We start from the raw sequence: 131,260 nt of genomic DNA, 5'->3' as shown, positions 1-131,260 counted from the left end.
TACACATCTCGTGAGAGTCAAAATTTTCGATCTAAAAAAGGACATGTTAATTGTAAACAACCGAAATTTCGATTTTTCTCAAACACTATAATTTTTCCAATTTTGATAATTATGTGCAAGGTGCCCCTTTGCCAGGAGTCCTTGACAGTTTTTAAATGAAAGCTCTATCTTTAATAATAAAAAAAGTTATGCAAAATTTTCGATCTAAAAAAAGTACATGTTAATTGTAAAAAAACCGAAATTTTGATTTTTCTCAAAAACTATAATTTTTTTAGTTTTCATAATTACGTACAAGATGCACCTTTGCAAGGAGTACTTGGCAGTTTTTAAATGAAAGCTCTATCTTTAATAACAAAAAAGTTATGCAAAATTTTCGATCTAAAAAAGGACATGTTAATTGTAAACAACCGAAATTTCGATTTTTCTCAAACACTATAATTTTTTCCAATTTTGATAATTATGTGCAAGGTGCCCCTCTGCAAGGAGTTCTTGACAGTTTTTAAATGAAAGCTCTATCTTTAATAACAAAAAAGTTATGCAAAATTTTCGATCTAAAAAAGTACATGTTAATTGTAAAAAACCGAAATTTTGATTTTTCTCAAAAACTATAATTTTTTTAGTTTTCATAATTACGTACAAGATGCACCTTTGCAAGGGGTACTTGGCAGTTTTTAAATGAAAGCTCTATCTTTAATAACAAAAAAGTTATGCAAAATTTTCGATCTAAAAAAGTACATGTTAATTGTAAAAAACCGAAATTTTGATTTTTCTCAAAAACTATAATTTTTTTAGTTTTCATAATTACGTACAAGATGCACCTTTGCAAGGAGTACTTGGCAGTTTTTAAATGAAAGCTCTATCTTTAATAACAAAAAAGTTATGCAAAATTTTCGATCTAAAAAAGTACATGTTAATTGTAAAAAACCGAAATTTTGATTTTTTTCAAAAACTATAATTTTTTTAATTTTGATAATTATGTACAAGGTGCCCCTCTGCAAGGAGTACTTGACAGTTTTTAAATGAAAGCTCTATCTTTAATAACAAAAAAGTTATGCAAAATTTTCGATCTAAAAAAGTACATGTTAATTGTAAAAAACCGAAATTTTGATTTTTCTCAAAAACTATAATTTTTTTAGTTTTCATAATTACGTACAAGATGCACCTTTGCAAGGGGTACTTGGCAGTTTTTAAATGAAAGCTCTATCTTTAATAACAAAAAAGTTATGCAAAATTTTCGATCTAAAAAAGTACATGTTAATTGTAAAAAACCGAAATTTTGATTTTTCTCAAAAACTATAATTTTTTTAGTTTTCATAATTACGTACAAGATGCACCTTTGCAAGGAGTACTTGGCAGTTTTTAAATGAAAGCTCTATCTTTAATAACAAAAAAGTTATGCAAAATTTTCGAGCTAAAAAAGTACATGTTAATTGTAAAAAACCGAAATTTCGATTTTTCTCAAAAACTATAATTTTTCCAATTTTGATAATTATGTGCAAGGTGCCCCTCTGCAAGGAGTACTTTACAGTTTTTAAATGAAAGCTCTATCTTTAATAACAAAAAAGTTATGCAAAATTTTCGATCTAAAAAAGTACATGTTAATTGTAAAAAACCGAAATTTTGATTTTTCTCAAAAGCTATAATTTTTTTAGTTTTCATAATTACGTACAAGATGCACCTTTGCAAGGGGTACTTGGCAGTTTTTAAATGAAAGCTCTATCTTTAATAACAAAAAAGTTATGCAAAATTTTCGATCTAAAAAAGTACATGTTAATTGTAAAAAACCGAAATTTTGATTTTTCTCAAAAACTATAATTTTTTTAGTTTTCATAATTACGTACAAGATGCACCTTTGCAAGGAGTACTTGGCAGTTTTTAAATGAAAGCTCTATCTTTAATAACAAAAAAGTTATGCAAAATTTTCGATCTAAAAAAGTACATGTTAATTGTAAAAACCGAAATTTCGATTTTTCTCAAAAACTATAATTTTTTAAATTTTGATAATTATGTGCAAGGTACCCCTCTGCAAGGAGTTCTTGACAGTTTTTAAATGAAAGCTCTATCTTTAATAACAAAAAAGTTATGCAAAATTTTCGATCTAAAAAAGTACATGTTAATTGTAAAAAACCGAAACTTTGATTTTTCTCAAAAACTATAATATTTTTATTTTTCATAATTACATACAAGATGCACCTTTGCAAGGGGTACTTGGCAGTTTTTAAATGAAAGCTCTATCTTTAATAACAAAAAAGTTATGCAAAATTTTCGATCTAAAAAAGTACATGTTAATTGTAAAAAACCGAAATTTTGATTTTTCTCAAAAACTATAATATTTTTAGTTTTTGATTATTACGTACAAGGTGCCCCTCTGCAAGGAGTACTTGACAGTTTTTAAATGAAAGCTCTATCTTTAATAATAAAAAAGTTATGCAAAATTTTCGATCTAAAAAAGTACATGTTAATTGTAAAAAACCGAAATTTCGATTTTTCTCAAAAACTATAATATTTTTAGTTTTTGATTATTACGTACAAGGTGCCCCTCTGCAAGGAGTACTTGACAGTTTTTAAATGAAAGCTCTATCTTTAATAACAAAAAAGTTATGCAAAATTTTCGATCTAAAAAAGTACATGTTAATTGTAAAAAACCGAAATTTTGATTTTTTTCAAAAACTATAATTTTTTTAATTTTGATAATTATGTACAAGGTGCCCCTCTGCAAGGAGTACTTGACAGTTTTTAAATGAAAGCTCTATCTTTAATAACAAAAAAGTTATGCAAAATTTTCGATCTAAAAAAGTACATGTTAATTGTAAAAAACCGAAATTTCGATTTTTCTCAAAAACTACAATTTTTTTAGTTTTTGATTATTCCGTACAAGGTGCCCCTTTGCAAGGAGTACTTGACAGTTTTTAAATGAAAGCTCTATCTTTAATAACAAAAAAGTTATGCAAAATTTTCGATCTAAAAAAGTACATGTTAATTGTAAAAAACCGAAATTTCGATTTTTCTTAAAAACTATAATTTTTTCAATTTTGATAATTATGTGCAAGGTGCCCCTTTACCAGGAGTACTTGACAGTTTTTAAATGAAAGCTCTATCTTTAATAACAAAAGTGTTATGCAAAATTTTCGATCTAAAAAAGTACATGTTAATTGTAAAAAACCGAAATTTCGATTTTTCTCAAAAACTATAATTTTTTCAATTTTGATAATTATGTGCAAAGTGCCCCCTTGCGAGGAGTACTTGGCAGTTTTTAAATGAAAGCTCTATCTTTAATAACAAAAAAGTTATGCAAAATTTTCGATCTAAAAAAGGACATGTTAATTGTAAACAACCGAAATTTCGATTTTTCTCAAACACTATAATTTTTCCAATTTTGATAATTATGTGCAAGGTGCCCCTTTGCCAGGAGTCCTTGACAGTTTTTAAATGAAAGCTCTATCTTTAATAATAAAAAAGTTATGCAAAATTTTCGATCTAAAAAAGTACATGTTAATTGTAAAAAACCGAAATTTCGATTTTTCTCAAAAACTATAATATTTTTAGTTTTTGATTATTACGTACAAGGTGCCCCTCTGCAAGGAGTACTTGACAGTTTTTAAATGAAAGCTCTATCTTTAATAACAAAAAAGTTATGCAAAATTTTCGATCTAAAAAAGTACATGTTAATTGTAAAAAACCGAAATTTTGATTTTTTTCAAAAACTATAATTTTTTTAATTTTGATAATTATGTACAAGGTGCCCCTCTGCAAGGAGTACTTGACAGTTTTTAAATGAAAGCTCTATCTTTAATAACAAAAAAGTTATGCAAAATTTTCGATCTAAAAAAGTACATGTTAATTGTAAAAAACCGAAATTTTGATTTTTCTCAAAAACTATAATTTTTTTAGTTTTCATAATTACGTACAAGATGCACCTTTGCAAGGAGTACTTGGCAGTTTTTAAATGAAAGCTCTATCTTTAATAACAAAAAAGTTATGCAAAATTTTCGATCTAAAAAAGTACATGTTAATTGTAAAAAACCGAAATTTTGATTTTTCTCAAAAACTATAATTTTTTTAGTTTTCATAATTACGTACAAGATGCACCTTTGCAAGGAGTACTTGGCAGTTTTTAAATGAAAGCTCTATCTTTAATAACAAAAAAGTTATGCAAAATTTTCGATCTAAAAAAGGACATGTTAATTGTAAACAACCGAAATTTCGATTTTTCTCAAACACTATAATTTTTCCAATTTTGATAATTATGTGCAAGGTGCCCCTCTGCAAGGAGTTCTTGACAGTTTTTAAATGAAAGCTCTATCTTTAATAACAAAAAAGTTATGCAAAATTTTCGATCTAAAAAAGTACATGTTAATTGTAAAAAACCGAAATTTTGATTTTTCTCAAAAACTATAATTTTTTTAGTTTTCATAATTACGTACAAGATGCACCTTTGCAAGGGGTACTTGGCAGTTTTTAAATGAAAGCTCTATCTTTAATAACAAAAAAGTTATGCAAAATTTTCGATCTAAAAAAGTACATGTTAATTGTAAAAAACCGAAATTTTGATTTTTCTCAAAAACTATAATTTTTTTAGTTTTCATAATTACGTACAAGATGCACCTTTGCAAGGAGTACTTGGCAGTTTTTAAATGAAAGCTCTATCTTTAATAACAAAAAAGTTATGCAAAATTTTCGATCTAAAAAAGTACATGTTAATTGTAAAAAACCGAAATTTTGATTTTTTTCAAAAACTATAATTTTTTTAATTTTGATAATTATGTACAAGGTGCCCCTCTGCAAGGAGTACTTGACAGTTTTTAAATGAAAGCTCTATCTTTAATAACAAAAAAGTTATGCAAAATTTTCGATCTAAAAAAGTACATGTTAATTGTAAAAAACCGAAATTTTGATTTTTCTCAAAAACTATAATTTTTTTAGTTTTCATAATTACGTACAAGATGCACCTTTGCAAGGGGTACTTGGCAGTTTTTAAATGAAAGCTCTATCTTTAATAACAAAAAAGTTATGCAAAATTTTCGATCTAAAAAAGTACATGTTAATTGTAAAAAACCGAAATTTTGATTTTTCTCAAAAACTATAATTTTTTTAGTTTTCATAATTACGTACAAGATGCACCTTTGCAAGGAGTACTTGGCAGTTTTTAAATGAAAGCTCTATCTTTAATAACAAAAAAGTTATGCAAAATTTTCGAGCTAAAAAAGTACATGTTAATTGTAAAAAACCGAAATTTCGATTTTTCTCAAAAACTATAATTTTTCCAATTTTGATAATTATGTGCAAGGTGCCCCTCTGCAAGGAGTACTTTACAGTTTTTAAATGAAAGCTCTATCTTTAATAACAAAAAAGTTATGCAAAATTTTCGATCTAAAAAAGTACATGTTAATTGTAAAAAACCGAAATTTTGATTTTTCTCAAAAACTATAATTTTTTTAGTTTTCATAATTACGTACAAGATGCACCTTTGCAAGGGGTACTTGGCAGTTTTTAAATGAAAGCTCTATCTTTAATAACAAAAAAGTTATGCAAAATTTTCGATCTAAAAAAGTACATGTTAATTGTAAAAAACCGAAATTTTGATTTTTCTCAAAAACTATAATTTTTTTAGTTTTCATAATTACGTACAAGATGCACCTTTGCAAGGAGTACTTGGCAGTTTTTAAATGAAAGCTCTATCTTTAATAACAAAAAAGTTATGCAAAATTTTCGATCTAAAAAAGTACATGTTAATTGTAAAAACCGAAATTTCGATTTTTCTCAAAAACTATAATTTTTTAAATTTTGATAATTATGTGCAAGGTGCCCCTTTGCCAGGAGTCCTTGACAGTTTTTAAATGAAGGCTCTATCTCTAATAACAAAAAAGTTATGCAAAATTTTCGATCTAATAAAGTACATGTTAATAGTAAAATACCGAAATTTCGATTTTTCTCAAAAACTATAAATTTTTCAGTCTTTGGTTATTAGGTACAAGATGCCCCTTCACAAGGAACACTTGACAGTTTTTAAATGAAGGCTCTATCTCTAATAACAAAAAAGTTATGCAAAATTTTCGATCTAATAAAGTACATGTTAATAGTAAAATACCAAAATTTCGATTTTTCTCAAAAACTATAAATTTTTCAGTTTTTGGTAATTAGGTACAAGATGCCTCTTCACAAGGAACACTTGACAGTTTTTAAATGAAGGCTCTATCTCTAATAACAAAAAAGTTATGCAAAATATTCGATCTAATAAAGTACATGTTAATGGTAAAAAACCGAAATTTCGATTTTTCTCAAAAACTATAAATTTTTCAGTTTTTGGTAATTAGGTACAAGATGCCCCTTCACAAGGAACACTTGACAGTTTTTAAATGAAGGCTCTATCTCTAATAACAAAAAAGTTATGCAAAATTTTCGATCTAATAAAGTACATGTTAATGGTAAAAAACCGAAATTTCGATTTTTCTCAAAAACTATAAAATTTTCAGTTTTTGGTAATTAGATACAAGATGCCCCTTCACAACGAACACTTGACAGTTTTTAAATGAAGGCTCTATCTCTAATAACAAAAAAGTTATGCAAAATTTTCGATCTAAAAAAGTACATGTTAATTGTAAAAAACCGAAATTTCGATTTTTCTCAAAAACAATAATTTTTTAAATTTTGATAATTATGTGCAAGGTGCCCCTTTGCCAGGAGTCCTTGACAGTTTTTAAATGAAGGCTCTATCTCTAATAACAAAAAAGTTATGCAAAATTTTCGATCTAAAAAAGTACATGTTAATTGTAAAAACCGAAATTTCGATTTTTCTCAAAAACTATAATTTTTTAAATTTTGATAATTATGTGCAAGGTGCCCCTTTGCCAGGAGTCCTTGACAGTTTTTAAATGAAAGCTCTATCTTTAATAATAAAAAAGTTATGCAAAATTTTCGATCTAAAAAAGTACATGTTAATTGTAAAAAACCGAAATTTCGATTTTTCTCAAAAACTACAATTTTTTTAGTTTTTGATTATTACGTACAAGGTGCCCCTTTGCAAGGAGTACTTGACAGTTTTTAAATGAAAGCTCTATCTTTAATAACAAAAAAGTTATGCAAAATTTTCGATCTAAAAAAGTACATGTTAATTGTAAAAAACCGAAATTTCGATTTTTCTCAAAAACTACAACTTTTTTAATTTTTAATTATTACGTACAAGGTGCCCCTTTGCAAGGAACACTTGACAGTTTTTAAATGAAAGCTCTATCTTTAATAACAAAAGTGTTATGCAAAATTTTCGATCTAAAAAAGTACATGTTAATTGTAAAAAACCGAAATTTCGATTTTTCTTAAAAACTATAATTTTTTCAATTTTGATAATTATGTGCAAGGTGCCCCTCTGCAAGGAGTTCTTGACAGTTTTTAAATGAAAGCTCTATCTTTAATAACAAAAAAGTTATGCAAAATTTTCGATCTAAAAAAGTACATGTTAATTGTAAAAAACCGAAATTTCGATTTTTCTCAAAAACTATAATTTTTCCAATTTTGATAATTATGTGCAAGGTGCCCCTCTGCAAGGAGTTCTTGACAGTTTTTAAATGAAAGCTCTATCTTTAATAACAAAAAAGTTATGCAAAATTTTCGATCTAAAAAAGTACATGTTAATTGTAAAAAACCGAAATTTCGATTTTTCTCAAAAACTATAATTGTTCCAATTTTAATAATTATGTGCAAGGTGCCCCTCTGCAAGGAGTACTTGACAGTTTTTAAATGAAAGCTCTATCTTTAATAACAAAAAAGTTATGCAAAATTTTCGATCTAAAAAAGTACATGTTAATTGTAAAAAACCGAAATTTTGATTTTTCTCAAAAACTATAATATTTTTAGTTTTCATAATTACGTACAAGATGCACCTTTGCAAGGAGTACTTGGCAGTTTTTAAATGAAAGCTCTATCTTTAATAACAAAAAAGTTATGCAAAATTTTCGATCTAAAAAAGTACATGTTAATTGTAAAAACCGAAATTTCGATTTTTCTCAAAAACTATAATTTTTTAAATTTTGATAATTATGTGCAAGGTGCCCCTTTGCCAGGAGTCCTTGACAGTTTTTAAATGAAGGCTCTATCTCTAATAACAAAAAAGTTATGCAAAATTTTCGATCTAATAAAGTACATGTTAATAGTAAAATACCGAAATTTCGATTTTTCTCAAAAACTATAAATTTTTCAGTCTATGGTAATTAGGTACAAGATGCCCCTTCACAAGGAACACTTGACAGTTTTTAAATGAAGGCTCTATCTCTAATAACAAAAAAGTTATGCAAAATTTTCGATCTAATAAAGTACATGTTAATAGTAAAATACCAAAATTTCGATTTTTCTCAAAAACTATAAATTTTTCAGTTTTTGGTAATTAGGTACAAGATGCCTCTTCACAAGGAACACTTGACAGTTTTTAAATGAAGGCTCTATCTATAATAACAAAAAAGTTATGCAAAATATTCGATCTAATAAAGTACATGTTAATGGTAAAAAACCGAAATTTCGATTTTTCTCAAAAACTATAAATTTTTCAGTTTTTGGTAATTAGGTACAAGATGCCCCTTCACAAGGAACACTTGACAGTTTTTAAATGAAGGCTCTATCTCTAATAACAAAAAAGTTATGCAAAATTTTCGATCTAATAAAGTACATGTTAATAGTAAAATACCAAAATTTCGATTTTTCTCAAAAACTATAAATTTTTCAGTTTTTGGTAATTAGGTACAAGATGCCTCTTCACAAGGAACACTTGACAGTTTTTAAATGAAGGCTCTATCTCTAATAACAAAAAAGTTATGCAAAATTTTCGATCTAATAAAGTACATGTTAATGGTAAAAAACCGAAATTTCGATTTTTCTCAAAAACTATAAAATTTTCAGTTTTTGGTAATTAGGTACAAGATGCCCCTTCACAACGAACACTTGACAGTTTTTAAATGAAGGCTCTATCTCTAATAACAAAAAAGTTATGCAAAATTTTCGATCTAAAAAAGTACATGTTAATTGTAAAAAACCGAAATTTCGATTTTTCTCAAAAACTATAATTTTTTAAATTTTGATAATTATGTGCAAGGTGCCCCTTTGCCAGGAGTCCTTGACAGTTTTTAAATGAAGGCTCTATCTCTAATAACAAAAAAGTTATGCAAAATATTCGATCTAATAAAGTACATGTTAATGGTAAAAAACCGAAATTTCGATTTTTCTCAAAAACTATAAATTTTTCAGTTTTTGGTAATTAGGTACAAGATGCCCCTTCACAAGGAACACTTGACAGTTTTTAAATGAAGGCTCTATCTCTAATAACAAAAAAGTTATGCAAAATTTTCGATCTAAAAAAGTACATGTTAATTGTAAAAAACCGAAATTTCGATTTTTCTCAAAAACTATAATTTTTTAAATTTTGATAATTATGTGCAAGGTGCCCCTTTGCCAGGAGTCCTTGACAGTTTTTAAATGAAGGCTCTATCTCTAATAACAAAAAAGTTATGCAAAATTTTCGATCTAATAAAGTACATGTTAATAGTAAAATACCGAAATTTCGATTTTTCTCAAAAACTATAAATTTTTCAGTCTTTGGTAATTAGGTACAAGATGCCCCTTCACAAGGAACACTTGACAGTTTTTAAATGAAGGCTCTATCTCTAATAACAAAAAAGTTATGCAAAATTTTCGATCTAATAAAGTACATGTTAATAGTAAAATACCAAAATTTCGATTTTTCTCAAAAACCATAAATTTTTCAGTTTTTGGTAATTAGGTACAAGATGCCTCTTCACAAGGAACACTTGACAGTTTTTAAATGAAGGCTCTATCTCTAATAACAAAAAAGTTATGCAAAATTTTCGATCTTAAAAAGTACATGTTAATTGTAAAAAACCGAAATTTCGATTTTTCTCAAAAACTATAATATTTTTAGTTTTTGATTATTACGTACAAGGTGCCCCTCTGCAAGGAGTACTTGACAGTTTTTAAATGAAAGCTCTATCTTTAATAACAAAAAAGTTATGCAAAATTTTCGATCTAAAAAAGTACATGTTAATTGTAGAAAACCGAAATTTCGATTTTTCTCAAAAACTACAATTTTTTTAGTTTTTGATTATTACGTACAAGGTGCCCCTTTGCAAGGAGTACTTGACAGTTTTTAAATGAAAGCTCTATCTTTAATAACAAAAAAGTTATGCAAAATTTTCGATCTAAAAAAGTACATGTTAATTGTAAAAAACCGAAATTTCGATTTTTCTCAAAAACTACAACTTTTTTAATTTTTGATTATTACGTACAAGGTGCCCCTTTACCAGGAGTACTTGACAGTTTTTAAATGAAAGCTCTATCTTTAATAACAAAAGTGTTATGCAAAATTTTCGATCTAAAAAAGTACATGTTAATTGTAAAAAACCGAAATTTCGATTTTTCTCAAAAACTATAATTGTTCCAATTTTGATAATTATGTGCAAAGTGCCCCCTTGCGAGGAGTACTTGGCAGTTTTTAAATGAAAGCTCTATCTTTAATAACAAAAAAGTTATGCAAAATTTTCCATCTAAAAAAGTACATGTTAATTGTAAAAAACCGAAATTTCGATTTTTCTCAAAAACTACAACTTTTTTAATTTTTGATTATTACGTACAAGGTGCCCCTTTGCAAGGAACACTTGACAGTTTTTAAATGAAAGCTCTATCTTTAATAACAAAAGTGTTATGCAAAATTTTCGATCTAAAAAAGTACATGTTAATTGTAAAAAACCGAAATTTCGATTTTTCTCAAAAACTATAATTGTTCCAATTTTGATAATTATGTGCAAGGTGCCCCTCTGCAAGGAGTACTTGACAGTTTTTAAATGAAAGCTCTATCTTTAATAACAAAAAAGTTATGCAAAATTTTCGATCTAAAAAAGTACATGTTAATTGTAAAAAACCAAAATTTCGATTTTTCTCAAAAACTATAATTGTTCCAATTTTGATAATTATGTGCAAAGTGCCCCCTTGCGAGGAGTACTTGGCAGTTTTTAAATGAAAGCTCTATCTTTAATAACAAAAAAGTTATGCAAAATTTTCGATCTAAAAAAGTACATGTTAATTGTAAAAAACCGAAATTTTGATTTTTTTCAAAAACTATAATTTTTTTAATTTTGATAATTATGTACAAGGTGCCCCTCTGCAAGGAGTACTTGACAGTTTTTAAATGAAAGCTCTATCTTTAATAACAAAAAATTTATGCAAAATTTTCGATCTAAAAAAGTACATGTTAATTGTAAAAAACCGAAATTTCGATTTTTCTCAAAAACTATAATTTTTCCAATTTTGATAATTATGTGCAAGGTGCCCCTCTGCAAGGAGTTCTTGACAGTTTTTAAATGAAAGCTCTATCTTTAATAACAAAAAAGTTATGCAAAATTTTCGATCTAAAAAAGTACATGTTAATTGTAAAAAACCGAAATTTCGATTTTTCTCAAAAACTATAATTGTTCCAATTTTGATAATTATGTGCAAGGTGCCCCTCTGCAAGGAGTACTTGACAGTTTTTAAATGAAAGCTCTATCTTTAATAACAAAAAAGTTATGCAAAATTTTCGATCTAAAAAAGTACATGTTAATTGTAAAAAACCGAAATTTCGATTTTTCTCAAACACTAAAATTTTTTCAATTTTGATAATTATGTGCAAGGTGCCCCTTTGCCAGGAGTGCTTGGCAGTTTTTAAATGAAAGCTCTATATTTAATAACAAAAAAGTTATGCAAAATTTTCGATCTAAAAAAGTACATGTTAATTGTAAAAAACCGAAATTTCGATTTTTCTCAAAAACTATAATTTTTCCAATTTTGATAATTATGTGCAAGGTGCCCCTCTGCAAGGAGTTCTTGACAGTTTTTAAATGAAAGCTCTATCTTTAATAACAAAAAAGTTATGCAAAATTTTCGATCTAAAAAAGTACATGTTAATTGTAAAAAACCGAAATTTCGATTTTTCTCAAAAACTATAATTGTTCCAATTTTGATAATTATGTGCAAGGTGCCCCTCTGCAAGGAACACTTGACAGTTTTTAAATGAAAGCTCTATATTTAATAACAAAAAAGTTATGCAAAATTTTCGATCTAAAAAAGTACATGTTAATTGTAAAAAACCGAAATTTCGATTTTTCTCAAAAACTATAATTTTTCCAATTTTGATAATTATGTGCAAGGTGCCCCTCTGCAAGGAGTTCTTGACAGTTTTTAAATGAAAGCTCTATCTTTAATAACAAAAAAGTTATGCAAAATTTTCGATCTAAAAAAGTACATGTTAATTGTAAAAAACCGAAATTTCGATTTTTCTCAAAAACTATAATTTTTCCAGTTTTGATAATTATGTGCAAGGTGCCCCTCTGCAAGGAGTACTTGACAGTTTTTAAATGAAAGCTCTATCTTTAATAACAAAAAAGTTATGCAAAATTTTCGATCTAAAAAAGTACATGTTAATTGTAAAAAACCGAAATTTCGATTTTTCTCAAACACTAAAATTTTTTCAATTTTGATAATTATGTGCAAGGTGCCCCTTTGCCAGGAGTGCTTGGCAGTTTTTAAATGAAAGCTCTATATTTAATAACAAAAAAGTTATGCAAAATTTTCGATCTAAAAAAGTACATGTTAATTGTAAAAAACCGAAATTTCGATTTTTCTCAAAAACTATAATTTTTCCAATTTTGATAATTATGTGCAAGGTGCCCCTCTGCAAGGAGTTCTTGACAGTTTTTAAATGAAAGCTCTATCTTTAATAACAAAAAAGTTATGCAAAATTTTCGATCTAAAAAAGTACATGTTAATTGTAAAAAACCGAAATTTCGATTTTTCTCAAAAACTATAATTGTTCCAATTTTGATAATTATGTGCAAGGTGCCCCTCTGCAAGGAACACTTGACAGTTTTTAAATGAAAGCTCTATATTTAATAACAAAAAAGTTATGCAAAATTTTCGATCTAAAAAAGTACATGTTAATTGTAAAAAACCGAAATTTCGATTTTTCTCAAAAACTATAATTTGTCCAATTTTGATAATTATGTGCAAGGTGCCCCTCTGCAAGGAGTTCTTGACAGTTTTTAAATGAAAGCTCTATCTTTAATAACAAAAAAGTTATGCAAAATTTTCGATCTAAAAAAGTACATGTTAATTGTAAAAAACCGAAATTTCGATTTTTCTCAAAAACTACAACTTTTTTAATTTTTGATTATTACGTACAAGGTGCCCCTTTACCAGGAGTACTTGACAGTTTTTAAATGAAAGCTCTATCTTTAATAACAAAAGTGTTATGCAAAATTTTCGATCTAAAAAAGTACATGTTAATTGTAAAAAACCGAAATTTCGATTTTTCTCAAAAACTATAATTGTTCCAATTTTGATAATTATGTGCAAAGTGCCCCCTTGCGAGGAGTACTTGGCAGTTTTTAAATGAAAGCTCTATCTTTAATAACAAAAAAGTTATGCAAAATTTTCCATCTAAAAAAGTACATGTTAATTGTAAAAAACCGAAATTTCGATTTTTCTCAAAAACTACAACTTTTTTAATTTTTGATTATTACGTACAAGGTGCCCCTTTGCAAGGAACACTTGACAGTTTTTAAATGAAAGCTCTATCTTTAATAACAAAAGTGTTATGCAAAATTTTCGATCTAAAAAAGTACATGTTAATTGTAAAAAACCGAAATTTCGATTTTTCTCAAAAACTATAATTGTTCCAATTTTGATAATTATGTGCAAGGTGCCCCTCTGCAAGGAGTACTTGACAGTTTTTAAATGAAAGCTCTATCTTTAATAACAAAAAAGTTATGCAAAATTTTCGATCTAAAAAAGTACATGTTAATTGTAAAAAACCAAAATTTCGATTTTTCTCAAAAACTATAATTGTTCCAATTTTGATAATTATGTGCAAAGTGCCCCCTTGCGAGGAGTACTTGGCAGTTTTTAAATGAAAGCTCTATCTTTAATAACAAAAAAGTTATGCAAAATTTTCGATCTAAAAAAGTACATGTTAATTGTAAAAAACCGAAATTTTGATTTTTTTCAAAAACTATAATTTTTTTAATTTTGATAATTATGTACAAGGTGCCCCTCTGCAAGGAGTACTTGACAGTTTTTAAATGAAAGCTCTATCTTTAATAACAAAAAATTTATGCAAAATTTTCGATCTAAAAAAGTACATGTTAATTGTAAAAAACCGAAATTTCGATTTTTCTCAAAAACTATAATTTTTCCAATTTTGATAATTATGTGCAAGGTGCCCCTCTGCAAGGAGTTCTTGACAGTTTTTAAATGAAAGCTCTATCTTTAATAACAAAAAAGTTATGCAAAATTTTCGATCTAAAAAAGTACATGTTAATTGTAAAAAACCGAAATTTCGATTTTTCTCAAAAACTATAATTGTTCCAATTTTGATAATTATGTGCAAGGTGCCCCTCTGCAAGGAGTACTTGACAGTTTTTAAATGAAAGCTCTATCTTTAATAACAAAAAAGTTATGCAAAATTTTCGATCTAAAAAAGTACATGTTAATTGTAAAAAACCGAAATTTCGATTTTTCTCAAACACTAAAATTTTTTCAATTTTGATAATTATGTGCAAGGTGCCCCTTTGCCAGGAGTGCTTGGCAGTTTTTAAATGAAAGCTCTATATTTAATAACAAAAAAGTTATGCAAAATTTTCGATCTAAAAAAGTACATGTTAATTGTAAAAAACCGAAATTTCGATTTTTCTCAAAAACTATAATTTTTCCAATTTTGATAATTATGTGCAAGGTGCCCCTCTGCAAGGAGTTCTTGACAGTTTTTAAATGAAAGCTCTATCTTTAATAACAAAAAAGTTATGCAAAATTTTCGATCTAAAAAAGTACATGTTAATTGTAAAAAACCGAAATTTCGATTTTTCTCAAAAACTATAATTGTTCCAATTTTGATAATTATGTGCAAGGTGCCCCTCTGCAAGGAACACTTGACAGTTTTTAAATGAAAGCTCTATATTTAATAACAAAAAAGGTATGCAAAATTTTCGATCTAAAAAAGTACATGTTAATTGTAAAAAACCGAAATTTCGATTTTTCTCAAAAACTATAATTTTTCCAATTTTGATAATTATGTGCAAGGTGCCCCTCTGCAAGGAGTTCTTGACAGTTTTTAAATGAAAGCTCTATCTTTAATAACAAAAAAGTTATGCAAAATTTTCGATCTAAAAAAGTACATGTTAATTGTAAAAAACCGAAATTTCGATTTTTCTCAAAAACTATAATTTTTCCAGTTTTGATAATTATGTGCAAGGTGCCCCTCTGCAAGGAGTACTTGACAGTTTTTAAATGAAAGCTCTATCTTTAATAACAAAAAAGTTATGCAAAATTTTCGATCTAAAAAAGTACATGTTAATTGTAAAAAACCGAAATTTCGATTTTTCTCAAACACTAAAATTTTTTCAATTTTGATAATTATGTGCAAGGTGCCCCTTTGCCAGGAGTGCTTGGCAGTTTTTAAATGAAAGCTCTATATTTAATAACAAAAAAGTTATGCAAAATTTTCGATCTAAAAAAGTACATGTTAATTGTAAAAAACCGAAATTTCGATTTTTCTCAAAAACTATAATTTTTCCAATTTTGATAATTATGTGCAAGGTGCCCCTCTGCAAGGAGTTCTTGACAGTTTTTAAATGAAAGCTCTATCTTTAATAACAAAAAAGTTATGCAAAATTTTCGATCTAAAAAAGTACATGTTAATTGTAAAAAACCGAAATTTCGATTTTTCTCAAAAACTATAATTGTTCCAATTTTGATAATTATGTGCAAGGTGCCCCTCTGCAAGGAACACTTGACAGTTTTTAAATGAAAGCTCTATATTTAATAACAAAAAAGTTATGCAAAATTTTCGATCTAAAAAAGTACATGTTAATTGTAAAAAACCGAAATTTCGATTTTTCTCAAAAACTATAATTTGTCCAATTTTGATAATTATGTGCAAGGTGCCCCTCTGCAAGGAGTTCTTGACAGTTTTTAAATGAAAGCTCTATCTTTAATAACAAAAAAGTTATGCAAAATTTTCGATCTAAAAAAGTACATGTTAATTGTAAAAAACCGAAATTTCGATTTTTCTCAAAAACTATAATTTTTCCAATTTTGATAATTATGTGCAAGGTGCCCCTCTGCAAGGAGTACTTGACAGTTTTTAAATGAAAGCTCTATCTTTAATAACAAAAAAGTTATGCAAAATTTTCGATCTAAAAAAGTACATGTTAATTGTAAAAAACCGAAATTTCGATTTTTCTCAAACACTAAAATTTTTTCAATTTTGATAATTATGTGCAAGGTGCCCCTTTGCCAGGAGTGCTTGGCAGTTTTTAAATGAAAGCTCTATCTTTAATAACAAAAAAGTTATGCAAAATTTTCGATCTAAAAAAGTACATGTTAATTGTAAAAAACCGAAATTTTGATTTGTCTCAAAAACTATAATTTTTTTAGTTTTGATAATTATGTACAAGATGCACCTTTGCAAGGAGTACTTGGCAGTTTTTAAATGAAAGCTCTATCTTTAATAACAAAAAAGTTATGCAAAATTTTCGATCTAAAAAAGGACATGTTAATTGTAAAAAACCGAAATTTCGATTTTTCTCAAAAACTAAAATTTTTTCAATTTTGCTAATTATGTGCAAGGTGCCCCTTTGCCAGGAGTGCTTGGCAGTTTTTAAATGAAAGCTCTATATTTAATAACAAAAAAGTTATGCAAAATTTTCGATCTAAAAAAGTACATGTTAATTGTAAAAAACCAAAATTTCGATTTGTCTCAAAAACTATAATTTTTTTAGTTTTGATAATTACGTACAAGATGCACCTTTGCAAGGAGTACTTGGCAGTTTTTAAATGAAAGCTCTATCTTTAATAACAAAAAAGTTATGCAAAATTTTCGATCTAAAAAAGGACATGTTAATTGTAAAAAACCAAAATTTCGATTTTTCTCAAAAACTATAATTTTTTTAGTTTTGATAATTACGTACAAGATGCACCCTTGCAAGGAGTACTTGGCAGTTTTTAAATGAAAGCTCTATCTTTAATAACAAAAAAGTTATGCAAAATTTTCGATCTAAAAAAGTACATGTTAATTGTAAAAAACCGAAATTTCGATTTTTCTCAAAAAATATAATTGTTCCAATTTTGATAATTATGTGCAAGGTGCCCCTCTGCAAGGAGTTCTTGACAGTTTTTAAATGAAAGCTCTATCTTTAATAACAAAAAAGTTATGCAAAATTTTTGATCTAAAAAAGGACATGTTAATTGTAAAAAACCAAAATTTCGATTTTTCTCAAAAACTAAAATTTTTTCAATTTTGATAAGTATGTGCAAGGTGCCCCTTTGCCAGGAGTGCTTGGCAGTTTTTAAATGAAAGCTCTATATTTAATAACAAAAAAGTTATGCAGAATTTTCGATCTAAAAAAGTACATGTTAATTGTAAAAAACCGAAATTTCGATTTTTCTCAAACACTATAATTTTTCCAATTTTAATAATTATGTGCAAGGTGCCCCTCTGCAAGGAGTACTTGACAGTTTTTAAATGAAAGCTCTATCTTTAATAACAAAAAAGTTATGCAAAATTTTCGATCTAAAAAAGTACATGTTAATTGTAAAAAACCAAAATTTCGATTTTTCTCAAAAACTAAAATCTTTTCAATTTTGATAATTATATGCAAGGTGCCCCTTTGCCAGGAGTGCTTGGCAGTTTTTAAATGAAACCTCTATATTTAATAACAAAAAAGTTATGCAAAATTTTCGATCTAAAAAAGGACATGTTAATTGTAAAAAACCGAAATTTTGATTTTTCTCAAAAACTATAATTTTTTTAATTTTGATAATTATGTCCCAGGTGCCTCTTTGCCAGGAATACTTGACAGTTTTTAAATGAAAGCTCTATATTTAATAACAAAAAAGTTATGCAAAATTTTCGATCTAAAAAAGTACATGTTAATTGTAAAAAACCGAAATTTCGATTTTTCTCAAACACTATAATTTTTCCAATTTTGATAATTATGTGCAAGGTGCCCCTCTGCAAGGAGTACTTGACAGTTTTTAAATGAAAGCTCTATCTTTAATAACAAAAAAGTTATGCAAAATTTTCGATCTAAAAAAGTACATGTTAATTGTAAAAAACCGAAATTTCGATTTTTCTCAAAAACTAAAATTTTTTCAATTTTGATAATTATGTGCAAGGTGCCCCTTTGCCAGGAGTGCTTGGCAGTATTTAAATGAAAGCTCTATATTTAATAACAAAAAAGTTATGCAAAATTTTCGATCTAAAAAAGTACATGTTAATTGTAAAAAACCGAAATTTTGATTTTTCTCAAAAACTATAATTTTTTTAGTTTTGATAATTACGTACAAGATGCACCTTTGCAAGGAGTACTTGGCAGTTTTTAAATAAAAGCTCTATCTTTAATAACAAAAAAGTTATGCAAAATTTTCGATCTAATAAAGTACATGGAATGGTAAAAAACCGAAATTTCGATTTTTCTCAAAAACCGTAAACTTTTAGTTTTTGATAATTAGGTACAAGATGCCCCTTTACAAGGAGCACTTGACAGTTTTTAAATGAAAGCTCTATCTTTAATAACAAAAAAGTTATGCAAAATTTTCGATCTAAAAAAGGACATGTTAATTGTAAAAAACCGAAATTTCGATTTTTCTCAAAAACTATAATTGTTCCAATTTTGATAATTATGTGCAAGGTGCCCCTCTGCAAGGAGTACTTGACAGTTTTTAAATGAAAGCTCTATCTTTAATAACAAAAAAGTTATGCAAAATTTTCGATCTAAAAAAGTACATGTTAATTGTAAAAAACCGAAATTTCGATAAAAAGACTTAATCATACTATCCCCCTAGCACATTCCGTTCTACAATAATTATAAAAACAATCACGATATAGCTTGACTTGCCTTAATCCTAACTTCTTCTGACTCGTCTTTCATCAGTCTGATCAGTTTATCACAGACAGTTTCCAGTGAAACTTTCGGTTTATTCTCGGGTAGTGGTTCGACGTAGAACAACCGGTGACAAGGGCGGCATTGGCTCTTAGACACGACCTTTAAACCAGTTCGTCCTCGATTTGACCCCCAGATAACCTTGATATCATTGATTCCATAAATCCCTAATTAATTTCAAAATATATTACAGACAAACTGCATTAATATTACACTTAAGTTGCTGCCATTTACTTACCATGCGTTTAATTTACTCCTTAATAAAATCCGTTTGATATTCACGGATTTCGTCGGTGTCGTCGCCCAAACACTACTAGATCATGCGGTTTACCTCCAAACAATCCAGATAAGGGCAGACCTTCTGGATCGTACTTTTACAGGCCTAAATGGGGTCCATGCATGAGTTAAGTGAGTAAAATGATCCAAAAAAGTCATACCTTGACAACATACACGTCTGGATCGCATAGATGCAACAGTAAAGTGATGAGGTTCCCTTGGATCTGCTCCTTGAATGCCTATAAATTGGTCTCCTAACCAAGGGACGTTGCCAGATCTCCTAATAACTGGATCGAAGATCTCCTTAGACGTGTATCCTCTTGACTGAATAGCAACTTGATCCTCACTGCTGCGGTAACTTAAAAGGGATGGAATTTGTACCCTGGTAAACTGTTCAGGAGTTTCGAGAAGGATTGCAAGGATTCCAGGATCAGCTCGCTTTCGTTTCTAGATAAGGAAGAATAGGTCGATCATTTTGTAAATGATTAAATTTTGAATAGAACGTTTCAAGGAACCTACGGTTAAGTAGCTCGTTTTCGAGTTATTTCTTCGGGTCCTATTTATTTATTAAGAAATAAATCCTGGAATTTTTACTGAATTGACTTAGAAAATGGACAATTTTGATAATGTGGACTAAGAACTCATTAAAATCCATATCGAGATTTGATCACCAGAAACAAAGTCAGTGATAATCACAGGAAACAAGATCAGGAAAGCTTGCCGGTCATTTGTCAGTCCATAAAATCAATCAAATAATAAATTGTCACTATCAAAATTAGATGTTTTGTTTGTGATTCTCCTGGAAGAGATTTATTCAAAGTAAGTATATGTAAAAGTCATCCAGGCATTTGGCATTTAAAGAAGAAAAAGAAGAAGAAAAAGCTGAAGAAGACCCTGCCATTCCGCCCATCATTTAAGCACCTTATAACATTAAAGGTTTTTTTTGGACTTTTATATACTTAAGAAAGGACTACGGGTTTGATTTTGTGATTTTTAACAATTTTACTTCTAAACTTTTTGTTCTAAATTAAAAATAGAACAAATTATAAAAAATAACATTTAACCGTAAAATGAAAAATAAAGGAGTTATGGGAGGTTTTTGAAAAATTTCAAATTTTTGAAAAATTGAAAAAAAATATTTTTTTGGCATATCGATAGATCATTCAAAATACTTTAAAAAAGTTTTATAAAATTTTTTTGAAAAATTTACCAGTAAAAAGTTATAACCAATTTTCCCAAAAAATCGTCTGCAAAAGATCCAAAGGGGTACCCCATGGAAAAATGTTCATAATTTCGGTTTTTATTTTTTTTCTGGAAAACTATTAGCTGAAGAAAAAAATTGTTTAAGCAAAAGTTGTTTGAAATCTTAATGCGCATAAGATGCAGTAGAACAATAATTTTTAAGTCCAGCAATTTTCCAGAAAATTGAAAAAACCTTTAAACAGTTTTTCCGCATTTTCTCGAAAACCAGTACGAATATGGAAAATTTTCTTTTAGCATTGGATTCCTATTCAAAAATAGAATAAATCATAAATAATAACATTTAGTCGAAAAATAAAAAATAAAGGAGTTACTAGAAATTTTTAAAAATTTGACAATTTTTGGATAAAAAATTTGGAAAAAAAAATAAAAAAAAAATTAATTTTGTTTTGGCAAATCGATAAATCACCCAAAACACTTAAAAAAAGTCTTATAAAACATTTTTGAAAAATGTACCAAAAAAAAGTTATACGCAAAAAGTCTTCCTCAAAAATGCAAAGGAGTACCCCTGGAAAATTGCTCATAAAATAGGTTTTTATTTTTTTTCGGGAAAACTATTGGTTGCAGAAAAAAAATTATTAAAACATAAGTTGTTTGGAATCTCAATGCCCATCAGATTCAATAAAAAAAAGATTTTTAGGTCCAATAGTTTTCCAGAAAATTAGGAAAAACCTCTTAACAGTTTTTCCTCATTTTCTCCAAAACCAGTAAAAATACGAAAAATTTTCTTTTAGCATTGGATTCCTAGTCAAACACAGAACAAATCATAAAGAATAACATTTATCCGTAAAACAAAAAATACCAGAGCTATAAAAGACTTTTGAGAAAAGTTTTGAAACTTACCCCAAATTGTGATAATCCAAGCAGTTCATCAAAATTCCCAGTGTCTGATTGCAGTACCGCACCAAGCAGCTCTGGTCCAGCTGGACATCCAGAATCATCTCCAGTTTATTTTTGCTATTAAAACCGTCTGTTTGCTCTCTACATTGTCCTTGATCAAGTAGGTAAAGGAAGCGACCACTAACGTCCTCTGTGGTATTAAATCTGACCAAATAAATAGACCCATAAAGGAGACGATCCACGACAAAGTGATCTCCTACGCCTCCCTCACTTGGGCAGACATCCGCTACGAGGCTCCAAGCAGTAGAAAACAGGGCTTTCCGGATTATGTCAGGCGCACCATGGTACGTGCGCAACACCACCATCCTGCGAGATCTCCAAGCTCAACCCTTGGCAGATCACCTGACAAAGTTGATAAAGACAAGTACCTGACCACTGCTCTGGAGCACCGCAACCCCCTGATCCGGATCTCTCATTTCACCAACGCTCCGTACCACCTCCCCGGCGAGACTGATCCCCTGCTCTGACCAACTCCCCACCTCTGTCCAGGTCAGCACACCCTCCCCCAACACTAGGTCTGCCAGCCCAGGACCCACGAGAAGCGGCGGTCAATATAGTATTAGTATTGTGTTGTACATATTATTAGTATTAGTTTTTAGTCCGCCTAGCTTTTAAGACCTATAGAATAAGTTACAATTAGTTAAATGGATATGAAAATGTATATTTTAATCTAGCAAAATAAACGTGAGTTTCAACGTCAGACAAAGTGTGCTGCATGTCTCGACATACGTCCCCCACCACTGTTTCGGTCATTTTTAGAAAGAGCAGTTGGTCCTGGTCGGTGCAGAGAGAGCTGAAGGATAAAAAGTTCAAAGTCATCGTGGTCAGGTCGCAACAGATCAGAAACGACCTGGAATAGAGTGGAAAGGGTTCGGTCAGATGTGAACGAGTGATGTGAGAGTCAAAGGGGGTTATTTCAGGACATTATTCTAAGATGGCGATATTGTTGTAGACAACAGATTAATATCGCTCTTTTAGTGAAAATTTACCAATAGGTGTGTATTGTCTAAGTATTACCTAGTAAACATGGTTCTGTCAAGTGCGGATGCGCGAGAAGTTAAGTCCATCATAAGTAGCGTATTTAACGAGAAATGTCTTGAAGAGGTAGCCACGAAAGTATTTCAAATACTCGAAAGAAAGCTTGAAAGCTGCCAGCGAGAACAAGAAAAAAGAATTTCCTCCTTAGAGGAAAAACTAAATAAAGTATCTGCGGAAAACAAGCACCCAAACAGAGCCGCAGAAAAAATCTGCGCATATTCGGACTTCAGTCAACTGAAAATGAAGATTCCGCAACATTAAAGGACAAGGTATTAAAATGATTTAATACCGATCTCAAAACAAACATTTCGAACAATTCAATAAAAAAATGTCACCGTGTGCCATCAAGAAATCCAACTGATAAACCTCAGCAGGCAGTGTTGGTGCGGTTTTCGTGCATCGAGGCCAAGCAATCGGTACAAGCGGAGTTGCTAGACTGGACGAACATGAAAAATCAGTCTATTTATTAAACTAGTTAAACTAAAATGATGAAATTTAACGAAGAGCTTCCCTATAAAACTGTCCAGGGATGTGCTAAAGAATTTTGCAAAATTCCTGTGCTAACTTTGAAAAATTTAGGATAAGGGTCATCCTCTACAACCGTACTACTAGACTCAGTGTTTTTCCTTAGAGTCTCACTATTCTGGTCTATTGGTTGGGTCGTTCAAGGGCCTTAGAGGAGATGGATGCGATAATACAGGTTTGTTCATATTTGGCCTCTTATACAGCCCAAATTAAAAACATATATAATTTTTTTTTATAAAATCTTTTTTTGTTTGTCAGTTTTATAGATATTATGATTTTAATGTTCTATTCTATTCTATTCTAAAATTTATAACTTATAAAATAATGGACCAATTAACTTACAACCTTCTCGCATCGATCAGCAATAGATTTCTTAATAATCCTAAGAAGTTTGAAGTAAATTGCTCTTGATTTAAACTTCATATGAATTTTCAAAGTTGGATTAAAACAATTTTTTGCACAAGAATTTCTTACTGGAAAAACTGTTTGGGGTGGGTGGGGGGCTAAGGGTGGTATTAATGAAAAACATAATTTTTGCACAAAATAATTGAACAAAAATCCTTTTTTTTTCATTAACACTACCCTTAGCCCACCACCCACCCCAATTAGTTTTCAAGTCAAAAATTCTTCTGCAAAAATACCCTGAAAATTATGTTAATCCAACTTTAAAAATTCATAAGAACTTCAAATCAAAAGCAATTTACTTGAAACTTCTTGGGATTATTAAGAGATCTATTGCTAATTGATGAGAGAAGATTGTAAATTAATTGGTCAATTATTTTTAAGTTATAAATTTTTACCAAAAACAGTCCAACAGAACTCAAATTGCAACATCAAGTTTCTTATGCATCAATGTTTTTGCTAAAAAATCTATAACTTAAAAAATAATTGACCAATTAACTTACAACCTTTTCGCATCGATCAGCAATAAATCTCTTAATAATCCTAAGAAGTTTCAAGTAAATTGCTCTTGATTTAAACTTCTTATGAATTTTCAAAGTTGGATTAAAACAATTTTTTGCAGAAGAATTTCTTACTGGAAAAACTGTTTGGGGTGGGTGGGGGGCTAAGGGTGGTATTAATGAAAAACAGAATTTTTGCAGAAAATAATTGAATAAAAATTCTTGTTTTTTCATTAACACTACCCTTAGCCCCCACCCACCCCAATTAGTTTTCAAGTAAAAAATTCTTCTGCAAAAACACCCTGAAAATTGTTTTAATCCAATTTTAAAAATTCATAAAAACTTCAAATCAAAAGCAATTTACTTGAAACTTCTTGGGATTATTAAGAGATCTATTGCTAATTGATGAGAGAAGATTGTAAATTAATTGGTCAATTATTTTTTAAGTTATAAATTTTTACCAAAAACAGTCCAACAGAACTCAAATTGCAACATCAAGTTTCTTATGCATCAATGTTTTTGCTAAAAAATCTATAACTTAAAAAATAATTGACCAATTAACTTACAACCTTCTCGCATCGATCAGCAATAGATCTCTTAATAATCACAAAAAGTTTCAAGTAAATTGCTCTTCATTTCAAATTCTTATGAATATTTAAAATTAGATTAAAATAATTTTTTGCAGAAGAATTTCTTATTGGAAAAACTATTTGGGGTGGGTGGGGGGCTAAGGGTGGTATTAATGAAAAACAGAATTTTTGCAGAAAATGATTGAACAAAAATCCTTTCTTTTTGATTAACACCACTCTTAGCCCCCCACCCACCCCAACTAGTTTTTTGAGTAAAAAAATCTTCTGCAAAAAATTATTTTTATCTAATTTTAAATATTCATAAGAAATTCAAATCAAGAGCAATTTACTTGAAACTTCTTGTGATTATAGAGACATCTATTGCTAATCGACAAGAGAAGGTTGTAAATTAATTGGTCAATTATTTTTTAAGTGATAAATGTTTTACCGAAAACGGTCCAACAGAACTCAAATTGCAACCTCAAGTTTCTTATGCATCGATGTTTTTGCTAAAAAATCTATAACTTAAAAAATAATTGACCAATTAACTTGCAACCTTTTCGCATCCATCAGCAACAGATCTCTTAATAATTACAAAAAGTTTCAAGTAAATTGCTCTTCATTTCAAATTCTTATGAATATTTAAAATTAGATTAAAATAATTTTTTGCAGAAGAATTTCTTACTGGAAAAACTATTTGGGGTGGGTGGGGGGCTAAGGGTGGTATTAATGAAAAACAGAATTTTTGCAGAAAATGTTTGAACAAAAATCCTTTCTTTTTGATTAACACCACTCTTAGCCCCCCACCCACCCCAACTAGATTTTCGAGTAAAAAAGTCTTCTGCAAAAAATTATTTTTATCTAATTTTAAATATTCATAAGAAATTCAAATCAAGAGCAATTTACTTGAAACTTCTTGTGATTATAGAGACATCTATTGCTAATCGACGAGAGAAGGTTGTAAATTAATTGGTCAATTATTTTTTAAGTGATAAATGTTTTACCAAAAACGGTCCAACAGAACTCAAATTGCAACCTCAAGTTTCTTATGCATCGATGTTTTTGCTAAAAAATCTATAACTTAAAAAATAATTGACCAATTAACTTGCAACCTTTTCGCATCCATCAGCAACAGATCTCTTAATAATCACAAAAAGTTTCAAGTAAATTGCTCTTCATTTCAAATTCTTATGAATATTTAAAATTAGATTAAAATAATTTTTTGCAGAAGAATTTCTTATTGGAAAAACTATTTGGGGTGGGTGGGGGGCTAAGGGTGGTATTAATGAAAAACAGAATTTTTGCAGAAAATGATTGAACAAAAATCCTTTCTTTTTGATTAACACCACTCTTAGCCCCCACCCACCCCAACTAGTTTTTCAAGTAAAAAAATCTTCTGCAAAAATTATTTTTATCTAATTTTAAATATTCATAAGAAATTCAAATCAAGAGCAATTTACTTAAAAGTTCTTGTGATTATAGAGACATCTATTGCTGATCGACAAGAGAAGGTTGTAAATTAATTGGTCAATTATTTTTTAAGTGATAATTTTTTTACCAAAAAGAGTTCAACACAACCCATATTGCAACATCAAGTTTTTTATGCATCAGTGTTTTTGCTAAAAAATTTATAACTTAAAAAATAATGGACCAATTAACTTACAACCTTCTCGCATCGATCAGCAATAGATCTCTTAATAATCCCAAGAAGTTTCAAGTAAATTGCTCTTGATTTGAATTTCTTAGGAATATTTAAAATTCGGCGTTTTTTTTTTGAGGTTTTCGTTAAATCCGTGGTGGGAAGCTTTTAAATGAACACCCCGTATATGTTAAATTATAAATGAACCTTAGCGTACCTATCATTAAATTATATAAGATATTATCAACTCACCAAAAAAAAAAAAGAGAATTTATAAATTTGTCAGGTCACCCAGGTCAGTAATTCTATGAACTTGATCACCCTTTTTCACGTAAATATTACCGCTATAAACCCACGAATTATTAAAAGTAAATTTTCTATCCGCATTTTCAAATAAATTTAAACGCTTGATTTGTATTTATTTGTTTTTAAGCGAATGTACCGATTGCTCGGCATCGACGCACGAAAACCGCACCAACACTGCCTGCTGAGGTTTATCAGTTGGATTTCTTGATGGCACGCGGTGACATTTTTTTATTGAATTGTTCGAAATGTTTGTTTTGAGATCGGTATTAAATAACTTTAATACCTTGCCCATAATTGTTGCGGAATCTTCATTTTCAGTTGACTGAAGTCCGAATATGCGCAGATTTTTACTGCGGCTCTGTTTGTTTGGGTGCTTGTTTACCGCAGATACTTTATTTAGTTTTTACCCTAAGGAGGAAATTCTTTTTCCTTGATCTCGCTGGCAGCTTTCAAGCTTTGTTACTAGGTAATACTTAGATAATACACAACTAATGTTAAATTTTCACTAAAAGAGCGATACTAATCTGTTGTCTACAACAACATCGGCATCTTAGAATAGTGTCCTGAAATTTGACTCTCACATCACTCGTTTACATCTGACCGGACCTTTTCCACTCTATTCCAGGAAAATTTCTGATCTGTTGCGACCTGACCACGATGGCCTCAAATCTCCTATCCTTCAGCTCTCTCTGCATCGACCAGGACCAACTTCTCTTTCTAAAAATGACCGAAACAGTGGTGGGGGACGTACGTCGAGACATGCAGCACACTTTGTCATGGATAGTCTCCTTTATGGGCCCATTATTCGGTCGGACCTGATACCCCAGAGGACGTTAGTGGTCGCTTTCTTTACCCACTTGATCAAGGACAATGTAGAGAGCACACAGGCGGTTTTGATAGAAAATCTACTGGAGATGATTCTGGATGTCTAGCTGGACCAGAGCTGCTTGATGCGGAAGATTGGGGTATGCTGCGGAGAATTTGAGAAAGGAGCTCTTAGTGCGGTACTGCAATCAGATACTAAGCATTTTGATGAACTGCTTGGATTATCACAATTTGGGGTAAGTTTCTTAACTTTTCTCAAAAATCTTCTATAACTCTGTTATTTTTTGTTTTACGGGTAAATATCGTTCTATATGATTTGTTTTATTTTTGATCAGGAGTTCTATGCTAGAAGAAAGTTTTTCATATTCCCATTGGTTTTCGATAAAATGAGGAAAAACTGTTTAAAGGTTTTTTTCAATTTTCTGGAAAACTGCTGAACCTAAAAATTATTTTTCTACTGCATCTTATGCGCATTGAGATTCCAAATAACTTTTGTTTAAACAATTTTGTTCTCCAACCAATAGTTTTCTCGAAAAAAAATAAAAACCGTAATTATGAACATTTTGCCATGGGTACCCCTTTGGATCTTTTGCAGACGATTTTTTGGGAAAATTGGGTGTAACTTTTTAGTGGTAAATTTTTCAAAAAAGTTTTATAAGACTTTTTTGAAGTGATTTGGGTGAGTTATCTTTTACCAAAAAAAAATTTTTTTTTAGTTTTGACTTAAAAAAAATCGTCAAATTTTTCAAAAAGCCCTCACAACTCCTTTATTTTTAATTTTTCGACTAAATATTATTCTTTATGATTTGTTTTATTTTTGATCAGAAATTTAATGCTAAAAGAAATTTTATCATATTCCCATTGGTTTTCGATAAAATGAGGAAAAACTGTTTAAAGGTTTTTCCCAATTTTCTGGAAAACTGCTGAACCTAAAAATTATTTTTCTACTGCATCTTATGCGCATTAAGATTCTAAACAACTTTTGTTTAAACAATTTTTTTTTCCAACCAATAGTTTTCTCGAAAAAAAATAAAAATCGTAATTATGAACATTTTTCCATGGTTACCCCTTTGGATCTTTTGCAGACGATTTTTTGGGAAAATTGGGTGTAACTTTTTAGTGGTAAATTTTTCAAAAAAGTTTTATAGGACTTTTTTTAAGTGTTTTGGATGATTTATCGGTTTCCAAAAAAAAAAAAAATAAATTAAAAAAAATAAATTTTTTTTCAGTTTTGACTTAAAAATCGTCAAATTTTTCAAAAATCACTCATAACTCCTTTATTTTTAATTTTTCGACTAAATGTTATTCTTTATGATTTGTTCTATTTTTGATCGGGAATTCAATGCTAGAACAAAGTTTTCCATATTCCCACTGGTTTTCGATAAAATGAGGAAAAACTGTTTAAAGGTTTTTTCCAATTTTCTGGAAAACTGCTGAACCTAAAAATTATTTTTCTACTGCATCTTATGCGCATTGAGATTCTAAACAACTTTTGTTTAAACAATTTTTTCTCCAACTAATAGTTTTCTCGAAAAAAAATAAAAACCGTAATTATGAACATTTTTCCATAAGTACCCCTTTGGATCTTTTGCCGACGATTTTTTGGGAAAATTGGGTGTAACTTTTTAGTGGTAAATTTTTCAAAAAAGTTTTATAAGACTTTTTTGAAGTGTTTTCGATGATTTATCGGTTTATAAAAAAAAAATAAAATTTCAAAAATTTTTTTTTCAGTTTTGACTTAAAAATTGTCAAATTTTTCAAAAATCCCTCATAACTCCTTTATTTTTAATTTTTCGACTAAATGTTATTCTTTATGATTTGTTCTATTTTTGATCGGGAATTCAATGCTAGAAGAAAGTTTTTCATATTCCCATTGGTTTTCGATAAAATGAGGAAAAACTGCTTAAAGGTTTTTTCCAATTTTCTGGAAAACTGCTGAACCTAAAAATTATTTTTCTACTGCATCTTATGCGCATTGAGATTCTAAACAACTTTTGTTTAAATAATTTTTTTCTCCAACTAATAGTTTTCTCGAAAAAAAATAAAAACCGTAATTATGAACATTTTTCCATAAGTACCCCTTTGGATCTTTTGCCGACGATTTTTTGGGAAAATTGGGTGTAACTTTTTAGTGGTAAATTTTTCAAAAAAGTTTAATAGGACTTTTTTGAAGTGTTTTGGGTAAATTATCCGTTTCCAAAAAAAAATAAATTAAAAAAAAAAAAATTTCAGTTTTGACTTATCGTCAAATTCAATCGAAAATCGTCAAATTTTTCAAAAATCCCTCATAACTCCTTTATTTTTAATTTTTTGACTAAATATTATTCTTTATGATTTGTTCTATTTTTGATCGGGAATTCAATGCTAGAAGAAAGTTTTTCATATTCCCATTGGTTTTCGATAAAATGAGGAAAAACTGTTTAAAGGTTTTTTCCAATTTTCTGGAAAACTGCTGAACCTAAAAATTATTTTTCTACTGCATCTTATGCGCATTGAGATTCTAAATAACTTTTGCAAAAACAACTTTTTTCTCCAACCAATAGTTTTCTCGAAAAAAAAATAAAAACCGTAATTATGAACATTTTTCCATGGGTACCCCCTTGGATCTTTTGCAGACAATTTTTTGGGAAAATTGGGTATAACTTTTTAGTGGTAAATTTTTCAAAAAAGTTTTATAAGACTTTTTTGACGTGTTTTGGATGATTTATCGGTTTCCAGAAAAAAAAAAAAATTTCAATTTTTAAAAAATTTCAAATTTTTTAAAAACCCTACCATAAGTCCTTTATTTTTCGTTTTATGGTTAAATGTTATTCTTTATAATTTGTTCTATTTTTAATCCAAAAAAAGATTTCTTGTTATAAGGTGTTTAAATCATGGGCAGAATGGCAGGTTTGGCACATCAATAACTTCTTTCGGGTATATGACACCTTTGAAGAAGAAGAAGAAGAGAAGTAGCAGTAACGAGAGTGAGAACGAAACGAGGGTGAGAAAGGGACAGACTACTGGTTTATACATATACAGATATCTGGTTTCCCCGACTTCTGTAAGCGTTTCAATATCTGTCCCTTCCCTTCCCTTCCCTCATTTCTCTTCTCACTTTGCTTACTGCTACTTCCCTTTTTCTTCTCTTCTTCTGGAAAAAATTATTGATTTCTTACAGGCAGTTGAGGCCAAAGTTTCTTTTTATTCTTCTTCTTCTTCTTCTCCCTCTTCTTCTTTAAAGACCTGAAATACCTGGGTGACCTTTACACATACTTACTTTAAATAAATCTCTTCCAGGAGAATCACAAATAAAACATCTAATTTTGACAGTGACAATTTATTAATTGATTGATTTTGTTGACTGATAAATGACCGGCAAGCTTTCCTGATCTTATTTCCTGTGATTATCACTGACTTTGTTTCTGGTGATCAAATCTCGATATGGATTTTAATGAGTTTTTAGCCCACATTATCAATATTGTCCATTTTCTAAGTCAATTCAGTGAAAATTCCAGGATTTATTTCTTAATAAATAAATAGGACCTGAAGAAATAACTCGACAACGAGCTACTTAACCGTAGGTTCCTTGAAAGGTTCTATTCTTAATTTAATCATTTACAAAATGATCGACCCATTCTTCTTTATCTAGGAACGAAAGCGAGCTGATCCTGGAATCCTTGTAATCCTTCTCGAAACTCCTGAACAGTTTGACAGGGTACAAATTCCATTCCTTTCCGCAGCAGTGAGGATCAAGTTGCTAATCAGTCAAGAGGATCCACGCCTAAGGAGATCCTCGATCCAGTTATTAGGAGATCTGGCAACGTCCCTTGGTCAGGAGACCAATTTGGAGGCATTCAAGGAGCAGATCCAAGGGAACCTCATCACTTTACTCTTGTATCTATGCCATCCAGACGTGTATGTTGTCAAGGTATGACTTTTTTGGATCATTTTACTCACTTAACTCATGCATGGAGCCCATTTAGGCCTGTAAAAGTACAGAAAGTCGGCCCTTATCTGGATTGTCCGGAGGTAAACCGCATGATCCAGGAGTGTTTGGGCGACGACACCGAGTTGATGTTCACGGATTTTATTAAGGAGTATATTAAACGCATAGTAAGTAAATGGCAGCACCTTAAATGTAATATTAATGCAGTTTGTCTGTAATATATTTTGAATTTAATTAGGGATTTATGGAATCAATGATATCAAGGTTATTTGGGGGTCAAATCGAGGACGAATTGGTTTAAAGTTCGTGCCTAAGGGCCAATGCCGCCCTTGTCACCGGTTTGTGCTTTGCCGAACTACTACCCGAGAATAAACCGAAAGTTTCACTGGAGGCTGTCTGTGATAAACTGATCAGACTGATGCAAGACGAGTCAGAAGAAGTTAGGATTAAGGCAAGTCAAGATATATCGTGTTTGTTTTTATAATTATTGTAGAACGGAATGTGCTGGGGGGATAGTATGATTAAGTCTTTTTAATCAGTTTTTAGTAAGAAAATTAAAAAAAAGTCACCAGGAGTCAAATCTGGCTTGTGGGTGGACTTTGTAGCTTATAAATTTATCTCTGTCGCACTCATTGTAAGAAAAAAAAAGCTAAATTTTATTAGCTTAAAAATTTAGCATAACTTTTTTGTCATTAAAGATAGAGCTTTCATTTAAATACTGTCAAATGCTCCTTGTAAAGGGGCACTTTGTATGTAATTTTTAAAATTTGAAAAATTTATAGTTTTTGAGAAAAATCGAAATTACGGTTTTTTACTATTAACATGTACTTTATTAGATCGAAAATTTTGCATAACTTTTTTGGTATTAGAGATAGAGCCTTCATTTAAAAACTGTCAAGTGTTTCTTTTGAAGGGGCATCTTGTACCTAATTACCAAAAACTGAAAAATTTAGAGTTTTTGAGAAAAATCGAAATTTCGGTTTTTTACCAATAACATGTACTTTATTAGATCGAAAATTTTGCATAACTTTTTTGGTATTAGAGATAGAGCCTTCATTTAAAAACTGTCAAGTGTTTCTTGTGAAGGGGCATCTTGTACCTAATTACAAAAAACTGAAAAATTTAGAGTTTTTGAGAAAAATCGGAGTTTCGGTTTTTTACCATTAACATGTACTTTATTAGATCGAAAATTTTGCATAACTTTTTTGGTATTAGAGATAGAGCCTTCATTTAAAAACTGTCAAGTGTTTCTTGTAAAGGGGCATCTTGTACCTAATTACCAAAAACTGAAAAGTTTACGGTTTTTAAGAAAAATCGAAATTTCGGTTTTTTACCAATAACATGTACTTTATTAGATCGAAAATTTTGCATAACTTTTTTGGTATTAGAGATAGAGCCTTCATTTAAAAACTGTCAAGTGTTTCTTGTGAAGGGCCATCTTGTACCTAATTACAAAAAACTGAAAAATTTAGAGTTTTTGAGAAAAATCGAAGTTTCGGTTTTTTACCATTAACATGTACTTTATTAGATCGAAAATTTTGCATAACTTTTTTGGTATTAGAGATAGAGCCTTCATTTAAAAACTGTCAAGTGTTTCTTGTGAAGGGGCATCTTGTACCTAATTACAAAAAACTGAAAAATTTAGAGTTTTTGAGAAAAATCGAAATTTCGGTTTTTTACCATTAACATGTACTTTATTAGATCGAAAATTTTGCATAACTTTTTTGGTATTAGAGATAGAGCCTTCATTTAAAAACTGTCAAGTGTTTCTTGTGAAGGGGCATCTTGTACCTAATTACAAAAAACTGAAAAATTTAGAGTTTTTGAGAAAAATCGAAATTTCGGTTTTTTACCATTAACATGTACTTTATTAGATCGAAAATTTTGCATAACTTTTTTGGTATTAGAGATAGAGCCTTCATTTAAAAACTGTCAAGTGTTTCTTGTGAAGGGGCATCTTGTACCTAATTACAAAAAACTGAAAAATTTAGAGTTTTTGAGAAAAATCGAAATTTCGGTTTTTTACCATTAACATGTACTTTATTAGATCGAAAATTTTGCATAACTTTTTTGGTATTAGAGATAGAGCCTTCATTTAAAAACTGTCAAGTGTTTCTTGTGAAGGGGCATCTTGTACCTAATTACAAAAAACTGAAAAATTTAGAGTTTTTGAGAAAAATCGAAATTTCGGTTTTATACCATTAACATGTACTTTATTAGATCGAAAATTTTGCATAACTTTTTTGGTATTAGAGATACAGCTTTTATTTAAAAACTGTCAAGTCATCCTTGTGAAGGGGCACCTTGCACGTAACTATCAAAAACTAAAAAGTTTACGGTTTTTGAGAAAAATCGAAATTTCGGTTTTTTACCATTAACATGTACTTTATTAGATCGAAAATTTTGCATAACTTTTTTGGTATTAGAGATAGAGCATTCATTTAAAAACTGTCAAGTCATCCTTATGAAGGGGCACCTTGCACGTAACTATCAAAAACTAAAAAGTTTACGGTTTTTGAGAAAAATCGAAATTTCGGTTTTTTACCTTTAACATGTACTTTATTAGATCGAAAATTTTGCATAACTTTTTTGGTATTAGAGATAGAGCTTTCATTTAAAAACTGTCAAGTCATTCTTGTGAAGGGGCACCTTGTACCTAATTATCAAAAACTAAAAGTTTACGGTTTTTGAGAAAAATCGAAAATTCGGTTTTTTACCATTATCATGTACTTTTATAGACCGAAAATTTTGCATAACTTTTTTGGTATTAAGGATAGAGCTTTCATTTAAAAACTGTCAAATCATCCTTGTAAAGGGGCACCTTGCACGTAACTACCAAAAACTAAAAAGTTTACGGTTTTTGAGAAAAATCGAAATTTCGGTTTTTTACTATTAAAATGTACTTTATTAGATCGAAAATTTTGCATAACTTTTTTGGTATTAGAGATAGAGCTTTCATTTAAAAACTGTCAAGTCATGCTTATGAAGGGGCACCTTGCACGTAACTATCAAAAACTAAAAAGTTTACGGTTTTTGAGAAAAATCGAAATTTCGGTTTTTTACCATTAACATGTACTTTATTAGATCGAAAATTTTGCATAACTTTTTTGGTATTAGAGATAGAGCTTTCATTTGAAAACTGTCAAGTCATGCTTGTGAAGGGGCACCTTGCACGTAACTATCAAAAACTAAAAAGTTTACGGTTTTTGAGAAAAATCGAAATTTCGGTTTTTTACCATTAACATGTACTTTATTAGATCGAAAATTTTGCATAACTTTTTTGGTATTAGAGATAGAGCTTTCATTTAAAAACTGTCAAGTCATTCTTGTGAAGGGGCACCTTGCACGTAACTATCAAAAACTAAAAAGTTTACGGTTTTTAAGAAAAATCGAAATTTTTGTTTTTTACCATTAACATGTACTTTATTAGATCGAAAATGTTGCATAACTTTTTTGTTATTAAAGATAGAGCTTTCGTTTTAAAAGTGTCAAGTGCTCCGTGTGAAGGGGCATCTTGTACCTATTTATCAAAAACTGAAAAGTTTACGGTTTTTGAGAAAAATCGAAATTTCGGTTTTTTACCATTAACATGTACTTTATTAGACCGAAAATTTTGCATAACCTTTTTGTTATTAAAGATAGAGCTTTCATTTAAAAACTGTCAAGTCATTCTTGTGAAGGGGCACCTTGCACGTAACTACCAAAAACTGAAAAAATTACGGTTTTTGAGAAAAATCAAAATTTCTGTTTTTTACCATTAACATGTACTTTATTAGATCGAAAATTTTGCATAACTTTTTTGTTATTAAAGATAGAGCTTTCATTTAAAAACTGTCAAATCATCCTTGTGAAGAGGCACCTTGCACGTAACTATCAAAAACTAAAAAGTTTACGGTTTTTGAGAAAAATCGAAATTTCGGTTTTTTACCATTAACATGTACTTTATTAGATCGAAAATTTTGCATAACTTTTTTGGTATTAGAGATAGAGCTTTCATTTGAAAACTGTCAAGTCATGCTTGTGAAGGGGCACCTTGCACGTAACTATCAAAAACTAAAAAGTTTACGGTTTTTGAGAAAAATCGAAATTTCGGTTTTTTACCATTAACATGTACTTTATTAGATCGAAAATTTTGCATAACTTTGTTGTTATTAAAGATAGAGCTTTCGTTTAAAAAGTGTCAAGTGCTCCTTGTGAAGGGGCATCTTGTACCTATTTATCAAAAACTAAAAAGTTTACGGTTTTTGAGAAAAATCGAAATTTCGGTTTTTTACCATTAACATGTACTTTATTAGATCGAAAATTTTGCATAACTTTTTTGGTATTAGAGATAGAGCTTTCATTTGAAAACTGTCAAGTCATGCTTGTGAAGGGGCACCTTGCACGTAACTATCAAAAACTAAAAAGTTTACGGTTTTTGAGAAAAATCGAAATTTCGGTTTTTTACCATTAACATGTACTTTATTAGATCGAAAATTTTGCATAACTTTTTTGGTATTAGAGATAGAGCTTTCATTTAAAAACTGTCAAGTCATTCTTGTGAAGGGGCACCTTGCACGTAACTATCAAAAACTAAAAAGTTTACGGTTTTTAAGAAAAATCGAAATTTTTGTTTTTTACCATTAACATGTACTTTATTAGATCGAAAATGTTGCATAACTTTTTTGTTATTAAAGATAGAGCTTTCGTTTTAAAAGTGTCAAGTGCTCCGTGTGAAGGGGCATCTTGTACCTATTTATCAAAAACTGAAAAGTTTACGGTTTTTGAGAAAAATCGAAATTTCGGTTTTTTACCATTAACATGTACTTTATTAGACCGAAAATTTTGCATAACCTTTTTGTTATTAAAGATAGAGCTTTCATTTAAAAACTGTCAAGTCATTCTTGTGAAGGGGCACCTTGCACGTAACTACCAAAAACTGAAAAAATTACGGTTTTTGAGAAAAATCAAAATTTCTGTTTTTTACCATTAACATGTACTTTATTAGATCGAAAATTTTGCATAACTTTTTTGTTATTAAAGATAGAGCTTTCATTTAAAAACTGTCAAATCATCCTTGTGAAGAGGCACCTTGCACGTAACTATCAAAAACTAAAAAGTTTACGGTTTTTGAGAAAAATCGAAATTTCGGTTTTTTACCATTAACATGTACTTTATTAGATCGAAAATTTTGCATAACTTTGTTGTTATTAAAGATAAAGCTTTCGTTTAAAAAGTGTCAAGTGCTCCTTGTGAAGGGGCATCTTGTACCTATTTATCAAAAACTAAAAAGTTTACGGTTTTTGAGAAAAATCGAAATTTCGGTTTTTTACTATTAACATGTACTTTATTAGATCGAAAATTTTGCATAACTTTTTTGGTATTAGAGATAGAGCTTTCATTTAAAAACTGTCAAGTCATCCCTATGAAGGGGCACCTTGCACGTAACTATCAAAAACTAAAAAGTTTACGGTTTTTGAGAAAAATCGAAATTTCGGTTTTTTACCATTAACATGTACTATATTAGATCGAAAATTTTGCATAACTTTTTTTGTATTAGAGATAGAGCTTTCATTTAAACTGTTTAAAATTATACATTAAAATTAAAAACTGTCAAGTCATCCTTATGAAGGGGCACCTTGCACGTAACTATCAAAAACTAAAAAGTTTACGGTTTTTGAGAAAAATCGAAATTTCGGTTTTTTACCATTAACATGTACTTTTTTAGATCGAAAATTTTTCATAACTTTCTTGTTATTAAAGATAGAGCTTTCATTTAAAAACTGTCAAGTGCTCCTTGTGAAGGGGCACCTTGTACGTAACTATCAAAAACTAAAAAGTTTAGGGTTTTTAAGAAAAATCGAAATTTCGGTTTTTTACAATTAACATGTACTTTATTAGATCGAAAATTTTGCATAACTTTTTTGTTATTAAAGATAGAGCTTTCATTTAAAAACTGTTAAGTCATCCTTGTGAAGGGGCACCTTGTACGTAACTATCAAAAACTGAAAAGTTTACGGTTTTTGAGAAAAATCGAAATTTCGGTTTTTTACCATTAACATGTATTTTATTAGTTGCAAAATTTTGCATAACTTTTTTGCTATATAAGGCAAAGTTGTTATTTAAAAACTGACATGTACCCCTAATCATAGAACATCTTTTATGCCCTCACCGAAAACGCTGAAAAATTGACGATTTTTGAGAAAAAGTGAAATATTTAAATTTCCGATATTAGTAGAAGGTGGTACAAACCAAAACTGCTGCAGCTCAGTTAATTTTGCACCTAAAAAATTGTTTCATATAGGAAAATCATCTTCAGAGATCTAAGTTTTTTGTAATTACATTAATTACATAAAATATGCCCCTTTACTGGGTGCACATGTCGTTCTTTAAATGAAACCTCTATCTTCAATAACAAAAAAGTTATTGCACATTTTCCTTAGTTAATATAATGGGTTAAACAAAAATATTATTATTATGTATACTTACCCCATATTCTTTTGTAAGGAGGAGAAGGGGATAAATAAAAATTTCCTATGTGAAATTTAGTAAGTACCATTTATTATAGTATAGACTGTTAGGAATAGAACGCTTTAATTCTATATAGTTAAGTGGACATTAAATAATAATAATAACATCTTAATAAACTTGATTTTGTTGTTTCTTTAATCAATTAATTAATTAATAACCGAATTTTTCGTTCAAACTGGTACGACCGTCTCCGGTTTGATCGGTCGGTGGTACCCACATGCTGTAGTTCTCCTTTGAGGCGTCTTCGGCGTAACCCTTGCGTTTCTCTATCTCTGTTTTGTGTTTTCTTTGTTCATTCCTTTTCCGATTCTCCTTCTTCTTTCTCTCGTCTTCGGTGGTCGAGTGGTCATATGCAAATTTTATAACATTAAAGAGGGAGAAGAAGCCAAATAATGATGGTACTTAGGAAGTACCATCAAATGGACGCCTAAGTTGGGACAGAAGAAGACAGCCTAATGTACTAAGTAAATTTGACCTTAAAAGGTATTTTCAAGGTCACTTGAAGGTCGAATCAAGGTAAGTGGTTGTTAGAAAAATTGGTGCAAGTGAGTTTTACCTCGCGGATAATTTTCAAGGTCACTAGAAGGTCGAGACAAGGTAAGTAGTTCGTAGAAAATAAGTGCAAGTGAGTTTGACCTCGCGGATAATTTTCAAGGTCACTAGAAGGTCGAGACAAGGTGAGTAGTTGTTAGAAAAATTGGTGCAAGTGAGTTTGACCTCGCGGACAATTCTCAAGGTCACTCGAAGGTCGAGACAAGGTGATAGGATCGAAGAAAACTTGTTACACATGAGTTTGACCTCGCAGTTAATTTTCAAGGTCACTAGAAGGTCGAGACAAAGTGACAGGTAATAAGAAAACTTGGTGCAGGTGAGTTTGGCCTCGCGGTTAATTTTCAAGGTCACTACAAGGTCGACACAAGGTGACAGGGTCGAAGAAAAATTGTTGCAAGTGAGTTTGACCTCGCGGATAATTTTCAAGGTCACTAGAAGGTCGACACAAGGTGACAGGGTCGAAGAAAAATTGGTGCACTAGAGTTTGACCTCGCAGTTAATTTTCAAGGTCACTAGAAGGTCGAGACAAGGTGATAGGGTCGAAGAAAAATTGAAGAAAACTTGGTGCAAGTGAGTTTGACCTCGCAGTCATATTTCAAGGTCACTCGAAGGTCGAGACAAGGTGAGTAGTTCTTGCATTAGCAGCATTTTTACAGTAGGTGGAAAGAAAAACTTGCGGTGTTCTTTTCTTTATAATACGTATTTATTTATATATAATACCTATATATACAAAAAATGATAATCTAATTTATCTAAGCTTCTTACCTATATATAACTTATCACAGTACATTATTTACTTATTATTTATCAATATGAGAAACGTCTTTAACATACAATTAAACGGCAGAGAGAAATATTTGCTAAAAGACATACAATTAAAAATTATGAAATACTTTGTATTTACAATCGTCAAACAACTAGGCGGTACAGATATGTTCACCTATTTATATACTAGTCTAAATCATAAAAAAATGTGTTGTATTCGTATTTAATTAAAATCTATGAGAGTACCACTACGTCTATTTTTCTAGAAATGGAATGCAATATTACCTATGGTATGAAGTACTTCAGTTAGCCTAAAAACATGAAATTATCACATGTGAATCGTAGCTGCTGTGTATCTAGCTTCGCCCCTCCTCCATCGCCATTGACTGGGTCGATACTATAAAAAAAGAAATCGATCAATAAAATCAAGTCTACAGTTGCCTCTACAGAAAAAATGGGCAGTCTTATGGACCACTCTTTCTTGCAGGGCCACGTGAGCCCCGTGCGTGTCACACCTCCACGAAATTCATGGTCATATGTACAGAGCCAACCTTTGTTTTCATCATAACTGAATGCCAAAACTACAAAATGTACTTGATGTATAACTAAGGATAAGTCCAGACTTTAACAACGTAACGAGACGTTTTGTACCTTAAATTGAAGGTGGAATATTGGTCCAGCGAATGCTGAAAACTATTTTAAAATCTCTTAAGAACTTTTGGACTTATGAGGCAAAATGTCTGCTCATGTCACTTAAGAGACATTAGGGTCCTTGGAGGTGAGTCCCGATGACTTACAATAAGTCGAGGAATTCTTAACTTAGAAAGACATTTTGTACCTTAAATTGAAGCTGGAACACTTGCCCAGCGAATGTTAAAAACTATTTTAAAATATCTCAACTAATTTCAAACTTATGAGGCAAAATGTCTGCCCATGTTATATAAGAGACATTATGGTCCATGGAGGTGAGTCTCGATGACTTAGTATAAGTCCAGGAATTCTTAACTTAAAAAGACGTTTTGTACCTTAAATTGAAGCTGGAACACTTGCCCAGCGAATGTTAAAAAACTGTTTTAAAATATCTCAACTAATTTCAAACTTATGAGGCAAAATGTCTGCCCATGTTATATAAGAGACATTATGGTCCATGGAGGTGAGTCTCAATGACTTAGGATAAGTCCAGGGATTCTTAACCTAGGAAAACGCTTTGTATCTTAAATTGAAGCTAGAACACTTGCCCAACGAATGTTAAAAACTATTTTAAAATATCTCAACTATTTTCGAACTTATGAGGCAAAATGTCTGCCCATGTTATATAAGAGACATTAGGGTCCATGGAGGTGGGTCCCGATGACTAATGATAAGTCCAAGAATTCTTAACTTAAAAAGACGCTTTGTATCTTAAATTGAAGGTGTACCATTGGTCCAGCGAATGCTAAAGACTATTTACAATCTCTTAACTACTCTCGAACTTATGAGGCAAAAAGTCTGCCCATGTTATATAAGAGACATTTGGGTCCATTAAGGTGAGTCTCGATGACTTAGGATAAGTCCAGTATTTCTTAACCTTGAAAGATGCTTTGTACCCTAAATGGAAGCTGAAACACTTGCCCAGCGAATGTTAAAAACTATTTTAAAATATCTCAACTATTTTCAAACTTATGAGGCAAAATGTCTGTCCATGTTATATAAGAGACATTATGGTCCATGGAGGTGAGTCTCGATGACTTAGGATAAGTCCAGGGATTCTTAACCTAGAAAGACGCTTTGTATCTTAAATTAAAAGTAGAACATTGGTCCAGCGAATGCTGAAGACTATTTTAAAATCTCTTAAGAACTTTTGGACTTATGAGGCAAAATGTCTGCCCATTAAGGTCCATGGAGGCGAGTCCCGATGACTTACGATAAGTCCAGGAATTTTTAACTTAGGAAGACGTTTTGTATTTGATAATATTATACGATACGTTGCTTGGGTAACTTATCGGTACTTTTTTACCCAATTATCAGGACTAAAAATGAAAACCACTTAGCGCATGTCAAGTTGTTGCCACTAACTTCAGACGTGTCAGCCAGCACCATCTAGGTATTTAAACGACAACCTCTAATTCAAGTGTTTTAATAATTTCAAATTTTTAAGGGTGTTAAACCTAATCAAACTTAACCTATAAATCCCTTACCCTTATCAAAATCTGACCGCTAGTAGTGTGGGGGTTCCTATAAGCGTAGGCCATCCATGATATTCCAGACCCAATGACCATTAACATCACGAAAATGATGGCGATACACCCGGAGGTTCCTAGGGGAGCATCCCTCCTTCTACTAGCTAGGGTTCCCATGTAATCCTCGTCACCATATTTGCTCACTCCCTCCACCTCGTCGTTTAACGTTTGATTAGTAGATTCGTAGCCAAACTTCTCAAAATAACGCAGATTGGCACAATGCTCTGGCGAAGACACGTTACGCAAGGGACAGTTCTTGTCCAACCACAGCTGTCTGTTGCGATCTGTACCTGTAGAGCATTGGTTCAAACTGGGACACCAGGAACACTAGAAAGAGTGAGTTTTAATTATGGGGATTCAACACAGAGGGAGGGATTTTGCATACGTTTAATCCAAGTTGATTGGTCAAGCAAGAAGAACAGTTAAGGAGGTCCAGACAGGTCGGCAAGGCCTTCAGGTAAATCGCTGTCCAGTTTCTGATCTCCTCCTTATTGAAGCTGACCCGATGGTACTCGTAAATGGTTTTACGTCTGACGTCTGATGATGACAATTAATAAGAAGACTTGAATGAATGAAATATTTGATCAACTTACAAAACACTGTTCGATCTAAGATGTATGCGTCAGACAAACCGATTTTTACTGGGTGAAACTTGTCGTCGATGTTCTTAATGGGGATCGAGACGTTTTTATAGACGAAAATGATGTCGCCGTTCTTGTTTAGGGTCACTTGGAATGTGAACACGCTGCCAGGTTTGTCCTGCAGGTCTACCCTGTCCCACTCAACCGTGAACGAGGTTCCTGTAACATAAAGATTAAATTGATTTATTGAGTGTGTTAAAAATGGTAACAGAAATATGTACATGTCGCGACATCTCGGGACATAGCTTGTGACTCACAGTTCCTTCGTTGGCCTGAATGTTTCTTCCTGATCTGTTTACTGACTACGAGTTAATTAAGAGTGTACTGCGTCATTTTCGCTCTAGTGTTCCCTTGGGTGAAGTACATTATTCAACATTTTTATGACAGTTTATTAATAAATAGAACCTTTCTCTCACTTTTGCCCAAGCTTCAAGGTTCGAAGGTTTCAAAGGTTTCAAGCTTCAAGAACTTGTGGATTTTGTTCTTGTTATTTGATTAAAAATTCCTTAATTTTTGCCTCTAAGGAAATTGTGTTCTGTTATTGTTGTACATGTTTTTCTTTTTTAAATAAAATTATCCTTAGCCCCCCGCCCACCCCGCACAGCTTACCAGTGAGAAATTCTTCTGCAAAATCGCTATTTTTCAAAATTGTGTGCGTGAACAATAAATGATTTCGTCCATAATATCTCATCCAATAACACTGTTTTTGTATTAAATATTTATGTATATTATAAATATATAATTATGTCAAATTTAAATTAACAAATTGTGTCATTAGATATGCATATTAATTGGAAAAACAATGATTTTGCAGAATAATTTATTACTGGATAAAGGTGTGGGGTGGGTGGGGGGGTAAGGGTAATGATATTAAAAAAATCTCTTTTTTTGCAGAAAGTAATATAGAAAAATAAGAGGAAAAAATTTAATTTATTGAATAATTCCCTTTTTCAGGTTATAGAAAATTAATAAAAAATTGCTTAATTTTTATCAATAATACCCTTGCCCCCCCACCCACCCCACACATTTTCCCAGTAAGAAATATTTTAATTTTGGAATTTTTAAGGGAAACTTTGGAAAATTGAGTATAGCTTGTTTTTGGTACATTTTTCAAAAAAGTTTTATGAGCCTTTTTTGAAGGTTTTTGAGTAATTTAACCTTTTATAAAAAAAAATTATTTAAAAAAAAATTTTTTTTTTCAAATATTTCCATTTATTTAAAAATCCTTTATATAGGTTCTTTATTCTGAGGTTTACGACTAAATGTTATTTCATATGATTTATTCAATTTTTAATCAGAATTCCAATGCACCAAAAAAGTATTCAATATTCCCAATAGTTTTCTAGAAAATGAGGCAAAACTATTTTGTGGTTTTCCTCAATTTTCTGGAAAATTGTTGGATCTAAAAATAATTCTTCTATTGCATCTGATACGCATTGATAATCCAAACAACTTTTGTTTAAACAGTTTTTTCCTACATCCAATAGTTTTCCGGAAAAAAAATAAAAACTAAAATTATGAACAATTTCCTATGGGTATCCCTTTGGATTTTTTGAGGAAGGCTTTTTGGGTATAACTTTTTTCTGGTACATTTTTCAAAAAAATTTTATAAGACTTTTTTGAAGGTTTTTGAGTAATTTATTCATTTATAAAAAATAAATAACTTTTTTCAAAAAAAAATTTTTTTCTAATTTTTTACCCAAAATTTTTCCAATTATTCAAAAATTCTTCATAACTTCTTTATTTTGAGGTTTACGACTAAATGTTATTCTATATAATTTGTTCTATTTTTGATCGGGATTCCAATGCTCCAAGAAAATTTTCAATATTCCCTATAGTTTTCGAGAAAATAAGAAAAAACTGTTTCGAGGTTTTCATCAATTTTATGGAAAACTGTTGGATCTAAAAATTATTCTTTTATCGTATATGATGCGCATTGACAATCCAAACAACTTTTGTTTAAACAGTTTTTTCCTACATCCAATAGTTTTCCAGAAAAAAAAATAAAAACTGAAATTATGAACAATTTCCCATGGGTACCCCTTTGCATTTTTTGAGGAAGCCTTTTTGGGTATAACTTTTTTCTGGTACATTTTTCAAAAAAGTTTTATAAGACTTTTTTGAAGGCTTTTGAGTAATTTATCCATTTATAAAAAATAAATAACTTTTTTCAAAAAAATTTTTTTTTTCAAATTTTTTACCCAACATTTTTCCAATTATTCCAAAATCCTTCATAACTTCTTTATTTTGAGGTTTACGACTAAATATTATTCTATATGATTTGTTCTATTTTTGATCAGGATTCCAATGCTCCAAGAAAATTTTCAATATTCCCTATAGTTTTCGAGAAAATAAGAAAAACTGTTTCGAGGTTTTCCTCAATTTTCTAGAAAACTGTTAGATCTAAAAATAATTCTTCTATTACATATGATGCGCATTGATAATCCAAACAACTTTTGTTTAAACAGTTTTTTTCTGCATCCAATTTTTTTCCAGAAAAAAAATAAAAACTAAAATTATGAACAATTTTCCATGGGTACCCCTTTGGAATTTTTGAGGAAGGCTCTTTGGGTATAACTTTTTTCTGGTACATTTTTCAAAAAAGTTTTATAGGACTTTTTTGAAGCTTTTTGAGTAATTTATCCGTTTATAAAAAAAATAAAATTTAAAAAAAAAAATAATCAGTTATTCCAAAATTTTTTCAGTTATTCAAAAATCCTTCATAACTTCTTTATTTTGAGGTTAACGACTAAATGTTATTCTATATGATTTGTTCTATTTTTGATCGGGATTCCAATCCTCCAAGAAAATTTTCAATATTCCCTATAGTTTTCGAGAAAATAAGAAAAAAACTGTTTCGAGGTTTTCCTCAATTTTCTGGAAAATTGTTGAACTTAAAAATTATTTTTCTATTGCGTATGATGCATATTGACAATTCAAACATTTTTTGTTAAAACAGTTTTTTTCTCCATCCAATAGTTTTCCAGAAAAAAAATGAAAACTGAAATTATGAACAATTTCCCTTTGCATTTTTTGAGGAAGCCTTTTTTGGTATAACTTTTTTCTGGTACATTTTTCAAGAAAGTTTTATGGGACTTTTTTGAAGCTTTTTAAGTAATTTACCCGTTTATAAAAAAAAATTAATTTTTTCAAAAAAAATTTTTTTTTTTCATTTTTTACCCAAAATTTTTCCAATTATACAAAAATCCTTCATAATTTTTTTATTTTGAGGCTTACGACTAAATGTTATTCTATATGATTTGTTCTATTTTTGATCAGGATTCCAATGCTCCAAGAAAATTTTCAATATTCCCTATAGTTTTCGAGAAAATGAGGAAAAATTGTTGAGGTAAGGGTAATGCTATTTAAAAAAAAAAAAAATTCTGCAGAAAATAATATAGAAAAACGAGAGGAAAAAATTAAATTTATTGAATAATTCCCTTTTTCAGGTTACAGAAAATTAATAATAATTTGCTTATTTTTTATTAAAAATATCCTTCTCCCCCCACCCACCCTGCACATGTACCCAGTAAGAAATTTTTCAGCAAAATCACTGTTTTTTAAATTATTATGCATCAATAAGGGACGATTTCGTCGTAAATATCCAATCTAATAACACAGTTTGTTTATTTAAATTTGATATAATTTTATATAGATTTCGCGTTTCATTCCTACCACAGTGTTACATTTTAAGACTATTTTGTATATAGATTAATTGTTCTAAATACCAATTATTTATTGATTAATATTATTATTTGCTTCTAATTCTCTCACAGTCTTTTGGTCAGCTCTCGGTGCGTCTTGCCTTGTTTTATATCTCATTCTTCTTGTTTACTACCTCGTTCTCACTTCCTACAGTCTCGCTCTTCTTGTTTCTAACACCACTTGCACCTGACTCAGGAACACTTTTATGCCAGAACCACACTCTTCACATCGACAATTAATTTAATATAAACGACTTACCATTGTCCACGTATCTCACGACGCTGTCATTGGAGATCCCAGTATCAAAATTCGCCATTAATGGAGCAATGTACTGCGTTGCAGCTAACCAGGAGTGCACGTAGTTCCCTGTGTAGAGGAATCCACCGGTGGCTATGGTCACATTTTGTATGTATCGTCCATAAAACGGGAATTCGAAGGAGAGTTTTACCGTCTAAAAATCGAACGGTTCATGTTCATTGGATAAACTTGGTGAGGTATTCATAACCAAGAGGTCAAACTTATAAACAAACTTGCAACCAGTTATTTACGTGAGGACTCTTGGTTTTGAATGGAATGTGTTATAGGGAATTTCATGGAATATTTACAGAAGTTAAAGTCACTTTTCCAGGCAGTTCAGACTATCGGGAATCATTTTTTGCAACTTTCAAGCATTCGAAAGCGTCAGTTTCTTTCCAGGGAACTATTTGGAAGTCGTTTGAACTCCCTGGAATAGTCACTTGAATACTTTTCAGTTAATGTGAACATTTTCAAGCATTTAATGCAATTGTGACTTAATTGCAGATACTTTTTGCTATGTCCAGGCAATTGAAGGACAGGAGTTGAATAAGAAGTGAGTGGTCTGCTTGAAGAACAATCTCTGCCCTCAGATGTCACTGTCTAAAATTCCCAAAATTTTGGAAAATTTTATCGATTAATTTGAATCTTGAGAAACATTTGTTAAGAAGAGTCTTCTGAGTATTAGGCTTTTTGTTTCATCAAAATATTCCCAGTAGTTTTTCAGATATTCGACTTAGAAGTGAGTGGTCAGTTTAAAGGACAGTCTCTGCCCTCAGATGTCACTGTCTAAAATTTCCAATATTTTGGAAAGTTTTCTGGATTAATTTAAATTTTGAGGAACATTTGTTAAGAAGAGTCTTCTGAGTATTAAGCTTCTTGTTTCATCAAAATAATCCCAGTAGTTTCTCAGATATTTGACTTAGAAGTGAGTGGTCACTTTAAAGAACAGTCTTTGCCCTCAGATGTCACTGTTTAAAATTTTAAATATTTTGGAAAATTTCCTGGATTAATTTAAATCCTAAGGAACAATTATCAAGAAGAGTCTTCTGAGTATTAAGCTTTTTGTTTCATCAAAATATTCCCACTAGTTTTTTAGATATTGGACTTAGAAGTGAGTGGTCAGTTTAAAGGACAATTTTTGCCCTCAGATGTAACTCTAAAATTCCCAATATTTTGGAAAATTTTCTAGATTAATTTAAATCCTGAGGAATATTTATCAAGAAGAGTCTTCTGAGTATTAAGCTTTTTGTTTCATCAAAATATTCCCACTAGTTTTTCAGATATTGAACTTAAAAGTGAGTGATCAGTTTAAAGGACAATTTTTGCCCTCAGATGTAACTCTAAAATTCCCAATATTTTGGAAAATTTTCTAGATTAATTTAAGTCCTGAAGAATATTTATCAAGAAGAGTCTTCTGAGTATTAAGCTTTTTATTTCATCAAAATATTCCCACTAGTTTTTCAGATATTGGACTTAAAAGTGAGTGATCAGTTTGAAGAACAATTTCTGCCCTCAGGATAATTATGTCATATTTCGTCCCCTACAAGTACCTGAAAGCATCAAGTTCCACCAAAAAACTGCTTGGAATCAGTTTCAACTGCCTGCAATAAGCAGTTGAGTTCCAAGCAGTTAAAGTCAACTTTTCAAAGCATCTGATGCAATTTTGACTTGATTGAAGTAATTTTTTAATACGTCCAGGCAACTACAGCTATTGGAAGTAATTTTCTGGTGCTTCTAATAACTTGAAAGCGTCAATTTCTTCCAGGAAATTGTTCGGAAGTAGTTTCAACTGCCTGGAATAGTCACTTAAGTTCTAAGTAATGACAGTTAGTTTTCCAAAGCATCTGATGCAATTTTCACTTAATTAAGGTAATTTTTTCATAAATCCGGGCAGTTAAAACTAATAGAAGTCATTTTCCGATATTTCCAGGCAGTTGAAAGCGTCAATAGCGCAACTGCGACTATTAGAAGTCATTTTCTGGCGCTCTCAATAATTTGAAAGCATCAATTTCCCTCAGGGAATTTGATTTTTTAAAAAAGCAGTTTTAACTGCCTAAAATAATCACTTGAGTTTTAAATAGTTAGAGTCAACTTTTCCAAGCATTTCATGCAATTTCGACTTCACTGAAGTCGTTTTTTTGGTACGTCCAAGGAGTTAAATGCTTCAACGTCTTACAGGGACCATCTCTTAATTTCCAGAATTTACAGTCACTTTTCCAGGCTGTTGAAAGCATCATTTTTCTCTAGTGAGTGGTTTCAAAGTAGTTTCAATTGTCTAGAATAGTCACTCGAGTTCAAAGCAGTTAAAGTCAACTTTTCAAAGCATCTGATGCAATTTTGACTTAATTAAAGTCATTTTTTGATACGTCCAGGCAATTGAGGCCATTGGGAGTCACTAAAAGCGTCAATTTCTCTCAGAAAATTGCTTAGAAGCAGTTTCAACTGCCTGGACTAGTTACTTAAATTCCAAGCAGTCAATGTCAACTTTTTCAAGCATCTGATGCAATTTTCACTTAATTGAAGTCGTTTTTTGATACGTCCAGGCAATTGAGGCCATTGGGAGTCACTAAAAGCGTCAATTTTTCTCTAGGAATTACTTGAAAGCAGTTTCAACTTTTTCAAGCATCTGATGCAATTTTCATTAATTTGAAGTCATTGTTTAATACTTCCAGGCAATTGAGGCTATTGGGAGTCACTAAAAGCGTCAATTTCTCTCAGGGAATTACTTGGAAGCAGTTTCTACTGGCTGGAATAGTTACTTGAGTTCTAAATAGTTAGAGTCAACTTTTCCAAACATTTGATGCAATTTTGACTTAATTGAAGTCATTTTTTGATACGTTCAGGCAATTGAGGCTATTGGGAGTCACTAAAAGCGTCAATTTCTTGCAGAGAATTATTTGGAAATAGTTTCAACTGCCTGATATAGTCACTTGAGTTCTAAATAGTTAGAGTCAACTTTTCCAAGCATTTCATGCAATTTCGACTTCACTGAAGTCGTTTTTTTGGTACGTCCAAGGAGTTAAATGCTTCAACGTCTTACAGGGACCATCTCCTAATTTCCAGAAGTTACAGTCACTTTTCCATGCAGTTAAAAGCGTCATTTTTCTCCAGTGAGTGGCTTCGAAGTAGTTTCAATTGCCTAGAATAGTCACTCGAGTTCAAAGCAGGTAAAGTCAACTTTCCCAAGCATTTAATGCAATTTTGACTTCACTGAAGTCATTTTTTGATACGTCCAGGCAATTGAAGCCACTGGGAGTCACTAAAAGCGTCAATTTCTCTCAGAAAATTGCTTGGAAGCAGTTTCAACTGCCTGGAATAGTTACTCGAATTTTAAGCAGTTAAAGTCAACTTTTCAAGCATCTGAAGCAATTTTCACTTAATTGAAGTCATTTTTTGATACGTCCAGGCAATTGAAGCAATTGGGAGTCACTAAAAGCGTCAATTTCTCTCAGAGAATTGCTTGGAAGCAGTTTCAACTGCCTGGAATAGTTACTCGAATTTTAAGCAGTTAAAGTCAACTTTTCAAGCATCTGAAGCAATTTTCACTTAATTGAAGTCATATTTTGATACGTCCAGGCAATTGAGGCCATTGGGAGTCACTAAAAGCGTCAATTTCTCTCTAGGAATTACTTGGAAGCAGTTTCAACTGCCTGGAATAGTCACTTCAATTCCAATCAGTTAAAGTCAACTTTTCCAAGCATTTGGTGCAATTTTAACTTATTGAAGTCATTTTTTATACGTCCAGGCACTTGAGGCTATTGGGAGTTACTAAAAGCGTCAATTTCTCTCAGAAAATTGCTTGGAAGCAGTATCAACTGCCTGGAATAGTCAATTCAATTTCAATTAGTTAAAGCCAATTTTTCCAGTCATCTGAAGCAATTTTAACATAATTGAAGTCATTTTTTGATACACCTATACAATTATGGCCATTGAAGGTCACTTTCCGGCACTTTCAGGCAGTTGAAAGCGTCAATTCCTTCTAAGGCATTGCTTGAAAGTAGTCTCAACTGCCTGAAATAGTCACTTGACTTCCAATCATTCCGAGTCAACTTTTCCAGTCATCTGATGCAAATTTTTACTTAATTTAAGTCATTTTTTGACACATCCAGGTAGCTGAAATTATTGGGAGTTATTTTTCAGCTTTTCCAATTAAGAACAGCAATTTTACAATTACCAATTAATAAGAACAATTTAGAGTGTCAATCTGGCATAAATACAAGTAATAGGACAAAGAACAATTTATATACTACATACTCCACTATGCACTACATTAAATGGTCATTCACAACCACGTGTCCAGCCGTGAACAAACCTGCGTCACTTCTGATCAACTGGCGCAAAATCCCCAGTGAACCAATGCGAGAAGCTGAAAGTGCCTATACAGCTACGTCTGGTTTCTTGGTTGTGAATGGACCTTTAGGTACTGCACTAAATCACTTACGTATATCGGTAAGGTAACGACTTACCGCAGCTCTCCTATGTGAATTAGAAAGCAAATCGTTCACTTTGACGTCGGCCTGTTTGGACATGTCCACCCAGAACTCCTTCCCCTTTTCTGGATCGTTGTACATGGTACTGTTATAAAATATGTGGTTGTCATACTTGATGTTGGTGATGTTATTCTTCGCCAAATCCTGTTTCTCGATGTCGTCACCTCCGTTTACGTCTTCGGGTGTAAGATCCGGAAAGTCCGGCATCACTCCCGGAGGCATATCGGGTTCTGGCGAAATCGTTGAGACATTCGGAGGTGCGTTGGTGGTGATTGGTGGATGTATTACGGCGATTTGATCACGTAGTACTGATGTATTGGTTACATTGGGCCACCTTTGTCCAGTACCATTGGCACCGAGAATTTCGATTTTCTTCAGGCCGTCTGGTAGCTTTGAGGGTTTCTGCCAGGTCTGGAATCAACATAGAAATTAGGTAAATGTCATAAAAATAGTGGGAGTATTCGTAAAAGGGTTCTGGTTTAAGAAAGAGTGTTTCTTGCTTAATAATTTGATGTAAGAAAGATTCTTGTGCCTTAAAAACTTATTGAGTTAGAGGGAATTTTGTCCACTAAGGTCCACCTAATTTGAGGTTTTTACAACGTTATTAAAAATAAACGATTTTTATTTATTAGCTGACATTTTTAGTCATAACTTGGAAACTACTTGGGATATTCTCATAATTTTTTCATATCCTTATAATGGCATTCCTGAGGATGGATTTGAGGGTAAAAACGTCTCTTTGGATTAAAAATTAAGGTAGCTAAGGCTGTTTTGGTTGTGGTAGTTTTTTTTGCTATTTTTCTTAACAAATTCTAACTTTCCTTGTGAATATCTTAAGAAATAATGGGGATATTCTTAAAAGGATTTTAGTGCAAGAATAAGCATTTCTTACCAGATAATTACATATGAGAACGATTTTTGTACCTCAAAAACTTTTTGAGTTAGAGTCAATTTTCTCCACCAAGGTCCCAGAGCCACCGTATTTGTGGTTTTTAGAACAATATTGGAAATAAACGATTTTTATTTATTAGCTGACATTTTTGGACATCACATGGAAACTACTTGAGATATTCTCATAATTTTTTTACATCGTTATAATGGGATTCCTGAGGATGGATTTAAGTAGAAACGTCGTCCTGGGTTAAAAATTAAGGTAACTAAGGCTGTTTTAGTTGAAGTAGATTTTTGTGCTACTTCTCTTGGCAAATATTGATTTCCTTGAGAATATCCTAAAAAATGATGGGAATATTCTTAAAAGAGTTTTAGTCTAAAAAAGGGTAATTTTGGCTTAACAATCTCATATGTAGAGAATGTTTCTACCTCAAAAACTTTTTGAGTTAGAGGAAGTTTTGTCCATCAAGGTCCTAGTCACCAAATTTGAAATTTTTAGAACTATATTGCAATCACAAGATATTTATGTATTAATCGACGATTTTGGTCATAACTTTGAAACCACTAAAGATATTCTCATAATTTTTTCACGTTCTTATAATGGCATTCCTGAGGATGGATTTGAGGGTAAAAACGTCTCTTTGGATTAAAAATTAAGGTAGCTAAGGCTGTTTTGGTTGTGGTAGTTTTTTTTTGCTATTTTTCTTAACAAATTCTAACTTTCCTTGTGAATATCTTAAGAAATAATGGGGATGATCTTAAAAAGGTTTTAGTGCAAGAAAGTCCATTTCTTGCCAAACAATTTAAAATAAAAACGATTATTGTACCTCAAAAACTTTTAGAGTTTGAGGGAGTTTTGTCCATCAAGGTCCTAGAGTCACCAAATTGGAAATTTTTAGAACCATATTGCAATTACAAGATTTTTATTTATTACCCGACATTTTCGGTAGTAACTTGGGAACTATTTAAGATATTCTCATAATTTTTTCACATCCTTATAACGGCATTCCTAAGGACGGATTTGAGGGTAAAAACGTCTCTCTGGATTAAAAATTGAGGTAGCTAGGGCTGTTTTGGTTGGGGTAGTTTTTTTTGCTACTTTTACTAACAAATTCTAACTTTCCTTGTGAATATCTTAAGAAATAATGGGGATATTCTTAAAAGGGTTTTAGTGCAAGAAAGTCTATTTCTTGCCAAACAATTTCATATACAAAGGATTATTGTACCTAAAAAACTTTTTGAGTTAGATGAAATTTCGTCCCTCAAGCTCCTAGAGCCACAAAATTTCAAATTTTTAGAACCATATTGCAATCACAAGATTTTTATTTATTACCCGACATTTTTGGTGATAACTTAAAAACTACTTAACATATACCTATAATTGTTTTAAACCATTATAGTGTGATTCCTGAGGATAAATATGAGGGTAAAAACGCCATTCTAGGTTAAGAATTGAGGTAGTAGAGGCTGTTTTGATCGAGGTGATTTTTTTTTGCTAATTTTAACAAATTTACGGTTCAATTGCCTGGAATTGCAAAATAATTTTAACAGAAACGTCATCAATAGATTCTATAATTATTTCAAGCATGTGACAGTGCCTGATATATCAAGAAAATCGATCTACCTGCCTGAAATGTTAAAAAAAAAAAAACAAAACATTTTTATAAATAAATAAAGATATTCCAGGCAGTACGATTTGTTTTCTTTTGCTATCGTTTCGTATTCATATTTGACCACCTTCAGGGATTGAAAAAGCAAACAAGGCTCTAATCAGGAGCAATTCATTAGCAATCCAATACCTGAAATTTAATTTAAAATCTACAGTTTGATTGCCTGGAATTGCTTAATACTTGGACTAATTTTAATTAATTAGTCCAGGCATTTTAGGCATAATGTTCATTAAAGCACCTGAGATGGTGAGAAATCTACAGGTCGACTGCCTGGAATTGCAAAGTGAGGTTAACTTAAACATCGGCTATAAATTAATTAATTATTCCGGGCATCGATAATTTGAACTTTGTCTTCAGAACGATATGGAAATACAAAATGTTTATTTATTAGCCGTAGTTTTTTGGTCATAACTTGAAAACTACTTTTTTAAGGTCAATATAGTGGGATTGCTGAGGATGGATTTGAAGATGGAAACGTCTTTCTGAGTTAAAAATTGTGGCAGTTAGGGCTGTTTTGGTTGGGGCAGTTTTTTTTGCCACTTTTCAAAACAAATTCTGACTTTCCTTGTGAATATCTTAAGAAATAATGGGGATATTCATAAAAGGGTTTTAGTGCAAGAAAGGGTGTTTCTTACCAAACAATTTCATATGAGAACGATTCTTATACCTCAAAAACTTTTTGAGTTAGAGGGAATTTTGTCCACTAAGGTCCTAGAGCCATAACATTTGAAGTTTTTGGAAGCAACTTGAAATCACAAGATTTTTATGCATTAGCCGACAATTTTGGTCATAACTTGGGAACTGCTTAAACTATTCCCATAATTTTTTCACATCCTTATAATGAGATCCCTGAGGATGGTTTTAAGGGTAGAAACGTCGCCCTGGCTTAAAAATTGAGGTAGTTAGGGCTGTTTTGCTTGGGGTAGTTTTTTTGCCACTCTTCTTAACAAATTCTTAACAAATAATGGGAATATTCTTAGAAGGGTTTTTAATGCAAGAAAGTCCATTTCTTGCCAAACAATTTCATATAAAAACGATTCTTGTACCTCAAAAACTTTTTGAGTTAGAGGGAGTTTTGTCCATCAAGGTCCTAGAGTCACCAAATTTGAAATTTTTAGAACCATATTGCAATTACAAGATTTTTATTTATTACCCGACATCTTTGGCCATAACTTGGAAACTACTTGAGATATTCTCATAATTTTTTTACATCGTTATAACGGCATTCCTGAGGATGGATTTGAGGGTAAAAACGTCTCTCTGATTAAAAAATTGAGGTAGCTAAGGCTGTTTTGGCTAAAGTAGATTTTTTTGCTACTTCTCTTGGAAAATTTTGAGTTTCCTTGAGAATATCCTAAGAAATAATGGGAATTTGCTTAAAAGAATTTTAGTCTAAGAAAGGGCCTTTTATACCAAATAATTATATATGAGAATGATTTTTTTAGCTCAAAAACTTTTTGAGTTAGAGGGAATTTTTTCCACCAAGGTCCCAAAGCCAACTAATTTGAGGTTTTTAGAACGAAATTGCAATTACAAGATTTTTAAGCATTAGCCATAATTTTGGATCATAACTTGGAAAGTACTTAAGATATTGTCATAATTTTTTACATTATTGTAGTGTGATTCCTGAAGATGGATTTGAGGGTAAAAGCGTTATTCTAGGTTGAAAATTGAGGTAGCTAGGGGTGTTTTGGTTGTGGTGTTTTTTTTTGCAACTTTTCCTAACAAACTCGAACTTTCCTTGAGAATATCTTAAGAAATAATGGGAATATTCTTAAAATGCTTTTATTCTAAGAAAGGGCCCTTTCTTACCAAACATTTTTATATAACAACGTTTTTTGTACCTCAAAAACTTTCTGAGATAGAGACAATTTTCTCCACTAAGGTCCCAGAGCCTCCTAATTTGAAGTTTTTAGAACAATATTGACATTTTTGCTGATAACTTGGAAACCACTCAATATATTCTCATAATTTTTTACACCATTATAACGGCATCCCTGAGGATAGATTTGAAGGTAGAAACGTCATCCTGGGTTAAAAATTAAGGTGGCTACGGCTGTTTTGGTTCGCTACTTCTCATAATAAATTATAACCTACTTCTTTGGGTTGTAAGGAAAACTTTCTAATAGATAGAGGCATTTGTTAGGAACCCATCTATCAACCAATATAAATACAACCTGGTCGAATTACACAAAAGCCATCTCTTTTCCTTGCTGTGCATCTCACTCTATCTAATAGAACTAATCACAACCTGTAAAAGGAGGTTTGTAATAACCTAAAAGAGACGCAGCACCCTCACACCTCTTCCGCAACTCACTATACTTCCTGGTCATAGTCCGGTACAAGGTCAGGGAGACGTGAACGGAAGCTCACCCATTTACTCTATACGGATGATCTCTTTGACCATGGAATTGACATCCAAAGTATTCACATGAGTCTAATAAAGACCGGAGCATAATTAGACACCTAACCACTTTCTCAATTGGATGAATTGGTACAAGCGAGCATGTGGTTGATATTCTGAAGAAAGCGTGTTAATCTCTCGTTTTGACGATTGCACTGGCCGGCCGGATCGCCTGATCTAACCACTCCAGACTTTTTTTTATGGAGTTCTTTGAACTCGCAGGTTTTTATGGATTTTTGCCATAGACAACAGCTGGACTATAAGCCATAGTCCAATAAGATAACGTATTATGAAAAATGCATAGTGTTTAATAAAGAGAACTTTAATATGGACATTTACCTTCTCTGTAGTACTGATCGGAGTTGTCATACTCGGCGTCGATTTTATACTTGGCACGGCCCTCTTTTGTTGATTATGTGACAGATCATCGCCGAGCACCTCTATGTGCACCGAATGCTCTAAACGATGATGCGCTGCGTCTATTTCGTACGCGTAATTGTCTGAAAGAAACATAAATTATTATTATTACGGGGTGGATTTTGTAATAAATGATACATATGAACTGATTTATTTTACACGTACACCCTATTTATTTCGATTTAAAAGTCGCGCCAATACTCAATGAGAGTTGAAACGCCTCCTAGCGGCGAGATAGATTATTATTCCGGGGCCTTCGCCAACTTTCTACGTATGTTCTGAGGTGTTCATGAATTATTACGAAGAAATCTCGGCTATACCTCCAATTTTTAGTCACACTTTCGTGTATGACGATAAAGCTAATTTGGGCTAAATATCCTAATTCTAAGTTGTTTGTACATAGTAGGCGAATTTAATTTATTTGAAGCACAATGTCAAACCCAACAGTTTCTTTATTTTTTGATTCAGAATAGTCGAGAGAAAAACCGGGCCCGGAGTCTAAAAATTTACGTGCCCCTATTAATATCGTTAAATATATGTTCATTAAACTATAAAATATACGTATATCATATACTGTTCTGTTTACAAATGGAAGAAAATTACGGCATTAAAAAATCGACACAATCTATATATATATTTATGTCAAATTTAAATAAACAAACTGTGTTTTTATATTGGATATTAACGACAAAACCAGCAGTTATTCATACGTATTACTTTGGAAACCAATGACTTTTGAAAACGATTTCTCACGGGTAAGTTGTGTGGGGTGGGTGGGGGGGGGTCAGGGTAGGGTTAATGAAAAACAGGTTTTTTTGCAAAAAATAAATGCCTTAAAGGAAAAACTTTGTAATTTACTAAGGAAATTCAAAAAAATATCATTCAAAAAAGATTGATTTGATAAAAACTATACGAAGCTTTCCATGCTGTGTATAAGTGATTAGCAATAAAGAATAATATACAATAATGTGAATTATAGTTAATTTTCTGTTAATTTCCGATCCCAGTCTGGCAAGAGAGTCCGCTTCCTCATTACCTGCATGGCCTGCGTGGCCAGGTATCCAGATGAGCTGGACCCTGCATCCAACTTGCACCAGTTTTTTCAGGACTTTTATGCACTTTGCGGTCGTGATAGCCATAATGGCAGCTCTGCTGTCCGAGCATATTGATACGTCTGTATTGCGGTGTCCGCAGCTTAGAATTTTCTGTCCGCATTTTAATACAGCGAATACTTCGGTCTGGAAGACAGTGGCGTGCTACCCCAGCGAGTATGCCCTACTGGTCTGTGGGATCTCACCACAAAGCCCTGATCCAGCTCTGTTAATCATTCTGGAGCCATCTGTGTACCAGATGGTCCCCCTATTTAGCAATGCAGGTCTGTTGGAATGCTGCCACTCCTCTCTACCTGCAATGTGCGTCACGAATCCTTCGCTGTCCACAGTCACTGGAGCCATGCAGTCACTGACCATCAGAAGGAGAGGACATTCCTGTATGGCCCTCAGGCTATTCGCCGAGGACGTATAGCCTGTACGCAGTCCTCATTGCCTCGAATTTCACAACGAGGTCCAGAGGCGGAAGACTCAAGACTCAAGCAGAGCCTCAAGACTAGAGAAAACCAAAGACTAAGACTAGAAGACTAAGACTAAAGAAGACTCAAGCAGAGCCTCGAGCGCTCTAGTTGGCGCCGTCCGCATGGAACCCGTTATGCTGAGACATGCAAGACGTTAGACTCTCAGTCCAAGGCAATTATTGTATGCAATAAACAAGTTTTTCTACAACACTACCCTTACACCCCCCACCCACCCCAAACATATACCCAATAAGAAATTGTTTTGAAAAATCAGTGTTTTTCGTTTATAAAATCCAATCTAGTAGCACTGTTTTTTATTCAATATTTATTAATATACATATATATAATTATATGAAATTAAAATAAACAAACTGTGTTATTGGATTGGATATTATAGACGAAATCAGCTGTTATTCATGCGTATTATTTTGGAAAACAATGATTTTTCAAAACAATTTCTCACTGGTAAGTTGTGTGGGGTGGGTGGGGGGGTAAGGGTAGGGTTAATGAAAAACAGGTTTTTTTGCAAAATATAATTGCCTTAAAAGAAAAACTTTGTAATTTACTAAGGAAATTCAAAAAAATATCATTCAAAAAAGATTCATTTGATAAAAACTATACGAAGCTTTCCATGCTGTGTATAAGTGATTAGAAATAAAGAATAATATACAATAATGTGAATTATAGTTAATTTTTTGTAACCTGAAAATAATTTTTTTAAGGTAATTATTTTATGCAATAAAAGCGTTTTCCATCAACACTACCCTTACACCCGCCACCCACCCTAAACAACTTACCAATAAAAAATTCTTCTGCAAAATCCCTGTTTTTCAACATGATACGCATGGACCAAAGAAGTTCTTGTTTTATGTTGTACAGTATATTTGTTTTATACTATAAATTTTAATACAATTTTGACTGAACGTTTTCAATTTTAATAAGTAGATAACCTCCTTAAAATAGGTCTATAGAAACATTTAGACACCCTGTATATCAAAAATTAAAAAAAAAAAAAAGATTAGTTCAGTCTTCCTTAAAAAAAATTACTAAAATCTATTTACAAAAAGTCAAAATAACGGAATTCTTAGTCCAGGAATATCCGTAAGAAACAAAATAATTTGTCTTTTATTTCCACGCAACACATGATATATTATTATAGTTAAATACAGATTTATTTAAGGATTTTTTACTAAACTTTTGGTTTTAGTATATTTATTAAACTGTAGAATTTACGTATATCATATAATATTATGTTTACAAAAAGAAGAAAACTACGCCATTAAAAAAAATCGACAAAAATATTGATTTAATAAAACCTATACAAAGCTTTCCATGCTGTATACAGGGTAATTTTTAAGTTGATACTTTTTTTTTTAACTGTGTAGAGAACTCGGTAAAATATACATTTTTTTCAAATAACTTTTTTCGATACACTCAAAAACAAGGGACATACAGAATAAAAAAAGTGTTATGAAAACAATGAACTTGTGGATATGTTGCTTATTTATGGAGAGTGTCTTCAAAGTGCTGCTGCTGCTTCGGTATTATACGCAGACCGCTTTCCTTTGCGGAATCATCCTACACCCAGAAGTTTCATAAATCTTATTCAACGGACTAGGGATACTGGCGATTTACGGGAACATCGTGGAGGGCATGCAGGAAGAGGAAGGAGACCTGAAAATGTTCATAGGGAAGAACAAATTTTAAATCTCATCGAAGATGATCCAACAACAAGTACTCGAGTTGTTGCAGGGCAGGTCGGATTAAGTTAAAAAAGGTGTGAACAACATTGCGCGAGAATCAATTTAATCCCTTTCGCGTTCAACGTGTCCAAGCGTTACTGCTTGAAGACTTCCCCCGCAGAGTTCAGTTTTGTGAATGATTCCTACAACAACATGAAAATGATCAACACTTTTCAAACACAATTTTAGCCATGGACGAGGCAACATTCACCGGAAACGGAATTAACAATTTTCGAAATACGCATGTTTGGTCTGTTGATAATCCCCATGCAATTCGCAGAACCAATTTTCAACAACGCTTTTTTGCTAATGTGTGGGCAGGAATTGTGAATGGGATACTTGTTGGACCATTTATCTTACCAGACCGTTTGACGGGCGATGTTTATTCGGACTTTTTGCAAAATAATCTGCCTGTTCTGTTAGAAGACGTGCCACTCAATATCAGGCAAGCTATGTGGCTCCTGCAGGATGGAGCACCTGCCCATTTTAGACGACAAGTGAGCGAATTTTTGGATATAAGTTACCCAAATCGGTGGATTGGCCGAAATGGACCAGTTGCATGGCCACCAAGGTCGCCAAACCTAAATCCATGTGACTTTTTTTTTTTGTAGGGATATATGAAAAGTTTAGTTTCAAGACGCCTATCGACACACAAGAAGAACTAATAGCACGTATTGAGCAGGCTGCGGCAACAGTTAGACAAAAACCGATTTCTCTATTGCGTGTCGTTATGGAACAGTGGTTACGTCGAGCAAATCGTTGTGTTGAAGTTAATAGTGACAACTTTGAACAACTTATTTAAATTAGAGAGGACCGTATTTGACTCATTTTATAACATTTAGGCAATGCAATTTTTTTATTTTTCGATTTTTTGAATAAAATTATTTTAAACATTTTTTTATTTTATCGAGTTCTATGCACAGTTAAAAAAAAGTATCAACTTAAAAATCACTCTGTATAAGTGATTAGAAATATAGAATAATAAAATTTTTATTTACAATTATTTTACACAATAAAAATGTTTTTCATTAACACTACCCTTACACCCCCCACCCACCCAAAACAATTTATCAGTAAAAAATTCTACTAGAAAATCACTGTTTTTCGTCCATATTATCCAATTTAATAACGCTGTTTTTTTATTAAATATTTATTAACATACATATATGTAATTATATCAAATTTAAAAAAACAAAATGTGTTATAAGATTATATATTAACGACGAAACCAGCGGTTATTTACGCGTATAGAATTAAAGAATAATATACATTTTATTTTATGCAATAAAAACGTTTTTCATCAACATTACCCTTACACCCCCCACCCACCCCAAACAACTTACCAGTCAGAAATTCTACTGAAAAATCACTGTTTTTCATTCATATTATCCAAACTAATAACGATGTTTTTAAACTTAATATTTATTTATGTACAAAAATACAGTTTTGAATTTTAATTATTTATCAACCTTATATGGTCAAGGTTTATTTATTTAACTATAGAATATACGTATAACATATACTATTCTGCTTACAAAAAGGAGAGCAGTAGGATCTTCACTAGAAGCAGTTAAGTCAAAAAATATTCGAACCAAATTTAACAAAACTTTTAAATTTATTATACGCACAATGACAAACGCTCATACATATTTATGCAATTGCTTTCAGGCATCAGACCTTAACGCTTCCTCTGGTTTCGTTCAACACGTAAATCTGAAAAGCATAAATTAACTTCCTGTGTAATATTGACCATGCAATGTATACCGATTGATAGATATTATTATATTTAAGCTCTTTCTTGTTTATTACAAGCTAATACATACATACATAGATTTCCGCACTCAAGACTTGAGTTAGCCAGACCTGTATACTTAAATCTGCTATTTTATGCATAATAAGATGAACAAACTTGAGTAGGATGACTGAGTATACGAAAAACTTTTAACCTAAAGTATTTAAATTAGGAAGCATAATGTGTAACGTAAAATTTCGGTATACGCCAACCCATACCAAGTACATTACGAGGGGTATTGACCTCCTCTTATCGTTCCGACCACATTACCACAAGATAAATTCGATAGTTGGTTACCTACGTTCATAATAATGTCTACATATTGTGCATATTTAATAAGTTTAATTATATATTTACGTAAATGTTTTGACCATTAAACACCCGAAGCGGAAACAAACGGATATTTAAATTCTTATTATTAATTATAACTATTTTTAGTCCCAACTATAGTAAATCTGTAAGTTGCTGTAAATCCCTGATGTTTGAATTCCACTCTAATTGAATTAGGTCACATTATGTATATGGGGCGAGTCCTAATTAATTAATCAAAAATGCCCAAATTGTTTGTTGTTCATCAATTGACTGTGAACTTGACCCAGATTGGAAATCCTTTGTTGCAATTATGGTTATTAACCTACATGACAAATCTGAAAGGAATCGTGTTTAAATTGACTTTTAATTTAATTTTGGCATTTAAACTAAAAGGCGGTTGAAGTTTCGTCAAATTCCTACTCTGTATGCCGTTCTGGTACGTTGTTGACGGTAATATACCTTGACATGTACCAATAGTTTTAATTTAAAAACTGTATTTTTGAACCTAGATAGTAAAGAGTTGTCTAGAACCAAAAAAAAACTGAATTTCCTTATTAACTAACAAAGTTTTGACTTTAAGGCAATTTTTTTTTCAAAAAACCTAATATCTAATAACACAAGTTATTTATTTAAATTTGATTTAATTATATTAATGAATATTTAATACAAAAACAGTGCTATTAGATTGGATATTATGGATGAAAACAGTGATTTTTCAAAAGAATTTCTTAGTGGGAAAATGTTTGGGGTGGGTGGGGGGGGTTAAGGGTTGTGTTAATAAAAACAATGGTTTTGCAGAACATATATATGCAATATTTAATTTAATTACACTATTTATTTAAATTTTATTTAATTTTCTATATAAATATTTAGTATAAAAACTGCGTTATAAGATTGGATAATATGGACAAAAAGCAGTGATTTTTCAGAAGAATTTTATCAAATATTTGTGCTGTAGTAATCGAGTTTAAAAACTAGATATGTAAATCCTGTGTAAATTTTTTAAGTGACAACATTTTCTCTTATTTGTAAAAAGAATCGTATATTATATACTCTCAAACAATTATTTTCTGAAAAAAAAACCTTTTTCATTAACCCTACCTTTACCCTCCCACCCACCCCACACAACTTACCAGTAAGACATTGTGATCAAAAATCATTGTTATCTAAAATAATACGCATCAATGAGTTGATTTCGTCGTTAATATCCAATCTAATAACACAGTTTATTTATTTAAATTTGATATAATTAAATTAATAAATTAGAATGGATATTATGGACGAAAACAGTGATTTATCAAAAGAATTTCTTACTGGACAAATGTTTGTGGGGGATGGGGGGGTAAGGGTTGTGTTAATAAAAATAATACTTTTGCAGAACATATATATGCAATATTTAATTTAATATCACTGTTTATTTAAATTTAATATAATTTCATATATAAATATTTTGTATAAAAACAGCGTTATAAGATTAGATAATATGGATGAAAAACAGTGATTTTTCAGAAGAATTTCATCAGATATTTGAGCTGAGGTAATCAAATTTAAAAACTAGATGTAAATGTAAATCCTGTGTCATTTTTTTTAAATGACGAAATTTTCTCTTAAAAAGAATGTTTCTCTTGGGTAATTATTTTCTAAGAAAAAAAAAAACGTTTTTCAATAACCATACCCTTACCCCCCCCCACCCACCCCACACAACTTACCAATACGACATTGTTATCAAGAATCATTGTTTTCTAAAATAATGCGCATGAATAACACCTGATTTTGTCGTTAATATCTAATCTAATAACACAGTTTGTTTATTTAAATTTGATATAATTGAATTAATAAATATTTAATACAAAAACATTGCAATTAGATTGGATATTGTGTACGAAAAACAGTGATTTTTCAAAAGAATTTCTTACAGGGAAAATGTTTGGGGTGGGTGGGGGGTTAAGGGTTGTGTTAATAAAAACAATGCTTTTGCAGAACATATACATGGTGTCCGGAAAAAGGAGGCCAATCCGCCGGCCACATATAAAGTGGACCAAAATAATGCGACTTTCGTTATGCCATTTTTTAATTGGGCGCTTGGTATTCAATATACAGGGCGTCAAAATGAAAAATATAAAATTGTTTTTTTGAAGTAAGTCGAGTGTTTCATAAGATATTAAATTAAAATTTGGTGTGAGGGAGTTTTTTGGAACGAGAAATTAAAATCCGTTCACCGATTCGCTATATCTTGCAGAGGGCGCCACCTGCAGTATATTGCATGTGTTAAAAATACCAAAACCTTGTTGTACCCCTGTATAATAAAGTTCTAGTAAAAAATTCTAATTATCTAATCTTTTTTTGTAATAAAAGTATTCCTAGTAAATGTCGGCCTGACAATCTGTTTATTAGATATCTTAATTTAATAATCAAGATACTTCTTTCTAAACAAATTGGCTGACCTCGGGCACCAGTAACTCTTTACGTACTGTCAAATTTAAACGCTTCTGGCTCCCTTAACAAGTTTTTTAATTATTCCCAAAATAAACCTACATTTTTTAATTACATATTTGTACTTAATGTGTTTTCTTACAACTTATAGGTAAATTCAAATTTAATGTTACGGCGAGGGTTCTCACTTGTAGAGGGTACATACACGTTTTTTTATACTTAAGGGTGATAATTTTCTTATGATAATTTTATATATCTTGGTCAAAGTGGCTCCGAGCCAGCGTTTTCGAGATTTTTGGAATTAAAATAATAAATGCATTACATTAACGTTTTAGATTCGAGATATCATCATCTTTAAATATGTAATTTGGAGTTTTTCCTCACTATTGAATGCTCTTTTGAAACTCTAAGATAAATGTCATTATTTTATTAAGTTATATTTTATATTTTTTTATTACAAAATATTTTTTATTTAGTGAAAAAAAAATTCCCAAAGTTTTTACGACAAATATCTACTTTTAAAAAAGCCACTTGGTGGAACATAAGTTATAATAGTTGTTCAAAATGTGAACCCCTGCAAACTGCAATACAGGCCTCTATTCTACGACGCAAATCATATTGGCTCATAGACCAAGAAATGTACCCTTTTCCGAAATGGCGGATATGGTTTTGATGTTTGGTAAGTTTTACATATTATTGTAAACAGTAATTTCCTTTAAATTGTCAACTAGGAAAATGCGACTCCAATGCGATTCTGTTTATTGACGAAGCCACGTTTACGAGAAACGGCATGACAAATATCCATAACGCACACATAATATGGATTGAAGAGAATCTAAGGCCATAGTTGAGACACGCTATTAAGTAAATTTTAAAGTGGGTGCAGGTGTTGTGGATAACTTTCTTTTAGGACCTGTCATTTTACCAGTTTAATTAATTGGTGATTAATTTCTGTTGTTTCTCCAAGAAATACTGCCCGATTTGCTTCTAAATTTAAGACAAAATCTTTGGTTTTAACTCAACGGTGCTCCGGCTCATTTTGTTATAGGTGTTAGGAATTATTTACATCAAGTATTTCCCAATCACTGGATTGGTCGGGGACGAGATCCTCCTGTTCCGTGGTCACCTCATTCGCCCGACCTTACACCTTTGGATTTTTTAGTCTGGGGATGTATGAAAGACTTTGTGTAAATTGTTCCGATTTTAAATGAGGATCATTTAAGGGAAAGAATCATTGCAGCTGGAGAGCATTTCAGGTTGAACCCTTTAATTTAGAAAGAATTATTTACGTTTATTTTGTTAGCTTGTTAAAATGTATCTAGATTTTAAAATTAAGATCTCTAATAAACGGATTCTCAGGCCAACATTTACTAAGAATACTTTTTTTACAAGAACAGATTGGATAATCAGAATATTTTACTAGAACTTTATTATACAGAGGTACAAAAAAGTTTTGGTATTTTTAACACATGCAATATACCGCAGGTGGCGCCCTCTGCAAGATATAGCGAATCATTAAACGGATTTCAATTTCTCGTTCCAAAAACTCCCACACACCAAATTTTAATTTAATATCTTATGAAACATTCGACTTACTTCAAAAAAAACAATTTTATATTGCTCATTTTGACGCCCTGTATATTGAATACCGAGCGCCCAATTAAAAAATTGCATAACGAAAGTCGCATTATTTTTGTCCACTTTATATGTGGCTGGCGGATTGGCCTCCTTTTTCTGGACACCCTGTATATGCAATATTTAATTTAATTACCCTGTTTATTTAAATTTTATATAATTTTCTATATAAATATTTAGTATAAAAACAGCGTTATAAGATTGGATAATATGGACAAAAAACAGTGATTTTTCAGAAGAATTTCACCAAATATTTATGCTGTAGTAATCGAGTTTAAAAACTAAATATGTAAATTCTATGTCAATTTTTTAAATGACGAAATTTTCTCCCATTTGAAAAAAAAATTATATATTATGTACTAAGCATTTTTCTCTCAAACAATTATTTTCTAAAAAAAAAACCTTTTTCATTAACCTTACCTTTACCCCCCCACCCACACAACTTACCAGTAAGAAATTGTGATCAAAAATCATTGTTATCTAAAATAATACGCATCAATGAGTTGGTTTCGTCGTTAATATCCAATCTAATAATACAGTTTATTTATTTAAATTTGATATAATTAAATTAATAAATTAGAATGGATATTATGGACGAAAACAGTGATTTATCAAAAGAATTTCTTACTGAACAAATGTTTGTGGTGGGTGAGGGGGTAAGGGTTGTGTTAATAAAAATAATACTTTTGCAGAACGTAAATTTTTAATATTTATGCAATATTTAATTTAATATCACTGTTTATTTAAATTTAATATAATTTCAGCGTTAATAGCTAATAGCGTTGATAGCTAATCTTATAACAGCGTTATAAGATTAGATAATATGGATGAAAAACAGTGATTTTTCAGAAGAATTTCATTAAATATTTGAGTTTAAAAACTGTAATATGTAAATCCCAAAGTCCTTGGGATTGCTCTGTATAATTGTGATTTAGATGCCAGGAAAATTCGCGAAGGCTTTCAAAAATAAATGGCATGTTATATTCGTTTTAAAATTATATAATTTATACCTTGTAGATCGTATTCATATATTTAATTTGAAACGGATTTAGGTATTAAGTTAGTTATAAATAAAGAGGGTCAAATGATAAAACGATTAGTTTGATGGGACGTTCTGTAAGGCGGCAAGCAGAAGAAACAAAGGAAAAGAGAGAGCAAAACTTATGGAATTACGTACGGGAGCGAACAACCAAGTTGTGTGCTGAAGAAGTCTGCTTCACGTCGTATGGGGTATCTCGATAAACTAATCGTTTTATTAATAATTCGTATTGCTAATTTGTGAATGTAAAATTTGGGGTTTATTTTGGATGCAATTAACGAATTTTGATAAACTTTAAATATACTGAGTCTTAAAATTAATTTCCTTTTTTCATTTTAAAATCCTTCGAATACAGCCAACCTCTGGTCCTGGCCTTTGTTGACTTATGCAAGGCATTCGATACGATTGAAATAAATAATGTATTGAAAACACTGGAGGAATGCCGCATAGACTATCAGTACTCTAAACTGATTAAAGACGTATATACCATGACTATAAGATTGGATAAAGGGAGCATTTAAGTACCCAAGCAACACATCATATATTAATATCCTTAAATATAGATTTATTTGATGATTTTTTAGAACATATATTTATCAACCATATAACGTATATTTATTAAACTGTATATTATATCCTATTCTGTTTAAAAAAGGGGTTTACATATTTAGTTTTTAAACTTGAATACTACACCTCAAATATTTGATCTGAAAATCTTCTGAAAAATCACTGTTTTCGTCCATATTACTCAATCTAATAACGCTGTTTTTATACTAAATATTTATTTATAAAATTATATGAAATTTAAATAAACAGTGCTATGGAATTAAATATTAAAAATATATTTTCTGCAAAAACATTGTTCTTCATTAACCCAACTCTTAACCCCCCACCCACCCCAAACATTTTCCAGTAAGAAATTCTTTTGAAAAATCCCTATTTTTCGTCTATAATATCCAATCTAATAGCACTGTTTTTGTATTAAATAATTATTAATATACACATATATAATTATATAAAATTTAAATAAACAAACTGTGTTATAATATTGAATATTAACGATGAAAGCAGCTGTTATTTATGCATATTATTTTGCAAAACACTGATTTTTGAAAACTGTTTTTTACTGGTTGTTGGGTAGGGTAGGGCTGATAAAAAAGGTTTTTTTTGTAGAAAATAATTGCCTGAGAGGAAAATGCTTTTTAAGAAAATATTAGGTGATAAAAAAATGTATATTTTTGTATCTATCTTATTGTAAATTGGATTGTATATCTTGATAATGACTAACAGACCTAAGTACTCTTGATAAATGGTACTTTTTCTTCCAGAACCCACTTGCCGAAAAATTCGTTGTCATCTTTTTTAACAGTGTTCCAATACAAGAGGCTTGATTAATATTACAACAAAAATAAATTACAAATTTAAGTTTATCTATGCTTTGCATAGCTCCAATAACAAATACAACGTGCAATTTAGTACACGACTAATGCATGTATTTGTCTGAAAGTAAAAGCGGAATGTTTTTTAAACGCGACAATATTATTTAACGTTTATGCGTTAATATTTTTTAATTCATTGCAGTTGCAGATTAAATAAAATATGTATTATTATCATTACCAGTTATAAGATATCTGTTACACACCAAGATAGACCTTGACAACTTATTTCCCGTTTAACTCTACTCGTTTCTGTTCACTTAGTGTGTTATATTAACTTTATCTTCGGATAAATAATAGAAGTGTCGTCAGTAAAGTAGGTAGCACCTGAGGAGATCACACCTAATGTGTTGGATTACTGTGATTTCCAGGTATAAATTTTAACTGTCCGTGCGAATATAGTAATTTGTTTAAATACCTGAAAGGTAAAAAATTAAATGCATTCTGAGACTTTGCATTGAGAAGTTGTGACATTCCGTCATCGAATTCGGCACTCAAGCATAAAATTCGATTGATGCATGCGAAACAGTTAAACCAAGATAAAAGTGCAAATAGTGAATAGAATGTCATAGGGTCAGAATTATACGAAATTTAGTAAAAGGAACTTTAATTAAACGTTTTTTTCAAGCGTCTTAATTAGAATTAAATGGTATTTAAAAAAAATTAACTATGACTTTCAGGCTTGAGTTTCAACTGCCTGGAAAAATATAGTAATTAGTTTAAATACCTGAAAGGTAAGCAATAAAGTGCATTTTACTCTTTCTGAGATTTTCAAGACTAAGAAAAGAAGACTTTTAAATAGATTAGCAGTTGAGACATTTCGCCGTTCCTATTCTGTTTACCAAACAGAGTAAATTTCCGCCTTTAAAAAAATGGCACGGGATTTACATATTTAATTTTTAAACTCTATATTTGATGAAATTCTTTTGAAAAATGACTGTTTTTCGTCCATATTATTTAATTTAATAACGCTGTTTTCATACTAAATATTTATAGATAAAATTTAAATAAACAGTATTATTACATTAAATATTGCATATATATGTTCTGTAAAGACATTGTTTTTTTCAGGACAACCCTTACCCCCCTCCCCTCCCCAGACATTTGTCCAGTAAGAAATTCCTTTGAAAAATCACTGTTTTTTGTCCATATTATCCAATCTAATAGCGCTGTTTTTGTATGACATATTTATTTATATATAATTATATCAATTTTAAATAAACAAACAGTGTTATTAGATTGGATATTAACGACGAAACCAGCTGTTATTCATGCGAATTATTTTGCAAAACAATGATTTTTGAAAGCAATTTCTTACTGGGAAGTTGTGTGGGGTGGGTGGGGGGGGTTAAGGGTTTACAAAAGGGAGAACATTTTGACATTTAAAAAAATTGACACGGGATTTACAAATCTAGTTTTTAAACTCGGTTACTATACCTCAAATGTTTGATGAAATTCTTCTGAAAAATCCCTGTTTTCGTCCTTATTATCCAATCTAATAGAACTGTTTTTGTATTACATATTTATTTATATCTTTATTCGCGCTTCCTTCATTTGCGTTTTCACTATTCGCGGATTAAAAAAATGCGACCCAATTCCTATATTCGCGGCTAAAAATTTCTTTATTCGTGGATCGAATCAGTACGTCGGTGCATATATATTGATAAAAAGGATTCAAATAGGTATTCAACGGAATATTCTTTATAAGCGAATCGTTAAATAGACAAATAAAAAAGTAAAATTGACCTTATTACAACTATACCCAGCGTTTCTGGGAATGTAAATACAATGTAAACGTATTTGTTAGGGCGGTCTCGCTATAAGAGTCGCTTCGCTTGTTTTAATGATTCATTTTTCCATTATAGTTACTCCATTCGTTACAAAAATTGTGACTGAGTAACGCGTGTCTACCACTGTCTTCCTGAGAGTCGTTTGCATCGATATCACGCTCATTCAATGTCAACGAATCAACTGTACGATCGATTAAAAAAATCCGAAGATAACATAAGGACGTCTGCAGCTTCAACTTCACTGTCAGTGAAAGTTGTTCGTGATCCAGAAAAAATAGAAGTGGCGCTGTCATTATGGATTAAAGACCGCAATTAAGAAAGGGTGCCTCTGAGTGGTCCAATAATCCGGGAGAAGGCAAAGCGTCTTCACGCGCATTTTAAAGAACCTGGTGGTAGTAGTGGCGGTGAATGTATAGTTGGAGGATTTCAAGCATCGGAAGGTTGGTTCAATAAATTTAAGGTGAGACAATCATTGCATAGCATTAAAATCGTTGGAGAAGCTGCATCTGCAGACACTGCTGCAGCAGAAGGATATCCAGAAGAATTTGCAAACCTAGTAGCTGATGGAGGATACGAACCTGAACAAGTATTTAATGTAGACGAAACTGCACTGCTTTGGAAGAAAATGACAAACAAACCATTTATTTCTAAAAGTGAAAAGTCTGCCCCTGGATTTAAGGTGGCAAAGGATAGAGTTACACTGCTGTTATGTTCTAATGCATCTGGTGATTGTCTCATTAAACCACTGATGCTGTACAGATCGTTAAATCCTCGTGCTTTAAAAAATCAAAACAAGGACGACCTGTCCAGTATTTTGGCGTGCTAATAAGAAAGTATGGGTTGTGACTGGTTTCGGAATTGTTTTGTCTGTGAAGTTGAAACTTATTTAAAAAAAAAAAGAATTTAGACTTTAAAGCAGTTCTAGTTTTGGACAATGCACCAGGTCATCCTCGCGAACTTGAAACTACTCGTTCATATATAAAAGTGACATTTTACCTCCCAATGCGACGGCTTTGCTTCAACTTTGATCAATGAATAATCAAGGCCTTTAAGCTCTATTACATTAGACGAACCTTCAAAATCATATTGGATAATATGCAATGTGATCCTGATATGAATGTTATGGAATGCTGGAAGAAATTTGACATAGCAAAAGGCATTGTAGACATAAAAGAATCATTGGAAGAACTGAAGCCATACAAATTAAAATCATGCTGGAAAAAATTGTGACCTGCTCCGACTGCAGAAAATGACGAAGAATCTGGGCAAATTCAAACTTTGACTACAAACATAGCCGAAATTGCGAATGAAATAGGACGAGATGGGTTCGAACAGATCAAGTGACATTCAGACTTTGCTTAAATCGCAAGATGGAGATTTGACTGAAACGGATTCGGAAGAAATGTTAAATTCACAGCCTATTGAAAAAGAGGCTTCAAAAAGCACTGGAAACGAGACATTAAATTCAAAAAATTTGAGGTTTAAGAATATCAAATGAACTTTGGGTTTTTTTTATGAAAATTGATCCATCTATGGAACGAAGTATCATTTTTAAGAGGCAAATTGCTAATGCCTTTGCTGAAAATCAGTATGAATTGAAGGAGCTTTTAAAAAATGCCAAGCAAGAAAAAATTACAAAATTCTCTAAACCATTGCCTAACCTGAAGGTAATAATTATTCAATATGGTCAAAAAATAAATTTAAAACATTTAAATTCATTTTCGATATATGCATGTACTGGTTTGTTATTTTGCACCTAGGAACATATACCCTATAATCCCATATAAATTACCATTCCATATTCACGCTTTCTTTATTAGCGGCATATTTACCCCGCGAATAAAGAGCTTTTATAGTATATAATTATATCAAATTTAAATAAACAAAGTATGTTATTAGATTGGATATTAACGACGAAACCAGCTGTTATTCATGCGTATTATTTTGGAAAACAATGATTTTTTAAAACAATTTCTTACTGGTAAGTTGTGTGGGGTGGGTGGGAGGTTAAGGGTTTACAAAAGGGAGAAAATTTCGGCATTTAAACAAATTGACACCAGATTTACAAATCTAGTTTTTAAACTCGATTACTATACCTCAAATGTTTGATGAAATTCTTCTTAAAAATCCCCGTTTTTCGTCTATATTATCCAATCTAATAACGATGTTTTTATACTAAATAGTTATACATAAAACTATATCAAATTGAAATAAACAGTATTACTAAATTAAATATTGCTTATATCTTTTCTGCAAAACATAGTTTTTTCATCACATAACCCTGACCCCCACCCACCACCCAAACATTTATCTAGTAACAAATTCCTTTGAAAAATCTCTGCTTTTTTGTCCATATTATCCAATCTAATAATGCTGTTTTTATACTAAATATATATAATATTAAAAATTTGCATTGTTCCCGTTTTTTGAGGCTCCTGACATTTTCCGTCCAAAAAATGGTGTAAATCCAATTTAAGGAAGTATTCAGGGGGGATTCCCCTTTTGGGGAGAGATCACCCTTTTGTTAGCCTTTACATCATATGTTTCCGATAAGAAGCTTGAAAATCTTGAACACCATTTGTCTTTTTCTAATTTGATAGTTTAATTGGGTTTAATAGTGTTTCCCTTTCGTTTACCAACTTTTTTTCGAAAACGGTTAATTGTATCGAAAAAAATGCAGGAGACAAAATTTTTTGATTTTTTCACGTATGCCTAGATGGTGCTAGATTTTTAATTTTTTTTTATCAAAAACGTGAGATAGAGGACATCAGAAAGGAAACCCCCCTGAATCTTCGCCTAAAATTCAATTCACACCATTTTTTTTCAAGTAAAAAATGAGAAGAGCCCTTAAAAAAACGGTAATTTGCAAATTTTCAGGAGTTTTAAGGCATAACTGTAACCACGGTTTTCAATAATCGATTTTCTTAGTGTAACTTGCGTGAGCTGTAGCTCTGAGCAGGGACAAAAAGTCTTATTTTGACTCAAACAATACGCACTTAAATATTTGCGCCCAATTTTCTAACACCCTGTATATTTTCTGCAGAAACATTGTTTTTCGTCAACCACAACCCTTAGCCCTCCCACCCACTCCACACATTTATTCAGTAAGAAATTCCTTTGAAAATAACTGGTTTTTCGTCCATATTATCCAATCTAATAGCGCTGTTTTTGTATGACATATTTATTTATATATAATTATATCAATTTTAAATAAACAAACAGTGTTATTAGATTGGATATTAACGACGAAACCAGCGGTTATTCATGCGTATTATTTTGGAAAACAATGATTTTTGAAAAACAATTTCTTACTGGTAAGTTGTGTGGGGTGGGTGGCGGGGGTAAGGATTTACAAAAGGGAGAAAATTTCGGCATTTAAAAAAATTGACACGGGATTTACAAATCTAGTTTATTAAACTCGGTTACTATACCTCAAATGTTTGATGAAATTCTTCTGAAAAAATCACTGTTTTTTATCCATATTATCCAATCTAATAATGCTGTTTTTATACTAAATATTTACAAATAAAATTATATTAAATTTAAATAAACGGTGTAATCACATTAAGTTTTTGATATATATTTTGTGCAAAAACATTGTTTTTCATCACACACCCCTTACCCCCCTCCCACCCACCCCTAACATTTGTCCAGCAAGAAATTCCTTTGAAAAATCACTGTTGTTCGTCCATATTATCCAATCTAACAATGCTGTTTTTATCCTAAATATTTGTATATAAAATGTAATATACGGTGTAATCACATTAAATATTTGATATACAGGGTGTACAAAATTCGGTCCAAATATTTTAAGAGCGTATTGTTTAAGTTAAAATAAGACTTTTTATTCCATAAACGTGTGTTCTAAAATGCACCCCCTCAGGGCTACAGCTCATGCAAGTTACACTAAGAAAATCGATTATTGGCAACCGTGGCTACAGTTATGCTTCAAACTCCTAAAAATTTGCAAACCCCCTTTTTTTGGGTGCTCTTTTAATTTTTTACCCCAAAAAAAATGTGTGGTGAATTCAATTTTAGGGGAAGATTCGGGTTTTTTTTTTCTGATGTCCTCTATCTCACGTTTTTGATTAAAAAAATAAAAATCTAGCATCAAAGTAACACCATCAAGGTATACATGAAAAAATCTAAAATTTTTGTCTCTTGCATTTTCTCGATACAATTAATCGTTTTCGAGAAAATGTTGGGTAAACGAAAGAAAAACACTATTAAACCCAATTAAACTATCAAATTAGAAAAAAAAAACAAAGTGGGCTATGATTTTTGTAAAATCAAATTAATTATCGAAAAAATGCAAGGAACGATAATTCTAGATTTTTCATGGCTAAATAGGTGGTGTTCAAGATTCTCACATTTCTTATCGGAAATATAAGGTATGGGCCATCATAGCGGTAAATCCCCCTGAATCCTTCCTTAAAATTGGCTTTACACCATTTTTTGGACGGAAAATGTCAGGAACACTCAAAAAACGGGAACTTGCAAATTTTTATTTATTAAATATTTGCAAAATAAAATAATTTTTTTTCAAGATTTGACGCATAACTGTCGTTATGTAGCCTGAGGGGGTGTCTTTTAGAACACACGTTATGGGAAGAAAAAGTCTTATTTTAACTTAAACAATACGCTCTAAAATATTTGGACCGAATTTTGTAACACCCTGTATATCAAATATTTAATATAAAAACAGCATTGTTAGATTGGATAATATGGCTGAACAGCAGTGATTTTTCAAAGGAATTTCTTGCTGGACAAATTTTTGGGGTGGGTGGGGGGCTAAGAAGGGGTATGTGATGAAAAACAATGTTTTTGCACAAAATATATATCAGAAATTTAATGTGATTACACCGTTTATTTAAATTTGATATAGTTTTATTTATAAATATTTAGTATAAAAACTGCATTATTAGATTGGATAATATGGACAAAAAACAGTGATTTTTCAAAGGAATTTCTTACTGGACATATGTTTGGGGTGGGTGGGGGGGGGGGGGGCAAGCCTAGGTTAATTAAAAAACAGTTTATTTTGCAGAACATAATTGCCTGAGAGAAAAATACTTCTTAAGAAAATTATACGTGAAAATATACGTATATCATATACGATTCTGTTATAACAAATGGAAGAAAATCTCGGCATTTAAAAAAATTGACAAGAAATTTACATATTTAGTATTTAAACTCGATTACTGCACCTCAAATATTAAATGAAAGTCTTGTGAAAAATCATTGTTTTTCGTCGATATTATTCCATCTAATAACGCTGTTTTTCTACTAAATATTCATATATAAAATTATATCAAATTTAAATAAACGGTGTAAACAAATTAAATATTGCATATATATTTTCTGCACAAACATTGTTTTTCATTACACAACCGTTAACCCCCTCAACCACCCCAAAAGTTTGTCCAGTAACAAATTCCTTTGAAAAATCAAAGTTTTTCGTCCATATTATCCAAATAATAACGCTGTTTTTATACTCGATAAAAAATTAACTTTTTTTGACATTTTGCGTGTAATGCTGTCAATATGAGAATCAAAATTCAAATGTGGATCCAAAACAACACCCAAATATTTCATTTCTTTCTGGTAGGATGTTGTTTCATTACTTATCTCTACTTTTATTACATTCAAATTTACTTGGGTTAATCTAGCTTTACTTCCAAACAGACAAAATTTTGTTTTAGCTGCATTAATACTTAAGTTATTATTACACAGCCATTTGTTTACATTATCCAAATCAAAGTTTAGATCTTCTTGCATTTTTTTAATATCCTTTCCCACAACATACAGCATAGTGTCATCTGCAAATAATGCTGACTTACTCCTACTAATGACATTGACAATATCATTAATATAAATAAGGAATAGAATTGGACCCAACACAGTACCTTGGGGAACACCATGATTAATATTTTCAGCAACACATAATTTATTTTTAAATTTGACCACTTGTTTCCTGTTATGCAAATACGATTTAAACCAACTTAAAACTGTACCTCCTATCCCCATTTTTTCTATTTTAAGAAGTAAAACATGGCGATTAACCGTTTCCAACGCTCTTCTAAAATCCAAGAAAATTGCCAAAACAAAATTACCCTTATCTATTTCTTTATTAAAATTATCACAGATGTTAACTATCACAGTTTCGCAAGAATGGTGGGGTTTAAACCCTGACTGATTTCTTGTTAAAATATTATTTTTATCACAGTAGGTTGAAGTTGGGTTTGTACAGTTAATTCTAGAAGTTTTTCGTAAACTGGTACAGTATTAATAGGCCTAAACTCACTCGCCAGCCTTGTGCCTGAGACCTTAGGAATCGGTAAGACTGTTGAGACCTTCCACTTTTCTGGGAATTCACCATACTAAAGCGATGTATTAATTATATCTAACACACGGTTACCCACAACTTCAAACACATCTAGAAGCACTTTTTTTGAGATACCACTTTCTCCTCCTTTAACATTTTTCATATTTTTTAACAGAGATCTTGTATCACTCATAGTAGTATTTTCCCATACATACACACATATATTTGGAACTGTACTATTTAAGCCTGAAAATTTGGGTAAAATGTCTATAATTTTATCTATACTATTATTAAAATATTTATTAAATTTATCTGCTATTTCAAACTCATTAATAAATGTCTGCCCCTCAAATAAAACCTCATTTGGTTAAATGGAATTTTTACCTGGTAGAAGTGATTTAAGATTTTTCCAAAGCTCTGCTGAATTATTTCTATTGTTATCGATATCTTCTCGAAAATATTTATCTTTTCCTATTCTTATTTTATTAACTATTTGGTTTCTAACCCTTTTATAGCTATCCCATAGATCTGGAGTGCCCCTTATGAGTTGCCCTTACATATAACTTATCCCTATCTTCCATTAACTGTAAAATATCATAAGTTATCCATTTTTTATTTTTTAGACTAACAGATATCTCTAACTTTGGACACATTATATTTAAACAATTTTCTAGATCTAAAATAAAAGAATTTGCCAATATATTTACATCTGTCAAATTATTGTTCCATGACCTGGCAGACAAGATATTTTGTAAAGTTTCAGAATTATAGTGTTTCATTGTCCGATGGTAGTATGTAATTTTTTGTTTATCATCATCTACTTTTGAAAGGCATACAGACACAATAACACATATAAAATGATATCAAATTTAAATAAACGGTGTAATCCAATTAAATATTGCATATACAGTGTGGTGACTTTAACCGGAATAAATTCAGTTAAAACTAATCAAAATTTATCTCGCAAAATTTCTGAGACCCGTCGATTTTTGTTTATTTTTTTCACATTTCAAGATAGTTTTTGTATTTTTTCACCTATAGGGGGGGTCCAAACTAACCCCAACTTTTTTTTTTCAAATGGAAAGCCACTTTTTTTAAACTCTCATTGAAAAGAGCCCTTTTTCTTGATTAAATTGCCCTATTTAGTTTTGTGATTATCTAAAGGAGAAATACGAAAAAAAAAAACCATTAAATTATTAAAAGTGGCGTTTAATGTATAAGATGCTCAAAATGAGCCCCATTTACTTGTTGGCAAAGCCCAAGACGATAATAATATTCCTTTCTGACATTTTCTAACACTTCTGGAGATATTTGTCGGATTTCCTGCCTAATACGTTCTTTGAGTTCGTCTAGGTTTCCTGGTTTGCTCATATAAATTTGACTTTTCAAATGTCCCCACAGAAAAAAATCAAGTGGGGTGAGATCGGGAGAACGTGCCGGCCACTCGACTGCACCCCTTCTACCAAATCCATCTGTTTGGAAAATTGTCATCTAAATACTGGCGTACATTACGGGCACCATCTTGTTGCATCCAGATTTTTTCATCATACAAATCTGGATCGAATTGATTCGGATATAAGGCACGTAAGACTGGAACTAGTTCATGTTCAAGGAATTCTAGATATCTTTCCTCAGTTAAAGTATCATTGAAGAATATGGGCCCTATAACTTGCCTGCCAATTATGCCAGCCCAAACATTAGTTTTCTGGGGATATTGTGTATTAGTTTCCCTTACCCAGTGTGGGTTCTCGTCAGACCAGTAGCGACAGTTCTGCTTATTAACATGGCCATTTAGGGTGGATGTAGCCTCATCAGAAAAAAGGATCCACTCCGAAGATATGCGATTTTCGTCAATGGCGTTCATCATTAATTCATCGAACTGAACTCTGCAATCTGGGTCGTCTTCCAATAACTCTTGAACGGGTTGCATTTTATAAGGTCGTTTGTTTGCACTTTTTAAAATTTTTAGCACAGATTTATGATGAATAGAGTTTTCGCGAGTTTACTCTTCTGGCAGTTACCGGATTTTCTTCCATCGCTAACAATACATTTAATTGGGTGTTTTCATAGATTTTAGAAGACCTTTGTCTTAAAACATCCCTCACAACTTCTCGAAATCTGCTTTCGATTTTACTAACCGTACCTTGGTTAATAGGTGGCAAATCTGGATATTTCTGCCTGAATAAGTGGACAACCTCTAGCTGAGTACGACTTCTGTCCCCATAACCAATCATCATTAAGATTTCAATCTTGTGGGATTCGGCTAAATAAGGCATTTTTTCAATATAAGTTAACTTATTAAACAACTGGTTTAAATTCACTTTAACAGTGACACTACAACAATGTCAGGAAATGTCTCGATACGAATAAAATAAACAAACACGCCAAAAATTAACCAACACAAAATATTTCGAGACTTTTAATAATTTAATGGTTTTTTTTTTTTTTCGTATTTCTCCTTAGATAATCACAAAAGTAATTGGCAATTTAGTCAGGAAAAAGGGCTCTTTTCAATGAGAGTTTAAAAAAAGTGGCTTTCCATTTGAAAAAAAAATTGAGGTTAATATGGACCCCCCCTGTAGGTAAAAAAATACAAAAACTATCTTGAAATGTGAAAAAAAATAAACAAAAATCGACGGGTCTCAGGAATTTTGCGAGATAAATTTTGATTAGTTTTAACTGAATTTATTCCAGTTAAAGTCACCACACTGTATATTTTCTGCACAAACATTGTTTTTCATAACACAACCCTTACCCCCCCCCCACCCATCCCAAAAGTTTGTCCAGTAACAAATTCCTTTGAAAAATCACTGTTTTTTCGTCCATATTATCACATATAACAACGCTGTTTTTATACTAAATAGTTATATCTAAAACTGTATCAAATTTAAATAAACAGTATTACTAAATTAAATATTGCTTTTATATTTTCTGCAAAAACATTGATTTTCATCAATACAAACAACCCTTACCCCCCCACCCACCCCGAACATTTGTCCAGTAACAAATTCCCTTGAAAAATCACTTTTTTCGTCCATAATAACACTGTTTTTGTATTAAATATTTATTGATATATGTAAGAATTCATCAATATGATGACGCTACGTCATCATTAAAACCCACGCAATATTTGGGTTTTGGACCGGATCAGCCAATTTAGCGGCGACAGCGGTGTCACAGATTTACAGAATAAATCTGTATTCTGTATTCAGTATTCTGTAAATCTGTGGCGGTGTTTTGTTTTTTAAAGGGACTTTTATTAGTATGGCGTTAAGTGATTTATTTCTTTAAGAATATATTTTGTTTAGGTTTAGATTTTTAGAGTTCTTGAGATGCTTATTAAGTGATTTTGATGATTGCATGGCTGCTTGAGACCATGTCAATTTTATTTTTCAAACTTTTTAAGATTTTATTTTTTTTTATTAAATTATTGTATTTAAATTGAGTTTATATTATTGAGTTATAATTATATCAAATTTAAATAAACAAACTGTGTTACAACAAAATCAGCTGTTATCCAAGCGTATGTTATTTTGAAAAACAATGATTTTTTAAACAATTTCTTAGTGGTAAGTTGTGTAGGGTGGGTGAGGGGTTACGGGTAGGGTTAATAAAAAACCTACCTGATGCATTTTATTATAAATTCCATTAAAAAAATTATTTAACGATTGAAATAATGGTTTTATATTTGCTTATTAAACGCATTTTGTAACTGTCTTTCGTTTAATTAACTTAAACTTTTATGAAATAATAATTGTAGATTATTAACATGAATAAACTTTCTTGTTAAACCCGAATAAAACATAATATTAAATTCCTCAACGTATATCGCGCGAAAATCCAATTCGATATTTATAGTTGATGTTCAACCAAAAACGTACACCCGGTGTAAACCAAAAATAAACGTTTATCGTGGACCTTTCCTAAGTGTTGTTAACAAAGTAATTAAAAAGATATCGTAAACCAAGTTGAGACAACACAAAGGATAAATAAATTAAAACCCCATTTGCTGTCCTTAATTTACAACAGGCAAACAAAACAATCAGGCATTAACTTTTGAGATTTTTGATTTTACAACTCTAGTACCATTTTATTTTTATGGGTGAGGTCACCTTATGTATGTATATCCCCCAATCCTGGTAAAACTTGTGATGATGATAAACGTACATTAAAACCAGTTTGATCATTGTTGATTAATATTTTAATTCGAGCATAAATTAATCAAACTCAAGACGTTTTTTACCGCAAAAGTCGACCACAATTAAAACATAAAGAAAAGGCATCGAAACCGTGCCAAGCTGTCTTACAACTCGATTATTTATAGACTGAAATTACATCTTAAGAATGTCTTTTAAGACATGTTACTTACCTCGTTTAATCGCACAGCAAACCCCAATAAAACATAGACGAACGCACCAACTAATAACAGTACCGTGTAAAAATCGAGCGGTAACTTTCGCCATCGTTGCTTGTCTGTGTGTGTTTTTTTACTGAATTTTATGATTGTTCAGTGTGAAAAGGTCTTCGGCAAGAGATTAAATGCAGAGGCAAGAGAAGAGACGCGTACCGAGCGGTCGTACTAACGACTGACGTCTCGACTGGTCGAAGACGATGACGTCCCGCGGTACCACCCGAACTGGAACGAATTGAGCGGTGCGGGGCCGTCGGTTCGCTTCGTCTTAGCGCCATTAATGATGAAGAACCAACAGGAGAAGGATTTCTGATGGGTTCTTTGGAGAAAATAGGGATGCGACATTGAAGGAACACACCATATGTTATTATTGTTAAATGTATGTTTATTTAACGATTTTTTAGTAAATTTTTGGTTTTGGTGTACACTAGCGCTCAAAATTATTTGCCCACATATGACTGTTTTAACGTTATAACTAAAAATAATAAACCCATCAGTTATTCTTACGAAACGGTCTATTTATAACAAAATGAATATAAACAATACATTTTTCAATTAATTAAATTTAAGAAAATCAAATTTTGGATTCATCTGCATATCCGCCTCGATTTTTAATAACAGCTTCACGAAGTTTCGGTAGTCTTCTAATTAATATTTGTCCAAAGTTTTCTGAGGTATCTTGTACCACTCTTCCTGGATGATCCTCGCATGATTTTCGCACTTGCCTATCCAGTTGATCCCACAGTAATTCGATAGGATTGAGGTCCGGTGATTGTGGGGGCCATACCATAACTTTCAGAAGATGTTGCCTTTGTAATTGACCTAAATATTGCTTGCACAACTTCGACGTGTGCTTGGGGTCATTGTCATGTTAAAAGATGAAGTTTTCCCCAATTATTCGAGTACCAGAAGGAAGTACATTGTCACTTAAAATTGTTTTGTAACCCTCTTCTCGAAGAATTCCCTCTATTCTAATTAGATCGCCCACTGCAGATCCACCGTACAGTTCAGCGACCCTTTCATTGACATAACGGCGAACAAAAACTCGCCTCTTCGTTCCAAAAACCTCGACTCGTCACTCCAGACAACTTTCTTCCAGTCATCAATGGTGCATTCTTTGTGTGATTGGGCCCACTCAAGTCTTTTCTTCTTATTAACATCCTTCAGTAGCGGTTTTGATACAGCTAAACGTCCTTTAAGACCAGCATTATAAAGTCGCCGTTTTACTGTCGAAACACTGACCGCTTTTTTACGCTCCTTGTTGATTTTTGCTGTGATTTCAAGGGCGGTAAGGTGTCTATTGCGTTTGCTTGTAATTATAATATTTAAATCCTCATTTGAACTTGTTGCCTTTGGCCTTCCCGATCGAGGTTTGTTGCTAATAGTCCCTTCTCTGGCGAATTTCCTAAAATTATAATCGACAGTCCGACTTGGAATTCCCAAATCCGTCGAAATTTGACTTAGTTAGTCTTTCCTTTGTTTCGTTTCTTCTTTTTGATTTTTTAGTAAATTTTTGGTTCAAGCGTATGTGGTCAAAGTGTATTTAAATAATAGAATATACGTTCTGTTTACCAAAAGGAGATTAAAAAATTGACACGGGATTTACATATCTAGTTTTTAAACTTGATTATAAGCTTCAAATATTTATTATAAGCCTATTTATTATATTATTAATATTTATTATAAGCCTCAAATATTTGATGAAATTCTTCTGACAAATACTATATATCAGGGTGGTCCTGGGGATTGTGGTACCGTTTTCATTTGTTTCCGGGCTGCAGGGTGTTAAGGTTTTAATTAAATAATTGCCCTTTTTTTCCTAAATGGTTATGCTCAAATTTTTTGACAATGTACTACATTTAATTTTAAGTAAAAAATCCTTAAAGTTGTACTTCTATTTTTGTGTCTTTGAGCTGCAGGGCGTTTCAAAAAAAAAAAAAACAATTATTAAAAAAAAGAAATATAATGTATCACATGGATACATTAAAATTCTTGCAATTCTATGTAGAATCCGAAAATGTAATTAAATACAACATATCTATTTAATAGGAGGGACGTTGCTAGTTTTACATAGAAGCGGCAACTCTGCATGTTTAATGAAATTTTTATTGGGTGTCCCCTAATGACCAAACAACGTCGCCAAATTTTTTATTTTTTTTAAATGTAAAGTTTTACAACAATCACAAATTGGTGATTGAGGCTTCGGCGCCCTGTAGCTCGCGGGCGGGTGGGGCTGCGGCTTTTGGGGTCGTTTGGCTTGGGGTTGGGTCTGGTGTGCTATATATTGTAGACTTTTAAGAATAGTTGTATAACAAACTAGTTTTTTTTCCCAACTTTTTTGAGGACAGTACTGCATACAAGTTGTTAAATCAACTTAGGCATGACCCCTCTATTGTAAAACAGTATGTGTATATAATGTTTGAATAAATTGAGTTTTGAGTTATGCATAGTATTTTACAGGAAAGTTAAAATATCTCAAAAGTACTTGGTTTAGCTATAGGACATATTAAACAAAAAATGAAGGTATTTGAGAAACAAACTTAATTAGATAAAAGTATACAGGGTGTTCCATTTGAAAAATTTGAGATATTGCGTATTTAATTTCAGCAAGTTTTTTAAAAACACCCTGTTTTAAAAAATTACAAATTATCATAGTCAGTCTAGAGGAGGTACCCTAGACTAACTGTGGTACAAGTTTCATAGGCGCAGAATAAATTTTAAGTTAATTATAATTTTTTAAACGAACCCTCTAAAAGGCAAAAAATAACATAAAAAAATTAATTACGTTGCAACGCCGCAAGGAAATTTTAAAAACGTTATACCAAAGTAAAGTACTCTTTTTGCCTCACATTTTAGTACCATAATATACAGGGCGTACCATTTAAAAAAAAATCATATTTCATAGTAACTTTTTTGTGACACCCAGTATACATAAAAATATTTTTAGTTCGTAGGTTTTTGTCAACCCTACAACTTTGCTGTAGAACTTTTTGCTCTACACCTTGTTGGCACACCCTGTATATTTATATCGCTGAATTGTCCTTATTTAAAAATGAAGAATCCGTCTTATGGAACAACCTACTAAGTTAAGGGAAATGGGAACCCAATAAAAAGGGAATAAAAATGCTGCTATTTATTTATTTTATGCAAATAACTCTAATTAGGCTAAAGATTAAGCAAACGAAGTAAAAACAGTGTTCTTCCCAAAGATTGTCATGATTTTTACCTTTATATAACTTACCTGCTATATTTTTTAAATAATAATAATAAACTTAATTTCACGACTTGCGGAATATTACACTTAGACTTAAGGTTTAATAACTGTTACACTTTTCTATTTAACGTAATAAACTTAAAAAAAAACACAGTTAACAACATTAATATCAATTTTTTTTTGGTTTAAAATAGTATGTGGGAAATTATGATATTTAATAACTATTTCAATTCTTTAAAATGTAGAGATAAAAATTGACAATAAAAATTGAAAATTATAATTACAATTAAATGGGAACGTCCAATAGTACTTACAACAGAGAAGTCTAGTTTTTGAGGATATATATCGGAGGGTTTAAATTTAACATTTTTTCAATCATTTAAACAATGTAAATAAAACATTTGGTTTTTTTTTCTATTTTTTAAATTATCATTTTATTAAATTATATTTTGAAGGTCTTTATTAAATGCACACTGGAACAAATCATAAAGATATTTTGAAAGTTTATATAACGGAGAACCAACAAAACTGACAATAAGTCCAAGTGGGATATTTTGTTTATGTGTTTTTAATTAAATTTCTTACAGGGATATCAATTAAAAATTATTAACTATTTGAATAAGGCTCAACTGTTCATTTTTTTTTTTGAGCATTTTAGACTGTTTTGAGCTAATTATCGAGGAGTATAATTGGGTCGAAGGGAGGACTGAACGTTGCATACCTTGCTCCTTCACCAATTCATCGAAGGAAAAAAATTAAGTATACATCACCTCATTTAAAACCCATTTATTATATATGTAATTTAAATAAATATAAAAGTTTCAATGTTTTAATAACCTTTGACTGATGAGACCTACAGATACGAAACTTTCAGGGTATATACTCGGTACCTTATAGAATCATTTCAGAACATTTCAACTCTCTAGTTTAGTTATTAATTAAAAAAAAATACAATTGACAGTTTATTGGATTGGAAATTATCTCTTGTTCATGCATATAACTTTGGAAAAGGGTGATTTTGCAGAAGAATTTCTTATTAAATAAAGGTGTGGGGTGGGTGGGGGGGCAGGGTGAGGATTAATGAAAAATATTTTTTTCTGCAGAAAATAAATAAGGGAAAAAAATTAAATTTATTAAATAATTCAGTTCATTAGGTTACAGAAAATTAACTGTAATTCATATTATTCGTTATTTCTATATAAAGTATGGAAAGGTGTGTATACTTCTTATCAAATCAATCTTCTTGAATGGCATTTTTTCGAATTTACTTAAATAGGTAAAAAAATAATTTATGGAATTGAGGACGCAATAATTTATTTACCTGTCTCTATTAAGACTCACATTATTATTCTTTCCATTAAACGGTCTATTTCTGAGCTTTAGCTGTTTTTACATTGAATTGACGTCTATATTGTTTATTATTTTATTTTTTTTCTGCACTTAAAAATAAACAAATTAGAGTTAATTTTTTATAACCTAAAAGAGTTAATTTTTTTCTCTAAGGCATATTATTGAAAAAAAAAATCAATAATATTACCCTTAGCCCCCCACCCACACAGTTAACCAGTAAGAAATTATTTTGCAAAATCACTGTTTTTAAAAAAAAATTGCATGAATAATAGATTATAAATTTCATAAAATAAAATTCATAATATTTAATCTATAATATAATATTTACTACAAAAACAGTGTTATTAGATTGGATATTATGAACGAAAAACAGTGATTTTTCAAAAAAATTCTCATTGGATAAGGGTTGAGGTGGGTGGGTGGTGTAAGGGTTATTTTATTGAAAAATGATTTTTTTGCAGTATATATTTGCCTTAGAGGAAAAAATTAAATACCGTCAAACAAGGTGAATCGGGTCCAGGAGGTCAATCTGTTTGACATTCACGCGTGGCCGCTAGTTATTTGGAAGATTCCAGTGCGTACAGGCGTCCACATATTAGAGCGAAATTTAACGTTTTTTTCAATCTGCTGCTAACTTTGTTTGGAAACGGTATTTATTGGGAGATTTGAGCGTTGGGTTGTTAATATAGTATACCTGTGGGTATTTTCTAGATGTTGAATGGACTTTTGTTAAGTTATTTTGCCTAGTTTTTTTATTATTAATTTTTAAACATAAAAACTCGCTTTCAGGGGTGAATCATTGTCCCAATGGTCCGGAAATACAAAAAAACGCCTTGGACTAAGGCCTATCAGAATTATAGTCAAGAACAACTGGAAAAAGCTTTGAGGCAGTTCAAAAGAGGCCAGATAACTGTTCGAGACGCAAAGGAGTTATGCGAAGCAGAAGCCAAAGAAACAAGGTGGTCAAACAATTTTGACAGGAGCTGAGGAATCCAGGCTGGTCCATTTAATAGTATTGGCGGAAGAGTGGGCATACCCAATGGAGAAAACTACTATTCGATACATTGTAAAGGGATATCTTGATAGAAAAGGGGTAAGAGTGGCGAAATTTAAAAATAATACGCCCGGTGTTGATTGGGCGAATTTGTTTTGTCTCCGACATAAAGAACTTCTGACTGAGAGACTGTGTGAGAATATCAAACGGTCTCGTGCAGCCGTGACTCGGGAAACAGCCATTGTTTGAAGACTGGTTCATTTCCATAGCTCTAACTATCTTGAAGAGGCGTCCGGCACCAAGGGTTGTCATTGGCGATAATTTGTGTAGTCATTTGTCGCATAGGGTGATTGAATTATGCGAAGAAAATAATATTCGGTTTTCTTTTTTGCCGCCAAATTCAACCCATTTAACACAGCCACTTGACGTGTCCGTTTTTGGCCCGATGAAAAAGGCTTGGAGGTCAACTTTAAAAGGTTGGAAAAAACAATACAAGGTTTCTTTGCCGAAGGAGTATTTTCCAAGCCTACTAAGGCAAGCTATAAGCAAACTAGAAGCAACTCTAACACAAAATATTAAAAGCGGTTTTCGTGGCACGGGAATCATTCCCATCGATAGAAATCAAGTTTTGAAAAGGTTGCCACCAGAAAGAAACCTCGAAGAAGATGATCCTGGAAACGACTGGACGGAATCTGTGGTAGAAGTGCTTAACGAAAGCAGGAATGCATGCAAGCCTACTGTAGCAAGGAAAAAGAAAGTTACAGTCGAGCCAGGCAAAAGCATTTCTACCACAGATCTAGAAATCTATCTCAAGAAATCTATCTGTCAATCGTTGCACGTTAGAAACGACTAAGGTCCGCTTCACATGAGTGTGACAAAAACGCAAGTATTGTACTCGGTGAACGAGAAAACCGGGACACCAATGTCTTTTTTAAAAACAAAGTTCCTGTCTTTATGAATGAACTTCTTAGGGATATAAGTGCCCATTAAATTTAATACAAAATTATTGATTTATTTGGTCATTTGATACTACATATACAATAGAATAAGACAAGTCAGGAGAAAGAAAATGATAATCCTAATTAACTTATTTAAAAGAGTAAAACTATTCTAAAAAAAAAACCTAATTACACACATCTAAGACTTAGAAACTATAATAACTACAAAAGTACCAACAAACAGTCCGAACAAAATACAGACACTGACTACGCAGGAGTGACTTTCAGCATGTTGCTAAATTCGTTGATATCATAGACGACAGAACTTATAATAAAGGATGATTCAGGCTACACAGTGCCGGGACCGAGCCGTGCCACGTTCAAATATCAATTGTATAGCATATTTAGAAGCGCAACCGCAACCGTCAACAAGCAATACAACAGTGCTTTAAGACTCTCAAGAGGACGACATTTTCGAACTTGAGTCAGATAAAGCAGAATCTGAAGCAATGGAACTGGACGAGTGCTTTTATGTACAGCATCCAATGGAAAATAGCATTGCCACTGACAATTTTGTCGAGGTTAAGTTGGAAAAATATTTTATCGGGCAAATTAAGGGACTCTTTGGTAAAAGTTTTAAAGTTTTTAAAATTTCTCAGATCAAACCGAAAAATAAGAAATTGTTTTATTTTTCCAACAGTGGAAGATATTTGCATGATTACGCCGGAACAAATTTATAAAAAACTACCTAAACCAACCGAATTGCGACGAGTTATTAAGTTAAAATCTTATGCCATCTAATATCATTATATTATTTCTGAAAATATTTTTTTTTAATGTGGTTTTTTAACTTTGTAACTGAAAACTGTAAAATAAAGACTGTTTTTGTATTTTACTGTAGTATTTTTTTTATTTTTATACCGTAGAATGGGGCTATTCTGGAAAATGAGGGGTAATTTGAGAATTCATCCGAAAAATGTTAAAAGCGGCAACAACGCCCACAGAGTTAATAACAATACGCAAACGCCGCGCAAGGCCATTAGTACACATGCAACCGCGTACTCGAGCGCAGTTCGACGAAAGGTAGCTGTTTTATTTTGGCGCGTAAAAATATTAGGAAAAACACGTGTTTTTTGGTGAAAGAACGGTAAGTGGTTAACTTTACTCTGTAAATCTAAACCGATTAATTGTATGATATTGGCACTTAATCCAAATAAAAGTATGGGGTTTTAGGAAGGTGTATTGGTAACATAAACATTTTAGGACTCTTTTGTTTTTTTTTATTCAGTATTTTCTGGAGTGGGGTAATTTGAGAAGGCATGGGGGCTATTTGAAAATTGTTAGAAATTGCTTTCAAATGAAATTGGCTTTTTTAGAATGGTATGAGATAATGGTGCGCACTTATAAAAAAACATTTAGCCATGTCAGAAATGGCAAAAATTACGTGCCATATAGGCATTACTCAGAGAAAGCCTTAGCTAGAGCAATAGAAGAAGTAAAAAAAGGGCGGTTAACTTTGGCTAAGGCCTCGGAGCATTTCAAAGTGCCCATCGCCACCATAAGCAGACGTGCTAGGGGGACCAATATATTTGAAAAACCGGGAAGACCTTCAATATTTTCCAAGGAAGAAGAGGAACAGTTTGTGAAATACCTAAATATTGTGGCAGCTTGGGGATTTCCCTTTGACATATTGGATCTAAGACTTTTTGCGAAGAATTACCTGGATAAAAAAGGTGTACAGGAGGTTCGTTTGAAGGATAACTTTCCTGGTAGAGATTGGGCATTAGCTTTTCTTAAACGACACGAAAAGCTCATATCAAACCGTCTATCATCCAATATTTCAACTAAAAGAGCTTCACTTTCACCAGAAGTTATCGATAATTTTTTGATAATGCCCGAGATACTTTATTAGCGGTAAATCCTAGTTTAATGATAAATTATGATGAAACAAACCTTACCGACAACCCAGGCACTAAGAAATATATTTATAAAAGAGGATCAAGGTACCCAGAAAGAGAGATATTTTCGACAAAAACAGCCATAAGCTTAATGTATGCTGGTACTGCTGATGGCCAGATATTACCAGTTTATGTAGTGTATAAAGGTGAGCATCTTTGGGACTCATGGACTGAGGGAGGCCCTAAAGGTGCCAGATATAATAGGTCTAAAAGCGGGTGGTTCGATTCCGCTTGTTTTCGAAATTGGTTTTTTACTGTGGTAGTTCCATTTTTTAAAAATAAACCTGGAAAAAAGGTGAGTAGGTATAACAGAGAGGTTTAAGTCATTTTACCCATATTTAATTTTCATTTTAGGCTCTCATTGGGGACAACTTATCTTCTCACTTTTCCGAAGACGTCCTTAAAACGTGCGAGAAAATGGATATTGCATTTATTTGTTTGCCAAGCAATGCGACCCATGTCATGCAGCCATGAGACGTCGCATTTTATTCTCCACTTAAGAAATATTGGCGCGAAATTCTGACAACGTGGAAGAAAGGCCAAGGGCGGAAAATGACTACACTCTCAAAAGATGTATTCCCTAGATTGCTTGCACAGCTCCATAACAAGATTGAAGAGAATGGCAAAGGAAGGCAAAATTTAGTCTCCGGATTTGCCAAAACTGGATTGCACCCTCTAAATCCTGCGCAACCAAAGGAAAGATTACCTGCATCGTCCACCACAGGTACAGATTCTAATATTTTAGATTCAAGCTCAGTTTTGGATGTCCTAAAAGAAATGCGTATGGGTAGTTGTGAGCAGCGTAAAGCACCGCGTCGCAAGAAGCTTACTGTAGAAGCAGGAAAAACTGTTTTAAACCCATCTACTAGTAGAAATGTTTCTGAAATAAGTTCATGCGAATCATCAGATGATGAAGAAGGCCAGCTACAAAATATTGACGATGAAGACCTTCCCTGTTTTAATTTGAAAAAACCTGATAAAGAAATCCAACCAGAAGAACACGATGATGAAAATCAGCAAGAAATAAGTGACGATGATGACCATCCTCTTATAAACTTTAATAATCTTAAGGTCAATGATTGGGTAGTTGTTCGATACACGGCAACAATTTCAAGCCAATGTTATATAGGACAAATAAAATCCGTTACCCTGCTAAACGGGGAACGGGTTTTCAAAACATCGTTTTTAAAAAAATCCTCCAAAACGGAAAGATTTTTATCTCCTCCTAAGTTAGATGAAGACGAGGTAACAACCGAAATGCTTATCATGATACTCAGCCCTCCTAAGATTGAAGGTTCAGGGACCAGGCAATTTTTTACCTTTTCGGATAATCTTTCAGAACTAAACATACAATAAACATATAGTTACCACTGTTTGTAACCTTCAAGAAACCTTTATCTACTTTATGTTTTTTTGTTTACATATTTTAATTGTAATTTGCAATGTTGCAAGAAATATTTTTTGTTTTGTATATTTTTTTTATATGTTAACATGTTTTTTATTTTTTTTTAAATGTTTTTTTGTTTTCCAAATATCCCCTTCAGTGGATAAATGATGATTTATGCAATTTTAAGGCATATTCTCAAAAAGCCCCACCCTATGGGGCAATTTGAGAAGGCCCTAAAAAAATTTTTTTACGGCTCCCAGAAGAGGAAGCCGTTAGTCAAATATAAGAAATAGATACCTCTATCATAGGTCTTTCCAACGCCATTACAAAATTGATCAAGCTTACTTTTGTCTTATAGATATGGCTCAAAAACCTCAAAAAAATTCTCAAATAGCCCCATTCTACGGTACTTAAAAAAATATGAAAAATATATTTTTTTCAATTTTTGGTCCCGATTCACCTCATACGCGGGGCGACATGCATTTTACATGGCCTAAAACGGCGCGTTCCGATTCGCCCCAAAACGGGGTCAATCGGGACACCCTATATTTTTTTTTTTTTTTTTTTTTATAATCCATGGAAATTAAAAAATAATCGAATACATATTTCTGCTGTTGTATGGACTACGGTCACTTTCTGCTAAATTTTAACTTTGTTCGGCAGTTGTATAAAAAAAAATATAACATAAATATGTAATAGTCGTCTCGATTCACCCCGTTTGACGGTAAATATTTGCCTTAGAGGAAAAAATTAAATAACTCACTTCTTTCACGTTATATAGAATTAACTATAATTTATATTATTCTGTATTTCCATTTACTTAAACACACCACGGAAATTTTGTCTATTTCTTATCAAATCTTTTTGAATTTATTAAATAGTTTCTGGTATTAAGGAAGTAATCATTTTAATATATTTTTTGTCTCTATTAAGGGCCTATTATTCTTTTCTTTTTTGTTTATTATATTTTCATTTTTATTAAGTAGTTAAAAACAAATTATATTAAGTATAACTCTAAAGCAAATTATTATTTGCAAAAAAAAGCCGCTTTTAATCAACACTACCCTTGACTAATTTTTCTGAAAAAGTACATTTTAGGAAAAATACCTATCGTGCATTTTTTAGGAAATCTTCTTTGCTATGGTGGTATTTCTCTTGTAATATATTTTTGTATTGTTTTGTATTCTTAAATTTGTCATACTTTATGCTTACGTACATGAACAAAATATTTTGTTTGTTTTTAAACAATCCTCTAGTATATAACAATAAAGTAAACAAATAAATGCAAAAATATTTTTTTACAAGTCAGCATATTTTTTTTGACGCCCATAATTGAATAAAATATGAACAATTTTTTACATTAGTCCAAAATTCTTAAATAACGCATTTTATCGTACTGACATCAAAGCATTCAATAAACTAATATTTAATTTTTATTTTAATACTTTAGACTGATCAAAACCAAAAAACTACCACTGATCCTCGTTTTGTTCGCACTTATTTTATTTCGGAAATTATGCATATTTTCACTTAATTAAATATATAGGTACCATATACTTACCTTTCACCTTCCCAAGTCCAATAACTTAAACAAACCTACTGTTACACTTCTCTATTTAACATAATCAAATTTAAAAAAAAATCATTCAGTCCTCGTACTTCGCCCCACATTCTTCGGCATCCTTTTATTAGTCGAATCCTCTAACTCTTTAGGTTTATAGTAATGTGGGGCAACTTCAAGCAACCATTTACTTTCGATCTCTATCACTTGACGCATGAATTCTTTCGTGGTAAACACCAACTCGTGGTACAGAACCCACCTGGGAAGCTCCTCAAATAGGGCGCTATTGGGATGAATCGTTACAGTCTAAAAGTTTAATTAAAATATAGTTTAGACCAATAGAAATATATCGCAGAAATCTAGTTTGGGTGTATTTATATCGACGTTTCGACGTTTTGTTATTGACATCATCAATTAGAGGCTCTAAGGGTTTTTAAAGAGGTGAGGCTACTTATAGAGGGTGTCTAAGATGAGATGATTGGTACCTCTTGTATTCAAAATTGTACCCAAAAAAAAAATTAAAAAGTCAGTACAAAGGTCAAATACAGAATTAAAGGACCAGAAATCAGGTTCTATTAAGTTGGGAGAATTAGATTGAATTAATATAAATTAAAGGATAATATTTTAAATTTAAGTATAAAAAAAACCCGGAGGACTCAAGAATTAAAAAACAAGTTACTTTCGAATGTTCGTTCGTTCATTGATGCAAGAATATAATTTACAGAACTTCCAAAAGATCCAGCTGCAACCAGTATACTGAATGTATCATGTACACAGCACTCAATCTGGGTGGCATTTTCTCAATGAAACCTCGAACGGCCTGCGAAATCACCCGATTTGTCTCCCCTTGATTTCTTTTTTTATGGACTCAACAGTTTCATTCATTAATTTGCTTTTAGACCACGCAGTCCCAAAAACTACACGAGTTATTGTAGTCGAATTATAATTCATATCCCGCACTGTATTCATAAATGGAAAATAGGTTTTGTAATTAATTGATGCCGAAGCTACACTTATTATACGTTTTATGTTACTAATGAATGAATGAATTTTCTCAATGAAACCTCGAATGTCCTGCTGGATTACCCGATTTGTTTCCCCTTGATTTCTTTTTCTACGAACATCTAAACTCAACAGTTTCATTAATCCATTTTCTTTTGTAATTAATTGATGCCTAAGCTACACTTATTATACGTTTTATCTTATTAAGCATTTAAGATTGGGTGGAATTTTGTCAATGAAACCTCGAACGGCCTGCGAGATCACCCGATTTGTCTCCCCTTGATTTCTTTTTGTACGAACTCAACAGTTTCATTCATCCATTTTCTCTTTATTAGCTCTACTGTGTCTATGGATGAGAATAGTTTCTGTAATTAATTGATGTCGAGGTCCAGATTAATGCATCACTGTTACTACACTTATAATAAGTTTTATCTTATTAATTGTCTCCTATTGACAATTATACAGCAGCTGGTCAAAGTGGCTTTTCCTGGACATTATGCCATTCCGTACATCACCTAAGCACTCAGGCTTAGTGGCATTTTTCTGAATAAAACCTTGAATGTCCTGCGAGACCACCCGATTTGTCTCCCCTTGATTTCTTTTTATAAGAACATCTGAACTCAGCAGTTTCATTCATTTATTTTCTTTAAGACCACGACTTATTGCAGTTAAGGTATAATTCATATACTTCGCTGTGTTTATTCAATTATACCGTTAACCTCCATTCAATTATACAGTAACTGGTCAAAGTGGCTTTTCCCGGACATTATGCCATTCCGTACATCACTTACGCACTTAAACTGGGCGCAATTTTCTCAATGAAACCTTGAATGTCCTCCGAGATCACCCGATTTGTCTCCCATTGATTTTTTCCTGTGGGAACATCTGAACTGAGTAGGCCTTATTTTTTCTTTAATAATATTAATATTCTACATATTTTAGGTAGGTAGAATATTAAGGTATAAAAAACGTTTAAAAATGCTTGAAAAACGTTTAAAGCCGTTGAATTCGAATATTTGATATCCGTAAAATCAGGTCTGTATTTGAAAAAAAAAAGTTGACGATGGCCTGAAGACGTCGAAACGTCGGGTCTAAAATTTAATAACGGCATCTGAAAGGGGGGAAAAAATGGCTAAACAGAAGTGTGTTTTTCGGATATCTCCGGAACTACTCGGATTTTTCTAGATTTGCTGAATTCTTCCCATTTAACCCACTTTCTATCTCTCACGGTTACGGAGATCCCCGTGCTGGCCCTCCTTATCTTGGGCACGTTGTATAATAACACTAAGAAGACCCCATATGAAAAAGTCAAGAGGAGCTAGGTCCAGAATTCGCGCTGGCCAATGCGCTTCACTGAAGGTTCCAATGCACTTATTAAATAAAAACTGTCCATTATATTATTTGCTATTATACACTGGACCATGGACATCTGTACAAGGCTGTACCTAAGATAGGAGTAAAATATTTCAAAAAAAATACCTGGTTATGTTTCACAGTTTTATAGTGTCCGCCCTTGGATAGGCGGGCGATATGATAAAAGTAGCCGGCCGTGATCGCTTTTCGGATGTCTATGGTCTCGCTCACGTTTGATACCATATCAATTTCGACCCGTTGCATTAAACCTACCAGTTGTTCCCTTACGTCCCTTGCCCTCTTTAAGGACCTACAATTTAAAAAAAAAAGGTTTTGTTCAATACTGATGATGGCCGCAGGAAAAAACGAAACGTCGTACTAAGAATCTAACAATTGAGAAAAAACTAACAAGTGGATATCTGCGAACACAACTTTGACCTATCAGGGAACTGAACAAGAAATTGATTTACTAATTGAATTTGGGATCCAGTAATTAAGAAAATTTAGTCCAAATGTATTTATGGTCATATAACATTTATTAAGCATTATTTTCTTAATATCATGCAGTTTGGCTCATCATTTAATATTCAGTAGTTTTTGAGATATTTGGGTTTAAAGGGGAGGAAGTCAGAGGAGGACGATAATTCCTTCAAGTGTGACCTGAATTTGGGATCCAGTAATTAAGAAAATTTTGCCCAAATGTATTTATGGCTCATACAACATTTATAAAGCATTATTTTCTTAATATCATGCAGTTTGTCTCATCATCTTATCTTTAGTAGTTTTTGAGATATTTGGGTTTAAAGGGGAGGGAGTCAGAGGAGGACGATAATTCCTTCAAGTGTGACCTGAATTTGAGATCCAGTAATTAAGAAAATTTTGCCCAAATGTATTTATGGCTCATACAACATTTATACAGCATTTTTTTCTTAATATCATGCAGTTTGTCTCATCATTTTATCTTCAGTAGTTTTTGAGATATTTGGGTTTAAAGGGGAGGAAGTCAGAGGAGGACGATAATTCCTTCAAGTGTGACCTGAATTTGGGATCCAATAATTAAGAAAATTTAGCCCAAATGTATTTATGGCTCATACAACATTTATTAAGCATTATTTTCTTAATATCATGCAGTTTGTCTCATCATTTTATCTTCAGTAGTTTTTGAGTTATTTGGGTTTAAAGGGGAGGGAGTCAGAGTCCTCTTTAATAATTAAATTGTTAATATCGTTTTGCTTAATTTGTAGCCATTGCTTTTCCGTTTAATTTAGCAACTCTTCGTTTGTCTGGAAGACTATTCGACTTAAATCAGGAGATTTTGCCGGCCATGGCAATACCTGCAAGTTTCTAACAATTCTTGCAAAAAATGCAGACATTTCCTACTTAAATTGTGACAATTTGAATTTATTCCTTTTTTTAGATATCATCCGTAACAAATAATATCTTAGGTAAATTAGATACACCTATGAAATCTCGTAGTAAAGTAAGTATGGAAATCAGAGTTGCTCCTAAGGGACTTGAATAGACATTTTCGTTAATAAGTCTGAAACTACTTTAGATATTTAAAAGCGGTTTTTAGTGCAGCCTGACGCAACGTTCAAGGATTCTTTTAAGCTATAAAACGTCTTTCCAAGTTAAGAACTCTTGGACTTATCTTAAGTCATTGGGAGGCACCTTCAGAGGAGCGAGTTGCCCTAAACGGACATGGTCAGACATTTTCCTTAATAAGTCTGAAACTGCTTTAGATATTTAAAAGTGGTTTTTAGTGTAGCCTGACACAACGTTCAAGGATTCTTTAGGGGTATAAAACGTCTTTCCAAGTTAAGAACTCTTGGACTTATCTTAAGTCATTGGGAGGCACCTTCAGAGGAGCGAGTTGCCCTAAACGGACATGGTCAGACATTTTCCTTAATAAGTCTGAAACTGCTTTAGATATTTAAAAGTGGTTTTTAGTGTAGCCTGACACAACGTTCAAGGATTCTTTAGGGGTATAAAACGTCTTTCCAAGTCAAGAACTCTTGGACTTATCTTAAGTCATTGGGAGGCACATTCAGAGGAACGAGTTGCCTTAAACGGACATAGTCAGACATTTTCGCTAATAAGTCTAAAACTACTTTAGATATTTAAAAGCGGTTTTGAGTATAACCTGACACAACGTTCGAGGATTCTTTAGAGGTATAAAACGTCTTTCCAAGTTACGAACTCTTGGACTTATTATAAGTCATTGGGAGGCACCTTCAGAGGAACGACTTGCCCTAAACGGAGATAGTCAGACACTTTCGCTAAAAAGTCTAAAACTACTTTGGATATTTAAAAGCGGTTTTTGGTATAACCTGAAACAACGTTCAAGGATTCTTTAGAGGTATAAAACATCTTTCCAAGTTAAGAACTCTTGGACTTATCTTAAGTCATTGGGAGGCACTTTCAGAGGAACGACTTGCCCTAAACGGAGATAGTCAGACATTTTCGCTAATAAGTCTGAAACTACTTTAGATATTTAAAAGCGGTTTTCAGTGTAGCCTGACGCAACGTTCAAGGATTCTTTTAAGCTATAAAACGCCTTTCCAAGTTAAGAACTCGTGGACTTATCTTAAGTCATTGGGAGGCACCTTCAGAGGAACGAGTTGCCCTAAATGGACATAGTCAGACATTTTCGCTAATAACTCTGAAACTACTTAAGATATTTAAAAGCGGTTTTTAGTGTAGCCTGACGCAATGTTCAAGGATTCTTTTAATATATAAAACGTCTTTCCAACTTAAGAACTCTTGGACTTATCTTAAGTCATTGGGAGGCACCTTCAGAGGAACGACTTGCCCTAAACAGACATAGTCAGACATTTTCGTTAATAAGTCTGAAACTACTTTAGATATTTAAAAGCGGTTTTTAGTGTAGCCTGACGCAACGTTCAAGGATTCTTTTAAGGTATAAAACGTCTTTCCAAGTTAAGAACTCTTGGACTTATCTTAAGTCATTGGGAGACACTTTCAGAGGAACGACTTGTCCTAAACGGAGATAGTCAGACATTTTCGCTACTAAGTCTGAAACTACTTTAGATATTTAAAGGCGGTTTTTAGTGTAGCCTGACGCAATGTTTAAGGATTCTTTAGAGGTATAAAACGTCTTTCCAAGTTAAGAACTCTTGGACTTATCTTAAGTCATTGGGAGACACCTTCAGAGGAACGACTTGTCCTAAACGGAGATAGTCAGACATTTTCGCTAATAAGTCTGAAACTACTTTAGATATTTAAAAGCGGTTTTCAGTGTAGCATGACGCAATGTTCAAGGATTCTTTAGAGGTATAAAACGTCTTTCCAAGTTGAGAACTCTTGGACTTACCTTAAGTCATTGGGCGGCACCTTCAGAGGAGCGAGTTGCCCTAAACAGACATAGTCAGACATTTTCGTTAATAAGTCTGAAATTACTTTAGATATTTAAAAGCGGTTTTTAATGTAGCCTGACGCAATGATCAAGAATTCTTTTAGGGTATAAAACATCTTTCCAAGTTAAGAACTCTTGGACTTATCTTAAGTCATTGGGAGGCACTTCCAGAGGAACGAGTTGCCCTAAACGGACATAGTCAGACATTTTCGCTAATAACTCTGAAACTACTTAAGATATTTAAAAGCGGTTTTTAGTGCAGCCTGACGCAATGTTCAAGGATTCTTTTAAGGTATAAAACATCTTTCCTAGTTAAGAACTCTTGGACTTATCTTAAGTCATTGGGAGGCACTTCCAGAGGAGCGAGTTGCCCTAAACGGAGATAGTCCAACATTTTCGCTAATAAGTCTAAAACTACTTAAGATATTTAAAAGCGGTTTTTAGTGTAGCATGACGCAATGTTCAAGGATTCTTTTAAGGTATAAAACGTATTTCCAAGTTAAGAACTCTTGGACTTATCTTAAGTCATTGGGAGGCACCTTCAGAGGAACGAGTTGCCTTAAACGGACAGTCAGACATTTTCGTTAATAAGTCTGAAACTACTTTAGATATTTAAAAGCGGTTTTTAGTGTAGCCTGACGCAACGTTCAAGGATTCTTTTAAGGTATAAAACGTCTTTCCAAGTTAAGAACTCTTGAACTTATCTTAAGTCATTGGGAGGCACCTTCAGAGGAGCGAGTTGCCCTAAACAGACATAGTCAGACATTTTCGTTAATAAGTCTGAAATTACTTTAGATATTTAAAAGCGGTTTTTAATGTAGCCTGACGCAATGATCAAGAATTCTTTTAAAGTATAAAACATCTTTCCAAGTTAAGAACTCTTGGACTTATCTTAAGTCATTGGGAGGCACTTCCAGAGGAACGAGTTGCCCTAAACGGACATAGTCAGACATTTTCGCTAATAACTCTGAAACTACTTTAGATAATTAAAAGCGGTTTTTAGTGTAGCCTGACACAACGTTCAAGGATTCTTTTAAGGTATAAAACGTTTTTCCAAGTTAAGAACTCTTGGACTTATCTTAAGTCATTGGGAGGCACCTTCAGAGGAGCGAGTTGCCCTAAACGGATATAGTCAGACATTTTTGTTAATAAGTCTGAAACTACTTTAGATATTTAAAAGCGGTTTTAAGTGCAGCCTGACGCAATGTTCAAGGATTTTTTTAAGGTATAAAACATCTTTTCTAGTTAAGAACTCTTGGACTTATCTTAAGTCATTGGGAGGCACCTTCAGAGGAGCGAGTTGCCCTAAACGGAAATAGTCAGGCATTTTCGTTAATAACTCTGAAACTCCTTTTGATATTTAAAAGCGGTTTTTAATGTAGCCTGACACAACGTTCAAGGATTCTTTTAAAAAATAAAACGTCTTTCCAAGTTAAGAACTCTTGGACTTATCTTAAGTCATTGGGAGGCACTTCCAGAGGAACGAGTTTCCCTAAACGGACATAGTCAGACATTTTCGCCAATAAGTCTGAAACTACTTTAGATATTTAAAAGCGGTTTTTAGTGTAGCCTGACGCAATGTTCAAGGATTCTTTTCAGGTATAAAACGTCTTTCCAAGTTAAGAACTCTTGGACTTATCTTAAGTCATTGGGAGGCACCTTTAGAGGAACGACTTGCCCTAAACAGAGATACTCAGACATTTTCGTTAATAAGTCGGAAATTACTTTAGATATTTAAAAGCGGTTTTCAGTGTAGCCTGACGCAACGTTCAAGGATTCTTTTAAGCTATAAAACGTCTTTCCAAGTTAAGAACTCTTGGACTTATCTTAAGTCATTGGGAGGCACCTTCAGAGGAACGACTTGCCCTAAACGGAGATAGTCAGACATTTTCGCTAACAAGTCTAAAACTACTTTGGATATTTAAAAGCGGTTTTTGGTATAACCTGACACAACGTTCAAGGATTCTTTTAAGGTATAAAACGTCTTTCCAAGTTAAGAACTTTTGGACTTATCTTAAGTCATTGGGAGGCACCTTTAGAGGAACGACTTGCCCTAAACAGAGATACTCAGACATTTTCGTTAATAAGTCGGAAATTACTTTAGATATTTAAAAGCGGTTTTCAGTGTAGCCTGACACAACGTTCAAGGATTCTTTAGAGGTATAAAACGTCTTTCCAAGTTAAGAACTCTTGGACTTATCTTAAGTCATTGGTAGGCACCTTCAGAGGATCGAGTTGCCCTAAACGGACATGGTCAGACATTTTCGTTAATAAGTCTGAAATTACTTTAGATATTTAAAAGCGGTTTTCAGTGTAGCCTGACGCAACGTTCAAGGATTCTTTTAAGCTATAAAACGTCTTTCCAAGTTAAGAACTCTTGGACTTATCTTAAGTCATTGGGAGGCACCTTCAGAGGAACGACTTGCCCTAAACGGAGATAGTCAGACATTTTCGCTAATAAGTCTGGAAATACTTTAGATATTTAAAAGCGGTTTTTAGTGAAGCCTGACGCAACGTACAAGGATTCTTTTAAGGTATAAAACGCCTTTCCAAGTTAAGAACTCTTGGACTTATCTTAAGTCATTGGGAGGCACTTCCAGAGGAGCGAGTTGCGCTAAACGGAAATACTCAGGCATTTTCGCTAATAAGTCTGAAACTACTTTAGATATTTAAAAGCGGTTTTTAGCGTAGCCTGCCGCAATGTTCAAGGATTCTTTTCAGGTATAAAACGTCTTTCCAAGTTAAGAACTCTTGGACTTATCTTAAGTCATTGGGAGGCACCTTCAGAGGAACGAGTTGCCCTAAACGGACATAATCAGACATTTTCGCTAATAAGTCTGAAACTACTTAAGATATTTAAAAGCGGTTTTTAGTGTAGTCTGACACAATGTTCAGGGATTCTTTTAAGGTATAAAACGTCTTTCCAAGTTAAGAACTCTTGGACTTATCTTAAGTCATTGGCAGACACCTTCAGAGGAGCGAGTTGCCCTAAACGGACATAGTCAGACATTTTCGCTAATAACTTTGAAACTACTTTAGATATTTAAAAGCGGTTTTTAATGTAGCCTGACGCAACGTTCAAGGATTCTTTAGAGGTATAAAACGTCTTTCCAAGTTAAGAACTCTTGGACTTATCTTAAGTCATTGGGAGGCACCTTCAGAGGAACGAGTTGCCCTAAACGGACATAATCAGACATTTTCGCTAATAAGTCTGAAACTACTTAAGATATTTAAAAGCGGTTTTTAGTGTAGTCTGACACAATGTTCAGGGATTCTTTTAAGGTATAAAACGTCTTTCCAAGTTAAGAACTCTTGGACTTATCTTAAGTCATTGGCAGACACCTTCAGAGGAGCGAGTTGCCCTAAACGGACATAGTCAGACATTTTCGCTAATAACTTTGAAACTACTTTAGATATTTAAAAGCGGTTTTTAATGTAGCCTGACGCAACGTTCAAGGATTCTTTAGAGGTATAAAACGTCTTTCCAAGTTAAGAACTCTTGGACTTATTATAAGTCATTGGGAGGCACCTTCAGAGGAACGAGTTGCCCTAAACGAACATAGTCAGACATTTTCGCTAATAAGTCTGAAACTACTTTAGATATTTAAAAGCGGTTTTTAGTGTAGCCTGATGTAACGTACAAGGATTCTTTTAAGGTATAAAACGCCTTTCCAAGTTAAGAACTCTTGGACTTATCTTAAGTCATTGGGAGGCACTTCCAGAGGAGCGAGTTGCGCTAAACGGAAATACTCAGGCATTTTCGCTAATAAGTCTGAAACTACTTTAGATATTTAAAAGCGGTTTTTAGCGTAGCCTGCCGCAATGTTCAAGGATTCTTTTCAGGTATAAAACGTCTTTCCAAGTTAAGAACTCTTGGACTTATCTTAAGTCATTGGGAGGCACCTTCAGAGGAACGAGTTGCCCTAAACGGACATAATCAGACATTTTCGCTAATAAGTCTGAAACTACTTAAGATATTTAAAAGCGGTTTTTAGTGTAGTCTGACACAATGTTCAGGGATTCTTTTAAGCTATAAAACGTCTTTCCAAGTTAAGAACTCTTGGACTTATCTTAAGTCATTGGGAGGCACTTCCAGAGGATACAGTTGCCCTAAACAGACATGGTCAGACATTTTCGCTAATAAGTCTAAAACTACTTTAGATATTTAAAAGCGGTTTTTAGTGTAGCCTGACGCAATGTTCAAGGATTCTTTTCAGGTATAAAACGTCTTTCCAAGTTAAGAACTCTTGGACTTATCTTCAGTTATTGGGACGCACCTTTAGAGGAACGAGTTGCCCTAAACGGACATGGTCAGACATTTTCCTTAATAAGTCTGAAATTACTTTATATATTTAAAAGCGGTTTTTAGTGTAGCCTGACGCAACGTTCAAGGATTCTTTTAAGCTATAAAACGTCTTTCCAAGTTAAGAACTCTTGGACTTATCTTAAGTCATTGGGAGGCACTTCCAGAGGAACGAGTTGCCTTAAACGGAGATAGTCAGACAATTTCGTTAATAAGTCTGAAACTACTTTAGATATTTAAAAGCGGTTTTCAGTGTAGCCTGACGCAACGTTCAAGGATTCTTTTAAGCTATAAAACGTCTTTCCAAGTTAAGAACTCTTGGACTTATCTTAAGTCATTGGGAGGCACCTTCAGAGGAACGACTTGCCCTAAACGGAGATAGTCAGACATTTTCGTTAATAAGTCTGAAACTACTTTAGATATTTAAAAGCGGTTTTTAGTGTAGCCTGACGCAACGTACAAGGATTCTTTTAAGGTATAAAACATCTTTGTAAGTTAGGAAGTTCAGGACTTATCATAAATTAGCGACACATATGTCCGGAGGATTCTAAGCGACAAGTTTAGTGATTTGTTATTGCTGTCCAATTAGAGAACGAAAATGAAGAAGAAGAAGTAGAAAAAGAAGAAGAAAAAGAAAGGACTGAATATAGGGGTCAAGAAGTAATTTTTTTCTAACCAAGGAAATTTGAGAAAAATAGAAGAGAAACGGGAGGTCGAGAGAAATAAGGAAGAAGAGAAAAAGGAGGAAAATTCCGAAGAATTGCGTTTTCAATTGACTTAAAAAAATTATATTATTATATATTGTCTAGTAAATAAACGACATGACCTCTTTTTATTGAATGGCAACTCTGTTTTTTTTAATGACTCTCATTAAAGGGTTTAACGAGTTACACATGCGTGCCAAATTTCAATTTTATACTCCTTATCTTAGATATTTAACATCATCTAATTCGACAAACGCATTCAGGTGTAATAGTACCTGACTGAAATTATCGTTATATAATAAATAATCGAAATACATAAATAAATAAAATTATTATAAACTCACCTATACTGTATGAAATTTTCATAGCACCATTGCAACGAGTAATCCGTGTCCCGCCATTGGTTGTACACGTTCAACAAACTCAAATGATCTCCAAATATGCTATTGAAGTTCTTCCTGGCCGTATCAGCGTGTATAATCTTATCTTTAGGTCTATAAAAAATTGCTCCATTAACCGACAACATCGCGGTAATAGTCACCACCTCTTCCGAACATTTGTATCTGCAAGAAACCGTCAAAAAGAAAAAAGAACCTTAAAATATCATCGATATATAATAAAAGTCTTGAATCACGAGTTGATACCTATATACCGAGCAAGTTCAAGGAGCAGTAAATTGTCCAGTAAACATCAGGTATCTACCAAGGTATTTACAGTGCAGAAAATATTTCTTTCTAATTCAATTTTTATTAATCAAGATAAAATAAATGACATGGGGCACCTCAGGCAGGCATTTAGATCATTAATTTCCCCAAAGACGGATTCGGAAGAGGACTAGTTGCAAGAGGACCGTTAACTGGCCCGCGCGTTCTCCTGATCTAAACCCCTTGGATTTTTTTTCTTTAAGGTTTATTTCAAAATTAAATTACACCACTGTAAAGACACCCCTGTATACTGGTCGCTACATATACTTGATGCTATTATATACCGATAACTCAATTTTTTTTTAATAAAATCATATTTTTTTTTACGCACTTTTCAGAGGCCAACAGCATTTTGGCCATCATCGGGTCAACCGGGAATTCGGCCATTCTTCGACCCAATTTAGTTAATTCGCCGTGATGATTGAGGGCCCCTAGGGCATATAATTGTTCCAGTGCAAGTACTAAGGTTTCGTGGGGTGGGGGGTCCAGGAAATCGAAGTGTACCAGGTCGTTTATTCCTGGAATATATATGAGTAATTTGAATTTTATATATTTATTTGTAATTATATTTTATTGTTATTAAATAAAACTATTTTACAGTAAAAGTTATTAAAATGCCTGTTTTAGATTTAAAAGATCCCTATTCACAATGAAAATTTTATTGTAATTTATTTGTATTTGAGCGTAATTTAATTGTGAGAAATATTATTTTATAGTGAACGTTATGAATGTATTTAGCTAGACAATCACTAAAAACTACAATTACGTTAAAATTAAAAATTAATTACGTTAAATTAAAATGAAAATGTATACCGAGAAAAATGAATGGCTTTTAAACAAAACAAAAACCTTTGAAAGAACTTATATTTGAGCGTTAGCCGAACTTAAATAACGTTTTTTTAGAGGCAGTAAGTTTCATTTTTTCCAGTAATTAAAAAATGCATGTTTCTTCCAGGCAATTGAAGTATTCATTAGGAGATAAAATCCAAAATTGTCCAAAATTTTGAGTTTTTTTTGAAGTAGATGCTTGAAACTTTCCAGTTTATTATAATTCATGGTTTCCTTACTGGTAGTTTTTAAATCAAGTCTCTAAGTACAATAGATCAGAATTTGTCACCCAAAAGCAACATTTTCCACATGAAAAAATCCAAAATTGCCCAAAATGTTGACTTTTTTCTGGAGTGGATCCTTGAAACTTTCCAGTTAATTATAATTCATGGTTTCCTTACTGGTAGTTTTTAATTCACCTCTCCAAGTACAATAGAACAGAAGTTGTTTCCCAAAAGCAACATTTTCCACATGAAAAAATCCAAAATTGCCCAAAATTTTGAGTTTTTTTAGGAGTAAATCCTTGAAACTTTCCAGTTTATTATAATTCATGGTTTCCTTAATGGTAGTTTTTAATTGAACTCTCTAAGTACAATAGAACAGAATTTGTCCCCCAAAAGCAGAATTTTTCACATGAAAAAATCCAAAATTGCCCAAAATTTTGACTTTTTTTTGGAGTTGGTCTTTGAAACTTTCCAGATTGTTATAGTTTATGGTTTCCTTACTGGTAGTTTTTAAATCAACTTTCTAAGTAAAATAGAACAGAATTCGTCCCCCAAAAGCAGAATTTTTTACATAAAAAAACCGAAAATTGTCCAAAATTCTTACTTTTTTTTGAAGTAGATCCTTGAAACTCTCCAGATTATTATAATTATTGGTTTCCTTACTGGTAGTTTTTAAATCAAGTCTCTAAGTACAATAGAACAGAATTCGTCCCCCAAAAGCAGAATTTTGTACATAAAAAAACCGAAAATTGTCCAAAATTTTCACCTTTTCTTGGAGTAGGTCTTTGAAACTTTCCAGATTGTTATAGTTTATGGTTTCCTTACTGGTAGTTTTTAAATCAAGTCTCTAAGTACAATAGAACAGAATTTGTCCCCCAAAAGCAACATTTTCCACATGAAAAAATCCAAAATTGCTCAAAATTTTGACTTTTTTTAGGAGTAAATCCTTGAAACTTTCCAGTTTATTATAATTCATGGTTTTCTTAATGGTAGTTTTTAATTGAACTCTCTAAGTACAATAGAACAGAATTTGTCCCCCAAAACCAGAATTTTTCACATGAAAAAACCGAAAATTGCCCAAAATTTTGACTTTTTTTTGGAGTAGGTCTTTGAAACTTTCCAGATTGTTATAGTTTATGGTTTCCTTACTGGTAGTTTTTAAATCAACTTTCTAAGTAAAATAGAACAGAATTTGTCCCCCAAAAGCAGATTTTTTAACATGAAAAAACCGAAAATTGCCCAAAATTTTCACTTTTTTTTGGAGTTCATCCTTTAAACTTTCCAGATTGTTATAATTCATGGTTTCCTTACTGGTAGTTTTTAATTCAACTTTCTAAGTATAATAGAACAGAATTTGTCCCCCAAAAGCAGATTTTTTAACATGAAAAAACCGAAAATTGCCCAAAATTTTCACTTTTTTTTGGAGTTCATCCTTTAAACTTTCCAGATTGTTATAATTCATGGTTTCCTTACTGGTAGTTTTTAATTCAACTTTCTAAGTATAATAGAACAGAATTTGTCCCTCAAAAGCAGAATTTTTAACATAAAAAAACCGAAAATTGTCCAAAATTTTCACTTTTTTTTGGAGTAGGTCTTTGAAACTTTCCAGATTGTTATAGTTTATGGTTTCCTTACTGGTAGTTTTTAAATCAACTTTCTAAGTAAAATAGAACAGAATTTGTCCCCCAAAAGCAGATTTTTTAACATGAAAAAACCGAAAATTGCCCAAAATTTTCACTTTTTTTTGGAGTTCATCCTTTAAACTTTCCAGATTGTTATAATTCATGGTTTCCTTACTGGTAGTTTTTAAATGAACTTTCTAAGTATAATAGAACAGAATTTGTCCCCCAAAAGCAGATTTTTTAACATGAAAAAACCGAAAATTGCCCAAAATTTTCACTTTTTTTTGGAGTTTATCCTTTAAACTTTCCAGATTGTTATAATTCATGGTTTCCTTACTGGTAGTTTTTAATTCAACTTTCTAAGTATAATAGAACAGAATTTGTCCCCCAAAAGCAGATTTTTTAACATGAAAAAACCGAAAATTGCCCAAAATTTTCACTTTTTTTTGGAGTTCATCCTTTAAACTTTCCAGATTGTTATAATTCATGGTTTCCTTACTGGTAGTTTTTAATTCAACTTTCTAAGTATAATAGAACAGAATTTGTCCCCCAAAAGCAGATTTTTTAACATGAAAAAACCGAAAATTGCCCAAAATTTTCACTTTTTTTTGGAGTTCATCCTTTAAACTTTCCAGATTGTTATAATTCATGGTTTCCTTACTGGTAGTTTTTAAATGAACTTTCTAAGTATAATAGAACAGCATTTGTCCCCCAAAAGCAGATTTTTTAACATGAAAAAACCGAAAATTGCCCAAAATTTTCACTTTTTTTTGGAGTTCATCCTTTAAACTTTCCAGATTGTTATAATTCATGGTTTCCTTACTGGTAGTTTTTAATTCAACTTTCTAAGTATAATAGAACAGAATTTGTCCCCCAAAAGCAGATTTTTTAACATGAAAAAACCGAAAATTTCCCAAAATTTTCACTTTTTTTTGGAGTTCATCCTTTAAACTTTCCAGATTGTTATAGTTTATGGTTTCCTTACTGGTAGTTTTTAAATCAACTTTCTAAGTATAATAGAACAGAATTTGTCCCCCAAAAGCAGATTTTTTAACATGAAAAAACCGAAAATTGCCCAAAATTTTCACTTTTTTTTGGAGTTCATCCTTTAAACTTTCCAGATTGTTATAATTCATGGTTTCCTTACTGGTAGTTTTTAAATGAACTTTCTAAGTATAATAGAACAGAATTTGTCCCCCAAAAGCAGATTTTTTAACATAAAAAAACCGAAAATTGCCCAAAATTTTCACTTTTTTTTTGGAGTTCATCCTTTAAACTTTCCAGATTGTTATAATTCATGGTTTCCTTACTGGTAGTTTTTAATGAACTTTCTAAGTATAATAGAACAGAATTTGTCCCTCAAAAGCAGAATTTTTAACATAAAAAAACCGAAAATTGTCCAAAATTTTCACTTTTTTTTGGAGTAGGTCTTTGAAAACTTTCCAGATTGTTATAGTTTATGGTTTCCTTACTGGTAGTTTTTAAATCAACTTTCTAAGTATAATAGAACAGAATTTGTCCCCCAAAAGCAGATTTTTTAACATGAAAAAACCGAAAAATTGCCCAAAATTTTCACTTTTTTTTGGAGTTCATCCTTTAAACTTTCCAGATTGTTATAATTCATGGTTTCCTTACTGGCAGTTTTTAAATCAACTCTCTAAGTACAATAGAACAGAATTTGTCCCTCAAAAGCAGATTTTTTAACATGAAAAAAACCGAAAATTGCCCAAAAATTTTCACTTTTTTTTGGAGTTCATCCTTTAAACTTTCCAGATTGTTATAATTCATGGTTTCCTTACTGGCAGTTTTTAAATCAACTCTCTAAGTACAATAGAACAGAATTTGTCCCCCAAAAGCAGATTTTTTAACATGAAAAAACCGAAAATTGCCCAAAATTTTCACTTTTTTTTGGAGTTCATCCTTTAAACTTTCCAGATTGTTATAATTCATGGTTTCCTTACTGGTAGTTTTTAAATGAACTTTCTAAGTATAATAGAACAGAATTTGTCCCTCAAAAGCAGAATTTTTAACATAAAAAAACCGAAAATTGTCCAAAATTTTCACTTTTTTTTGGAGTAGGTCTTTGAAAACTTTCCAGATTGTTATAGTTTATGGTTTCCTTACTGGTAGTTTTTAAATCAACTTTCTAAGTATAATAGAACAGAATTTGTCCCCCAAAAGCAGATTTTTTAACATGAAAAAACCGAAAATTGCCCAAAATTTTCACTTTTTTTTGGAGTTCATCCTTTAAACTTTCCAGATTGTTATAATTCATGGTTTCCTTACTGGTAGTTTTTAAATTGAACTTTCTAAGTATAATAGAACAGAATTTGTCCCCCAAAAGCAGATTTTTTAACATGAAAAAAACCGAAAATTGCCCAAAATTTTCACTTTTTTTTGGAGTTCATCCTTTAAACTTTCCAGATTGTTATAATTCATGGTTTCCTTACTGGTAGTTTTTAATTCAACTTTCTAAGTATAATAGAACAGAATTTGTCCCCCAAAAGCAGATTTTTTAACATGAAAAAACCGAAAATTGCCCAATAATTATTCTACTTTTTTTTGGAGTTCATCCTTTAAACTTTCCAGATTGTTATAATTCATGGTTTCCTTACTGGTAGTTTTTAATTCAACTTTCTAAGTATAATAGAACAGAATTTGTCCCCCAAAAGCAGATTTTTTAACATGAAAAAACCGAAAATTGCCCAAAATTTTCACTTTTTTTTGGAGTTCATCCTTTAAACTTTCCAGATTGTTATAATTCATGGTTTCCTTACTGGTAGTTTTTAAATGAACTTTCTAAGTATAATAGAACAGAATTTGTCCCTCAAAAGCAGAATTTTTAACATAAAAAAACCGAAAATTGTCCAAAATTTTCACTTTTTTTTGGAGTAGGTCTTTGAAACTTTCCAGATTGTTATAGTTTATGGTTTCCTTACTGGTAGTTTTTAAATCAACTTTCTAAGTATAATAGAACAGAATTTGTCCCCCAAAAGCAGATTTTTTAACATGAAAAAACCGAAAATTGCCCAAAATTTTCACTTTTTTTTGGAGTAGGTCTTTGAAACTTTCCAGATTGTTATAGTTTATGGTTTCCTTACTGGTAGTTTTTAAATCAACTTTCTAAGTATAATAGAACAGAATTTGTCCCCCAAAAGCAGATTTTTTAACATGAAAAAACCGAAAATTGCCCAAAATTTTCACTTTTTTTTGGAGTTCATCCTTTAAACTTTCCAGATTGTTATAATTCATGGTTTCCTTACTGGTAGTTTTTAAATTAACTTTCTAAGTATAATAGAACAGAATTTGTCCCTAAAAAGCAGAATTTTTTACATAAAAAAACCGAAAATTGGCCAAAATTTTCACTTTTTTTTGGAGTAGATCTTTGAAACTTTCCAGATTGTTGTAATTTAAGGTTTCCTTACTGGTAGTTTTTAATTCAACTCTCTAAGTACAATAGAACAGAAGTTGTCCCCCAAAAGCAATATTTTCCACATGAAAAAATCCAAAATTGCCCAAAATTTTGACTTTTTTCTAGAGTAGATCCTTGAAACTTTCCAGTTTATTATAATTCATGATTTCCTTACTGGTAGTTTTTAATTCAACTTTCTAAGTACAATAGAACAGAATTTGTCCCCCAAAAGCAACATTTTCAACATTAAAAAATCCAAAACTGTCCAAAACTTTGACTTTTTTTTGGAGTTGTTTGCGCCTTTGCTTTTTTTTATATTATAAACAAAATGTGTTCTTGAAACTTTTATAAATAATGGACTGTTTAAAAATGCTAATCTACCAGCACGTGCGTTTTTGTTTATTAAGCATCTTCTTTGTACCAATACTGACGCCGCCGCCGTTTAGAGGCGTGATTACATTAAAATAAGCTTTTTTTAATTCATTCGCATTTTACATTTTAGAACTGTAACTTCACTCCATATTTTTTTTAGTTTAATAAATAGTTCTTAGAAAAATTTGGAGTGTTATTGTGTTTTCCTTCTTTTTGAGAAGAAGAGGTTTAAAGTGAAGTATAATACATATAATACCACCCCGGTATTATTCAGGAGTAGATCCTTGAAACTTTCCAGTTTATTATAATTCATGATTTCCTTACCGGCAGTTTTTAATTCAACTCTCTAAGTACAATAGAACAGAATGAAAAACACTAGTAGCTGTATTATTGTACTGTATATTGTACTTAGGAGAAAAAAAAACAAAAACCTTGAAAAGCACGAAAAACTAAACATAAAAAGTGATAAAACTATTTTTATTTAATTTATTATTCATTAATATTCTTTTATTTATTGTTGTTTTTATTCTCGCTAACGGGTAATTTTTGTTTTATTTGGTGAACGTATATGTTTTTTGTAATGTTCTGTATCCGATGATGGCTGTTTATACAGCCAAAATGCATAATACATTTACGTGCAAGTGACCTACATGCATTTTTCTTGGAGATAAAGACTTCCTCATTTTGTAATCTTTATATACACATTCTCCTACAAAATATGGACTCTATTCATTCCATTATTAATTCTATTCAACTATAAAATTTCAAGCTTAAAATTATAGTACATTAAATAATAGGCAATGACAAAATATTAGAACGAATTTTAAGTTAAGTTAGATGTGGCATAGAATACAATGTTATACTGCCAAAAGTATAATTTCGTTCGGAAGTTTTTTTTTGGGTTATGAATATGTTCGCCCCAATATCGGAACAAGCAATTAATCGTGTCAAGCACAGTTGAACTTTTTTTCCATATAACCTTAGTTGCCCATACAAAAAACCACTTTACCTAACTTTTAAAACAAACTCACCCAAAGCCTTCAGCATTAAAACAGCATTTCCCAAGTTGATCCTCTGGATCTCCGGCACTGTATTATCCTCCAACTCATGCTTGTACGACCATGCTGTGTACAACCTAAAACACTTGCCGGCAGCAACCCTGCCCGCCCTCCCAGCCCTCTGATTGGCCGACGCCTTCGATATCGGCACCACCATCAGACTCTCCATGCCCGTCCTGGAATTAAAATGATTCTGCTTGGCAAATCCCGGATCTATCACGTAAACGATATTGTCAATGGTCAACGACGTTTCGGCAATATTGGTGGCCAGTACCACTTTTCTGGCGCCAGGTGGCGTCGGTTCGAAGATTTTCGCTTGCATGTCACTCGGCAGGTTCGCGTATACCGGTAAAATGAGAATTTCTCGAACTTTCGAGCCCAATCGTCTGATGCGGTCCTGTAAGAGTTCGTGGCACGTTTCGATCTCCTCCTGACCCGTCAGGAATACCAAGACGTCGCCCAGAGGTTGGGAGACGTGGATTTGGAGGATGGAGATGACGCACGCGTCCACGTAGTCCGCTTCCGGGGCTTTTGTGTAGTAAATGTCCACCGGAAAGCGTCTGCCTGAATATGGCAGATACAAAAATAGTACAGAAATTTTAATAGAATGATTTTTAAACTATTATCCATGCTTAAGTTGAGGACCCACTTTAAAGTCCGATATCTCAAAAACTACATGACGTATTCTCATGAAACAAAAAGCATGATATTCACAAAAGTGTTCTTTTGAAATGATTTCCAAGATTCAAGCCTGCCCTAGCAATGGATTTGGAAATATCGAACTTTTTGTGCAGTGGTGACCAAAAAACTTTCTTCTATGCTTAAGTTGAGGACCCACTTTAAAGTCCGATATCTCAAAAACTACATGACATATTCTCATGAAACAAAAAGCATAATATTCACAAAAGTGTTCTTTTGAACTAATTTCTAAGATTCAAGCCTGCCCTAGCAATAGTTTTGGAAATATCGAACATTTTGTGCAGTGGTGACCAAAAAACTATCATCCATGCTTAAGTTGAGGACCCACTTTAAAGTCCTATATCTCAAAAACTACATGACATATTCTCATAAAACAAAAAGCATAATATTCACAAAAGTATTCTTTTGAACTAATTTCTAAGATTCAAGTCTGCCCCAGCAATAATTTTGGAAATATCGGACTTTTTGTGCAGTGGTCACCAAAAAACTATCATCCATGCTTAAGTTGAGGGCCCACTTTAAAGTCCGATATCTCAAAAACTACATGAGGTATTCTCATGAAACAAAAAGCATAATATTCACAAAAGTATTCTTTTGAACTAATTTCTAAGATTCAAGTCTGCCCCAGCAATAATTTTGGAAATATCGGACTTTTTGTGCAGTGGTCACCAAAAAACTATCATCCATGCTTAAGTTGAGGGCCCACTTTAAAGTCCGATATCTCAAAAACTACATGAGGTATTCTCATGAAACAAAAAGCATAATATTCACAAAAGTGTTCTTTTGAACTAATTTCTAGGATTCAAGCCTGCCCCAGCAATAATTTTGGAAACATCAAACATTTTGTGCAGTAGTAACCAAAAAACTATCATCCATGCTTAAGTTGAGGACCCACTTTAAACTCCGATATCTCAAAAACTACATGACGTATTCTCACGAAACAAAAAGCATAATATTCACAAAAGTGTTCTTTTGAACTAATTTCTAAGATTCAAGCCTGCCCCAGCAATAATTTTGGAAATATCAAACATTTTGTGCAGTAGTGACCAAAAAATTATTATGGATGTTACACCACAGGACTATTGTATTAAGTTTTAGGTAACATCATAGGAATTTTGTTTATGAAAAATTGTATTAATTTAAATAAAAATTAATACAATTACATGAATGAATTGTAAATGCATGAACTAACCTGGTATCCTAAATATAGGAGCTTGATCAAAAAACTCCGAAAACTTCTGAGCATCTAAGGTTGCACTGGAAATCAGTAACTTTAGGTCAGGACGAAACCGGGCGATATCCTTGACTAATCCAAATAAAATGTCGGTGTGCAGAGTCCTCTCGTGGGCTTCGTCAATAATCATCACACTAAAAAAAAAAAAAAACTCTTATCCGCTTATCACTGAATCCATTGAAAACCAAATCGATGATGATGGAAACCCTATACTTGATGAAGCTGAAATATATTTCCAGCAAGTCGGCGTTCCTCCTCACTATGTTCTTCCCGTTCAGCAATGGCTAGACGACGAGTTTACAAATAAATGGATAGGGCGAAGGGAGGGAGGGGGGGCTATAGAATGGCCTGCTAGATCTCCTGATATAACGCCGTTAGACTTTTTTCTATGGGGTCATTTGAAATCTATTGTGTTTACTCCCCAACCTGAAAGTTTGGATGAACTTCGTCAACGCGTCATCGACAGCTGCCATGATATCCCACAACATGTTTTTGAAAATGTCCGTCAGGAATTTGAACATCGCCTATATCATTGTTCGGCCAAAACGGGCAACATTTTGAACACTTATTGAAATAAAAACTAATATTTTCATGTTTTTGTTTTCTCTCTGAACAAATTAAGTTAAACAAAGATTTTTCTAATTTTCTCGAAAACGAATCGACCGATTTAAAAAAATCAAACGTCAAAATAAAAGACTTCGAAAGACCTTTTAAACAAGCTATTACTCGATACCCCTTGCCATTTAAAATTTTTAAGGGGATGACCCTGGGGGGCAGAGGGTGAAAGGGGGTGAAGTAATTTTAGGTTAGAAAGTTGTCCCCCTTGAAAAAACTTTTTGAGGTATTTCGGAGTTTTTTTTTTAAACATTGGTTTTCGATAAATCCGTGGTGGGAAGTTTTCAAATGAACACCCTGTATAAATCTTTAGTATAAAAACAGCGTTATTAGACTGAATAATATAGACGAAAAACAGTGATTTTTTAGAAGAATTTCATCAAATATGTGAGGTGTAGTAATCGAATTTAAAAACTAGATATGTAAATCCCAAGTCAATTTTTTTAAATGTCGAAATGTTCTCGCTTCTGTAAACAGAATAGTATATGATATACGTCTACTCTACAGTTTAATAAATATATTTAACGATAATAATATATGATGTGTTACTTGGATAAGACCCAAAGTACACCTCATTGGCAGGCCTAGAAGCTCACATTGCTGTGTCAAATTGGTCAAAGTTGCAACAATATAAATTCCTTCAACATCTATTGCATCTAATGCTCAAGGTTCAATTCGAGTTCTTCCATTTTAAACTCACAGTCACCACTTTTTTCACCACCATTTTTCACTCACAATTAAACCAGTGGTATATAAAGCAACATGACAGAGAAAATGCTTACTAGATTGAATAAAATCTAAATTTATTCATAATCAGACCTAATAAATCACAAATAAAAGACGGTTTTCACCACCGGTGGTTAAAACTAGCGCCGACCCTCTTGTCCAGGTTCTGATTCCCTCCAGGGCCCCCGAAATGTTGGGTGGCTCCCCCTCCCACATTCAAAGTGGATTCTCCAAATCGGTTCTTGCTTGACCACACTGGCACTTTGGCATCTACGCCCACATTGTGACCGTAACCGTTGGCATGTCCATAGGAAACACTTCCACCTGATCCTTAAAGTAGAAATATGATTGGTAACATGATTTGTTACACAATCAAGTCTTACCGTTTGGATTTTGGAACCCTACACCTCCCCCTTGAACTTTCCCATTGGCACCACCTGCCCCAAAGCCTTGAGGACCTTGCCTGTAAAACTTACTACATCAATATCCTCCTCTAGTAAGATTACAACAAATAATACCTTCTTTGTCTAATTAAGACTTCCTCCTCCTGCTGGTTTAATACTGGAACAGCTGATACAGCAGCAATGACTGCTACTAAGAGAACAGCAAACAACTGAGCGTTCATTATTATTTATTAATGCACTTGGATGAACTGATGTGGCTATACAGCGATTTGCTTATTTTATATATTATTATTGCTACGGTAATTCACAGTTTCCGAAGACCTGACCTACACTTGCGTTATCGGTTTCTTGGGTGAATAATCACTTGCTATAAAGTACCGACTTAAACGTGGAGAAATTAGTCAGGGGTCAGGACTTGTTGATTAAGTCGTAATCTGTTAGTTTTTGTTTGTTTTAACTGTTTGAAATGAGAGCAGTATATGATGTTTTCTTTGTTAAAGAATGAGGAAAACGTCGAGGATGAATCCACACTTAAATATATATTTGTTTAACGATTATTTAGTGAGTTTTTGGTTTTGATATATTTATCAACCGTATATGGTCAAGGTGTATTTACTAAACTGTCGAATATACGTATGTCATATACTATTTTATATCTTGGCATTTAAAAAATTGACATATCAATCACTGTTTATCCATCATATTATGCATTCTAATAACGCTGTTTTTATACTAAATATTTATATCTAAAATTATATCGAATTTAAAGAAACAGTGTATTAAATTAAATATTGCATATATATTTTCTGCAAAAACATTGTTTTTCATTAACACAACCCTTAACCCCCCACCCACCCCAAACACTTGCCTAGTAAGAAATGTTTTTGAAAAATCATTGTTTTTCTTTCCAATTCCAAGAATTGTTTCAAGCTTTTGTGCTGGTTAATTTTGCTTTCCAATTTAGTGGAACTGTTTAATTTAGGTTCGTTTAACACGTATGCATGGCCAGAAACCTTGCATCACTAAGAGCTTTCTAAATTGCTTCAATTTAAATGCAAAAATTATACTAATTGGAGAAGTTGAACTTTTGTTTTATAGTCCAACAATGGTCAAGTTTGAAATTTTTTACTGGAAAAACTAATAATAATTCACCAATTTTTTTTAGGATTTTTTAAATATCTGGAACTTTCTGAATGGTTTGGTGCCATTGAAAAAGTCATGCGTCTAATAGTTTCTAAGCCATGTGTTCAAAGTTTTTTAATAAATTATGCTTTTAAATTTTGAAGCTTTAAATGTGTATTATATTATCTATATTATGTATTACCTTTGTAGCTAAGCTAAATAAATACGTTATTATTATTATTAAAGAACTTTGACCATTAAAAAAATTTTTTTTATGAAATTCTTCTGAAAAATCACTGTTTTTCCTTCATATTATCCAATCTAACAACACTGTTTTTATACTAAATATTTATATATAAAATTATATCAAATTTAAAGAAACAGTGTTATTCAATTAAATATTGCTTATATATTTTCTGCAAAAACATTGTTTTTCATTAACATAACCCTTAACCCCCCACCCACCCCAAACACTTGCCCAGTAAGAAATTCTTTTGAAAAATCACTGTTTTTCGTCCATAATATCAAATTTAATAACACTGTTTTTGTATTAATATTTATCAAAATATATATTTATACAGGGTGGCCATTTGAAAACGAAACAGAGCCTATTTTGAGTCCCTCAGAACATTTGCGAAAAAATCCTCGGTCAATTTTTGATTCAAGGGAGAACCATTTTTTTGCTAGCTTCGCCGCCCTGAGGGCAAAGCCCTAGCGGGGGTGACAAGGGCCCCCAAAATTTTACATGGAACGGGGGGTCGAGTGATACCTTAATTTGAAGGTATTTTTATGTGGATTATAACCCTAAAGTTTTAAATCGTTACTATTTGCCTAGTCGATACAGGCGCTAATAAAAGTTACAAAATAATGTTAAAAAGTATAATTTTAAATAAAGGGCTTAAGGATAAAATCAATCAAGTAAATGTTCAAAATGTTGGCCTTCGACTTCCATACAATAACACAGGTTTTGATCAAACCTTTCCCGTGCATTTTGCAAAATTTCTGGGGTGATTTGACGACATTCATCAATTATTCTTTGTCGCAAATGGTCTAGCGATGTTGGCTGACTAGCATAAATTTTAGTTTTTAAATGGCCCCATAAAAAAAATCTAACGGGCTTAAGTCCGGGGAACGAGGAGGCCATTCAATAGCTCCTCTTTTTCCAATCCATTGTCCTGGAAACGTTTGGTCCAAATATTGACGAACCCTTGCAGCATAGTGGGGTGGCGCCCCATCTTGCTGAAATACTAGACGATTTTCCAAGTACTCGTTGTTATTTTCTAGTATATCCACTAATGCTGGATGAATTGTATTTCCTAATAACTCCAGGTACATCTCTCCTGTTAAATTGCCAGGTAAAAAAAGGGGCCTACGATATGTTTACCAAAAATGCCAGCCCAAACATTTAATTTTTCAGGATGTTGTGTATGCACCGCACGAAATTTTCTGGGATTTGAATCAGCCCGATAGCGACAGTTGTGACGATTCACAGTACCGTTTAGGAAAAAGGAGCATTCGTCAGAAAAACATACATTAAATAGAAAGTGTGGATCATTGGCGGCTTGTTCAGATATAGTTTCACAAAATTGTACTCGCCTATCAAAACCGTCTTCGTTTAGTTCTTGTACAAGATGCATTTTGTACTAATGAAACTTGTTTTTTTTTAATATCTTCTGAATGCTGCTTCTCTTAATACCAGACACGGTTGATAACTTCCATGTGCTCAGTGTAGGATCTTGCACTATATGGCCTAAAATAGCTACTTCTGAAGCTTCATTCACCACTGGATTATCCATTTCGCGCTTTTTATTAGCCACAGACCCAGTTTCCCTAAATTTTTGAACCAATTCCAAAATGTACTTGCGATGGACCTGTCGATTAGGGTGTTGTAGTGTGTTAAAGAGGTGGGCAGTTCTATTAGCATTTTCATTGTTCGCAAAGAAAAGAGAAATAATTTCATCTCTTTCAGCAAGTGAATAAACCATTATCACACTCAATATTGTAACTAACTAACTTTAAAGAGCTATGTGTTTGACACACTATGATTTGACAGCAGTAATTGACAAGCACTATTAAACTTCAAAATGTTGCTATAATAACAGTCTCAACAATAACCAAGAGTTCCCTTGCAGAATTGGCATAGATACCTACGGGTATTAAAAAAAAAAACAACAGAAAGTACGGTTCACAATGTAGGAGAACAACATTTTTTGTATTTATTTAACTGCTAAATTTATAAACATTTTTTTTCATAAAAAATGTTGACATGTTTTTGTAACTTTTATTAGCCCCTGTATCGACTAGGCAAATAGTAACGATTTAAAACTTTAGGGTTATAATCCACATAAAAATACCTTCAAAATAAGGTATCACTCGACCCCCCGTTCCATTTAAAATTTTGGGGGCCCTTGTCACCCCCGCTAGGGCTTTGCCCTCAGGGGGGCGAAACTAGCAAAAAAATGGTTTCCCCTTGAATCAAATATTGACGGGTCCGAGGATTTTTTCGCAAATGTTCTGAGGGACCCAAAATAGGCTCTGTCTCGTTTTCAAATGGCCACCCTGTATAATAATATCAAATTTAAATAAACAGTGTTATTAAATTAAATATTGCTTATATATTTTCTGTAAAAGACATTGTTTTTGATTAAAACAACCACACCCACCTCAAACACTTGCACAGTAAGAAATTCTTTTGAATTCCAAGTCCATAATATTCAATCTAATAACGATGTTTTTATATTAAATATTAATCAATATACATATTTATATAATTATAACAAATTTAAATAAACAGTGTTATTTAATTCAATTTCATATATACAAAACATTACACACGATCACAATACTAGACATAAAAATAATAAGATAAATAAAACTGACAGGACATATAAAAGAATTGGGCAAAGATCTCTACAATTCTTGGGACCACATGTATACCGCTTCATTCCACAGAACTTAAGAAATATTTTATATATTCCATCTTTTAAAACAGGCCTAAAAAAATGGTTACTGGAGCAAGGTAGAACAGCTTGCATAAAGTATATAAACTTATATAGATTCTAAACCTAATTAACAAAAATAATCAAGACAATTTTGAAGTTAGATAAAAGTGAATATTGGGATCAATGCGTGAGAATTCGTTCATTGTATTACTAGGGTAAGGAAAGAAAGAAGAAAAAAAAAGAAAGAAGGAGGAAGAAAGAAGGAAAACTACAATAAAATGTTGATATATCGACCTAACGCTAACATAAACATTCATTAAATGGGATAGATTAAAACAGGAAAAATAATCCCTAATATAATGGGGCACTCATTTATTATTAATATAAAGTTTGCTTATTGTTGTATATATTTATGCTATTATTAGGTATTGGGTAAATTTAAATTATAACTCTAAACCCACGCACAAACCACTGGTTTACTTATTATTTATTTCTTTACACGCTTTAGAATTAAGGAAAGTAATATAGGTTAAATTGTAATTTGGAAATAAATAAATAAATAAATAAGTAAATAAATATTTTCTGCAGAAACATTGTTTTTCATTAAAACAACCCTTACCCCCCCCACCCACCCCATACACTTGCCCAGTAAGAAATTCTTCTGAAAAATCACTGTTTTTCCTTCATATTATCCAATCTAACAACGCTGTTTTTATACTAAATATTTATATATAAAATTATATCAAATTTAAAGAAACAGTGTTATTCAAGTAAATATTGCTTATATATTTTCTGCAAAAACATTGTTTTTCATTAACATAACCCTTAACCCCCCACCCACCCCAAACACTTGCCCAGTAAGAAATTCTTTGGAAAAATCACTGTTTTTCGTCCATAATATCCAATCAATTTAATAAAACTGTTTTTGTATTAAATATTTATCAATATATCAAATTATATCAAATTTAAATAAACAGTGTTATTAAATTAAAAATTGCTTATATATTTTCTGCAGAAACATTGTTTTTTTATTAAAACAACCCTTAACCCCCCACCCACCCCAAACCTTTGCCCAGTAAGAAATTCTTTTGAAAAATCACTGATTTTTGTCCATAATATCCAATCTAATAGCACGTTTTTGTATTAAATATTTATTAATACACATATATATAATTATATCAAACTTAATTAAAAAAAAACTATAATGTGTAAGGTACTTAAATAATAAATATGTCTTTGTTTAATTTATATGTTTTCCCTATTTTTATGTATCTACATTTTAAATAGTGCATTGGGACCTATTTTTGTATGGTCTTTTTACTGTTAGCTTAGAATTTAAATAAAACAAAAATATATAATTTACATGACAAATTATGAAAAGGAAATTAAACAAGTAGGTAGCCTCAAAACAACGTAAATCATTAAGGGTAGCTTTTGTCCAACTTTACAGTTAATTATGAATACATATTAACAAGATAATAATTTTAGTACCGTCCTTTAACAATTAAATATTGACGGCGTTTCAATTTATTTTTTTTTTCATTTTATTTCTTAACTTAAATTTTTTTAAACTTCCGTTATAACGTGGACTATACTCACTTGTCATGACTATAGTTCACGTTGTTTGATTCAAAAGAATTTAAAAAAATATATTTTATATAAAAAAAAATTTCTAAAAAATTATAGAACATAATAAGACACCTATGGGAAAACTCCAAATTAAATAGGTATATTAATTTAAAACGGTTTGTTAATAAAACTTTTATATTTATATCGGATTCCATTAAAGAACACAGTAATTCACCAACATCCCATAAATACTGGTAAATATTTTAATGGCACATTCCCTTTGAAAAAAAAAATGAGGTTAAGTTGAATTTTTCTAGTTCGAAAGTCACCAAGACCACCAAGATACAGGCTGATAAATTTAATCTATTTTTTTCGAATTTTGTCCATAAACTTAATTTGGACAATGTTTTTTGTTTTATATGGCAAATAGTTTTTTTTTAATTTTAAATTACGTCATAGAGGGCATAGATTGTTTACACAATGAATTATTATGAATGTTGTCATTGTCACTGTCTGGCTACTTATTGCGTATGACGTGGATTGGCCCGCACGAAGCCCAGACTTGAACCCCTTTGACTTTTGCTTGCATATGGGGATAACTGAAATGAATTATTTGCGAAAAAGCAATTTATGTATTCAACACGAACTTCATACTATACTAAGGGATAGTTTCAGCAAAGCACCTGAAATTATTAATGACCATAGTAAAACCATAACAGAACGTTAAGAGGGAAATTTCGGTAATGGTCCCATAAAAGACAAAAATACTGAAAAATTATTATTAATAATTTGGCAATTATTATTGCGCAAAAATAACCAGATACAACTACAACCATGATAACATAATTGTACATTCAGATTAATTTTATTAATGACCCTGATTATTTCCTCGAAGAAACCGTTCGCTTTTACTTCGGTACTTTACACTGGTTATTGACCTAACATACCGATAGTAACGATAAACAAACATGTGGGTCTCGGGGCTTTTTGGATACTGTGAATTACCTCTTTGAAATCCGAATATATATATAAGATGTGTAGCTTGCAACAGCATTATAAGATAATATTACTTCACAGTACTACTTTAATTAATTTAATTAATAAACAACCGTAAAAATGAACGCCCAGTTATTCGTTTTAGTTGCAGTGTTTGCTGCTGCTGCCGTATCGGCTGTTCCAGTATTAAACCAGGAGGGTGACGTTCTCATTAGACAAAGAAGGTAAATGTTATTAACTATAGTGTATTAGAAAGAGCAGCATATATTAGAAGATCGTAAGTTCTTTAGCTAGTTTTCTGGAAAAATTTGTAGGCTCCTGAAGTAGGTTCGGTGAGTTTTGAGTTTTGTTTAATTTTTTGGAGTTGTTTTGTTAGTATTTAAGTAATCTTGAATAGGAACTTGTTAATAGTGGTTAAAAATATGGAATAATGGAATTTTTTTTTCATTTTTACAGAGAGGGTCCTCAGGGCTTTGGAGGGGGCGGTGCTAACGGAAAAGTTCAAGGCGGAGTTGTAGGGTTCCAAAATCCAAACGGTAAGATTTATTAGTGGCTTGTCTTGGATGTAGAGGGAAAAGTCTGTTATTTTATATAATTTTCCCACTTTTGTAAAGAGAATAGTATATGATATACATACGTACATTCTACAGTTTAATAAATAAACCTTGACGATATACGGTTGATGAATATACCATAACCAAAAGTCTACTAAAAAAATCATTAAATAAATCCATATTTAAAGATAATAATATATGATGTGTTGCTTGGGGTTGTACCTCTTTTGACCATTTTTAAATGTTAATACCTACCTGCAAACTGTCAGACCTACCATTTTTGACATTTAAAAAAATTAAAATATAAGCAACATTTACTTAGCCAAGTTTAAATTGTTAGTAGGTAAAAGTAATATACTTACGCCATAGAATGTCAAAATTTTTTTAGTGATTTTATAAAATGTCATTCCTACGCTTGTGTTACCTTCTGTATACCTTTATAATTACAAAAGTTAGTAGTATTGCTTAGTTAGTACCTTAAGTTGCCCATATGTAAATTTAATCTTATGTATGTGTGTATGCTCGGTTAATAACAGCTATGCAGAAGTTCGCCGAAATGTTAAAAATAAAGGCCTATTATTATCATTATAAATATTACCGTGGTAAATCAATTGTAATTAATGTAATTCAAACATTGTTATCCAGTATATTAAATAAATTAAATAAATGAACATAACAGAATAACGTCCATTTCAGGTTCTGGTGGAAGTCTGTCCTACGGTCATGCTAACGGTTACGGACATAATGTAGGTGTAGATGCAATGGTTCCTGCCTGGTCAAACAAAAACCGATTTGGAGAGTCTACAATAAACGTTGGAGGGGGCGCCACCCATCACTTCGGAGGTCCAGGTGGAAGCCAGAATTTGGACAAAAGGGTCGGGATCAATTTTAATCACAGATGGTGAACACTGAACGAACTTCATATTTGTGACGTTTTAAGGCTGAGTTTATTGATATTAAATATAAATATATTTTTGCTATAATAACCGTCTGTTTATTTGAATGTAGAATTAATAAATTCTCTTCTATTACCATCAAGATTTGTGTATTTCACAACGCTGTCACTTTTGATTTTATAGCAGTGAGTATGTCGAGATTTGTCATCCAGAAAAGGGTTACATTTCGTGTTGTGGCAGTTTCTGAGAGCGTTATTAGACGTATCTGATAATTATTTATTAATAGTTCAATTATAAAGGTATTTTTGAGAAACTTGATTGGATTATTAGGTTATAGGACCTAAAATGTACTTTTGGCTATAAAAAGCGTTAGAGTTGGAATTGGATTAAGGAAGTTATACTGTTCAAAACTGGATGGAACAGACTCCATTTCTACCAATTTTCATCGATTCAAATTGACCAGGAAGAAAGTTATGGGCAAGTAAATCTTGGCACTGAAGGATTATAGGACATAAAATGTACTTTTGGCTATAAAAAGCGTTGGCGTTGAAGTTGAATAAAGGTAGTTATACTGTTCAAAACTGGATGGAACAGACTCCATTTCTACCAATTTTCATCGATTTAAATGAACCAGAAAGAAAGTTATCGGCATTTAAAGTTGACACTGAAGGATTATAGGACCTAAAATGTACTTTTGTCTATAAAAAGCGTTAGAGTTGGAGTTGAATTAAGGTAGTTATACTGTTCAAAACTGGATGAAACAGACTCCATTTCTACCAATTTTCATCGATTTAAATGAACCAGAAAGAAAGTTATCGGCATTTAAAGTTGACACTGAAGGATTATAGGACCTAAAATGTACTTTTGTCTATAAAAAGCGTTAGAGTTGGAGTTGAATTAAGGTAGTTATACTGTTCAAAACTGGATGAAACAGACTCCATTTCTACCAATTTTCATCGATTTAAATGAACCAGAAAGAAAGTTATCGGCATTTAAAGTTGACACTGAAGGATTATAGGACCTAAAATGTACTTTTGTCTATAAAAAGCGTTAGAGTTGGAGTTGAATTAAGGTAGTTATACTGTTCAAAACTGGATGGAACAGACTTCATTTCTACCAATTTTCATCGATTCAAATTGACCAGGAAGAAAGTTATGGGCAAGTAAATCTTGGCACTGAAGGATTATAGGACATAAAATGTACTTTTGGCTATAAAAAGCGTTGGCGTTGAAGTTGAATAAAGGTAGTTATACTGTTCAAAACTGGATGGAACAGACTCCATTTCTACCAATTTTCATCGATTTAAATGAACCAGAAAGAAAGTTATCGGCATTTAAAGTTGACACTGAAGGATTATAGGACCTAAAATGTACTTTTGTCTATAAAAAGCGTTAGAGTTGGAGTTGAATTAAGGTAGTTATACTGTTCAAAACTGGATGGAACAGACTCCATTTCTACCAATTTTCATCGATTCAAATTGACCAGGAAGAAAGTTATGGGCATGTAAATCTTGACACTGAAGGATTATAGGACCTAAAATGTACTTTTGTCTATAAAAAGCGTTGGCGTTGAAGTTGAATAAAGGTAGTTATACTGTTCAAAACTGGATGAAATAGACTCCATTTTGACCAATTTTCATCGATTTAATTGAACCAGGAAGAAAGTTATGGGCATGTAAATCTTGGTACTGAAGGATTATAAGACCTAAAATGTACTTTTGTCTATAAAAAGCGTTAGAGTTGGAGTTGAATTAAGGTAGTTATACTGTTCAAAACTGGATGAAACCGACTCCATTTCTACCAATTTTCATCGATTTAAATGAACCAGAAAGAAAGTTATCGGCATTTAAAGTTGACACTGAAGGATTATAGGACCTAAAATGTACTTTTGGCTATAAAAAGCGTTGGAGTTGGAACTAAATTAAGGTAGTTATACTGTTCAAAACTGGATGAAACAGACTCCATTTTTACCAATTTTCATCGATTTAAATTAACCAGAAAGAAAGTTATGAGCATTTAAAGTTGGCACTGAAGGATTATAGGACCTAAAATGTACTTTTGGCTATAAAAAGCGTTAGAGTTGAAGTTGAATTAAGGTAGTTATACTGTTTGAAACTGGATGAAACAGACTCCATTTCTACCAATTTTCATCGATTTAAATAAACCAGGAAGAAAGTTATCGGCATTTAAAGTTGGCATTGAAGGATTATAGGACCTAAAATGTACTTTTGGCTATAAAAAGCGTTGGAGTTGGAACTAAATTAAGGTAGTTATACTGTTCAAAACTGGATGAAACAGACTCCATTTTTACCAATTTTCATCGATTTAAATTAACCAGAAAGAAAGTTATGAGCATTTAAAGTTGGCACTGAAGGATTATAGGACCTAAAATGTACTTTTGGCTATAAAAAGCGTTAGAGTTGAAGTTGAATTAAGGTAGTTATACTGTTTGAAACTGGATGAAACAGACTCCATTTCTACCAATTTTCATCGATTTAAATAAACCAGGAAGAAAGTTATCGGCATTTAAAGTTGGCATTGAAGGATTATAGGACCTAAAATGTACTTTTGGCTATAAAAAGCGTTGGAGTTGGAACTAAATTAAGGTAGTTATACTGTTCAAAACTGGATGAAACAGACTCCATTTTTACCAATTTTCATCGATTTAAATTAACCAGAAAGAAAGTTATGGGCATTTAAACTTGGAATCTAAGAATTATAGGACCTAAAATGTACTTTTGGCTATAAAAAGCGTTAGAGTTGGAATTGGATTAAGGTAGTTATACTGTTCAAAACTGGATGGAACAGACTCCATTTCTACCAATTTTCATCGATTCAAATTGACCAGGAAGAAAGTTATGGGCAAGTAAATCTTGGCACTGAAGGATTATAGGACATAAAATGTACTTTTGGCTATAAAAAGCGTTGGCGTTGAAGTTGAATAAAGGTAGTTATACTGTTCAAAACTGGATGGAACAGACTCCATTTCTACCAATTTTCATCGATTTAAATGAACCAGAAAGAAAGTTATCGGCATTTAAAGTTGACACTGAAGGATTATAGGACCTAAAATGTACTTTTGTCTATAAAAAGCGTTAGAGTTGGAGTTGAATTAAGGTAGTTATACTGTTCAAAACTGGATGAAACAGACTCCATTTCTACCAATTTTCATCGATTTAAATGAACCAGAAAGAAAGTTATCGGCATTTAAAGTTGACACTGAAGGATTATAGGACCTAAAATGTACTTTTGTCTATAAAAAGCGTTAGAGTTGGAGTTGAATTAAGGTAGTTATACTGTTCAAAACTGGATGGAACAGACTTCATTTCTACCAATTTTCATCGATTCAAATTGACCAGGAAGAAAGTTATGGGCAAGTAAATCTTGGCACTGAAGGATTATAGGACATAAAATGTACTTTTGGCTATAAAAAGCGTTGGCGTTGAAGTTGAATAAAGGTAGTTATACTGTTCAAAACTGGATGGAACAGACTCCATTTCTACCAATTTTCATCGATTTAAATGAACCAGAAAGAAAGTTATCGGCATTTAAAGTTGACACTGAAGGATTATAGGACCTAAAATGTACTTTTGTCTATAAAAAGCGTTAGAGTTGGAGTTGAATTAAGGTAGTTATACTGTTCAAAACTGGATGGAACAGACTCCATTTCTACCAATTTTCATCGATTCAAATTGACCAGGAAGAAAGTTATGGGCATGTAAATCTTGACACTGAAGGATTATAGGACCTAAAATGTACTTTTGTCTATAAAAAGCGTTGGCGTTGAAGTTGAATAAAGGTAGTTATACTGTTCAAAACTGGATGAAATAGACTCCATTTTGACCAATTTTCATCGATTTAATTGAACCAGGAAGAAAGTTATGGGCATGTAAATCTTGGTACTGAAGGATTATAAGACCTAAAATGTACTTTTGTCTATAAAAAGCGTTAGAGTTGGAGTTGAATTAAGGTAGTTATACTGTTCAAAACTGGATGAAACCGACTCCATTTCTACCAATTTTCATCGATTTAAATGAACCAGAAAGAAAGTTATCGGCATTTAAAGTTGACACTGAAGGATTATAGGACCTAAAATGTACTTTTGGCTATAAAAAGCGTTGGAGTTGGAACTAAATTAAGGTAGTTATACTGTTCAAAACTGGATGAAACAGACTCCATTTTTACCAATTTTCATCGATTTAAATTAACCAGAAAGAAAGTTATGAGCATTTAAAGTTGGCACTGAAGGATTATAGGACCTAAAATGTACTTTTGGCTATAAAAAGCGTTAGAGTTGAAGTTGAATTAAGGTAGTTATACTGTTTGAAACTGGATGAAACAGACTCCATTTCTACCAATTTTCATCGATTTAAATAAACCAGGAAGAAAGTTATCGGCATTTAAAGTTGGCATTGAAGGATTATAGGACCTAAAATGTACTTTTGGCTATAAAAAGCGTTGGAGTTGGAACTAAATTAAGGTAGTTATACTGTTCAAAACTGGATGAAACAGACTCCATTTTTACCAATTTTCATCGATTTAAATTAACCAGAAAGAAAGTTATGAGCATTTAAAGTTGGCACTGAAGGATTATAGGACCTAAAATGTACTTTTGGCTATAAAAAGCGTTAGAGTTGAAGTTGAATTAAGGTAGTTATACTGTTTGAAACTGGATGAAACAGACTCCATTTCTACCAATTTTCATCGATTTAAATAAACCAGGAAGAAAGTTATCGGCATTTAAAGTTGGCATTGAAGGATTATAGGACCTAAAATGTACTTTTGGCTATAAAAAGCGTTGGAGTTGGAACTAAATTAAGGTAGTTATACTGTTCAAAACTGGATGAAACAGACTCCATTTTTACCAATTTTCATCGATTTAAATTAACCAGAAAGAAAGTTATGAGCATTTAAAGTTGGCACTGAAGGATTATAGGACCTAAAATGTACTTTTGGCTATAAAAAGCGTTAGAGTTGAAGTTGAATTAAGGTAGTTATACTGTTTGAAACTGGATGAAACAGACTCCATTTCTACCAATTTTCATCGATTTAAATAAACCAGGAAGAAAGTTATCGGCATTTAAAGTTGGCATTGAAGGATTATAGGACCTAAAATGTACTTTTGGCTATAAAAAGCGTTGGAGTTGGAACTAAATTAAGGTAGTTATACTGTTCAAAACTGGATGAAACAGACTCCATTTTTACCAATTTTCATCGATTTAAATTAACCAGAAAGAAAGTTATGGGCATTTAAACTTGGAATCTAAGAATTATAGGACCTAAAATGTACTTTTGGCTATAAAAAGCGTTAGAGTTGGAATTGGATTAAGGTAGTTATACTGTTCAAAACTGGATGGAACAGACTCCATTTTTACCAATTTACATCAATTCAAATGGACCAGGAAGAAAGTTATAAGCATTTAAATCTTGGCACTGAAGGATTATAGGACCTAAAATGTACTTTTGGCTATAAAAAGCGTTAGAGTTGGAATTGGATTAAGGTAGTTATACTCTTTAAAACTGGATGAAACAGACTCCATTTCTACCAATTTTCATCAATTTAAATAAACCAGGAAGAAAGTTATGGGCATTTAAAGTTAACACTGAAGGATTATAGGACCTAAAATGTACTTTTGTCTATAAAAAGCGTTGGCGTTGAAGTTGAATAAAGGTAGTTATACTGTTCAAAACTGGATGGAACAGACTCCATTTCTACCAATTTTCATCAATTTAAATGGACCAGGAAGAAAGTTATAAGCATTTAAATCTTGGCACTGAAGGATTATAGGACCTAAAATGTACTTTTGGCTATAAAAAGCGTTAGAGTTGGAATTGGATTAAGGTAGTTATACTGTTCAAAACTGGATGAAACAGACTCCATTTCTACCAATTTTCATCGATTTAAATAAACCAGAAAGAAAGTTATGGGCATTTAAAGTTGGCATTGAAGGATTATAGGACCTAAAATGTACTTTTGTCTATAAAAAGCGTTGGCGTTGAAGTTGAATAAAGGTAGTTATACTGTTCAAAACTGGATGGAACAGACTCCATTTTTACCAATTTACATCAATTCAAATGGACCAGGAAGAAAGTTATAAGCATTTAAATCTTGGCACTGAAGGATTATAGGACCTAAAATGTACTTTTGGCTATAAAAAGCGTTAGAGTTGGAATTGGATTAAGGTAGTTATACTGTTCAAAACTGGATGAAACAGACTCCATTTCTACCAATTTTCATCGATTTAAATAAACCAGAAAGAAAGTTATGGGCATTTAAAGTTGGCATTGAAGGATTATAGGACCTAAAATGTACTTTTGTCTATAAAAAGCGTTAGAGTTGGAGTTGAATTAAGGTAGTTATACTGTTCAAAACTGGATGAAACAGACTCCATTTCTACCAATTTTCATCGATCCAAATGGACCAGGAAGAAAGTTATGGGCATGTAAATCTTGACACTGAAGGATTATAGGACCTAAAATGTACTTTTGTCTATAAAAAGCGTTGGCGTTGAAGTTGAATAAAGGTAGTTATACTGTTCAAAACTGGATGGAACAGACTCCATTTCTACCAATTTTCATCAATTTAAATGGAGCAGGAAGAAAGTTATCGGCATTTAAAGTTGGCATTGAAGGATTATAGGACCTAAAATGTACTTTTGGCTATAAAAAGCGTTATAGTTGGAGTTGGTTTAAGGTAGTTATACTGTTCAAAACAGGATGAAACGGACTCCATTTCTACCAATTTTCATCAATTTAAATAAACCAGGAAGAAAGTTATGGGCATGTGGTTATATGCATATTACGGTGGGTCTTGGACCTTGCAAGACAAAATTGCCTCTAACTCAAAAAGTTTTTGAGGTACAAGAATCGTTCGTATATTAAATTATTTGCAAATAAATGCTCCTTCTTGGCCCTAAACCCTTTTAGGAATATTTTAATTTTTTATTAAAATATTTTGAGGAAAAGTGAAAATTTGCTGTTAAAATTAGAGTCTCGACAAAAAGTGCCCTAATTGTCAAGTTCTTTAACCCAAAATGACGTTTTTACCCTTAAATCCTTCCTCAAGAATCCTCCTGTATTCGTGTTAAAGAATTATTAAAATATTTTCAGTGGTTCCCGAGTTATGGTCTAAAATGTCCCTTAATGACTAAAAATCTTGATGCCGCAATAAAAGCTTGAAAATATCAAATTCGGTGGGTCTTGGACCTTGCAAGACAAAATTGCCTCTAACTCAAAAAGTTTTTGAGGTACAAGAATCGTTCGTATATTAATTTATTTGCAAATAAATGCTCCTTCTTGGCCCTAAATCCTTTTAGGAATATTTCAATTTTTTATCGAAATATTTTGAGGAAAAGTGAACATTTGCTGTTAAAATTAGAGTCTCGACAAAAAGTGCCCTAATTGCCAAGTTCTTTAACACAAAATGACGTTTTTACCCTTAAATCCATCCTCAAGATCCCTTTTGTATTCGTGTGAAAGAATTATTAAAATATTTTTAGTGGTTCCCGAGTTATGGTCCAAAATGTCCCTTAATGACTAAAAATCTTGATGCCGCAATAAAAGCTTGAAAATATCAAATTCGGTGGGCGTTGGATCTTGCAAGACAAAATCGCCTCTAACTCAAAAAGTTTTTGAGGTACAAGAATCGTTCGTATATTAAATTATTTGCAAATAAATGCTTTTTCTTGGCCCTAAACCCTTTTAAGAATATTTTAATTTTTTATCGAAATATTTTGATGAAAAGTGAAAATTACTGCCTCAACAAAAAGTGCCCTAATTGCCAAGTTCTTTAACCCAAAATGACGTTTTTACCCACAAATCCATCCTCAAGAATCCACCTGTATTCGTGTGAAAAAATTACTACATTTGTTTAAGAAATAATCAATATTTCAAATGTATAATCAATGAAGTTCTTCCAGGCAGTTGAGTTGGGACCATTTAACAAAAAAACTACTCAAAAATGACTCTTAGAGTCAGAAAAACTGATGAAAAAATATTCATAGACGATGAAAATTTATTCATGAACGTCTAGAATTATCAATAAAAGGGTAAAATGTGGCCTTAACTGCTTGGAAGGATCAAGAAACGATTCCATTTGGTTGAAATTAACTGACTACAGCCTAGAACAGACACTCTGTATTTCTTCAGGCAATTAAACGACTTTAAGCTGACCTTTAGGTTATTGAAGGTCAATTTCATCGAAAATGGCACCTTTTACTATGTCCACGCAATTAGGGGAAGGAAATGATTTTTTTTTCTCCATTATTATTCAGTCACAACAGATCGCAGCAAATCCTCTCGAATATTCTGGAGAGTGCTGGTAAAATACTAATTATACGTAGATCAGAAAAAGAAGATGAGATAACAGTCAGGAAATTAACTTTGCTCAATACAACTATTGATTATGTAAATATTATATTATATTATATTATATTATATAAAAAAAACGTGTTTTCTCCCTCTAAAATATAAGAATAAACCGAGAAAGCACATTTACTTTATAAATAACTGAAATATGAATCCTTACCTGTAGGACTGCAAATCCGGTTCAGATAGGAACTCCCTGTGCAAAGTACCATCGGTCATATACTTAATAATGGTCCTTTCAGACGTGCAGTCTTCAAACCGAATAGCGTAACCCACTTCGTTCCCTAACTTCACCCCCATTTCTTGAGCCACCCGTGCCGCCACTGACATAGCGGCAACTCGACGTGGCTGAGTACATCCTATTTTCTTATCTACAATACCATCAAAAATATTACAAGTTTCGTCAAAGGTTTAATCGACCGTATGAAAGATTGAGAATAGGTTACACGACCGTGTTTCCCCACTAAAGACACCATCACACCTAAATAAAAACAATAATTCCGGTCCTGACATTTTAGTTACAGGTCTCCATATATTTTCCTAGTTATAAAAAGGAGAAATACGGTAAAAAGTCTGTTACTATTGACTAAAT

General features: G+C 32.0%; 4 protein-coding genes and 1 long non-coding RNA gene across 5 annotated transcripts; 1 reads left to right on the top strand and 4 right to left on the bottom strand.

Moving 5' to 3' along the window:
• Positions 1-19,003: 19,003 nt before the first annotated feature.
• On the bottom strand, positions 19,004-21,702 carry LOC126749638 (uncharacterized). Its single transcript, XR_007665224.1, has 4 exons — positions 21,351-21,702; positions 19,409-19,694; positions 19,210-19,353; positions 19,004-19,138 (listed from the first exon to the last, which is right to left on the bottom strand). It is a non-coding gene; the product is annotated as an uncharacterized LOC126749638 (long non-coding RNA).
• Positions 21,703-38,882: 17,180 nt separating this feature from the next.
• LOC126749635 (plexin domain-containing protein 2) lies at positions 38,883-80,381 on the bottom strand. The gene is made up of 8 exons (XM_050459334.1): positions 80,144-80,381; positions 55,623-55,783; positions 50,295-50,729; positions 45,790-45,982; positions 41,779-41,985; positions 41,571-41,722; positions 41,144-41,512; positions 38,883-39,363 (listed from the first exon to the last, which is right to left on the bottom strand). The coding sequence occupies exons 1-8, from the start codon at positions 80,235-80,237 to the stop codon at positions 39,295-39,297; spliced, it is 1,680 nt and encodes a 559-aa protein (XP_050315291.1). The 5' UTR covers positions 80,238-80,381; the 3' UTR covers positions 38,883-39,294.
• An 11,242-nt stretch (positions 80,382-91,623) lies between these two features.
• Positions 91,624-131,058, bottom strand: LOC126749634 (pre-mRNA-splicing factor ATP-dependent RNA helicase DHX16). Its single transcript, XM_050459332.1, has 7 exons — positions 130,829-131,058; positions 112,437-112,612; positions 110,519-111,109; positions 103,361-103,547; positions 102,670-102,888; positions 94,069-94,252; positions 91,624-91,893 (listed from the first exon to the last, which is right to left on the bottom strand). The coding sequence occupies exons 1-7, from the start codon at positions 130,996-130,998 to the stop codon at positions 91,669-91,671; spliced, it is 1,752 nt and encodes a 583-aa protein (XP_050315289.1). The 5' UTR covers positions 130,999-131,058; the 3' UTR covers positions 91,624-91,668.
• LOC126749636 (attacin-A-like) lies at positions 113,876-114,504 on the bottom strand. Its single transcript, XM_050459335.1, has 3 exons — positions 114,338-114,504; positions 114,203-114,282; positions 113,876-114,149 (listed from the first exon to the last, which is right to left on the bottom strand). Exons 1-3 carry the CDS (start codon positions 114,442-114,444, stop codon positions 113,941-113,943), a joined length of 396 nt encoding a protein of 131 aa, XP_050315292.1. The 5' UTR covers positions 114,445-114,504; the 3' UTR covers positions 113,876-113,940.
• On the top strand, positions 120,898-122,392 carry LOC126749637 (uncharacterized). Its single transcript, XM_050459336.1, has 3 exons — positions 120,898-121,076; positions 121,309-121,388; positions 122,103-122,392. Exons 1-3 carry the CDS (start codon positions 120,973-120,975, stop codon positions 122,309-122,311), a joined length of 393 nt encoding a protein of 130 aa, XP_050315293.1. The 5' UTR covers positions 120,898-120,972; the 3' UTR covers positions 122,312-122,392.
• Positions 131,059-131,260: the final 202 nt, after the last annotated feature.

This window comes from Anthonomus grandis, unplaced genomic scaffold (genome assembly GCF_022605725.1).
Source record: "Anthonomus grandis grandis unplaced genomic scaffold, icAntGran1.3 ctg00000400.1, whole genome shotgun sequence".
Taxonomy (NCBI): domain Eukaryota; kingdom Metazoa; phylum Arthropoda; class Insecta; order Coleoptera; family Curculionidae; genus Anthonomus; species Anthonomus grandis.
The sequence above is the reverse complement of the archived record's forward strand: the minus strand, read 5'-3'. Positions and strand labels throughout refer to the sequence as shown.

Excerpts from the sequence above, each read along its gene's own strand:
- LOC126749634 (XM_050459332.1), bottom strand. The coding sequence starts at position 130,998 with ATGTCAGTGGCGGCACGGGTGGCTCAAGAAATGGGGGTGAAGTTAGGG. Across the intron at positions 112,613-130,828 it reads CCGGATTTGCAGTCCTACAG|TGTGATGATTATTGACGAAG; the intron begins GTAAGGATTCAT and ends TTTTTTTTTTAG. Across the intron at positions 102,889-103,360 it reads ATGCTGTTGGCCTCTGAAAA|ATACAAATGTTCGGAAGAGG; the intron begins GTGCGTAAAAAA and ends GGTTTCTTGCAG.
- LOC126749635 (XM_050459334.1), bottom strand. The coding sequence starts at position 80,237 with ATGGCGAAAGTTACCGCTCGATTTTTACACGGTACTGTTATTAGTTGG. Across the intron at positions 55,784-80,143 it reads TTGCTGTGCGATTAAACGAG|ACAATTACGCGTACGAAATA; the intron begins GTAAGTAACATG and ends TGTTTCTTTCAG. Across the intron at positions 41,986-45,789 it reads CGTGAGATACGTGGACAATG|GAACCTCGTTCACGGTTGAG; the intron begins GTAAGTCGTTTA and ends TTTATGTTACAG.
- LOC126749637 (XM_050459336.1), top strand. The coding sequence starts at position 120,973 with ATGAACGCCCAGTTATTCGTTTTAGTTGCAGTGTTTGCTGCTGCTGCC. Across the intron at positions 121,077-121,308 it reads GTTCTCATTAGACAAAGAAG|AGAGGGTCCTCAGGGCTTTG; the intron begins GTAAATGTTATT and ends TCATTTTTACAG. Across the intron at positions 121,389-122,102 it reads AGGGTTCCAAAATCCAAACG|GTTCTGGTGGAAGTCTGTCC; the intron begins GTAAGATTTATT and ends CGTCCATTTCAG.
- LOC126749636 (XM_050459335.1), bottom strand. The coding sequence starts at position 114,444 with ATGAACGCTCAGTTGTTTGCTGTTCTCTTAGTAGCAGTCATTGCTGCT. Across the intron at positions 114,283-114,337 it reads GTCTTAATTAGACAAAGAAG|GCAAGGTCCTCAAGGCTTTG; the intron begins GTATTATTTGTT and ends TAAGTTTTACAG. Across the intron at positions 114,150-114,202 it reads AGGGTTCCAAAATCCAAACG|GATCAGGTGGAAGTGTTTCC; the intron begins GTAAGACTTGAT and ends TTCTACTTTAAG.